Here is a 144,179-nt window from a genome sequence, read left to right as displayed (position 1 = left end):
GCGGTCTCTTGCCGTCTCTCATCTCTGCTGTATTCCATGTAAGATTTCACTTATGCATTACAAACAATCCTTTCTTGCAGACAAGGTTTGTAAAAACTATTAGAAATGTTGTTTTTGAACATCATATATAAGACAGTAACACTACCTCAAGAAGTGGTGTTCCCAGCAACCTCAGAGCAACCTGATAGCAACCTTGTCACCGCCAGTACAGTAAGATTGGTCATCTCACGGTAAATTGGTACTGGACTATCGGCCGCGAGATGAAAAATTGCGAGATGAGCGATATTGAAATACATGTAAATAGCATAATTGGTTCTTAGGTATGGTACATGATCATCCTATAACTTGAAATAACCGTCCAAAAACACAAAATATTTTGCTGAAAATTGTTCACATAAATGAGGTTATGTATAATCTGTATGTTAATAAACAATATTAAACACTTTTCAACATAATAATAAAGGTTAGAATATTTTTCTACTTACGTTACGAGAGTCTGTGACTGGCTTGAGTGGCCTGGCGTGGTAGTGGTGGGGAGCCGTGACTACTGGCTACTTGCTCCCTCCTCCACTGTTTGTGCATCACCCCCAGCACTGAGTGCAACCTCAGCTTCAAAGCCATCAAAATCCAGAGCGATGTCATCTTCCTGTAAAAGGCCCAGCAGGTCGTCGACATCCTCTTCATTTTCACCTGGTTCAGCTGTTACGTTAGCCAGAGCATTGGCAGCCTGTGATTGACGGAAGTATCCTGTGATCAGTGACTGGTGGCGAGTATTAACACGAGACATGTAGAGGTCTTTATAAATGTTCATCACTTGATCAAGAGATGGCTGTAATATGCTGCGTGGATATGGGCGCCTGTCATATTCTTCCAGTTGTTCAGTCAGCCGTGAGAAGGTGGTGAGAATCTCCGTCAGTTGCCCAGTTGTCGGTTTGCCTGGCTGAACATTTTGCTCCTGCTGTCCATCCTCTTCAGGATCATCTTGAGCTTCATCTTCCTCAAGCATCTCCTCAATAGTAGCCTCCTCTTGATGGATACCAATAATTTCTTGCAAGTCACTGGCCTCCACAGCCGAAAAGCCAGGTGCAGGGATCAGACGTGCAGCTTCTACAGTCTGCGAGAGTGTGGTGGCTTCCTGCTGGCGCTCACGCACAGCAGTTCTGACCTCACCTAACAAAAACTTCCAAGCGTGTAACACTGTAGCTTTGTTTATTTTCTGCCAGGCCTTCACAATGCGGTCAACAGCATCCTTAATGTTGTAGTTTTTCAAAAACTGGTTCACAGTTAACACTTCTTGGGTCTGAGATGGTGGTAGGTCTAAACTGGTGCTGGCGATCGGTTCATCGGGCTCATCCTGGTCACGTACACTTAGCTCAGCCTCAATCCTCTCTAGTTCTTGCAGCGAGTCAGTCTTGACATGCATGTCATCATAGAGAGACTGATAATAAAAGAGCTTGACGTTGCAGATGAACTCTTTATCAAGAGGCTATAGAAGTGATGTTGTATTAGGCGGGAGGAAGATAACTTCTACATTAGGATGACGCCCTATTAGGAATTTACCATGCCCCGGAGCATTATCCATACAAAGCAGCACCTTGAAATCTAAATTCTTCCTCTTGCAATAACTCTGGGCATCAGGGACAAAATGATTGTCGAACCAGTCAGTGCACAGTGCCGAAGTGACCCAAGCCTTCTTATTACTGGCCCAATAAATATTAGGCTGGTTCATATTGCAATTCCTGTATGCTCTAGGCTTAGCAGAGTGATAGATGACTTGGGGCTTCATCAAACAGTCGCCACTTGCATTAGCTGTGAATAAAACAGTAATGCGGTCCTTGGAAGGCTTCACACCCCTAGCTTGTCTTTCATTCTTGGCGATGAGGGTTGATTTTGGTGCCCACTTCCAGTAAATCCCAGTTTCATCACAGTTAAAAATCTGGTCACGGCTGTAACCGCCTTCAGTCACAAGACGTTGAAAAATCTCTGGGTAAGTTCTGGCTGCTTCCTCATCTGCTGATCTGCTTTCACCATGCTTCAGGGCATACTTAACTTCATATCTTTTTCTTAAATGCTGCTAGCCAGCCTACAGAAGCCGCAAAATGGGGTGGAGGGTTAACATTTTTCTTCCGGCACACTGAATCAAAGTACAGCCGTGCTTGTGATCTTATTGCAGGGCCAGAAAGATCACCCTTCTCTCGATCCCTTCTGATTACCCATTCATTTAGGTAATGTTACATGATTGCAAGCAATCTGTTGCGCTGTGAAGTATCAGCCAGTGTGCGTGCTGAGGGAAACCGAGAAAACACCTTCACGGAAGCAGCCAAGTTTTCTTTATTTTTGCGCACTGATCGTACTGTTGATTCAGGAGTTAAACTTACGCATTATGTCACATGTTCTTGCACCATTGTTCATCATCTGAACCATTTCTTTCTTTTCCTGGAGAGTATATTTTCTGAGCTTCACTCCCTTTTGATATTCACACTTCTCACGTCCACCACGTTTTTCACCAGAGTTTCCACCACGATTTCCGCCACTACCACTCACAGAACTCATGTTCCTTGTTATTTCAAGTTATTGTACTGCCACTAGAATGTTTTCACTTTAACAACAAAAGTAAATATGCACCACAACACAACAAAATCGCAAAATTGTTGTTGACCCAGCTTCTGCCCTGATGTGACCGACCTAAGCCAACCATTAAACTGGCGCGCCAGCCTATGCACATGCGCGAGATGTTCATTTACCACCGCTAGATGGCAGAAGGTGGGAAATTTGAAATAGGCACGAGATGCTAAATTCGCGAGACTATATTACGCGAGATGACCGTTCATACTGTATTGCCTCGGCACCTCCTGTTACTTCTATTCTTCCTGATCCTGCCTTTCTTTTATTTTTCTTTCTCTTGTCTTCCACATCTGGTGCAAAGTCTCTTTCTTCTCCCTCAGTTTTGTTTTCTGAACAAAAACGTCTGATTTATTTTCCAACTTCCTGGTACAGCTGGTGCAGGTGCCGAAATGCCGTTAAAGACAACACTATGTTCCCACGGAAATTTTGCCGTTAAACACGGGATTCCGGTAAATCGCGTGCCGTTAAAGCGGGGTTCAACCTGTATAGGGTAAAGTCCGGCAAGGGGGTAGACCCCCGGACATTTTCCATTGCCGGACATTTGCCATTCCCGGACAAGCCTTCCCCCCTTTTAGTCCGGCAAATCGAGGGTTGAGTGTATATATATATATATATATATATATATATATATATATATATATATATATATATATATATATATATATGCAGTGGAGACTCAATACTTGAACTTAATTAATTCCAAATGGCTGTTTGAGTATTAAGAAGTTTGACTATTGATACCTATAAATCAGGTAATTCATTCAAGCCATTGCCAAACCCAAGTTTAGAAAAAAGCAGCGGTTTAATTTTGCAGTTGCCGCTAGCACTGGCACACAGAACCAGGGTTAGCTTGTCTTTTCAGGGGCTTGTGTCCTGGCTTTATTATATAAATCAAGTTGGGTATTATTTTATTTTTTTTTCAAAACAGGCCAGTTTCATCATAATTAATCCCTAAAACTCGGGATGATGAGATTTTTAGCTCGTACTAACTCGGGAAGTTTGGCGAGAAACACACAAAATAGCTTGTATTCACATACTAATTACACTTGGAAATTCAATAAACGAGTGAGAACAAATGGTGTTCTGCCCACAAGCAACTCTTCTTCTTTGCAATGCAAAAAAAAAAACCAGAAGTCTCTAGATGCTATGGTTACCAAAATATCACAGGTTGAATGAGGTGGTATCATCGATGTAAGTGACCTTGCGTCCGATCAGATCCAGTGGCCTTGGCTAGAGCAATAGAAAACGGGCCCCTTATATCCCCCTCCCTCTCTCTCTCTCAATCAAAATATTTGCAAAGTGATCTAATTTGCATATTTTTTTGCAAAAACATATAAAATACACACAATAGAAGTTGCTGGTGGTGGTGGTAGAATGTCCTCCCTCTTGGTGGTTGAACCTCCTATATCCGTATCAGAGCCCAGAACATCACTATCTTTGCTCTCTATTACTGTAGAAACTGTTAATTCCAAAGCCCTTCTGATACCATTCTCATTCAAAAGTTGTCTCCCCACATGGCGAGAGACCCGAGGTGTACAAGTAAGGTGCACCTATCTCAATGCCAATGGGCATTGAGATAGGTGTGACGCCATATGACACGTCATCGCTCATTAGCCACTCATTATGTCCTGCTAAGTATTCAGTATTGTTTTTGCCTTAGTGAGCACGCGTACGGAGGATTTGACTGCCATAGTGTTTTTTGCCCTACTAACTTGCCATGTCTGACCTGGAATATGTGCCAGGGGATAGTGAGGATAGTGATGATAGTTGTGAGAGTGACTGTGATTATGACACAGATGATGACATAGGAAATGATGTAGAGCCTGTGGTTGACCAGGGGTGGGCCCAAGCCCAAGCCATGGGAGCCACAGCCGGGTCCCAGTGGCACTGGCACCCACTATTCCTCCCCCCATCCCCTCCCCACCAAGCCACTCAAGCCTATCATCGCCCATGTGAATGTGAGTACAATAATAATAATAATAATACAATTACGCATTATAATATATATTATTATTTTGTAAATTAGTACACAGCCTATTGGTAATACAATACGGTATTATTACATTATTATTGTTATTATTATTATTGTTGAGCAAATAACATAATCTAATTACGTAATTGGGGTAAAGGTGTGAGGCGACACTGGTGGTGTACTTGGTGGTGTAATGGGAGATGCGGGTGGTGTGCAGGACGGGCGAGCAGCAACCCACGCTTCCACCCATTCAAGTGGGTTTGCACCTTGTATATATATATATATATATATATATATATATATATATATATATATATATATATATATATATATATATATATATATATATATTGACCTTTTTTGGCTCAACATATAGTAGAGACATCAATGAAGCATATATCAGAAATATTCAGGCCATAAAATATTTTTTTACATACGTAAACGTAACCTAAATTTACGCTATCGATGTGAGGCAACCGAACCTAACACAAACAAACGAAGCCTACCATAACCTTCAATGAGGTGTCTACTATCTGTTGAACATAAAAATAAAGACATATGACCATAAAAAATGAGTGAAAACATGAGTTAATTGAGTGCGTAGTGGCAGCGCGCAACAGGTTTCAGCTTGTACACTGGGTGGGGCGTGGCGGGGGGGCGCCCTTGTGGCGAAGGGGTTAATGAGAGCACTGGTGACTAAATCCCTGCCAGATCTAAGGATTAGTGGTAAAGACAGGTCATGTCCTGATAGGGTTTGAGTAGGGTGGAGCTCACAGTTGGGGTTGGCCAATCACATTGTGACACATTACTCTCATCCTCTGTCCCTCCCCCTTTTCTTGGTTCAGTTCGCTTGTATTTTTTATTATGTTTTGTACTGCTGAAGATGAAGGCAGTGGGCCTTTGAAACGTCCACATTAAATACTTCAAGTCTATAACTGTGGGTTTACTGACACCTTTTTCATTGTACAAATCAATAGATTTTAAACTTATAATATGCTGTATTTAAGATATTGATAGTACAGTGGAGGAAAAAAAGGCTGGCCGGGTGGGAGGCCGGCCAGCATCTATATCCATGTTTGATACCATCCATATTTCTCTGAAGAAAAAATGCCCCGCGAGTAATTGACTACATAGTAACCTTACCCCATCACTCACACATCAGTTGCAATAAATATTGTCTCAGTATCAATCAAGACAGTAGTGGGGATACATTTTTTTCGTCATGACCGTTCTCCCGCGCGCCTTGAAAACTGCTGTGTCTGCCGTGCATAATCGTGTGTGACATCCATACCTCATGAGTGGGAAGCCCCTTGACCGTGATACAAGGGTCAGTGTGATTCAGTGTCACAAACTGGGCCTTCAAACGAAGGATATTGTCAAGGAAACGGGTGTGAGTGAGTGAAGTGTTCGCTGCTTGGTTGCTCGGTTCCAAGCGTCCCCCAGTGCTTGTGTACCGACTCCTGCTAACTAAGAGTACTGGGAGACCAACGAAAATCAGTAGAACTTCGCTCAGAGTTCTGAAGCGGTGCGTGGACGTCACTCCCACCCTTACGGCAAGGAAACTTAAGGAGGAGAACCCCCAGCTACTTGGCAACGTGACCGTTAGGACTGTGTCTGGCACGCTCCACAGACGACTCGGTTATAGGAAAGTGGCGGCACGTCGAAAACCCGCTTTAAATGTACACCAGAGGAAAACTCGTCAGGTATTTGCAAAGAAATATTTGGAATGGCCATCAGAAAAGTGGCATAGTGTTCTTTGGAGTGACAAGTCATTATTCGTTGTGAGTGACACAAAGGGAAAGAGGGTGTGGGTGAGGAAGGGTGTCAACAGAGATGACCCCAAGTATTGTGCCCTTACAGTAAAACACCCTCCATTCCTTATGGTATGGGGTGCTTTTGGGTATGGTGGTAAGGGGCCATTAGTGGTGCTTCAGAAAAATGTCATGGTAAACCAACAAGTTTACCTGAACATTCTGAAAGAAAATCTGGGGGAGTGTTTTGCCAACAGTGGTGCCGAGATTCTCCAGCACGACAAGGGCCCTGCACACAGGGCACACTCCATCTAAACCTGGCTTCAGCATAATGAGGTCGAGTATATTCCCGACTGGTCAAGCAACAGTCATGACCTCAACCCTATAGAGAACTTGTGGGGCATTTTAGAAAGGGAACTGAGGGAAAGAGACACCTCTACAGTGGAAAAATTAGAGGCTGAGTTGCGTGCTGCCTGGGAAAGGATTACCGCCTCTACACTCCAACATCTGGCTGACTCAGTTCCAACACGCCTTAGCAAGATCAGGAAGACTGGTCTTTCATCAAATAAGTAGCCATATGTTTGTAAGTATTACACGAATTTACTCTTATGTTGTTCTTAACTTTGCAAACCATCTGGGGGTTGGGGAGGCAGCAAAAGTTAGCGCGGTTATTTTGAAGGTAGGGATCGGCGACCCGGCCAGCCTTTTTTTCCTCCACTGTATTACTAGATAATCACAAAAAAATTGTTTTGACCAACTTCTCCCAAAGCTATCCATACAGGACATCTAATGTCAATACAGAATACCAAAAGTATGAGCAACATCCGGTGGGTTAGTTCTGAAAACTCTCCATTTATAACACATGCAAATCAAACATAAAAAAAAAAAAAAACAAATAGTTTGGCAATAAAATACAATAAAACTAGCTAATGCTTAACTAGCCTACTGCTTGTTTGGGACTCAAAACAACTGTTGTCCGTGTGATACGAAGAAATGCCTTATCACTTAACTTCACTTAACTTTAATTTCCTCATTGCTTTTTTTCATACATTCCTCTTTTATTATCTGCATGGCATTTAACAAAATCACTGTCCAAGATTTGTTTTATCTTTCTTTTCAAAATGTTTTGGAAGTGAATTAGGCATGAGTCATTACATGGTGTCACTTGCTTAGGACCCCATAGCCAGAAAAAAAAATTTAGCCAAATTTACATACAAAATGCACCAAACACTAGCACATGAGAAATGCTTAAAAAAAAAAAAAAAAAAAAAAAACTCATGTGAACTGAAAGCAGCAGCGTACCTTGAGCTAGTCCATAACTCAAATTTTGGCTCACAAGTCAAAGCAAAATATCAACTGAGTAATGGCTCGTATCATGGATTACTTGTAAGTCAGGACACTCATAACTCAAAGTATGTACTGCATTTGACAGCATATAAGACACACCTTCTTCCAAATATTTTAGCTAAAAAATATTAATACATCACTGGGTCATGGAAACAATAAAAACACACATTCTCATTTCATTAGTTCTACTGGTACCCAACATTCTCTCTCTCATTCCTATCACATGGACAATCACCGAGGTCTTATCCCTTAATATAGCGATGTAAAACTTCCAACTTCTTTTCAATGGTTAAGTCTTCTTTGATTTCTTGGAATCACTTTCCTGTGAGAGATGCTTGTATGCCATAGTATAGGACACAAGGTGAAAATGCAGAAAAAATATCCACTCACAGTGGAGGTTAATTCCAGACTGAAGAGTAAGGATTAAGAAGGAACTGCTGAGAGTCTCTGAACTATCACTCTGTGCCACATACGGAGTCAAGGGATCCTCACGGCATGATCATATATGAATACAAAGATATGATATCCATTACAGCAAACAATAGAAGGGCAGAAACATACTGAGGTGATAGCAACAGACAAACTAAAGGGGGTGACAAGAAGAAGAAGAAGAAGAAGAAGAAGAAGAAGAAGAAGAAGAAGAAGAAGAAGAAGAAGAAGAAGAAGAAGAAGAAGAAGAAGAAGAAGAAGAAGAAGAAGAAGAAGAAGAAGAAGAAGAAGAAGAAGAAGAAGAAGAAGAAGAAGAAGAAGAAGAAGAAGAAGAAGAAGAAGAAGAAGAAGAAGAAGAAGAAGAAGAAGAAGAAGAAGAAGAAGAAGAAGAAGAAGAAGAAGAAGCTGCCAATTGGCAGTCACTTCTTCTTCTTGTGACCATATCTTTGTATTCATATATGACCACTCCATGGCATTGAGTGATAGTTCAGAGACCCAAAGCATTGCGGGTGCGAGTGATGTCATCGAGTCAAGTTAACCTGCATTAAATTGAATAAATCACTTTATTTCTTTAACCTCTTCACTAAAGGCAACAGAAAATGGCTTCTGGCACCATATCTGGGCTGGGTGGGAATAGAAAGATACCTGACTCAGAAGAAGGCCTCTCTCTCTCTCTCTCTCTCTCTCTCTCTCTCTTTCTCTCTCCACTACAGAAATAATGATGATGGCAAGTCATTTTTCATAATAGGTACATACAGTAGGAAATAAAGTCACATAACTTTTAGGGAAAAAATAATCATAGTCTGCCTTCTCAAAGCTATTTTCTGAAGATAACAAACAAGAGAAAATGTTAATTTTTATGGTAAACTAATTTATTGGTAGCATAAAAAAGATCAAATAATTATTTACAGCATGGCACATCAGTACTTATTCTGATATAAGAGAATCATACACTTTTCTAATAATGATGAAAGTCAAGCCTGCCATCGCATCATATATGACCTACATTCTGAAAGATCTCATACAGTATCCAGGAAAGTAAACACACTATCTTACCAGGAAGCAGCCATGGTGCAATATGCAAGTCAACGGATGCATCACAAACGTCCCGGTGATGCAAAATAAGTGTTATCACGTTGAAGAGGTTAAATATCATCATGTTAAATTGAAATCATGTTATTCAAACTTGCGTTAATCAAGTGAAAAATTTTGTGGAGAAATAGAAATGTCAAAATTCTTATTGAAATCACTAATAATATACAAACATAAAGAATATAAAGGTGACTGTGTGTTATGTTACGGCCCGCCCATAACATACTCCACTACCATCACCTCCTCCGCTTGTTACCTCGTTCGCCACCTCTCCGCCTCCCCTTCCACGTCACCGTCTCGTGAACCCTCCACGTCACCGTTTCATGAAGCCCCGCTACTGTCCCGAAGTTGGATTCACGCGGCACCATTTGACTCAACCGGAAGTGTTAAGCCAGCTCTTGGCTTTCTGGAAGTCAGTTGAGGTCCAGGCCTCAACCAGTGAACACAACACCTCTTGGGTCTACCGTGGGATCAACCATCACCCAGCACTTCACCACTGCGACACCGCATAAGTATTACTTCCCCTCGTCCCGTGTTTTCCACATTGCCTCCATATAGGATTAGGATTATTGTTAGGTATTAAGTTGGGTTCTTTATTGTTGTATTTATTTCTGTGTTATATGTATATATGTATGTCATTTTCCTGTGTTTCATGTTTCATTTTATATCTGTGTGTCAATTTCATTATGGGTTATTAAAATAGCTTTTTAAAGTGCCCCCTTTGCATTTCCTCACCAGTTGAACCTGCAGTGTTTTTTTTTATTGTTATTGTTCACCGGCTCCCTGATGCCAATCTTACCTGTTTAACCGGTGAACGTAACAGTTATCATATAATCAAGTTTTACATGAATCCAAAGCAAAATATTTTCTTCTGTGCAAAGCAGGCTACATATAATACATATTCCACATGAAAGACTACATAGATAATCATATGAAAGTACTTACCATGCATGAACAGGTAGTTTTATTGGGTAAGCTGTGGTACTCTGCAAGATCAACAGGTGTAGTGTGTAGTGTGAGATCAGTCAAGTTGGGAGTTGCCACCAAAAGTGCTGCCAAGTGTAAAGGTTTCATGCTTTTTGTGTCCAGTTCCAGCTTCCTCAGTGGCACAGTTTGGAAGAGCTAATGGTTTAAGATAGAAAAAAATGTGAATTAGAATTATACTTAAACACATAAAAAAATGACAACAATAATCATATTGAGAAATAAAATACCTTAATAAAAATTTGAAAAACAGTAATGATCAACATTTATACAAAATGCTTGAAAAAAATATTTAAATCAAGAAAAAAGACAATAATCATTAGATTTATAAATAAAATATTTGAAAAAAAAATAATGATCATATTAAGAATCTTCAGAAAACTAATCCTAACCAAAGATGCACTGACACAAACCAGGAAAAGTAGTTCAGAAAATGAAATATTAATTAGAATTGTACATAATGAAGTAATTTGAAAGTTTGAAACAAACATCTTGAAAAGTAAAATTCTCAACAGCTATATGACCCAATTAAAATATTTCAGTATGGAATAGAAAAGTATGCTGGGAATTCACTGTCTTCTCATTCAGCAACTGTCAAACAACTTCAATAATAATGAATAACAATGCCTGAAAAGTGTCAAAACTAATCTCATAAATCTAACTATTTATTTAGTTGATAGTAAGAAAAAAATTTGATTATGAAGTAAAAATCTCTCAAGCTGGAAAAAACACGCAACTGAACCTCGATGTAACAGATATATATATATATATATATATATATATATATATATATATATATATATATATATATATATATATATATATATATATATATATATATATATATATATATATATATATATATATATATATATATATATATATATATATATATATATATATATATATACATATATATATATATATATATATATATATATATATATATATATATATATATATGCATGTATATAATATATATATACATATTATATATCAAAAGCTTTTGATAGAGTCTGGCATAAAGCTTTGATTTCAAAACTGCCCTCTTACGGCTTCTATCCTTCTCTCTGCAACTTTATCTCATGTTTCCTTTCCGACCGCTCTATTGCTGCTGTGGTAGACGGCTACTGTTCTTCTCCTAAACCTATTAATAGTGGTGTTCCTCAGGGTTCCGTCCTGTCACCCACTCTCTTTCTATTATTCATTAATGACCTTCTTAACCAAACTTCTTGCCCTATCCACTCCTACGCTGATGATACCACCCTACATCTTTCCACGTTCTTTCAGAGACGTCCAACCCTTCAGGAAATTAACAGATCACACGGGGACGCCACGGAACGCCTGACTTCCGATCTTTCTAAAATTTCCGATTGGGGCAGAGAAAATCTAGTAGTTTTCAATGCCTCATAAAACTCAATTCCTCCATCTATCAACTCGACACAACCTTCCAGACAACTATCCCCTCTTCTTCAATGACACTCAACTGTCTCCCTCTTCCACAATGAATATCCTCGGTCTGTCCTTTGCTCATAATCTTAACTGGAAACTTCACATCTCATCTCTTGCTAAAACAGCTTCTATGAAGTTAGGTGTTCTGAGGCGTCTCCGCCAGTTTTTCTCGCCCCTCCAACTGCTTACTCTGTATAAGGGCCTTATCCGTCCCTGTATGGAGTACTCTTCGCATGTTTGGGGGTTCCAGTCACACAGCTTTGCTTGATAGGGTGGAATCGAAAGCTCTTCGTCTCATCAACTCCCCTCCTCTGACTAACTGTCTTCAGTCTCTTTCTCACCGCCGAAATGTTGCATCCCTTTCTATATTTTATCGCTATTTTCATGGTAACTGTTCTACTGATCTTGCTAACTGCATGCCTCCCTCCTCCTGCGGCCACGCTGCACAAGGCTTTCTTCTTCCTCTCATCCCTATTCTGTCCAACTCTCTAATGCAAGAGTTAACCAGTACGCTCAATCATTCATCCCTTTCACTGGTAAACTCTGGAACTCCCTCCCTGCATCTGTATTTCCAAATTCCTACAACTTGTCTTCTTTTAAGAGGGAGGTATCGAGGCATTTGCTCCCCTAATTCTGGCTGACGGTTTTGGCACTTTTTGTACTCTTTGGAGAGCCAGCTCAAGTGGGCTTTTTCTAACTTTCTTTTTTTGCCCTTGGCTGGCTCTCTTCCCTATGTAAAGAAAAAATATATATATATATATATATATATATATATATATATATATATATATATATATATATATATATATATATATATATATATATATATATATATATATATATATATATATATATATATATATATATATATATATATATATATATATATATATATATATATATATATATATATATATATATATATATATATATATATATATATATATATATATATATATATATATATATATATATATATATATATATATATATATATATATATATATATATATATATATATATATATATATATATATATATATATATATATATATATATATATATATATATATATATATATATATATATATATATATATATATATATATATATATATATGCATGTACTATTGAAGTCAACAGCGAGGTCTGCATTATTCTTTTTGTACAGCGTATTTTGTGTTTTTCGCACAAGGGTGCGTTCGTCCGGTTTTAGTTGGTAGAGTAGTGTCCCAAAGTCCATTTTCTCTAGACGTCTTTCGGTCTTGATCAGACCATCTTCAGGAGAGAAGTGAGTGCAACTAGTGAGGATGCGGGCTTATATGGGCGGCGGAAGCAGGTAGTCGCGTCAAGTAGCCAGTCAGAGCGCGGATCGAGTTTCGTCTGAAGCGGCCAATGAGCAGCCGGCTACAGCTCCGTGTGGCTGTCGCTGGGATGGTAACGATGATTCTGGCTGCTGTTGTATGTTGATGGTAGGTTTTCTGAGTAGATATGTACTGCTTCCGTCATCTTGAGTCTTCTTATGTCGTTTTCTTTAACTAGGATGGTGGTGTTGCTTTCCATGTGATGTCGCTTCAGGATGATGCCGTGTTCATTCATGTAGTGTCGTCTTATAGCGCCGTCTTGTAGGTGTGCTGTAATTCTCTTTGATAGGGTTGTAGATGTGAAGCCAATGTACCTCGAGTTTAGGTGACTGCAGTCACCAACAGTGCATGTGTGTTGGTACACGACGTTCACTTCTTGCAGGGAGTTTGTCGGAGGAAGACAGCTATTCTTCATGATGAGGCTTGCGGTTTTTCTGGTCTTGTAGTAAATGATGACTTGGAGTTTAGTGTCTGTGTTGATGGGCGAGACGTTGTTGTGGATGATCTTCTTTACGGCTTTCTCATCTTCTTTGTACACTCAACCCTCGATTTGCCGGACCTCCATTTGCCGGATTTCGGATTTGCCGGACAAGAGTCTGTGGGAAAAAAAAAAAAAAAAAAAAAAAAAAAAAAAGTCCGGGACAAGTCGATTTCAAACTACCGCGCCAGACAAAGTTCGCAAATCGGGCACTATAGATGGCAGCGCGGGCGGACATACACGTCTAGTACTGGACTGTAAACAAGTCTGCCGCGTCACACGAGTGTTGTGCTTACGTGCTTGTCGTGGATACACCTCTTCTTCACAACGATGCCACCCAAAAACCCACCAAAGAAAGTAACCAAGCGTACAGCTAAACCTGTGCACCTTTCTGTGTCGCAAAAAAAAATATATATCTACAGTAAGGTAAATGCTAATAAAAAAAACAGTACAGATGTGTGTCGGCGGCATTGGCATGTGTTACGCCCCACGTGGTGAGATGATGATGATGATGATGGTCGTCGGAGGTTTTGCCTTTGCCTCGGCACCTCCTGTTACTTCTATTCTTCCTGATCCTGCCTTTCTTTTATTTTTCTTTCTCTTGTCTTCCACATCTGGTGCAAAGTCTCTTTCTTCTCCTCAGTTTTGTTTTTCTGAACAAAAACGTCTGATTTATTTTCCAACTTCCTGGTACAGCTGGTGCAGGTGCCGAAATGCCGTTAAAGACAACACTATGTTCCCACCGGAAATTTTTGCCGTTAAACACGGGATTCCGGTAAATCGCGTGCCGTTAAAGCGGGGTTCAACCTGTATAGGGTAAAGTCCGGCAAGGGGGTAGACCCCCGGACATTTTCCATTGCCGGACATTTGCCATTCCCGGACAAGCCTTCCCCCCTTTTAGTCCGGCAAATCGAGGGTTGAGTGTATGCTGAAGACATCGTGTTCTTGTAGTAGAGAGTGATGCACGATGTTTGTTGCTCGGGCCGATTCTCGCGGATGTAGTTGTCCATGCGGCGACGTATGACTTCGTCTATTTCTTTTTGCGGATAGCCGTTGTTGCAGAGAAGCTGGGAGATTCTTTTTAATTCAGCGTGGACTGCATTCCATGAGGATGAGTGCGTGAGAGCCCTCCTGACAAAGGCATTGATGACGCTGTGTCTATATTTTTCTGGGCAGTCACTTTTTCCGTTTAGGCAGAAGCCGAGATTCGTAGATTTAACGTAGACTGACGTGGAGAAGCAGGAGCTTGAACGGTGCACCATGACGTCGAGGAAGGGGAGCTTGTTTTCTTCTTCTAATTCGTGTGTGTAGTTGAGGCAGGAGTGTTTCTTGAAATTCTCGATCAGGTGCAGTACTTCCTCTTCAGTGTTGGCGTTGATGAAGATGTCATCGATGTATCTTGCGTAGACTGTTGGTTTTATGTCCGGGTTTTCCGCGAAAACCTTTTCCTCGACGGCCCCCATGTAAAAATTGGCAAAGAGGACACCGAGAGGAGACCCCATGGCGACGCCGTCGCATTGTACATACATCTTGCCATCTGGTCCGTAAAAGGCAGCTTCCTTGGTGCAGGTGCGTAGCAATGTCCGTAGAGTTTCTTCAGGGATGGTGAGTTTCTTGCCGTCTGTGTGGTAAACTTCCTTGCAGATGATTTCTATGGTATCGTCTATTGGGACGTTGGTAAAAAGTGATTCAACATCCATCGATGCCATGATGCTGGAGGGCGCGCCGTTTTAAGATGTCGAGAAACTCAACAGTTGATTTGAGGCTGAATGAAGCTGGTACGAAGGGTGTGAGGAGTTCATTAAGCCTTTTGGCTAGTTTGTACGTGACGGCTGGCGTTTGGCTGATGATTGGTCGTAGTGGGTTGCTGCGTTTGTGGATCTTGACGTTGCCATATGCGTAACCGAGCTTGTGGTCACCTTCGATAAGGGGGAGTTTCGTGTCGCAGGTGCTGTTGTTGTGCCGTATTAAACGATTGAGCTTGGTTTTATGGCTTGAGTTGGGTTTCTTGTTATGTTCTTGAATTTTGCAGGATCAGCCAGGATGGAAGACATCTTGTTCATATATTCCTCTCTATCGAGTATTACGAAAATTGAGGACTTGTCTGCTCTTCGTATGGTGATTTGATCGTTATTCTTGAGTTCCTGGGCGGCACTTTTTAATTCTGGAGTCAGCAGGTGGCTTCGTGTGTGTCCTCTTGTAACTTTCGCCTCACGGGTGATCTCAGCTTGCAGGTCGGGAGATGTCTTGATTTTCTTCTCCTTTTCTAATCGTTGGATATCATCCAGTAGTATTTCGAGTTCGATACGCTTCGTGAGAGTTTTGCGTTGCCCCATGACGTGGCAGTTTAGACCGAGGTTCAGGAACTCTTGTTGTTTTTCTGTAAGCGCTGCTTTACTGAGGTTGATGAACTGAGGGATTTTCTTTGGAATGTCGATTGGTCCGCCGTACAGGGATGCGATTTTACGTCCTTTTCTGAGCTTGCCTTCCGCGAGATGGTGCTCTGCAAGCCTCTCAAGAGCAGTGTTGATGGTAGAGCGTAAATTGTCCGGTACGCTTGCTTCAAGCCATTGGCTGCGTAGCTGTGCCAGCGAGTGAGTGAGTGACTTCTGAAGATTTCGTTTCTTCTCTAGTTCTTCTTTGAGGAATTGTAACCTCTCCGCCGGGGTAACTCGCTTGCTGTTGGTCTTGTGACAAAGAGTATATTTCGGGAGTAGACCATTTTGAATGCATGTACTATTGAAGTCAACAGCGAGGTCTGCATTATTCTTTTTGTACAGCGTATTTTGTGTTTTTCGCACAAGGGTGCGTTCGTCTGGTTTTAGTTGGTAGAGTAGTGTGCCAAAGTCCATTTTCTCTAGACGTCTTTCGGTCTTGATCAGACCATCTTCAGGAGAGAAGTGCCCCATGACGTGGCAGTTTAGACCGAGGTTCAGGAACACTTGTTTGGATTTTCTTTGGAATGTCGATTGGTCCGCCGTACAGGGATGCGATTTTACGTCCTTTTCTGAGCTTGCCTTCCGCGAGATGGTGCTCTGCAAGCCTCTCAAGAGCAGTGTTGATGGTAGAGCGTAAATTGTCCGGAAGCAGTACATATCTACTCAGAAAAACCTACCATCAACATACAACAGCAGCCAGAATCATCGTTACCATCCCAGCGACAGCCACACGGAGCTGTAGCCGGCTGCTCATTGGCCGCTTCAGACGAAACTCGATCCGCGCTCTGACTGGCTACTTGACGCGACTACCTGCTTCCGCCGCCCATATAAGCCCGCATCCTCACTAGTTGCACTCACTTCTCTCCTGAAGATGGTCTGATCAAGACCGAAAGACGTCTAGAGAAAATGGACTTTGGCACACTACTCTACCAACTAAAACCGGACGAACGCACCCTTGTGCGAAAAACACAAAATACGCTGTACAAAAGAATAATGCAGACCTCGCTGTTGACTTCAATAGTACATGCATTCAAAATGGTCTACTCGAAATATATATATATATATATATATATATATATATATATATATATATATATATATATATATATATATATATATATATATATATATATATATATATATATATATATATATATATATATATATATATATATATATATATATATATATATATATATATATATATATATATATATATATATATATATATATATATATATATATATATATATATATATATATATATATATATATATATATATATATATATATATATATATATATATATATACAGTAATACTCTGCTTAACGAACAGGATAAGGAGTGTCAAAGCTGTTTGTAGAGCGAAAATTCGTTAACCGGACGTAATTTTTCCATAGGAAATAATGGAAATAGGGGAATGCGTTCTAGGCTGGTCCCCAACATACCACATGGGTTAAAAAAAAAAAAAATTACATATATGTTTGGCAGCATATTGGGCCACCGGTTTACCACTACTTTTATGATGTCATAGGAGTCAATGGAAGTTAGATGAGCTACGTACAAATTCTCTCACATTCTCACATTAATGTTCACAAAACAACATTTCTGTTAGCTTTTTTACAAACCTTGCCCCCAAGAAAGGATTGTTTTGTAATGCATAAAGTGAAATCTTACATGGAATACCAAAAAATAAAGCAGAGATGAGATGAGCCACAGACGAAGCGGGAGACTCGTGGCGACTCGGCAGCTTCTTCTTCTTGTGACCCTTTTAGCCTGCGTGTTGTCTTTCCCCATGATATTTGTTTCCACTCCTCTATTGCCTGCTATAATGGATATCATATCTTAGTATTCATATACGCTCATACCATGAGGATAACCTCTACTCTGTGGCAATGAGTGACAGTGAATTATTAATGAAATACCGCGGTATTTCATTAGTAATTCACTATCACTCAGTGCCACGGAGTCAAGGTTATCCTCGTGGCATGAGCGTATATGAATACTATGATATGATATCCATTATAGCAGGCAAGAGAGGAGTGAAAACATAAACATCATGATGAAAGTAACACACAAGCAAAAGGGTCACAAGAAGAAGAAGAAGCGGCCGAGTGGCCGCGAGTCTCTTGCTTCGTCTGTGGCTCATCTCATCTCTGCTTTATTTTTTGGTATTCCATGTAAGATTTCACTTTATGCATTACAAAACAATCCTTTCTTGGGGCAAGGTTTGTAAAAAGCTAATAGAAATGTTGTTTTGTGAACATAAATGCATATATAAGACAGTTACACCACCTCCAGAGGTGGTGTTCCCAGCAACCTCAGAGCAACCTGAAAGCAACCTTGTCACTGTCCTTCCAAGCATTCTTGGATGCCATTTCACAGCAAGAGGTTGCTCTGACGTTGTTAAAGAATCTTGGATCCAGCCCCAGGAGCGCTAGAGACAGAGGCGGGGAGCCAGCCAGCGAAACTACCGCGTTCGGTCCCTCACCCGGCAAATTCAAACCCAGAAAATTAGGTAAAACGGATGTGGTTGTACGTTATGCGGATTTTTGGTCTAACTTTATATAGTACGTTAAACCAGGAAATTCGTTAAACGAATGCTCGTTAAGCGGAGTATTACTGTGTGTGTGTGTGTGTGTATATATATATATATATATATATATATATATATATATATATATATATATATATATATATATATATATATACACACAAGCACAACACAATTGTCAGAAAAATATCTCTTCAGTACCGCTAGTAATTAACCTTTCCTACAGTAGCATCACCTAAGATTGATTTCAGCACTTCTGGGGGTTAAGAAACACTAGGTTAAGGGGGGAGAGAGAGAGAGAGAGAGAGAGAGAGAGAGAGAGAGAGAGAGAGAGAGAGAGAGAGAGAGAGAGAGAGAGAGAGAGAGAGAGAGAGAGAGCACCAAAAACAATCCAAAGAGGAATACTGGGTGGAAAGACATACCTCAATGAACACATCTAAGTGGCACAGAAATTTTTCACTCTCCAGGAGGCAAAGGGTATTTAGGCAAGGGCATGCCCTAAATAGTCGCCAGAGCCAATCCTTATCAACATCCTCAATGAAGAATATCATCAGTCGTTTTAGCTGAAATTTACGATCACTTGTGGAGCCATTCTGCAAAATAAATATTTTCTTTACAATTGTTTTAACTTAAACTTTTGACAAAAGAACTACTTATAATATAATTTCGATAAATATATGTAATATATATATACAGTAATACCTCGGGATACAAACGCCATAATGTACAATTTTTTTTATATACGACAAAAAATTTAATACACTTATGCCTCGAAATACGAAGATATTTCCAAGATACGAATAGCAATCGGTAGGTGGCACTGTGATCACTCAACTACCCGCATCCACCCGAACATTTAATTTGCGTTGTGTATCGTTGTTCATCCTTTATGCATGTATGTGTCTGTGCTCCTCAGCAGTATGCATTTTTTCTTAAGTTTTGTGAACTCAAGACCTCATGATCATGGGTCCCAAAAGTAAAAATAAGGAGGTTGAAAAGAAGAAACTTAAGAAGAGTCTCATAATGGATATGAAACACAAGATGATTGCAAAATATGAACATGGTGTGTGTATCTGTGACTTGGCCCTGTGCACTAACACCAGTAGTAACTGTAAAGTCAAACCATTGTTGGTGTATCATTCTGAGAACCCCAGGGCCTTTCAAGCACATAAAGTGTTAAAAGAGAAACTCCAGTTCATGTGGCATGCCAATAGTAAGGCATGGATAACTCTTGCCAATTCCTCCTCCCTACTCCATATACAAAATTCTGTCATAGCGTCAGTAAGTACAAATGTATGTTTAACGTGCATTTCGCTTGCGCTAACTCGGCAGGTTTGGATAGAAACACACAAAATAGCCTGCATTCACATATTGATTACACTTGGAAATTCAATAAACGAGTGAGTGCAAATGGTGTTCTGCCCAAAAACAACTCTTCCTCTTTGCAAAGCAAAAAAATAGAAGTCTCTAGATGCTATGGTTACCAAAATATCACAGGTTGAATGAGGTGGTATCATCAGTTTACGTTGCCATGCGTCTGATCGGGTTCAGCAGCCTTGGCTAGAGCGATAGAAAACGGGGCCCCTTGTATCCCCCCTCTCTCTCTCTCTCCTGTCACCTGTTCTGATACCACTCTCATTCAAAAGTTGTCTCCCCACAACATGGCGAGAGGGCAGAGGTGTAGAAGTAAGGCGCGCAGGAGAGGTGGCGGAATCGGACAGTGTGAAATCACTGTCGCTCCCACCATCCACCATGGGAGTTGGTGACACAGTGATGTATAGCATGTGTTAACTCCTGATGAATGTTGCTAGCTCACAAGCAAATTAAACGGGTAGAAAATAGCCAAAATATAGCCCAAAAACGCCTAAATGTCTATCGACATGCTCCGAGTCTTGCATGATAAATGTTTATTGACGTGTCCCAAGTTTTCCAGGTTAAGTTGTTATTTTGGGCAATATAGTACATTTATATCATGCATACAATAAACATTGTATTTTATCTTGTATCAAATCTATATTTACTTGGTATTTAAAACATGTTAATTTTATTTTGGGGGGTGGGGTAAATTCGTATCACTAGAACAAATTAATTCCATTTCCATTAATTTCTATGGCAAAAATTGATTTGATATATGATTTTTTTTATATACAACGATCGTCACAGAACGAATTAAATTTGTATGTCGAAGTACCACTGTGTATATATATATATATATATATATATATATATATATATATATATATATATATATATATATATATATATATGCAATCTTAAATAATCAAAAGTATCAAAGAAAAACAATTCTAGTATTTGTTGAATTTTGCAACTATTTATAATATTATGTAAATAAACACATAATACAGTAAGTCCTTGTTATACGGTACATATGCATTACTGAAAACCTTACCGCAAATCGAAATTACCATATACCGAACCCATTATAACATGTAATAATAGGGGATGTGTTCCAGCACGTCGAAAGTCACCGCTACAGACATGAAATTACATGAAAATAGTCATATGAAAAAATGTAAAGTACTGCGCAAAAGAAATAAAAAGTTTTTTTATTTACCTTTCACTCGCCACGTATTCTATCAAATGATGTCTCTCCCGATGCCAAGGGACAGTAGGGATTTCAGCCCTTACTCGTAATATCCACAAAAAAACATGCCGTAAGGACTTCACTTGTGTTCAGCGAAAAATGCGAGAAGAGACTGATAGTTGTGGTGGCAGCGCCGCGTGGTGGCGCTACGGTACGGTGTAAACAAAACACGAGTAGATACCGTATCTGTGAATTTTTCTTACTGTAAATAGAATTGAGGGTAGAAATTATCAAACACCGTAACTGTGAATTTACCAGATAACGAATTACCGTATAAAGAGGACTTATTGTATATATATATATATATATATATATATATATATATATATATATATATATATATATATATATGTAATCATAAATAATCAAAAGTATCAGAACAGCAACTGTAGTATTGGCTGAATTTTGTAACTATTGTCATACTTTTTTTTATTCATTAAGTTCATTGTTACACCAGAAAAATCATATTTAATAAAAAAAAAAAAAAAAAAAAAACAATCTTCTATAATACATATCTAGAAGATAAATGCACAGCTTCCCTAACATAAATGATAACTCAATCTAATGTTGAACAACAACCTTCATCTTTGCTTCAGCATCTAAGAGATACATGATGGCTGCAGTGGTGTCCCAGGATGTCACCACCTCCACAGCCTCCATCTTGGGCTGGATGAGCATTGCTGCTGCTCCAAAAGACACACGCATGGACTTTGAGTGTTGGTCAATGAAATTATTGCGCAGCACCTCCAGGTGAGGGAGAGATAGCAGCCAGCTGTCAAGTCCCTGCAACACATGAGAGTAAAGCACACATGGAAGGCACAAGCTCAGATGGGTACTATCTCAATATAATGTCTATGCCTTTAAGACTGTGCTGCTCTACAGAATTGCTGCCTGTGGTCTCACTGTTAGTAATGATACTTAATCAATTAACCAGGGAGTTTTGTATGATGACAGATTCCTGATAGACAAAATAAAGTGAGGTGCAAATATCTGCAAATCAGGATGACTGAAAACAAAATGTTGCTTTTGCCATAACTTCTTCAGCTGAGTTTACCATACACTTGAGTTTTTGGTGACATGCAACTCTACAAAGTATTAGGAACTCTGTTGCAGCAGCCTAGTCATGCATGCCAAAGGTTTCAAATTGGAAGTTATCCTGGCTCTTTCTATTTTCTCATGCACAGTTTTTAATGTTTCAATATGCCTTACATCCACACTATAAGATGCAAGGTAATTTTTCCAGCCATCTCTATGAAAAAAGGTGTCTTACATGCCATCAAACACAATATCTATCCATATAATTCAAATATTACTGAAGAATGGCCTTAGACTCCCAGTACATTATGCAGCACAAAAACCAAAGTTGAAATTACCATTTGCTAGTAAATATAAAGACTAGACTACAAGGGATTGGGAACATGTAGTATTTTCAAACAAAAGCTGTTTTGATCTCCTCACGTCAGGTGAACACATTAAAATATCTACAGCATGGTATCTGGGTGTTTAAATGGTTACAGTAGTCAGTGAGGACTATATTTTCTCCCTAAAAGTACAATTATTAAGAGTGATGACTACATTGAAGTATTAAAGGTATACATGGAGAGGTATCTGGAGACCATCAGTACACTCTTTCATAGAAACAAACTTGATAAGGAGTATTCTCGGTGTCTTGTTAAATTCATGCCACAAAAACCTGATTTTATACTGACAAAAAAAAAAAAAAAAAAAAAACTACATGTAATATGTTTAAACACTCAATAAAAGAGATGATATACACAAAACATTTTTTTATGCAAGATGGGCAACTGGCCAAGGGCAACAAGAGATGGAAAAAGAAGGTCCACTGGGTTGCCAGTTCCCTTAAAGGTCATGTGAGTTATCCAAAATTCAGGGACAAATGTCTTGAAACCTCCGTCTTAAAAGAGGTCAAGTCGTAGGAAGATGGAAATACAGAAGAAGATATGGAGTTCCAGAGTTTACCAGAAAAAGGTATAAATGATTGGGAGTACTAGTTAACACATGTATTAGAGAGCTGGACAGAATAGGAGTGAGAGGAAGAAGAAAGCCTGCAAGGCTGCAGGAGGAGGGGAGGCATGCAGTTAGCAAGATCAGTAGAGCAGTTAGCATGAAAATAGAAATAAAAGATAGAAAGAGATGCAACACTCCAGCAGTGAGAAAGATGCTAAAGACAGTCAGTCAGAGGAGAGGAATTGATGAGATGAAAAGCTTTTGATTCCACCCTATCTAACAAAATTGTGAGTAGAACCTCCCAAACATCTGAAAAGTACTCTATACAAGGACAGATAAGGCCCTTGTATATAGTTGACAGTTGGAGGGACAAGAAAAACTGGCGGAGATGCCTCAGAACGCCTAACTTCATAGAAGCTGTTTTAACAAGAGATGAGATGTGAAGCTTCCGGTTTAGATTATGAGTAAAGGACAGACCAAGGATGTTCAATATAGAAGATAGGGACAGCTGAGTGTCAATGAAGAAGAGGAGATAGTTGTCTGGAAGGTTGAGTCGAGTTGATAGATAGAGGAATTGAGTTTTTGAGACAGTGAACACTACTAAGTTTTCTCTGCCCTAGTCAGACTGTCCTACTTTCATTTACAGGCACTATATATTCACAAAAAATGTTCATGTCAGATGTGTACTGGTTAGTGTTTCTACTCTCAAATAACTGGCACTCATCTTCCTCTTTTACTTTCCAAACTTTCCTGGTATTCCAACACTTTCCATCTTTCATCTAACTCATGTCAAAGCAAGTGTATCATATCCAACTTGTCTCTCTCCATATTCCTCAAAATTGCTGCCAACTCTCCCCAGCCACATAATCACCAGAGATACCTCCACCTTTTCCAGTCCAGACACACCTCCACCTTTCTTTCTTAAACCACATCCAACATGCTTCCTATTACATATCTGTAAGACAACAAAACAAATCAAAATTCCTCTACTCAAGGTATTTTCAGTAACTCTTGTTTAACCCCTTCCCGGGTGAGGAACTATTGATAGATGTTTCAAAATTGGGACTTTTGTCAGATCATCTATATAAAGACATATATTCTGATCTTACTGCACTAAGTTGTAGCATGATCTATATATAGACAATTCTGTACAAGTAACAATATTCACAATATAAATTATTATTTGGCATCTAAAATACCCAAACACTGGCCAACATTGCATCTCAAGGCCAGTCACCATTAGTGTTTTGTCGGTGGTGGATATGCTAAACACATAAGCCAATATTGGAAATATTTGTATTCTTTTACTTTCTTTTATTATGAGTTTATCATGTCAAGGAGAAAGAATTGTACCACACGCCAGCAGCTTTGTCTAAAAATGAATAGGTATAAAACAAGTATTTGAAAAATATGAAGAAAAGTGAAAGTAAATTACAGCCTGGTCACAACTCCTGATTGTGAATAACTCCAAATATTCATTACCATTAATCAAACACAAATAATACCTATATATAGATTTAATTGTTTGTTTAGTTTTGCAGCAGATTTTATATATATGAATGTCACTTATTCACTTTTGTGACACAGTCAATATATATATATATATATATATATATATATATATATATATATATATATATATATATATATATATATATATATATTGGAGTAGGCAGTAGTCACCTGCCGCCCAGTGGAATACTCCAGGAGAGGTACTTACGGGGATGTAGGCAGTGCTGCAGACTGAGTGATTCCCGTGTCCTCTCTTCCCGGTTCCCTTTGTGGTCTCATTTATACAATTGAGCAGCTGCAGCCTGCCCTCTAAAGACAACTTCTACTACTTCCTACACTACACTACAACACCTTACACTTTTACACTCTCTTCAAATCAAAATTTAATAATGGCTTCACCACGCCCTGCCTCGGAGTCCCCTCTGGGAGGGGACCATAAATGTCCCCAGGTCGGACTGCCCTCTGCTGTCGACCTTGGGTGTCTTGACACTTCATCTAATACTTTCACTATCAATTTCTGCAACATTCGTGGCCTTCGTTCTAATTTTCAATCTGTGGAACACCACCTCTCCTCTACTAAACCTCATCTTCTCTTCCTAACTGAAACACAGTTGTCTGTGACTACTGACAGCAGCCCTTTTCTGTTCCCTCCTACTTGCTCTATCCTCATTTTCAATCCAAAGCTGGATGTTGCGCATACGTGCGTAACGACACCACTTGCTCTCGTGCCCACAATCTTGAATCTTCAGAATTTTCTACCATCTGGCTAAGACTTCAATGTCACTCTCTAACTAAATTCATCTGTGCTGTATACCTCTCACCTAATTCCTCTGACTATGTAAAATTCTTTGACTATTTGACTTCCAAGGTGGAGCACATCTTATCTCACTTTCCTTTTGCTGAGATCTCCATTTTAGGGATTTCAATGTTCACCACCAGCTTTGGCTTTCATCTTCTTTCACTGACCAACCTGGTGAACAAACCTTCAACTTTGCTATCCTTCATGACCTAGAGCAGCTAGTGCAGTTCCCTACCCGTATTCCTGACCGCCTTGGAGACACGCCCAACATTCTTGATCTTTTCCTAACCTCCAACCCTTCTGCTTACTCTGTTAAACTTTCCTCTCCGTTGGGCTCCTCCGACCACAATCTAATTTCCGTTACCTGTTCTATCACTCCAGTGCAGCCTCAGGACCCGCCTAAGCGGAGGTGCTTCTGGCATTTTAACTCTGCTAAGTGGGAGGAACTAAGGCAGTACTATTCTGATTTCCTTGGGATGATTATTGTTTTCATGTCAGAGATCCTTCTCTTTGTGCCGAGCGCATAACAGAGGTGATTATCTCTGGCATGGAGCTATACATTCCTCATACTTTCTCTAACCCTAAAGCTAAAAAGCCTTGGTTTAACTCTGCTTGTTCTCGTGCTGTCAATGATAGAGAGGCGGCTCACAAACGGTTCCGTAGCCATCCAACTGCTGAAACTCATGCCCTATATATTTCTGCCCGTAATCATGCCAAATCTATTCTCCAACTTACTAAAACTCTTTCATCAATAGAAAATGTCAAAGTCTTTCCAATTCTAACTCCTCTCGAGATTTCTGGCATCTAGCCAATAATATCTCTAACAACTTTACTTCTTCGTCTTTCCCTCCTTTACTTCATCCAGATGGCTCTACAGCTGTCTCTTCTTTTCTAAAGCTGAACTCTTCGCTCAAACCTTTGCTACCAACTCAACTTTGGATGATTCTGGGCATATTCCTCCTACTCCTCCACCCTCTGACTACTTCATCCCTAAAATTAAAATTCTTTATAAAGACGTTTTCCTGGCCCTCTCTGGCCTTGATTCTCGGAAGGCTTACGGTCCGGATGGAGTCCCTCCTGTTGTTCTCAAAAACTGTGCTTCCGAACTCGCTCACTGCCTGGTCAAACTCTTTCATCTGTGTCTCTCTACTTCTATTTATCCTTCTTGCTGGAAGTTTGCTCACATTCAACCTGTCCCTAAAAAGGTGACCACTCCAATCCTTCTAACTACCGCCCTATAGCTTTGATTTCCTGCCTTTCTAAAGCCTTTGAGTCTATCCTTAATAGGAAGATAATGAGGCATCTATCAGCTCACAACCTTCTCTCTGATTGCCAGTATGGTTTCCGTAAAGGCAGATCTACTGGTGATCTTCTTACTTTCCTAACTGAATCTTGGTCATCCTCTTTTAGGGACTTCGGTGAAACCTTTGCTGTCGGCCTTGACATATCGAAAGCCTTCGATAGAGTCTGGCACAAATCTTTAATTTCTAAACTACCCTCCTACGGATTCTATCCTTCTCTCTGTACCTTCATCTCCAGTTTCCTTTCCGATCGTTCTATTGCTGCTGTAGTAGACGGTCACTGTTCTTCCCTAAAACTATCAACAGTGGTGTTCCACAGGGTTCTGTCCTATCACCCACTCTCTTTCTATTATTCATCAATGATCTCCTAAATCTGACTCAATGCCCTATCCATATATATATATATATATATATATATATATATATATATATATATATATATATATATCTGTCTTCTACCGCTGTTTTCATGCTGTCTGCTCTTCTATATATATATATATATATATACACTGGTAAACTCTGGAACTCTCTACCTGTGTCTGTATTTCCACCTGCCTATGACTTAAACTCTTTTTATTTAGTAGTACAATCATCTCCCCTGCTACCAGGAAGAGGTAAAAAAAAAAAAAAAAAAAAAAAAAATATATATATATATATATATATATATATATATATATATATATATATATATATATATATATATATATATATATATATATATATATACAATTTTTATTTAGTTAATACACAATAAATCTTTCTTTTCACATTTTCCCTTCTTTGAGACACACAGTTACATATCTTCATTATCAGATGATGCAGGATACTGAAAGCCTGTTTATGGGTTCATAATATGTCTATTGTGAGAACAAGATATAAATGCAAGATGATATCACATTGACAAGTCTCACCTTAGTCTCTTTTAGGGCCATTTCCAGTACCTTGTCACTCTTTTTATGGATGTTCCAGAGGCCACCACACAACACCTTGTCTGAGATGCGACCATCCAGCTCTAGCACACGCAGGTTCCTGACAATCATAATTAGCAATCAGATTAGCAAATCAGTTTCCTTTGGAATTAAGTTCTGTGTGAGGAAATTTGAGATTGCAGTACTGCAGAAGTCTGCATCTGCTGGAATATACACCATGAATACAACCACTAAACATGAGATATCCCAGAAATGATTGGGTCAAAACTCAGGAAGAAGCACATGATGTTCCTATCAAATTGTATTGCTTGCATGACTGATTCAAGATTGTAATGTTTCATCTTTCAAAGCTACTTTGTGATAATTGTCTTTAAAATACAAATCCATCTTGCACATCTAACTTCATCAGTCAATACAATGCACTGCTGTGAGGAATCAATTATTACTACAAATAATATTTCAGAAGACTAGATGGAGAAAATTATCCAATCTTTGGGCAAGAGAGAGAGAGAGAGAGAGAGAGAGAGAGAGAGAGAGAGAGAGAGAGAGAGAGAGAGAGAGAGAGAGAGAGAGAGAGAGAGAAATGCTTACAAAGAATATGTAGAGCAATAAAACTGCAGGAGGCTTTACACAAATATAAAATCACAAAGACGTACTTAAATTTCATGCAGTTTTGAAAGGCTGTCACATCACTGCGTGGGATGTACACCTCCTCCAAGTCAGGTGAATGGCTAGATAGATAGTCAAAGAGTCCATGGCACTGATTCAGATGTTTTAGAGCAAATGTGGGTCTCTTAGGGTAGTAAAGGAAGGCCAACTCCTCCATCACTATGCTATTGTGGACGGAGGCTTTTCTAGTCATCCAGAGCTTATCCACCCCTAGTTTGAGGAATATCACCAGGAGAAGTGTGTCATACGCTATGATTCCTTTATCTGGGCCATCCATGTTATTCAGTCTCCACTGGAAAAAATAAAAGGAATTAATAAATAACAGTACATACACTGCATAAAACACATCCCTATTTTACAATATATATATATATATATATATATATATATATATATATATATATATATATATATATATATATATATATATATATATATATATATATATATATATATATAGAGAGAGAGAGAGAGAGAGAGAGAGAGAGAGAGAGAGAGAGAGAGAGAGAGAGAGAGAGAGAGAGAGAGAGAGAGAGAGAGAGAGAGAGAGAGAGAGAAATACCTTTACATCTACTTATGAAGATGATATTAAGTTGAAATTATAGCATCATTCCAATTAGCCAGAAAATTAATTTTATTATAAAAGTTTTGGTTAGAAACCATAAATCTTAATTTGATTAGAAATTGACTCTAGAAGAAAACGGTGCATTCCGTCTGGCTCAAGATGATGGAAAGAATTGACGGAACAGTAAAAAACCAAAGGAAATCGTTGAAGACGACGGAAAAAGTGCTAGTGTGACGCGCCTTAACCCCTTCAATACGGTGACGCCTATGTAGGCGTCATGAAGCCCCAGTAGCATATACGGTGACGCCTACGTAGGCGTCATATTTCTTTTCTGAGCTTTCTTCAGTTCAGTTGTCCCGTATAGTGTGTTGGATACCAACTATACATGCCGTATGCTTTCCTTGAAATCCTAGTGCTCCTCCCACCATCCTAGTCTCCACCAATCACTAAAGATAAGCTACATGCATCCCGCCTTGTGTCTAAAATTACCCAATGGCATAGACTGTTCCCATCTCTCTCTCTCTCTCTCTCTCTCTCTCCATCTCCTTTCCTCCTCCCATCTCCTTCCCTCCCTCCCCCTCTCCCTTCCCTCCCTCCCCCTCTCCCTCTCAAAAGATAAGTTACATGCGTCCCGCCTTGTAACATTCGTGAACACACACACACACACACACACACACACACACAAACACACACAAAAACAACAAATTTTCTAATCTCTCTCTCTCTCTCTCTCTCCTCGTTTTCCTCTCCTTCCTCCTCCCCTCTTCCTCTCAAAAGATAAGCTACATGCATCCCGCTTGTGTCTAAAATATTAGCAAATGTCTCTCTCTCTCTCTCTTTCTCCGAGAGAAGCGTCCACTTTCCTCTTCGAAGGCGATATAGTAACTAAAAAATAGCAGCATAATACATAAAGACGACAAGTATGACAAGCTTGCACAAGTTTCCCACGCTCGGGCGCGCGGCACTACCACCCGCATATCATACAGGCGGGCTTTTTTAACATCCGGCGCGAAGGGGTTCAGTGCTGCTGCCTAGCGGGATCAAGGGATCGCTCACGCGGTAGGTTTGAATATGCTTGGGGGCAGCTCCGGATAGTAGCGAATTCTGGATAGTGGCGATCCAAATACGCGGGCAATTACTGTATTGTAGATTTCTATAATAATTGGAATCTGGCATCTCTTATTAGCAATGGGATTCACATGACTTGGGGTGGAATTCATGAAGCTTTAACAACAGGCTTTTTTTTTTTTTTTTTTTTTTTTTACGTAGGGAAGAGGGCCAGCCAAGGGCAAAAAAAAGAAAGTTAGAAAAAAGCCCACTTGAGCACTGGCTCTCCAAAGAGTAGAAAAAGTGCCAAAACCGTCAGCCAGAATTAGGGGAGCAAATGCCTCGATACCTCCCTCTTAAAAGGAAGACAAGTTGTAGGAATTTGGAAATACAGATGCAGGGAGGGAGTTCCAGAGTTTACCAGTGAAAGGGATGAATGATTGAGCGTACTGGTTAACTCTTGCATTAGAGAGTTGGACAGAATAGGGATGAGAGGAAGAAGAAAGCCTTGTGCAGTGTGGCCGCAGGAGGAGGAGAGGCATGCAGTTAGCAAGATCAGTAGAACAGTTACCATGAAAATAGCGATAAAATATAGAAAGGGATGCAACATTTCGGCAGTGAGAAAGAGACTGAAGACAGTTAGTCAGAGGAGGGAGTTGATGAGACGAAGAGCTTTCGATTCCACCCTATCAAGCAAAGCTGTGTGACTGGAACCCCCAAACATGCGAAGAGTACTCCATACAGGGACGGATAAGGCCCTTATACAGAGTAAGCAGTTGGAGGGCGAGAAAACTGGCGGAGACGCCTCAGAACACCTAACTTTATAGAAGCTGTTTTAGCAAGAGATGAGATGTGAAGTTTCCAGTTAAGATTATGAGCAAAGGACAGACCGAGGATATTCATTGTGGAAGAGGAAGACAGTTGAGTGTCATTGAAGAAGAGGGGATAGTTGTCTGGAAGGTTGTGTCGAGTTGATAGATGGAGGAATTGAGTTTTTGAGGCATTGAAAACTACTAGATTTTCTCTGCCCCAATCGGAAATTTTAGAAAGATCGGAAGTCAGGCGTTCTGTGGTGTCCCCTCGTGATCTGTTGATTTCCTGAAGGGTTGGACGTCTCTGAAAGAACGTGGAAAGATGTAGGGTGGTATCATCAGCGTAGGAGTGGATAGGACAAGAAGTTTGGTTAAAAAGGTCATTAATGAATAATAGAAAGGGAGTGGGTGACAGGACAGAACCTTGAGGAACACCACTATTAATAGGTTTAGGAGAAGAACAGTAGCCATCTACCACAGCAGCAATAGAGCGGTCGGAAAGGAAACTTGAGATAAAGTTGCAGAGAGAAGGATAGAAGCCGTAGGAGGGCAGTTTTGAAATCAAAGCTTTATGCCAGACTCTATCAAAAGCTTTTGATATGTCTAACGCAACAGCAAAAGTTTCACCGAAATCTCTAAAAGAGGATGACCAAGACTCAGTAAGGAAAGCCAGAAGATCACCAGTAGAGCGACCTTGACGGAAGCCATACTGGCGATCAGACAGAAGATTGTGAAGTGACAGATGTTTGAGAATCTTCCTATTCAGGATAGATTCAAAAACTTTAGACAAGCAAGAGATTAAAGCTATAGGACGGTAGTTTGAGGGGTTAGAACGGTCACCCTTTTAGGAACAGGCTGAATGTAGGCGAACTTCCAGCAGGAAGGAAAGGTAGAAGTCGATAGACAAAGTTGGAAGAGTTTGGCCAGGCAAGGTGCAAGCACAGAAGCACAGTTTTTGAGAACAATAGGAGGGACCCCATCAGGTCCATAAGCCTTCCGAGGGTTTAGGCCAGCAAGGGCATGGAAAACATCATTACGAAGAATTTTGATTGTAGACATGAAATAGTCAGAGGGAGGAGGAGAGGGAGGACAAGCCCAGAATCGTCCAAGGTGGAGTTGTGAGCAAAGGTTTGAGAAAAGAGTTCAGCTTTAGAGACAGAAGAGATGGCAGTGGTGCCATCAGGATGAAATAAAGGAGGAAAGATGAAGAAGTGAAGTTATTTGAGATGTTTTTGGCTAGATGCCAGAAGTCACGAGGAGAGTTTGAGTTTGAAAGATTTTGACATTTCCTATTTATGAAAGAGTGTTTGGCAAGTTGAAGAACAGACTTGGCATGATTCCGGGCAGAGATATAAAGTGCATGAGATTCAGGAGATGGAAGGCTCAAGTACCTTTTGTGGGCAACCTCTATCATGTATAGCACGAGAACAGGCTGAGTTAAACCAAGGTTTAGAAGGTTTAGGTTGAGAAAAGAATGAGGAATGTACGCCCATGCCAGATACTAACACCTCTGTTATGCGTTCAGCACAAAGAGATGGGTCTCTGACACGGAAGCAATAATCATTCCAGGAAAATCAGCATAATACCTCCTCAGGTCCCCCAACTGGCAGAGGCAAACGCCAGAGGCACCTTCGCTTTGGGGATCCTGCGGAGGATTGGAAAAATAGGACAAGATACAGAAATGAGATTGTGATCGGAGGAGCCCAACGGAGATGAAAGGGTGACAGCATAAGCAGAAGGGTTAGAGGTGAGGAAGAGATCAAGAATGTTGGGCGTGTCTCCAAGACGGTCAGGAATACGAGTAGGGTGTTGCACCAGTTGCTCTAGGTCATGGAGGATAGCAAAGTTGAAGGCTAGTTCACCAGGGTGGTCAGTGAAGGGAGAGGAAAGCCAAAGCTGGTGGTGAACATTGAAATCTCCAAGAATGGAAATCTCAGCGAAAGGGTAGAGGGACAGAATGTGCTCCACTTTAGAAGTTAAGTAGTCGAAGAAATTACTATAGTCAGAAGAGTTAGGGAGAGATAAACAGCACAGATGAATTTAGTTTGAGAGTGACTGTTAAGTCGTAGCCAGATGGTGGAAAATTCGGAAGACTCAAGAGCGTGGGCACGAGAGCAAGTTAAGTCGTTGCGTACATAGACGCAACATCCAGCTTTGGAATGAAAATGAGAATAGAGAAAGTAGGAGGAACAGAGAAGGGCTACTGTCAGTTGCCTCAGACAGCTGTGTTTCGGTGAGGAAAAGAAGATGAGGTTTAGTAGAGGAGAGGTGGTGTTCCACAGATTGAAAATTAGATCTAAGACCGCGAATGTTGCAGAAGTTAATGTAGAAAAAGTTGAGGGAGGTGTCAAGGCATTTGTGGTCTTCAACAGGAGAGGTGTCCGACCTGGGGACATTTTTGGTCCCCTTCCCAGAGGGGGACTCCGAGGCATTGTTTATTTTGGGTCCCATTTTTCTTTTAAATTTTGATTTGGAGTGAAGGGTGTATGTGTGGTAAGTGCATGTAGTTTTGTGTGAAGAAGGAGAGCTGTCTTTAGAGGGTAGGCTGTGACTACCCCCTTGAGTTGTGAGACACAAAGGGAAACATTCAACAAGATCACAACTAGCTTTAATGGAAGGTTCACAGCACCTCCTAAACTAGTGCTATTAGATTTCACTGGGAGTAAGTTATTGTTTCGGTAGGTGTCTACTACCTCCTCCTTGGGAAGGCTGGCGACGCACATTGTTTGTAAACAACAACGTCGTACCAAAACGGTATACTTGAACGCCTAAAATGTTGTTAGGCTGTTGCTGTTAACAATCAACGCGCGTTGGTAATAACAAAACCTCCTGAGGTGTTGTAAAGGCATTGCTATCTCTTATATAAATATTCATGTGCACAAAATAGGCTCTTTTTTAGCCTCATGAAAGCTTTACCATCCAAGATATATGACTTTGTGATGCACAAAATGAAATCTTGCATAAAAAAAAAAAAAAAAAAAAAAGTACATATCAGGATGAGAGAGCAAATTTGCCGCCTGACAGACGCGCGCCACCACCATAAATTTCCTTTGCTTTGCCACGGAAGTCATCGCTGCCCATTTCTACTGTCGTGCCTCAAGGAAGGAAAGGAGATTCCGTGATCGCCTGGACCCCTTGGCCCAGAGCGATGGTGAGCTGCTGCCCAAGTATTGCTTTCCTTGGCAGGAGCTTATCCTCCTGTTCGAGGAAATAGAGCCTCTGTACTTAGAACCAGAACAAGGCGAAGCCATGCATTGCCTGTGCACATACAGGTACTGCTGGCCCTGTAGCAGTTTGCAAGTGCATAGAGATGTACCGATGCATCGGAATCGGCGGTATCGGCCCATTTTTTGGGTACCGGTATCAGTATCGGCTTATTTTATGCCGATACTTCCGATACCTAAAAGGAATTTACTACTTAGTGATATATTCGATATAAGATATTGATGATACCAAATTAATATAATGCGGCGTATTAAGTTTCCGTGGTGATTATCCTGTCATAGAATACTGTTTTCTGTGGTAATAAGCCACAACCTCTAAATTGGACGTGTATGAAATGCATATAGGCTGAACTCTGACATCCTGTCACACGGTCGGTCATGAGTCACCATGCATTTTCACTGTCTCTCAGTCAGACGTTGCTCCTCCACCCACACAAAGTTCACACAGGTGAAAAGCTTATGTTTTTGAACTATAATCTAAGAATGTCAAACTTCAGATATTGAGAATCAAACAACATATATATATATATATATATATATATATATATATATATATATATATATATATATATATATATATATATATATATATATATATATATATATATATATATATATATATATATAAGGTCTCGGTTTACGTCAGAGTTATGTTCCTGAAACATGACGTAAGTCGATTTTGTACGTAACTCGAGTTTCCGTACATTTCAAAGCATATTATCGAGTTTTCAACCAATCATTGTTTATGGTCATTCAGGTAAGTTAAAGGTTATATTGTTATATTATTTACAACTATGTAGGAATATGAAACACAAGCTTGTTTTTGTTGTTGATTAGGGCCACGAACGCAAGGACTGCAGGTTGCCGAGAGGGTGGACGCCTGAGGCTGCCAGGAGGGTGGGCAGGTCAATGTTGTGACGCCCAGGGCGGACAGCTGGGAGCGAGTGCAGTGCGGTGGGAGTAGAAGCGTGGGCAGCGGGCAGGAAATGCAATAGGAAAGGGCAATAGGGATCAGCAGACAGGCGCAGACGGTGCAAGTCAGCTGCAGTGTCGTGGCCCAGGCGAAGGCTCGGAGTTGTTATTGTTGTGATGGGTGTGCGAGCCCTCAAGGTCGTCAACCTCCCGTTGTCATGGTAATGGGCTTCCCATTTTCTTCTTCCTCCCTCACACAGCTGCTGCCTCCCTTCTCATGTCTTTTAATTATGTCCTCTTTTTCTTGTAGCATAATGGTTTTCCTTTTCTTAGCATCACTGCTGTCACTAAGAAGTTTTCTCTTTGGTGCCATTGAGCAAGATACTAAGAACTTGAGTCAGTAAACGCAGAAGTAGGATAACACTCTTGCCAGGGGCGATGGTGTGGTGGAACTGAGGCAGGGTGTTATTGTATTCAAGCGTGAGGCGGGCGGTGTGGCGGGCAACCACCAACAATAACAATAAATCCCGCACTTTACGATTTATAAATTTTCAATTTTTTTAATCTTAAATTGCCTTATAGTGGACTGACGTAACTACGAGTTTGACGTAACTCGAGACCGACATAACCGGGACTTTACTATATATATATATATATATATATATATATATATATATATATATATATATATATATATATATATATATATATATATATATATATATATATATATATATATATATATATATATATATAGTTAGGCATTTTGCATTATTGTAAATAACAGCATATTCTTATTTGATTTATAATTAACAGTGCTAGTGCTAGCCTTTTCCAAGATATCATACTGGAATAGGTGGAAGCTCGAATTATATATGTATATTAATTTTAATGCAAGTTTAATTTTTGAGTTACTTGTGTTAACCTAAGGATGTAAAAATTCCATAACTAAGAAAGTAACGATTCTGTTTTGTAATCATGTGCATTGTGTATAATTTGTTGCATATTAATTATTTAAGATCATAGCAATACACTAGAAATTTAGAATAAACTAAACTTTTTCTATTTAATTGAAAAGATTAGGTGAAAGCTCATTTTTCTGAATTGGTCTACTAATGTCTAATGAATTAATATCAAAGGATGTCAGATTTAATTAAAGAGAAACATACACAACAAAATGAGTTTCTTTTGCTAATATTTTGTGTCTGTTTTACAATTTTAATAATTTTAAAAATATTTTTGATCGCCAAAATATCATCAATAAAATTAATAATGAAAATGCACAAGACCAAATGGTCGCTAAAGGAGTAAGAAGTAAGAATTTAAAATAACTGACAAGAATCAGAAGACTGAGAAGATATTCATTCCAATTACTGAGTAATTTACCTTTGCAAATGGCTTCAAAAAGCTTCTAGAATTGCTCCTATTTCACAAACGTTCTCAGAAGGACTTACAGCATCCCCCAAAACAAAGCCTCCCATCTGATAACGCTCGCCGTCCACCAACTCATCCTGGTGTCCAGTGCAGTAATCACTATAAGTAGTAGTATCGGTATCGGTAGTAGTATCGGTATCAGCCCAATTAGGTGGTATCGGTATCGGTATCAGAATCGGCCAAAATTTTGGTATCGGTACATGAACCTAGAGGAGAGGGAAAAGGAAAAAGTGCCAAGAAGTAAAAATAAGGAAAAAACGAGAAAAAGACAGAGATAGAGAAGAAGAATTTTTACTGGAGGGTTCTGGATATGAAACTAAAGAAGTGATACCTATGGAAGAAAGAGGAGGTCATGGAGGAAGCAAGAAATTAAGAGTGACTATATTAATATATATGGGTTGTTATCAAGCATGTTGGAGGTTAGGGATTATTTGAAAGAGAAAAAGCCGGATGTAATGTGCATCATTGAAACAAAACTAAGATAGCAGATCCATGTTAACTTTAACTCTCTATCTCTCTCTCTTATTTCTTCCAAGAAATATTTGTCCATTTTGCAGATTAGTGCCTTAGATTGGCTGTGAAGGTGGCCATACAGCAAGCTTCCAGCAGAACAATAGTATAAAGTAGCAGACAGTAAACACAAAACCATTATATAGCCTTTCTTCAACATACATGCCCCATCGCCCTCTCTCTCTCAAGTACTTCCTCCTTCCTAGAAGTACTTGTTCACATTGCACATTACTATTAGCTGTGAAGGTGGCCATGTGGCAAGCTTGGGGCAAGGCAATAGTCCATAGTGAGACTGCATATGTAAGGTGCATGTAGAAGTATCGGCAGTCTGCACTCGGTCACGCTTCCTTGCGCAAATGCCACATGTATGATGGGAGTAGACTTTTTATAGAGAACATGCCTTGATTTCCTCAACAGTGATGTCAAATAAAAGTTAAAAGATTTTGGAAATAACTTAAAAAACCCACCAATTTACATTGAAACAGGGAGAGAAAGAAAAACAGAGACAGAGGGTAAGAAGATGAGAGAGGTTAGGAGGGGAAGCTACATTTTGAATTCATTTATTCTTAGTAAGACAAATTTTTATAACTGTATACTTCTTACTTAATAATTAACTCTCACATTTCAGCATTGAGCATTGAATAAGGTGGTTTAAATATTCAAAATATTTATTTTCATTACAAGAGAATAAATTATTGAAAAGGAGAAAAATGAGGGTGGGAGGGGGGGTATTTAGGGTATCACAGACAAACTGCTCTCAGTAGCTGACAATTTGCAGTAACAGACACCCCGTCACCCCCGAAGTGTCTTTTATCGCAAGGCACCACTGTAAATTTTTTTCTTCAATGCTAGGCGGTAGACTACAAGAAACCATAAATATATGAAGACCCCATAAATGAGTTTACTTTCATAGATTAAAAATCAAAGTCTGATAGTGAGATTGTCTATTGGCAACCAAACCGTTATTCTGCATAGACATTTTCACATTTTCTGCATCCCAGAGACCTAATAATGTTAGGCAATGAACAGTGGCCATCCTTACAAGGATTTTGTAGTCTAAAGGCATACTAAATTCAATCTATGACGTCATGACTTCATGACATCATGCACAGAGTTGCATTCAAATGTTGTACAGGCCTTTTATAATAATTTCTTTAAATGATTTAACATGGACATACTTGAAAGATGCCTAGAGAAACGTAGAGAAAGCTTTTTTTTCAATTTCTTCATACGTTATGAGATATGATTTTTAAAGTTTTTGCATTCATGATGTCATCAAAGCAGCATGAAAAGCTGTTATTTTTGCTTCATTTAAAAACTTTCTAATCACTTTAGGGAAAAACTGGTTTCAAAAAATGTTACCCCAATCCCAGTCAATAAGTACACCAAGTTTCAAGGGAGGATGTATAATGGTTGATTTTATACAGTTTTTTTTATATCTAGAAAAATCATGTTTTAAAATAAGGCTCTTTAAAATTTTAAAAGTTTACAACCCAAGCTATGTGTTTATCAAAATTAGTAGATTAATTATATATTGTGTGTTGATCTATTGAGAAACTGCACACAAAGAATTATTTAATCATTTCCATATTTAGCACTTCATTTCAGGAGCTATTTACCTTGTGGTGACACTGTCAAAATTCCTGACTCTGATTCTTTGTGCTGTTGCCGGTAGAATTAGCTCACTGATGGGTATCCTAAGAATATTATTTAATAAAATTATGATAAATTTTAACCATCAGGAGGCACTTTCCTTATTCTCTATGAAACAATTTTTTTTTATCCTCATCAAGATCAGTGCCTCCAAGTATGTACATTTCTCCCTCTGCTTTTCTGTTCTCCTCCTCATGTATTTTTCAAATTTTTCTTTTCCTTGATTTCATCTTCTCAGCTTCTGCTATGAAAAGTGAGATCCTCTTCCTGTCCCTTCCCTCCAAAATCTCCTTCCCTACTATGCCAAATGCCTCAGCTTCTTGTAATAATTAAATAAAGATGTAAGAATGCATATAAGCTACCGCTATGAAATTAGAAGTACAAAAAAAAAAAAAAAAAAAAAAAAAATCCAGTAAGGAAAAAAGGGATTGGTATCCACACTGATCATGGAAGGGATAAGACAGTGTTGATCATCTTTCACAACAAAGCTTTATCTTTTCTTTCACCTTTGTTATTCACTTACCTAATGTGAAAGTTTTCGACCATTTTACGGGCAAACTCTGAAACTCCCTATTTATTAATATATTTCCTCCTACCTACTATCACTTACATTCTTTCTAGAGAGATTTTGAGACACCTCCGCATGTAATATTGGATGTTTTACACAGTGGCGTAATGGATAAGGTGGTGAGCGTGGGATTGGGAAGACGTCCACGCGTAGGTTCGAATCCCACCACATACTGCTTTGAAGCTATGCCATTTGTCGAGTGCTTTAAAGTTACCTACATGTCACCATGATACCCAGGTCCTAGGTGGTTACATAAAAAATGCACTTGGGTGGTGATATGAGCCCTAATATGGGTACCACTATAAATAAAATTGCCTGCGCCACTAATGGGCAGAAGCTGAATAATGCTTCCCACATATACTCTTCAAGTATGCCTACAGGCACTATAGGCCATAACATTATAAAAAAAAAAAATCTTTGCTTTAATGACTGGCAGTGGATAATTTTTTGTATTGATTTTTATTGCCATTAACCAATGCTTCCACCCATCCCCCTTCATAAAAAAAAGACAATGCTGTGGTTAATTCATGGTTAGAAAATAATGTTTTCCCTATTCATTGAACCATGGTGGGTGATTTCATAGCTAAAAAGAAAATAAATATCATATATCTCTTCTTTGAACCATGGTAGGTAAATTCCTGGTTACAAAGGGAATACAGCATTACCTTGCCCTTTGAACAATGACTGGTGAATTTGTGGTTATAGTGAGAAAAGTGTGTTTTACTATTCACTGAATATATGCCAGCATTTATCTTTACTACCATAGAAGGAAGAAGAATTACTATGAACTGACCTCATGGTTGAACAGCCGTGCATGGTCCTTGAGCGTGCCAAAGAACCACTTTCTGTCAACCCCCATGTTGTTCAGGTTATACTCCAACACACAGATTAGATGTGACAGATGGTCCTGCAAAAATGTACAACAAAATAAATAAATAAATGACTGGGTCTAGGGTATGGAAGGACATAGTCTTCCTCCCTTATGTTTAAAGCAATGCTCAGGGCTATGATATGCCACTAGAAACAGCTCCCATGTGAGACTTTAAGATTGTCGCAGTTACTTTCAAATACCCACAGAAATCAGGATGGAAGGTCATTGCTATAATAATCTCTTGGTTCCCTGAGCCATAGTCACTACAATAGTAGCCAGCACCACCCATTAATAGCTTGCTGCAGTGTATCTAAGAATGGCTCATTTTTGAGTAAAATAGGATTTTTTTATGTAAAATCCATTTTTATCTACATACTTACCCATAATTATTAACTACTGCTTAAACCCCCATTTTCACAGCAAACTTACACCATATCTAACAGCTCAAGTTAAAGAAACAAAAGAAATACTTGAGTGCTCTTTCTCGTTTTCTTTGAGAAGACACCCAGCCCATTTTCTACTCCCAGGTACCACCCATCACGCCAATTCCCTCATTAGCCTCTAGCCTAAAAGGTCATAAAGGGGAGGGAGGAAGGGAAACTCAATTATAATTAATAATTATAGGCAAGGATGTAGATAAAAATGAGTTTTACATAAAAAAAAATCCTATTTGTTTTTACACATACTACTACCCATAATTATTAATTATTGTTTAAGTACTGAATCCCAAGTATAGGAGGGAGGATGACCTCACTCCTAAACACAACTTTCACTACTCAAGACACACACCCTTACAAACCTAAAACTTACAAGGCAGAGGTTATATCCTGAGGGGGGTGCAGCACTTGTATCCCATGAGAGAGGGACAAAACCACAGAATGAGAGGAGCATCACAAATCTTCCCACGAAAAAGGTCCAATGACTCAGAACTCCACTGAGGACAATACATAGAACTGTATGTATAAGGAACCCAAAAGAAAAATGATTGAATTACCCTGAGAGCTGACACAACAGGGACCACAGAAAAGGTATCCAAATACCGATGAGTAATATCCCTAAGATAAAAAGAAGTAAAAGTGGACATAGTCTTCCAGGTTCCTGCCCAAAGAATGGCAGGAATACTCCGAATCTTCTTGAACAAGGCACTTGTCGCCATTGCTCTAACTTCATGTGCCTTCACCCGAACCAAGCGCATGTCCTCCTCAGAAACATGGTGTGCGCGCTGGATAACCTGACATATCCAGTGAAAAATAGTATGAGGGTGCACTACACACCAAGGCTCAGTAACAGTCACAAGAAGGTGGGAGCATCTAGGATGGCAATCCCTGGTCCTACAAAAGTACTCCCTGACGGTTCTGACTGGGCATAAAAGCCTGTCCCCTTTGGAGTCACCAACATACCCCATAAGAGTAGGAATGGTGAAGTTGGACTGAGATTCATCACCTGGAAGTTGAGTCTTTGTTAGAAAATCAGGGCTAAAGAAAAAATCATAGAAGACCAAACCTTAGAGTGATGAACTTCCACTGAAAGCCCATGCAGTTCGTTAATTTCATGAGCAGACGCTAAAGCCAAAAGAAAAGATTTAAGTGCAACGTCCCTCAAGGAAGTTAAACAAAGAGGCTCATAAGGGGACTTCATTAATGAACGTAAAACTAAGGACAAATCCCACACAGGAAAGCGTGGTGAACAGGGAGGAACTGACATGGCAAATACCAAAGACAGAACTGACAGATCCAAATCTTGTGAGATATCCAACCCAGCCTGCCAGAAAACAGGGGCCAAAGCTGAACGAAACCCCCTAATGGATGGCAAGGACAAGTGCTTTGTGTCTTCTAAAATAAAAATAAAGTCCACTAAGTCCATCACAGAGGCTGAGAGAGGATGACAACCCCTCGCCTCACACCAGCCACATAAGACAGACCACTTTGCCTGATAAACTCTGGCAGAGGACTGTCTGACCAGACGGGCCATATATCTAGCAGCCTTCTACATAAAGCCTCTCTTTCGGAAGAGATGCTGGAAAGTCTTCACAGGAGAAGATGAAGTGCCCCTGGAGATTAGTGAAAGGTGGCGATAAGGCTGGTAGAGCAGAAAGGCCCATGAAGGCAACACTCAAGGATAGTCCACAAGCAGACTCAGAAACAGAGGAAACAAGTCTGCCTGATGCTACCGCGGGGAAATCAGAGTCACATGAACACAAGTGCACCCTCTGATCCAAACCAGCACCTGATGAATCAGAGAGAAGGGAGGAAAGGTACACAGATTATAGAGAGGTAAACACATCCTCTTTCCAAGCTCCTGGGTCTGGCAGGGGAGATACATACAAAGGAAACTGGTGATTTAAGGCAGTGGCAAACAGATCCACCTGTGGCGCACCCCAAACCTGGAAGATCTGCCGGCACACTACTGGGTGTAGGGTCCACTCCAAGGATTCTAGGGAGGATATACAAGTTCAGTGGGAGGGCTGGAGAAATTTATTAGGGAGTGCAGCCCGCAACAGATGGCGGGCAGAACACAGGTAGTGAAGGGGATAGGGATGGGGTGGTCCATCTGCAGGAGAGGACGAGTGCTGTTACAAGATTCAAACAGTCAGTCAGTCACGGGAAGGAACGCAAGCCACAGCAGCCATTACCCGCCTCCGCCTGGGCCACACCAAGCTCAGTGCTCACTTGCACCACCTACGACTGTCTCATGACCACTTCTGTCCTTGGTGTAGGACTACCTCTGAGACCATCAAACATTTTCTGCTTCACTGCCCACGCTTCCACACCCACCACACTACACCACACTCATGGCTCTCTGCCCTGGCTATCACATCATTCGACCTACCCACCCTCCTGGCAGTCTCAGGTGTCCATGTCCATCCCTCATGGCAACCTGCTGTCCTTCGCCTTACCTATACCTTCTTGAGGAAGACCAGCCAGCTACCACGCCTGTGATACCCACACAGGAGTACCCCAGGGCTCATAAGGCTCCACAGATATTCGCGGCCTTAACACCAACAACAAAAAAGCAAGCCATAGCAGTTGTTGCCTTTGTGGCAAAAGCAAGAAAATGCATATATATACAGGCAACCCCCGCTTAACGAAGGTTCACACAACGAAATTTTGCTACAACGAAGATTTCATTTTACTACCATCTGCTTGTTTAATGAACACCAAACTCGCTTTAACGAAGTTTTATCCAGGTAATTTTTTTCAAGTTTGAAAGCACCGCCGTATCACGCAAGCCGACAGGCTTTTTGAATACACCAGCACCTCTCGTGGATAACACTTGCACCACTCACTCCCCTTGTTCAAAACAATAACAGCGTCACCAGCAGCTCATCTTCCCTCGCTCAACTTGCCACCAAAATGCCTTGCAATGTCGCCTAGTGTTGCTAAGAAGACCAGGAAATCTCTTACTTTGAAGTGAAGCTGGATATTATTCACAGACACGAGAGGTGAGAAAACTAATAGCATTGCTCGCTACCATCTTGACTCCATCTACTGTCTCTACTATTTTCAAGTCAGCAGACTCTATTAAGAAGGCTGGTGAGACCATATCTTCCTTGCAAGCTAAAAGAACCACCTGAACTCGTGACTCTACAATGGATAAAATGGAAAGCCTTGTGGAAATGTGGTACATAAGTTTTGTATGTGATACAATAATGTGCCCTTTGTTTACATTCCACAGATTGCCGGTTAGTGTCTTTCCCACTCCACTCTCCCTCCCTTCATAAATTTAAGATCATCAACATTATAAAGTTACGTACATACATACATTAGTGTACATCATAATGACTTGAATGTTTCATTTCATAATTTTTACTTTCATTAAACCTTTCACTGTACTATGAAGCATTCTCGCTTCGTTTACTCTCAATGGAAGTTCAAGTCTGGGGTTAAACTTGTTACAATTGGTTCGCTTAATAAAGATTCGCTTAACGAAGGTTTTTTTTTAGGAACGTAACCCCTTCGTTAAGCAGAGGTTGCCTGTATATATATATATACACTCAACCCTCGATTTGCCGGACCTCCATTTGCCGGATTTCGGATTTGCTGGACAAGAGTCTGTGGGAAAAAAAAAAAAAAAAAAAAAAAGTCCGGGACAAGTCGATTTCAAACTACCGCGCCAGACAAAGTTCGCAAATCGGGCACTATAGAAAACAAGTCTGCCGCGTCACACGAGTGTTGTGCTTACGTGCTTGTCGTGGATACACCTCTTCTTCACAACGATGCCACCCAAAAACCCACCAAAGAAAGTAACCAAGCGTACAGCTAAACCTGTGCACCTTTCTGTGTCGCAAAAACTGGAACTTTTACGTAAAATAGATGGAGGAATGAGTGTTGCCCAAGTCTGCAAGCTGTATGATGATGATGATGATGATGATGGTCGTCGGAGGTTTTGCCTTTGCCTCGGCACCTCCTGTTACTTCTATTCTTCCTGATCCTGCCTTTCTTTTATTTTTCTTTCTCTTGTCTTCCACATCTGGTGCAAAGTCTCTTTCTTCTCCCTCAGTTTTGTTTTTCTGAACAAAAAACGTCTGATTTATTTTCCAACTTCCTGGTACAGCTGGTGCAGGTGCCAAAATGCCGTTAAAGACAACACTATGTTCCCACCGGAAATTTTTGCCGTTAAACACGGGATTCCGGTAAATCGCGTGCCGTTAAAGCGGGGTTCGACCTGTATAGGGTAAAGTCCGGCAAGGGGGTAGACCCCCGGACATTTTCCATTGCCGGACATTTGCCATTCCCGGACAAGCCTTCCCCTTTTAGTCCGGCAAATATATATATATATATATATATATATATATATATATATATATATATATATATATGGGCTTTTATGCCCATCTCTTCCTTGTATCCAAAGTAACAGGGGGTTGGAGACCTGTGTTCAACCTCTTGGCTTTGAACAAGTTTTTAGTGGTCAGCCCCTTCCAGATGGAGATGGTGGCATCAGTTTTGGAGTCCATGAACATGGGGGATTGGATGTGTCTCCGCCTCGTCTGTGGCTGATATCGTCTCTGCTTTATTTTTTGGTATTCCATGTAAGATTTCACTTTATGCATTACAAAACAATGACATTTTGCGGCAGAAGTTTGCTCTGACGTTAAAGTTTCTTGGATCCAGATCCTGCTCTTCTCGTGCCTCATTTGCAGTCTGCCAGCACTGAGTACAGATGGAATCTCTTCAATCTGCCTATAATTCACCAAGATGGCCCCAAAACGTCCTTCATTTTCTTCTGCATGTAGGGTTATTTTTGATAAAAGGATTTTTGGTAAAGTGGTAATGCTCAGAGGAGGATGGTGACTGACTGGTGTGAGTGGTGAAGGCACTGACGCAGTGAGTGTTGTGTTTACGTATTGTTTTGTTGTTTTCTCTTAGAAATTTTTGCTTTCTCTTATTATTTCTTGCTTTTCCCTTTTACTTTAAATGCAGTTCTAGTATATAGAATGCTAAATAATAAAAACATGTTAATTTAGCCAAATAAATAGATTATTTTGTACGAATTTTTGGGGACCACATCCCGCATCCCCCTATTATCTATTGTTTCTTATGAAAATTAAAAGTTTGTTTTACGCAACTTTTAATATACACGATGCCTCTTGGAACGCATCTATCGCGTAAATCAAGTTACCTATATTTATATATATATATATATATATATATATATATATATATATATATATATATATATATATATATATATATCATAAATATATATATATATATATATATATATATATATATATATATATATATATATATATATATATATATATATATATATATATATATATAAATATATATATATATATATATATATATATATATATATATATATATATATATATATATATATATATATATACATATAAGGTCCCGAGTTACGCCAGAGTTACGTTCCTGAAACATGATGTAAGTCGATTTTGTACGTAACTCGAGTTTTTGTACTTTCAAAGCATATTATCGAGTTTTCAACCAATAATTTTTTATGGTTATTCAGGTAAGTAAAGGTTATATTGTTATATTGGTATATTATTTACAACTATGTAGGAATATATTGATTAGGGCCGCGAACACGAAGGACTGCAGGTTGCCGAGAGGGCGGCCTGAGGCCGCCAGGAGGGTGGGCAGGTCGAATGTTGTGACGCCCAGGGCGGACAGCTGGGAGCTTTGTGGAGTGCGGTAGGAGTAGAAGCGTTATATAAGTAAAAGGTTATATTGTTATATTATTTACAAGTATGTAGGAATATGAAACACAAGCTTGTTTTTGTTGTTGATTAGGGCCGCGAACGCGAAGGACTGCATGTTGCCAGAGGGGTGGACGCCTGAGGCCGCCAGGAGGGTGGGCAGGTCGAATGTTGTGACGCCCAGGGCGGACAGCTGGGAGCGAGTGCAGTGCGGTGGGAGTAGAAGCGTGGGCAGCGGGGCAGGAAATGCAATAGGAAAGGGCAATAGGGATCAGCAGACAAGCGCAGACGGTGCAAGTGAGCTGCAGTGTCGTGTGGCCCAGGCGAAGGCTCCGGAGTTGTTATTGTTGTGATAGGTGCGTGAGCCCTCAAGGTCGTCAACCTCCCCATTGTCATGGTAACGGGCTTCCCATTTTCTTCTTCACTCCCTTACACACAGCTGCTGCCTCCTTCTCATGTCTTTTAATTATGTCCACTTTTTCTTGTAGCGTAATGGTTTTCCTTTTCTTAGCATCACTGCTATCACTCAGGAGTTTTCTTTTGGTGCCATTGAGCAAGATACTAAGATAGTCAGCAAACGCAGATGTAGGAACACTCTTGCCAGGGGCGACGGTGTGGTGGAACTGAGGCACGTGAGTGTTATTGTATTCAAGCATGAGGTGGGTGGTGTGGTGGATAACCACTAGTGACGCCTGGGCCAACAATAACAATAAACCCCGCTTTACGATTTATAAATTTTCAATTTTTAAATCTTAAATTGCCTTATAGTGGACTGACGTAAGTGCGAGTTTGACGTAACTCGAGACCGACGTAACCCGGGACCTTACTGTATATATATATATATATATATATATATATATATATATATATATATATATATATATATATATATATATATATAAATATAGGTAACTCGATTTACGAGTATTTTGTACGAATTTTTGTTGACCACATCCCGCATCCCCCTATTATCTATTGTTTCTTATGAAAATTAAGTTTGTTTTACACAAATTTTAATATACACGATGCCTCTTGGAACGCATCTATCACGTAAATCGAGTTACCTATATTTATATATACAGTAAGGTCTCAGTTTACGTCAGAGTTACGTTCCTGAAACATGACGTAAGTCGATTTTGTACGTAACGCGAGTTTCCGTACATTTCAAAGCATATTACCGGAGAAACACATTAACAAGATATTTGGAAAACATACAACATGCTTCAAAATATTGGCCTTGCATTCCACTACCTAGATGAAGGAATGATGAAGATATTATGTACCTTAATAAGACCCCAGCTAGAATATGCAGCATGCGTCTGGTCACCGCATATGAAGAAAAATGTGAAAAAGGTAGAAAGAGTACAAAGGCTGGCAACAAGGATGGTACCAGGACTCAGGGAGTTAGACTATGAGGAAAGACTGAGGAAACTGGGGCTGACCACATTAGAAGAGAGAAGAACAAGAGGAGACATGATAACTATGTATAAATTGGTGAACAAGATTGACATACTGGATAGAGAGTTGATAAAGGTGACCACAAGTAATCATCTCCGAGGACATGGAAAAAAGCTAATAAAAGACATCTGTCTAAATGACGTGAGAAAATACAGTTTCCCGCATCATAGCATTGATAAGTGGAACAAACTGAGCAGCCATGTCGTTGATGCGGTGTGTGTCAATCAGATGAAAGAGAGATATGACAGGAATGGACAAGGAGACAGGACACAGAGAGCTTAGCTCGGGCCCTGTAATACACAAATAGGTAAATACAAATAGGTAAATACACACACACACACAAACACGTGTTAGAGCACTGGCTTCACAAGCCAGAGGACCGGGGTTCGATTCCCCAGCCGGGTGGAGATATTTGGGTGTGTCTCCTTTCACGTGTGTAGCCCCTGTTCACCTAGCAGTGAGTAGGTACGGGACGTAAATCGAGGAGTTGTGACCTTGTTGTCCCGGTGTGTGGTGTGTGCCTGGTCTGAGGCCTATCCGAAGATCGGAAATAATGAGCTCTGAGCTCGTTCCGTAGGGTAACGTCTGGCTGTCTCGTCAGAGACTGCAGCAGATCAAACAGTGAATTACAAATACAAAAACAACAAATTTTCTAATCTCTCCTCTCTTCGTTTCCCTCTCCCTTCCCTCCCTCCCCCTCTTCCTCTCGAAAGATAAGCTACATGCGTCCCGCTTGTGTCTAAAATATTAACAAATGTCTCTCTCTCTCTCTTTCTCTCCAAAGAGAGAAGCGTCCACTTTCCTCTTCGAAGGCGATATAGTGACTAAAAAATAGCAGCATAATACACAAAGACGACAAGTATGACAAGCTTGCACGAGTTTCCGCCGGGCGCGGCACTACCACCCGTATATCATACAGGCGGGCTTTTTTAACATCCGGCGCGAAGGGGATAACCAGAGGAGGAGCCAGTGAGATCCCCTCAGGCAGGTAAAAAAAACCTGGCCCAGCTATACCTGTTCCTAGACAACTGAAAAATTGGCTAAGCAAGGCTTAGGCTCCTTCAGGGACCTGAATTAGGCTTCCTCACGGACAGCTTCAGCCATAAGCAACTGTGGGAGAATAAGTGAGGGCTGGTGGGGCAACACCGAGCCCTGTGCCCTTTCTACACCCATAAGCTGGGATGAGGCAGGAGCCTCAGGAGAAGACATCTGAAGACAGGCCCTCACTTGGCATATGAAGTGCAAAAAAAGGGGAAACACCTTCTTGATTGGAAGGCACGTCCTCCTCATCCTCACAGGTCCTAGCCCACTCCACTGCCACCAGGCACAGAAGCTGGTTGGCTAACCTCAACAGAAGCCTCCTGAATAAGTGGAAGGCTGTCTGGCATAGACACACCAGGGTCCACATGGCTCAAACCACTTGGAAGAAGAGGATGGCCACCAGGCATGGGAGCCAAGGGGCACACACCAACCCCTACACAAGGGATATGAGTCTGGTCGCCCAGCATGGGAGCCTTGTGGCTGACACTAACACTCATATTCTGGGCAGGGAGAAGGCCACCAGACATTTTAGCAGTATGGCTGTGGTCAAACTCCACCACTGAAGAAAGTGGAATAGTCTCACCTAGACCTTATCTACATGAGGGGATGATAGCTGGCCACCAGGCATGGGAGCCGTATGGCACACCAGTCTCGACATCCTGGAAAGGAGGAGACTGGCACCCAGCAGGCATGGCAGCTGTATAGCAGACACCGACCTCCATATCCTGAGTAGTTGGCTGTCGCCAACCCCACCACCGTAAACACTGCCAAAGGTATCAGGAGCACCAGGCATTTCCTTATCTGTACTGCGAATAAAACCATGGGAGGGGATAAGAGGCTGCCCGCCAAGCATGGGAGCCGTACGACAGATGCCACCATCAATATCCTGGCTGCCAGGGAAGGGAGCTGTATGACAGAGCCAGATGGCTATCGTCAACCTACCCCCTTGAATAGTGTGAAAAGTACCAAGGGCACTGTGCACTGCCTTACCTGTCCCAAGAACTGAGCCATGGAAGCCACCTGTTGTGGTTGGGTCAACAGCAGACGCCGGTACCAGCTCAACCTTGGGGTCGGCAGCACCAGCTGATCCAGGTTTCCCTTACCTCTGCAAAGCACCACTCGTTCCTGACTGGGAATCGTCTACCTGTGAAGCTGGAGTCTGGAAACCAGAGAAAGAAGAACCCTGGGAAGAGGAGAGAAAGAGGGAAAGTTGGCCCAACATCTCCTCCATCCTACACATGCGATTTTGCAGCTGCTATGACACGGGAAGACTTACGCTTACCGGAAGAAGAAGCCTTCCTGCTCTCAGTACAGTCTTTATTATTCTCCAAAAGACATAGAAACTGGTCATGGGGACAAGGCCTTACAGCAATCACAATGAGAAGCAAGACTACAAAACACTACCCTACATGACAAGCACTCATCATGAGGGTCCTCTGTAAGTGACGGGAGTGAGAACATTTCACACAACTTAAGTAGCATAATAACATACTTACAATCTCCCTGTAGAAGACAAACAAACCAAGGAGTGACAAAAGGCAAACCCAACCGCTGCTAAAAATAAAAAATAAAAAACTAGCCAATGCAAGGGCTGAGCCGAAGACAACACGAAAGACCTGTGACAGCAAAGAGGCAAATGAGGGAATTGGCCTGATGGGTAGTACCTGGGAGCAGAAAACAGGCTGGGTGTCTTCTCAAAGAAAACAAGAAAGGGCACTCAAGTATTTCTTTCGTTTCTTTTTCTTGAGCTGTTAGACATGGTGTAAGTTTGTTGTGAGAATGGGGGTTTAAGCAATAATTAGTAATTATGGATAGTAGTATGTGTAATAACAAAAAACTTTTACATCTCAAGTCATCATGTAGCAGCTACCACACATGTGAGCCATACTGCCCAATAAATTATGGTGAGTTTTCTCTTACATCTCATACATTTTAGGCCCTTGCTAAGCAGCCCAGAAATCAGTGCACAGCTCCTCATAGCAATCTCACGAGGTCCACTACTCTTAGGAAGTAGTTCATGGTCTCTCTTTCATATTAATTGTTGCACTGTATTGAGTCTTACTTACATCTGTTTCACTAATAACAAATGCCTGTGTGTGACCAACTCTTGCATGAAGCTATCAATTCCTTGTGTTTATCATTGTTTGTGTTCAACTTAGGCATAATGAGAGAGTAGGAAATTGTCCAATAACAGCATGATTAGCATTAAAGTATATTAATGTCACCACACACAGACAGTAAGCTACCTATCACTGCCTGACAACATTAAGCTAGCTCCAGAGCTGCTTACCACAGCTAACTGTTCCCTGGCAATCTTCAAAGGCATCTGTTAACAACCTAAAGAAGAAACTTTTGAGCCTTCTTGACTTATTCACAGTACATAAAAAAAGCAACAACACTTCACAAGCCTACTGCATATCATAAACTACATATGACAATAAAAGAACAAAGTAACTTTTTTTGGTTTCTCTTCTGTGTGTTTGCCCATATTCATTAACACAATGGAATAGAAAGACTGAAAACAGCACAAGCTTCACTAACCTCCACAGGCTGGACAGCTGTGACGAGACGCTTGAGGACCATGGTGGTGTACAGGGACAGCACCTCCACTGACCTGAACCTCACCATCTCACTGTCACTGTTGCTGTCAGAGAAATAAACACCAAGAAGAACTATATCATGCTGTGTCTTAAAACATGCAAGTAACTATTAATAACCAAGTGAATTACAAGTTACCAAATATAATACTGTACTGTCCATCTTCTGGTGTTCTTTACTGAGTCTTGGTCATCTTCTTTTAGAGATTTCAGTGAAACTTTTGTTGTCGCGTTAGACATATCTAAAAGGGAGGAGGTGGCATAGTGGCTAAGGTGGTAGGAATATTATCAGGCATACGTCCACCATATACCACTTTGAAGCTATGCTCTTTGTCAAGAGGGTTAAAAGTTAACTAAATGTCACCATGGTACCCAGATTCTAGGTGGTTACACCAAAGATGCACTTTTTTTTTTATATCATGTGGGCTTTTCACAGGAATTTCTGGGCTAAAGGGGATACTTTTTGTGGTACCTCCTATCTCAAAGCCCACCTGCTAGGAAACCATTGTCCCAAGTGAGGAAGCCCAACCTACACTCGGATTGTGGACAGGATTCGAACCTGTGTGCTTGGAGACTCCTAGGACCCCAAAGCACACATGGTTCCACTGTACCACGGCAGTGATACGGTGGTGATACGGGCCTTAATATGGGTACCATTATAAGTAAAATTGCCTGTGCAACTAATGAACAGAAGCTTAACAGCGCTTCTCACATACACTCTTCAAGTATGCCTACAGGCACTAGGTATAGGCCAAAAAAAAAAAAAAAAAAAAAAAAAAAAAAAAAAAAAAAAAAAAAAAAAAAAAGGTTTTGATGGAGTCTGGCACAAAGCTTTGGTTTCAAAACTGCCATCCCACAGTATCCATCCTTCTCTCTGCAACCTTATCTCAAGTTTCCTTTTGACTGTTCTATTGCACCTCTGGTAGACGGCCACCCTTCTTTTACTAAATCTATTAACAGTGGTGTTCCTCAGGGTTCTGTCCAGTCACCCACTCTCTTTCTCTTATTCATTAATGATCTTTTTATCCAAACTTCTGGCCCTATCCACTCCTACGCTAATTATACCATCCTTCATCTTTCCATGTCCTTTCAGAGACAACCAACCCTTCAGAAAGTCATGCAGGGATGCCACAGAATGCCTGACATCTGATCTTTCTAAGATTTCTGATAGGGAAAGAGAAAACTTAGTAGTTTTCAACGCCTCAAAAACTCAATTTCTCCATCTATTAACTCGACACCACCTTCCAGACAACTATCCTCTCTTCTTCAATGACACCCAACTGTCTCCCTCTTCTACAGTGAATATCATCAGTCTATCCTTTACTCATAATCTTAACTGGAAGCTTCACCTCTCATCTTTTGCTAAAACAGCTTCTATGAAGTAAGGCATTCTGAGGCGTCTCTGCCAGTTTTTCTTGCCCCTCCAACTGCTAGCTCAGTACAAGGGCCTTATCCATCCTTGTATGGAGTACTCTTCGCATGTTTTGTTAGATAGGGTGGAATAAAAAGCTTTTCATCTCATCCACTCCCCTCCTCTGACTGACTGTCTTCAGCCTCTTTCTCACCGCCGAAATGTTACATCTCTTTCTATCTTTTATCCATATTTTCATGCTAACTGCTCTATTGAACTTGGTAACTGCATGCCTTCCATCCTCCTACATCCTCGCTGCACAAAGTTTTCTTCTTCCTCTCATCCTTATTCTGTCCAACTCTCTCATACAAGAGTCAACCAGTATTCTCAATCATTTATACCTTTCCCTGTTAAACTCTGGAACTCCATGCCTGTTTCTGTATTCCCATCTTCCTACGACTTGACTTCTTTTAAGAGGGAGGTTTCGTGACATTTGTCTCTGAATTTTGGATGACTCACACTTGACCTTTAAGGTAACTGGCAACCCTGTGGGCTATTTATTTTTCATTTTTTGTTGTCCTTAGCCAGTTGCCCCTCCTGCAAAATACTTTGTAACAAATACAGGTGGTGATTTTATTTTGTCCCAAAAAGAATGAAATTGTGTTCTCATAACAGTTCTCAACTTCCTTTAATGCACATGTGGACAGACAACAACAAGCATACCCCAAACACTTGGCTACTTCTTTTCTTTTATTTATTCATTTTTATTCATTTATTTATTTATTTTATTTTTTTTGGGGGATATGCTAAATCATCATAGTTACTAACAATAATTGCCCCATCCACCCCACCCTCCCAAAAACAACCACTGCTGATTTTATTGTATAGAAATTATCTATCTATCTGGTCAATAAACACAAGAGTTAAGTGTATCTTCATAGAGATTATGCAAAGGTGTTTAGGAGGATTGGTAATAACAAGGACTGCATGGGTCTTCAAAGAGATTTAGACAAGTTGAAGACCTGGTCAGAGAAATGGATGCTGGACTTTCATTCAGACATGAGTAAGTTTATGAGAGTGGATAGTTCCAACACAGAGGTACTAGAATAAAAGATGTTCAACAACATTGTAGAAAAGGATATGATGTTGTGATAGACAAAAAGCTATCATTCTTAGACCATCTTGCTGAAAAGATTAAACACTAATAAACTTGTCAAGCTTATAAGGAGGGCATTTTTCACATCTCAATCCAGGAATCTTCATACTGGTGTGGTGTATACTGAAACTATTAGGTGTTACATCTAATATGCAAATCAAACTTGGTGTCCTTACTTAGTTAAGGATGTGGAAGCTTTGGAAAACATCCACTGGCCAGCTACCAAACTAATACCACAGCTGAAAGTCCTGTCATACAAGTAGCAGCTCAGGAAGCTAGATTTATCAACTCTGGCAAACAGGAGGTTGAAAGAAAAACAGATCAAGACCATCAAAATATTAAACTGAATGATTACTGCACTGAAGGAATATTTCAGCTGAGGGAGGATGGCTGCACCTAGGGAAACTCTAAGATCTTCAACTGAGGGAGGATGGCTGCACTTCAAACTAAAGCCTCAACTAGATGCTATAAGATATTGATTCTCTCACAGGATTGTGGATATATGGATTGATCTTCCATAATGGGATGGTAAATTCCAATAGGTACTGTGAGGGAATTTCAAAGTCTAGATAAATTATGGAAAGGTCAGAATAAAATATTCAATCAAACAGAGCCCATAAAATTCCACCACATGCAGTCAGGGATGATGAACTGAAGCCACAGGCCTAGTGCCTCTTCCACAAGGTCAACTGTGAATAGCTGTGTGTGAGTATAACATGCAAATTCATAACAGAGAGAGAGAGAGAGAGAGAGAGAGAGAGAGAGAGAGAGAGAGAGAGAGAGAGAGAGAGAGAGAGAGAGAGAGAGAGAGAGAGAGAGAGAGAGAGAGCTTGGGTTGGTGAAAGTGCAGACAACAAACAAAAACTCCCCAATCACTTGATTTTTTTTCATTTACCTAACCTTTAGAGGTGTACAATTTCATTTCTTGCTTCCTTTAACTGAGAATGATTCAGTGTAAAGTGGACTAGGTTTTCTTCTTCTAGATGGCATAATGAGCAAATTGCATTCTTAGCATAGTGGCAGAAAGTAAGCAACATCAACAACACAGCCACTTCTTCAAACCTCCCTCCCTGCTCTATCTCTCTCTCTCTCTCTCTCAAGTACTTCTTGCAAGAAGTACTTGTTCACATTACAGATTACTGCTTTAGAGTGGCTATGAGAGTGGCCATATGGCATGCCTGCAGCAGGACAGTAGTTTATTGCAAGACTGCATATATAAGGTGCGTTAGGTCAGATAAACTGGTAGAGCTATCAATGGGAACACTTCCTTGCTCAGATACTACGTCTAGGATGGGGGAATACTCTTCTATAGAGAACTCCCCTTAATCTTTACCTCAACAGTGAAGTGGAAAGAAATTTATGAATGGTTTCTGAAATAATTTCAGAAACACCAATTCATATAAAAACAGAGGGAGAGAAAGTTAAGACAGAGACAAAAAGGTAAGGAAATGGGACAGGGTTAAAGAAAAGACAAATCCTTGATCTCTGGAGAGGTAGCAATAGTGTGGAGGTAGTCTACTCAGACCCTGACAATCCCTTGTGTTCCTCCCCTCCTTTGTCATTCCAGTAACATCCTTCAGGCAGTCACTAATTAAATGTTTGTTAAAGATACCACTGGACCACATGGAAATCCAGGCAGACATCTTACACAGACTGATTCAATAATTTCAAATAGTCGCTTCTCTCCACAAACCACTCTTGATTGGCTAGACTATTATGTATCATTTATATTGGTCAGTCGCAGCTTGCTCAAACAAAAGAATCTATCATCATCATTCATTTCATGCGTGTGCAAATAATGTGACAATACACACACACGGACAAACACACATAATGGCGTTCCACAGTGTTTGGCAGTCCATCACACATGCTGATGTCGTTTGCTCTCCCCAAGTGGTAATCTAAACAAAATTCTTATCAATGTTATAAACAATTTGTGACGGGTATGAATGAATAAAAAGCTCTATAAGATGAGAAGGGTAACAAAAGCCATGTAGGTTAGGTTAGTAATCAGAGGGTTTTGTAGCCCCACCAGGCGAGGTTAAAATGTTAGGTTTAGTGCTTCTTTGGTTTTCACTAAAAGTAGTGTTACAGCCACAAATGTAGTGAATAGTTGGTAAATAGTTAGTAAAACAGATTTTTTTTTTCTTTTTGCTAAAAACTTACATTTTCTCCTTAGATTTTTAAACTGCAAAAAATGGTCTATTTTAGCTTTACTCACAAGAAAACCCAGTTTTTCAAGATCCCCCCCAAGCTTACTGTTCTTGAGAAGGGTATTGATGATAGGGAGGAAGGACTTGTAGATATTTACCCCGACCTATTTTGCAAGGCACATTACTCGATTTAATGCGCCCCCATCCAAAAATTCCGATTTCTTACAGGTCACCCAAGATCGTTGGGAATGAGGGGTAGACATAGGTTGGAGTTGGAAAAAAAAAAAAAAAAGTCAGCACTACCAAAGAGAACGGATCCCGCCACCGGGCCGTCAGTCACATTACAGGTTCCATCGTTGGGTGAAACTGAAAATTGACCATAAACGTATATGCGGTGGTTATGTCTTCACACATTTAACCTGAACACATAACCACCGCATACTGCACCTTTAGGCCACTAGAGGCTGTGACGCACAGCCTGCACGACCTCAACAAATTACCAAGAAGACTGTAAACATTAATTAACCTAAAGGTAAATTTTATTTACCTCATAGTCGTGGTGATGGGTTGTCAGTCCTCCAGTAGCGACTTAGTGATTGCTCACGGTTCGGAAATTGTTGGTCAGTGGCTTTTAGTGATACTTTGGCAATGGTTTGTTGACTGTATGGTGATGCGTAAGTGATCGTTTGTCAGTGGTTTGGTGACTGTTTGTCAATGGCTTGATAATGGTTTGATAGTGGCTTGATATTAGCTTGGGGCTTTGCTGCACTTCCGTAATGTAGAGGTTTATGGAAGAGTCGGGTGTAAACCAATTCGAGCAGAACATGCCAACTTTCCTTGATTTTGATCTTGATGCTACAGGTCTTGATCTTGATCTTCATGTTACAGGTGATGCAAGAATTTCTGCGTCAGGCCTTTAACATAACATATAACATAACATAAATAATAGGATAACAAAGGGCCACCAGGGCCCATCTAGGTTATCCTGTATCCGTCGCACAGCGACCTCGTCATCAGTACCTTTGTATCGGCAGCGCCTGTAAGGAAAATACGAAAACACAAACAACAAAGAGGACAATCATCATCTTTCACACCACTAGTTGCTGCATCTAGCACGCCACATTCTCTCCAGGAACTCTTTTACAGCCTCAATCATCCTTCCATTCGTCTCCCCACAGAGTCCCAGCAGCACCACCATCCATTCCCTTCCTGTCATCTCCACTCTGTCATGCCCCAGCTAACTCAGCACCACTTGCATCATCTCATACCTGTCTCTGGCATACTTCACACACTCCAGCACCACATGCTCCACCGTCTCATCCTCTCCCATTACTCTGTCTATCTCACTCCTCCACTTCCTTACACCCCATTCTCTACCATCTCCATTTCTAACTATCATACTCCAGTCCTTCTCTAAGTGCCTTCCTTCTACCTGCTGAAAAGCCCAACTAGCTATTAGACCACTCTTCACCACCATCCTGACACACTTTTTCCCCCACTTGCTACTCCTGACATTCCACAGAAACACTTTTCTCACTATTCTAGCATCATTCATTCGCTCTAACCTAGCCTTATACCGTAGGGTCGCTTTTACATACCTTTCTCTAAAAGTGCTCCAACCCATGTCTCCCCTAAGGGCCTCTACTGCTGCATATCTAGGTGCATTAAGTGCCATTCTTGCAACTCTATTCTGCCCTATTTCTAACTTTTCTAGTTCACTTTCATTCCATGCAATCACATCCATACCATACATGATGCTCGGAACAGCCACGCTCTTCCAAACTTCTCGCAGCACGTCATATTTACTCGCTCTCATCCTTGCTGCACTTCCTAGCCGACCTACCCACTGACTCACCATGCTTATCTTCTCATTCTTTGTCTTCACGCAGCCAACCGGACTCATCCACATCCCCAGGTACTTGTATTCATCTGTCTGTTGCATCTCGTTCTCACCTAGTCTCCACACTGAGTTCCTCTCATCCTCTGACCCATTCACAACCATTACCTTGCTCTTTTCACTGCTAAACCTCACTCCAAAGTCTCTTCCATACCCATCTACAACATCAAGCAAACTCTGAAGCTCTTCTGCCGACTCACTCATAACAACATCATCATCTGCATACAAGAGCACACATATCTTATCATTCCCCACATTTACACCTGCATTCATTCTCCTCAATCTAGCAGCCAGTTCCTCTGTATATAAGCTAAAGAGGGTTGGTGATAATATGCAACCCTGCCTAACTCCTCTTTCACTCTTCACCCAGTCTGTCTCTACATTTCCTAGTTTATACTTAGCTCTTGTATCCACATACATACTTTTTGCACTAGCGTTTCTCTGTTAACTATCTTTGCACTTAACCCAATCTTTTCTAGCACTCTACCTAGCAGCTCTCCTTCCACACAGAACCCATTCTGTTCACCCTATCATATGCTTTCTCTATGTCTAGAAAACCTAAATATAACTTGCTACCATCTTTCTTCTTTCTTTCAATCAATTCAATCACCTCCCACACCTGGTTAAACAACTCAGTCATCCTATCAATCACAACCTCTCCTCTATTTTTGTACAATTCATAAGGTATCTCATCTGGCCCTGCTGCCTTCCCATTCTTCTGCTTCTTCACACATTTCTCCACTTCCTCCCTGCTGATCCTTTTATTCAACTCATCTGCATCCTTTCTCTCCAGTGTCACACACCCTTCACCCACATCAAAGACCTCACCTACACCTCCAATCTCTTCCCAAAACTCTTTTATTGCCCTTCTCATTTCTTCCTTATCAGTCACCACTGCCCCATTCACCTTCAGGCTCTCCACATTCTCACTGTCAGGCATTCTCTCACCCTCAGGAATCTGTACCATTCACGACCACCTTCCACACCTTTCTCTCTAAGGGACTGAATCACACTTTTCTCACATTTAACTTTAGCATTCATTATCTTTCGCTTCGTCACTCGCTGCTGACTCACATACGCTGTCCATGCATTCAGGTACTCACTCTCATGTCTCCTTTCTTAACTGTCTGCACACCCTATTCAGTCTCTTCCTTTCCTTCCTAGCATCTCTAATCTCATCATTCCACCATGGCCTACTTTTATGCTTTCTAGCACTTGTTCTTACATACCCTATCTGACTGGCTGCTGTGTTCTTCACATTCTTTACAAACCTGTCATTCAGTTCATCCACACCATTCAGGCTCTCATCCTCCCATCTTCTCTCGCTCAAGTCCACCTGGAAATTTTCCCATCCTGCATCTCTCAACCTCCACTTTTTCCTCTTGACCTTGGCATTTGTTCCGTCTCTTCCATTCAACTTACATTCTAGCACCAGCATGTTATGGTCTGAGACTATGTCAATCATCCCATCTTCATCTATCCACATACGGTCAACAATTTCACGCATTCTCCCATTCACTAGCATGTAGTCAATTGCAGACTCCTGGTTTCTCACACACCAAGTCACTCGTCCTTCAGCCAGGGTCTCATTCAGATTCTTCAAGTTCATCTCATTCACAAACTCATCCAGCATGTCACCATTCCTATTAATTTGTTCACCTAACATACCTACGTGAGCATTCATGTCTCCCATAACAATCACGCAGAATTTCTTCTGAGTCAGGCCTTTGTATCGGCAGCGCCTGTAAGGAAAATACGAAAAAACACAAACAACAAAGAGGACAATCATCTTTCACACCACTAGTTGCTGCATCTAGCACGCCACATTCTCTCCAGGAACTCTTTCACAGCCTCAATCATCCTTTCATTCATATCCCCACAGAGTCCCAGCAGCACCACCATCCATTCCCTTCCTGTCATCTCCACTCTGTCATACCCCAGCACCACTTGCATCACATCTCATACCTGTCTCTGACATACTTCACACACTCCAGCACCACATGCTCCACCGTCTCATCCTCTCCCATGTGACACATCTGGCACACTTTGCTGCGGGACTCAGATCATTTATAATTCCTTGCATTCACATCCATGCACTGTGCCCTAGCTCGGCTTCCATCATACCACTTTTCATACATTGGGACCTCTTTCTCTCTATACCATTCCAAGGTACTCTTTTGCTCAATCCAGTTGCCAGATGTACGTATACGTATGTAGATACGGAGCTATTGCCTTTGCAACGGCAGCTCCTGACCTCTTGTTATTTTTGTTTGTATGTTATTGTTGTGGCTGCATTTTCTTGTTATATCTTATTTTCCACATTTTATGTAATATTTATTTATTTTCTTGTAATTTGGCAATGTTTTCTACAAATAAGAATTTTCTGATGTTAATGTTGTTGTCTTGTTGGTAAGGTTGCTGTAGCACTGTGAATGTTTGACGCACACTGATATACCGGACCATGGTCCAGATATACATATGTATATCTGGACTGTGTCCCGGACAGTATAAAATAAAATGTTCCGTGTTTTCTACTTCTTTTTCACACATTATACATTTTGAATTTCCATTAGTGAATCTTTCTCTGTCATTCAACTCTAACTTGTTAGTCCTTCCTCAATATAGTGTTATGGAAGATGTGTTATCATATATTCGTTCTTCACAGTTGATATTTTTCTTGATTTCTGATATTTCTTTTAAAATCTTTTCTAGTCATTGTTTTCAGGTCTGTTATAATATTTCTAATCTTTAAATTTCTTTCTAGGTATTTATTTAAACTCTTTGTCATTTTACTTTAGTTTGGTGGTCCGCAGGTACGGAGGAGCGGATTCTTACCTAGATGGGGCTTAAGCCCATCTAGAAAAAAGCGATGCCTCCAACCATAAATGCAAAAAGATGTTCTTGAATTAAAGTTTGAGGTTGGCTAATGTTGGCATCACCAAAATGGCTTGGGTAATGAGCTGGTAACTCATAATGTACTTTATGGAAAATTGATTCAATAAGGCAGTTGGCAGAGTACCGAGAACACAGATGAAGAGACTACAAAACTAATCAAGATCATACAGCCTTGGACCAAGAGCAGGGTGAAGAAGATGTTTGAAGGACTCTACTGAACGAGCTGAGACAACATTTTCAGGTAGAGAATTCCAGATGTCAATGACTCTAACTGAAAAGAAACGAGCCCTAATGTCAGTGTTACACCGTGGAATAAACAACTTAAGAGAATGACCTCTTATACCCCTATTAAAATTTCTTACAAACAAATGACTGAGATGAGGGCAGTAACCATTCAGAATCTTAAACACCAGAATAAGGTCAGCCCTAATCAACCTGCCCTTAATGAAATACAAATTTAGCCGAGCAAGACGTTCACTATAAGACAAATCTTGGTATCCCTCAATTTTCTTGGTCCACCGTCTCTGGACAACTTCCAGCAATTTGAGATCTCCAGAGTAACCAGTGAACCAAGCCACAGAAGCGAAATCGATGACGGGGCGAATGTGAGAAATAAAGACTGTTTTCATAAAATCAGGAGATCTACAGACTGTTCCCTTCAAGATAGAGAACCCAACGCCGCTAGCCTTCCTAGCAATTTCTCTAACATGGAGGTGGAACTTAAGTGAGGCATCCACACGAACTCCAAGGTCCTTGTGATTTTCAACATCCTTAATTGGTTGATCATTAATAAAGTACGGTAGAAGAACAGGTGCATCTCTGAAATTCCTACAAAAATCAATTCGAACACATTTATGAAAAGAGAATGCAAGACCCCAGGAGCTACTTGTTTAATGGAGTAGGTTGATATCACTTTGCAGACTGATGTGAGAATGAAGGTGGTCCGACAACGAGAGGGAAGATGCTAAATAAAGTTTTAGATCATCAGCAAACAGACAGAATTTGCAACTTAGTTGAGAGACATGATCAATATAAACCAGGAACAGTAAAGGTCCAAGCACAGACCCCTGGGGAACGCCACTAGTGACATTCAATTGGCGACTCGAACTGCCATGTACAACTACATTCAGTTTCCTATCCAACAAGTAGTCCCTCAACCTTCCTAAAAGGCAACCTTCAACACCAATACTAGCCAACATTTTAAGTAATAGTGCATGATTCACTTCATCAAAAGCCTTGCAAAAATGAAAAAATATTACATCTACTGACAAACCACTATCATAGTGCTGGGTAACATAATCATAGGTGTATAGCAGTTGGTCGGAAACTGAGTGGGCAGAACGGAAACCATATTGGTGAGGGGAAAGCAGATGACTGTTTTCTAGATATGCTGAGAGTTGAGAAGCAACAATTCTTTTGAAGGTTTTGCAACAAACAGAAGTCAAACTTATAGGTCTATAGTTCAGGGGATCAGAATGAACACCACCTTTAAATAATGGCATAACATTTGCACTTTTCCACTGTGAAGGAACACTCATAGTTAAGAGGGATTTGCGATAAAGCAGCAGCAGAGGATAGCTTATGGAAGGTGCACATCTCTTAAGAAAGAGGGCTGAAGTGAAGAAAGAAAATCCTGAATGGTGAAGAGGTCAAAGCTGTCAACATTAAATTTACTGTCACATTCATGCCAGGGAAAAGGACTACGAGTAAAAACAGACGAAAATGCAGTTGCAAAATAATTTGCCATATCCACTGGTTCATCAACCCAACCATCATCATTCTGCAGCGGACCGATAGTCGGTCTCTGAACTTTTACTACGGAGATAGGAGTGAAAACGTTTATTATTTGAACTATTGGAGACCAGAGTTTTTTCGTAGTTGGATACACACTGCTGAACAGTAATGCCGAATTCTAATGATAGATTTCTAAAATTATACCAAAACCTCAATGTAAGCGGCGACAATCTATCAAACTTTTTACAAGCATCCTTATATTTCAACCAAGCCAATCTTTTATTATTCTTAATGGAATTAGGGATAGATCTAGCCCAAGGAGGTTTCTTGGGATTGAATGGCTGCTTCAATGGGATAAACTTCAGAAATGTCTCTTGAAGTAAAGATAAAAAGCAAGAATATGCTTCCTCAGTGCAAAGACCAGAAAACTTGAAGTCCCAATCAATATCCAAAAGATGAAGATTAATTTGATTATAGTTGCCCTTATAAAAACTGAAATTAAAATCACCAGAACCACTAATAAAAGGATAATCAGTAGAACAGAACAAGTAATAAAAAATAATAGGAAAGTGGTCGCAACCAGGAAAGGGATCAAGAAGCATTAGATAGGAAATTCTGTCATCTTCAGTAGTAAGAATTAAGTCAAGAATATTGTCCGAACGGAGGAAAGTAGGCTGTTTCACCCATTGGATGAGACCTAAAACGGTAAAAAGTTCAAGAAATTCACCTTCAACAGTAGAAGCAGCACAGGGAACTTAATAAGACCAGTTAATAGACGGCAAGTTAAAGTCACCAACAAGAACAATTTCTTTATCCGGAGGTACTAAGTGTCCAGCTCTGTGAACGACACACGCACACGACAGGTACTCATTCACACAAGGACTTACACACACACACACACACGGTTCAAGAGAAATATAACTTATTTTCGGAAATATACAAAACAGGAATCAGGGAATATGTCCCGAAATATAGATCTAAAGAAGAAGGAAAGAAAGATTGGTTTAATGCAAGGTGTGCTACGGCAAAGGAGAAACGAGATGGAGCATGGAAAAGGTGAAGATACAGAAATCCAGAAAATAAGGAAAACTTCAAAAGAGCAAGAAATGAATATGCTAAGGTGAGAAAGGAAGAAGAAAGGAACTATGAAAAGGACTTTGTCGAAAAATGTAAGGAGCAACCAAAATCGTTCTAGATTCATAAATGGAAAAATAGGACAAAAAGAAACAATAGAAAGGTTAAAAGGAAAGAACGGAATGATAGAAGACCCAAAAAGTATGGCAGAACTGTTAAATAGTAAATTTATGGAGGTCTTTACTAAGGAATCCAAATTTGAAAGACCACAGGATAATGGAGAGACTGTCCATATGAAAGAGATTAAAGTAACCAAGCTTGAAATAAAAAAGTTGATGACGGAACTAGATGAGGAAAAGGCAATGGGACTGGATGAAGTCTCAGGCAGAATATTGAAAGAATGTAGGGAAGAACTAGCAAGTCCTATATACATCATAAAATGCTCAATAGAAAAAGGAACAGTACCAGTGGAGTGGAAAAAAGCTGAGGTGGTTCCCATATATAAGAGCGGAAGGAAGGAAGAACCTTTAAATTACAGAGCGGTACCACTAACTAGTGTAATATGCAAGATGTGTCAAAGAGTAATAAAGAAGCAATGGATTGAGTTTCTTGAAGACAACAAATAATTATCAAATTGGTTTTAGAAAAGGTCAGTCTGTGTAACAAATTTATTGAGTTTCTACTCTAGAATAGTTGTAAAAGTACAAGAAAGAGAGGGATGGATTGACTGTATTTAATTAGATTTAAAAAAGGCATTTGATAAAGTGCCACATGAAAGATTACTATAGAAGTTAGAGGAAAAGGGTGGCTTAAAAGGAAGCATATTGAGATGGATGAAAAATTACTTGAGGGGGAGAGAAATAAAGACGATAGTTAAAGATATGAAGTCCAAATGGAGAACAGTAGACAGTGGAGTGCCACAGGGATCAGTATTGGCGCCAATACTTTTTCTCATATATATAAACGACATTCCAGAGGGAGTGAACAGCTATATAAATCTGTTTGCGGACGATGCGAAACTGTGCAGAATCATTAAACAAAAAGAGGATCGTGAAATACTACAGGAAGACTAAAACAAGATTTGGAAATGGAGTAAAAAATGGGAGATGGAATTCAATGTGGACAAAAGCCATGTCATGGAAATGGGAAAAAGTGAAAGACGACCAGTGGGAATCTATAAGATGGGAGATGGAGAACTAGAAAAAGTAAAAAAAAGAAAAGGACTTGGGAGTGACAATGGAAGAAAACAATCAACCAGTAAGCCATATTGATAGAATTTTCAGAGAGACGTAGAATTTGCTAAGGAATATTGTAGTAGCATTTCACTATATGGACAAAGAAATTGATAAGTACAGGCAACCCCCGCTTAACGAAGGGATTACGTTTCTAAAAAACCCTTCGTTAAGTGAACCCATTATAACAAGTTTAACCCCTGACGAACTTCCATTGAGAGTAAACAAAGTGAGAGTGCATCATAGTATAGTGAAAGGTTTAATGAAAGTAAAAATTATGAAGTTAAACATTTAGGCAGTTTAATTTAAGTCATTATAATATACACTAATGTATGTATGTATGGACATAACTTTATAATGTTAATGATCTTAAATTTATGAAGGGAGGGAGTGAAACGGGAAAGACACTAACTGGCAACCTGTGGAATGTAAACAAAGGGCGCATCATTGTATCACATACAAAACTTATGCATCACATTTCCACAAGGCTTTCCATTTTATCCACTGTAGTCACGAGTTCAGGTGGTTCTTTTACCTTGCAAGAAAGATACGGACTCACCAGCCTTCTTAATAAAGTCTGCTGACTTGAAAATAGAAGACAGTAGATGCATTCAAGATGGTGGCAAGCAATGCTATTAGTTTTCTGGCCTCTCTCGTGTCTGTGAATAATATCCAGCTTCACTTCGAGAGTAAGAGACTTCCTGATCTTCTTAGCAATGCTAGATGACATTCCAGGGCGTTTTGGAGGTAAGTTGAGCAAGGGAAGACGAGCTGGTGCTGACGCTGTTATTGTTTTGAACAAGGGCAATGAGTGGTGCGGGTTTTGTCCACGAGAAGCACTGGTGTATTCAAAAGCCTGTCGGCTTGCGTGATACGACGGGGCTTTCAAACTTGGAAAAAATTACCAGGATAAAATTTCGTTAAAGCGAGTTTGGTGTTCGTTAAACGAGCAGATGGTAGTAAAATGAAACCTTCATTGTAGCGATTTTTCGTTGTGTGAACCTTCGTTAAGCAGGGGTTGCCTGTACTAAAATAAGACCTAGATTGGAATATGCAGGAGTTGTGTGGACCACCCATAAAAAGAAACACATAAGGAATTGAAGAGACTACAAAAAATGGCTACAACAATGGTTCCAGAATTTAAAGGGATGACATATGAGGAGAGACTAAAAGCTATGGATCTACCAACCCTGGAATACAGAAGGGAGAGAGGGCATCTGATACAAGTTTATAAATTGATTAATGGAATGGATCAAGCGGATAATGAAAAACTAATCCTGAGAGAAGAATATGACATTAGAAACACAAGATCGCATAGTAAGAAACTGAGGAAGGGCAGATGTCTGACAGATGTTAAAAAATTTAGTTTCCTGCAAAGATGTGTTGAAACTTGGAACAGTTTGAGTGAGGAAATGGTGTCAGCAAAGAGTGTACATAGTTTTAAAGAAAAATTGGATAAGTGTAGATATGGAGACGGAGCCACACGAGCATAAAGCCCAGGCCCTGTAAAACTACAACTAGGTAAATACACGCACTATGTATAAATTGGTGAACAAGATTGACATATTGGACAGAGAATTGATAAAGGTGACCACAAGTAATCATCTCCGAGGACATGGAAGAAAACTAATAAAAGACATCTGTCTAAATGACGCGAGAAAGTACAGTTTTCCGCATCGTAGTATTGATAAGTGGAATAAACTGAGCAGTGATGTCGTTGATGCAGTGTGTGTCAATCAGATGAAAGAGAAATATGACGGGAGTAGACAAGGAGACAGGACACAGAGAGCTTAGCTCGGGCCCTGTAATACACAAATAGGTAAACGCACACATTTACCTAGTTGTAGTTTTACAGGGTGATTTACGCTCGTGTAGCCCTGTTTCCATATCTACACTTGTCCATTTTTTTTTTTTTTTTAGCTATGCACACACTTTGCTGACACGACTTCCTCAAAATGTTCCAAGTCTCAACACATCTTTGCTGGAAATATAGTTTCCCGCAAAGATGTGTTGAGACTTGGAACAGTTTGAGTGAGGAAGTGGTGTCAGCAAAGTGTGTGCATAGCTTTAAAGAAAAATAGGATAAGTGTACATATGGAGACGGGGCCACACGAGCGTAAAGCCCAGCAGGCCCTGTAAAACTATGATTAGGTAAATACACACACACACATACAGGCAATGAAAAACACACACATGGAAGTAAATATTCACTCCTACGACCGCAGGAGGTCATGGGCACCTCTCGATCATGTGGATGCAACTTTCAGTGAATATGAAACGAGAATATTATTCTTCCATAAATTTCAGGAATGGGAATAGAACGATCTATCTAAAAAACAGTAATCTATTTGAAGAGATATATATATATATATATATATATATATATATATATATATATATATATATATATATATATATATATATATATATATATATATATATATATATATATATATATATATATATATATATATATATATATATATATATATATATATATATATCTATCTATATCTATCTATCTATCTATCTATCTATCTATATATATATATATATATATATATATATATATATATATATATATATATATATATATATATATATATATATATATATATATATATATATATATATATATATATATATATATATATATATATATATATATATATATATACATGGTGATAAAAGAAAAGAAAAAAATAGCTGAAATAAAAAATAAATAAAATAAAAAGCTGAAAACAATCCTAAAACTGTTGAATTGTAAAAAAAAAAAAAAAAAAAAAAGGAAGTCTCCACAGACAAAGCAGATGTGCAATGAAGCTTAATGAAGTGAAAATCACCTTTTACTTAATTTAATCAGTCTCCCTATACTTTTTTTTAAACACAATTTTCATTACATTGCCTATGGTAAATCTAAGAAAATTATTAACTCAGTACAATTTTGTTTTAATTCAAAGCATTTTTGAGAACAATTTTCAACCTATTAATACAATTTCTTAAGCACTGGAACTTAGGGAGGATTTTCAATTTTCTGTAATTTTCAGTAACATTTCACATAGGTACACATTGAGAGCAAACAGCAAAGTGTTCCTGTAACACTAAGGTCATCATACATATAAAATACCTTTAAAAGAATTCTGGAATGTAATACAAAAGACAGTAACTGCAATTAGTTCTAATATTCAAAATTATTCTCACTAAATGTCTCAAAAATGAATACAAAACCAATTATGCACCTTTCTCCCATAAATGAATAATTACCACATCTGGCTACAATGCAGACACCATCCAGTTATATCAGACAGACACCATACAAGCTTTCTTGTAAAAGTTATAAAAGTTACATTCAGCCATTACTAATGGAAAGACTATTCCTAGTCACCATCCCACAATATTCTGCTTCCTAAGGCACTGATTACATTTGACAAGATACAAACAGCAGACATATGCTATTATGTAAATATATATGTATATATATGTACAGTAACTATAAAAACTTAATAGGGCATTGGCACACAAGTATGCCAATTTCTTCCTCCATTTCATGAAGTAGAAAGTACAATGACTGTCTCTGCTTACAAACTCAAATTAATGACATACTTTCCAATGCAGAGGCAAGCCAGTTTCCTTTCAAACTACTAAATATCTAAAGTATGAATTAATACAGTTAACTGACACCAGATGCTAGGTAGGGAAATACTGAGCTAAAGAAAAGACAATAAAATACGACAGTAGTACAAGACAATAGAGTCATCATGTTTGAGTGTATATTTCTGGTCAGGAAATCCTAAAATTGTTACATAAGCAGTAAAGTTGAATGAGGAATAAAATTCTAGTAATACATCTATACAAGCCATTCCTGTAAATTATATAAAGTAACATGTGGGATAAAAACTTCACCACAATCCTACACAGAAAAGGATTACAACACAAACATAAAAACTCCTTAACATCTAAAATAAAAGGAAACTGATTTCAGACATGCTATGTATATATATATATATATATATATATATATATATATATATATATATATATATATATATATATATATATATATATATATATACACACACACACACACACACACACACACACACACACATATATATATATATATATATATATATATATATATATATATATATATATATATATATATATATATATATATATATATAATCCTTGCATGAGTCTGACTAATTGGGGAAAAGACAAATCTGAGTTATTTGAGAGATTCCTTTCTTTTCCACATTTTGCATGCCTGTTACTAGTAGCAGTTCATATGGTCTGTGCTATGTAGTATGTAAATGGGTAATACATACATGGCGTACACACACACACGTACTTCTTATGCAAGAGAATGCTGAGGTAGACACTGCCTCACTGTTGCTAAGATAGCTATGTAAACACTGACTTCTTATCTCTAAAAGCTCAGATAACTCCTCAAATGACATGAACGAAGTAAAACCTGTGACAGGTATTTTAAGAAGTATATAAGCCTAGTGGCTTGAAATTATTCAATGAAAGGGCAAGGAAATGCCTACCGATGCATTCTGAATAGAGCATAAACAGGAAAGCATCCAACTTATTCAATATCTGGCTCATTTCAGTGTGACTTGGCAGAGTTTACCGTGTGTGTGTGTGTATTTACCTATTTGTGTATTACAGGGCCCGAGCTAAGCTCTCTGTGTCCTGCCTCCTTGGCCACTCCTGTCATATCTCTCTTTCATCTGATTGACACACACTGCGTCAACGACATCACTGCTCAGTTCATTCCACTTATCAATACTACGATGTGGGAAACTGTACTTTCTCACGTCATTTAGACAGATGTCTTTTATTAGTTTTTTCCCATGTCCTCGGAGATGATTACTTGTGGTCCCCTTTATCAACTCTCTGTCCAATATGTCAATCTTGTTCACCAATTTATGTGTGTGTGTGTGTGTGTATATATATATATATATATATATATATATATATATATATATATATATATATATATATATATATATATATATATATATATATATATATACACACACACACACACACACAGTGCTGGGTCCCATCATGTTTTTGATTTATGTTAATGATATGCCAGTAGGAATTGACAGTTACATGAACATGTTTGCAGACGATACTAAAATTATGAGGAGAGTAAAGAATGTGGAAGATTGTAACAAGTTACAGGAAGATCTTGATAAAATATATGAGTGGAGTAAGGAGTGGCAGATGGAATTTAATATAGACAAGACCCATGTTATGAAAATGGGAAGAAGTAGACACAGACCAAACAGGGATTACAGGCTGGGTGATGAGAAAATTAAAGAGACCAATGAGGAGAAAGACTTAGGAGTAACCGTGCAAAACACCTTGTCACCGGAGAAACACATTAACAAGATTTTTTGGAAAACATACATGCTTCAAAATATTGGCCTTGCATTCCACTACCTAGATGAAGGAATGATGAAGAAGATATTATGTACCTTAATAAGACACCAGTTAGAATATGCAGCATGTGTCTGGTCACTGCATATGAAGAAAAATGTGAAGAAGGTGGAAAGGGTACAGAGGCTGGCAACAAGGATGGTACCAGGACTCAGGGAGTTAGACTGAGGAAAGACTGAGGAAGCTGGGGCTGACCACATTAGAAGAGAGAAGAACAAGAGGAGACATGATAACTATGTATAAATTGATGAACAAGATTGACATACTGGACAGAGAGTTGATAAAGGTGACCACAAGTAATCATCTCTGAGGACATGGAAAAAAGCTAATAAAGGACATCTGTCTAAATGACGTGAGAAAATACAGTTTCCCGCATCGTAGTATTGATAAGTGGAATAAACTGAGCAGTGATGTTGTTGATGCGGTGTGTGTCAATCAGATGAAAGAGAGATATGACAGGAATGGACAAGGAGACAGGTCACAGAGAGCTTAGCTCGGGCCCTGTAATACACAAATAGGTAAATACACACACACAAACATCCTATAAGGCATTTATTACCATAGACAAATTAAAAAGCCATATTGTTTCTTCCTACCACCATTACCTATCATGCCATTCTCTCTAATCCAAGAAAGACTGAACTACTTGGAGCTATGAAACACATGCATGTGAAATGCATATTTGTCTTATTGATAAAAAAAAAAAAAAATTGCCTTGCATATATTGATTGCTAACAGGATAAACCTTTACATTTCTCCACAAAAGAAAGAAAAAATGTAATGTAATACATCATCAAATAAATAAAGGAGGTCCAGTAGCAACAGATCTCTGTTTTCAAAATCTGTTTGACTGAAAAATACTTTATATTATGAAGGATATTAACAGATTGATAAGGACATACTGTGACATCAACACTTTTGTCTTTCTCATAATCCTTAGGCTTTTTTATTTCCATCCTAATGCCCAGTCATGATAAAAGTAAAAGTAAATGTAATTTGTGAATGAGTTTATGTATCTTCTCAAAGTATTCAACATTTTTTCTGTTTTCTAATTATATAATGTATCTCTTGTTCATTTTTTAATTCTGTCAATAATCAATATGTATATTTCTCAGAGTTTTGTTCATAATCAAGTTTACTTCACAGTGTGTTTCCACATACATGTGTTTACCGACACAGATAGGCATTTACTCAGCAGTATATGTGGCAGAGGATATATCAAAGGTGGAATTCACACGTGATCTTGAGCGAAGACGGGACTCTGTGGCAAATCTTGGAGACTTTGGGATGGTGGGAGGATGCAGAGGAAGCTGTAGAATTACTGGCTTGAACTTTGGTACAGGATTAGCCTTATGCACTGATTCCTTTCGTAGCTTGGCTATTTCTGCTGCTTCCTCTGCTGCTTGCCTCTCTTCCTCCTGAAATAATTAACATAGTGTAACTTTCCCATTTATTCACAAATAAATACATAAAATTTTAATTCATGAATAAAAACTTTTTTTTTTTCCCCCTGCAAAAGGGAAAACTCAAGAGCAACAAAATAATAGGGTAAAAAAAGGCACACTGGAACTGCAGGTTCCCTAAGAGATTTGAAAGAGTTACCTAAAAGCAAGGGACAAATGTCTTGAAACCTTCCTCTTAAAAAAAGTGAAGTGATAGGAAGATAGAAATATAGAAGCAGGTAGGGAGTTCCAGAGCTTCCCAGTGAAAGGTATGAATGATTGAGAATACTGGTTAACTCTTGTATTAGAGGGTTGGAACAGAATCAGGATGAGAGGAAGAAGAAAGCCTTGTGCAGTGAGGCTGCAGGAGGAGGGGAGGCATGCAATTAGTAAGATCAATAGAGCAGTTAGCACGAAAATAGCGATAAAAGATAGAAAGGAATGCAACACTTCAGTGGTGAGAAAGAGGCTGAAGACAGTCAGTCAGAGGAGGGGAGCTGATGAGACAAAAAGCTTTTGATTTTACCCTGTCTAATAACGTGCAAAGAGTACTCCATACAAGGATGGATAAGGCTCTTGTACAGAGTTAGCAGTTGGAGGGTTGAGAAAACTTCATTCCCAATCCTTCCACTGCAAAGACAACTACTAGCTACTGAAGAAGGTTCATGGGAACTGAAATCCGGATATAGCATCAATGGTTAGCTACAGTGAAACCATCAATACTCTTGGAAGAGAATTGAAGACAATCCTAAGGTATAAAGAAAACACTTTGAAGAAAATAATAAATGCAGAACTTGCCATCACTTTAAATAGAATATATATATATATATATATATATATATATATATATATATATATATATATATATATATATATATATATATATATATATATATATATATATATATATATATATGCTTACAAGACGCACTTTTTTTCCTAAAAAAATACCCTGAAAAATACTAGTGCGTCTTCCAAGACGAATGTTGTATTGTACAGCAACATCCAACCTCAAGTGAGCTTGGACACTTGACCGATAGCGACCTAGATTTGTATGTTGAGTCATTACATTATGATGTTAGCTTAAGTACTATTTAATTCAGCCTTTTATATGTAAACTCAGTACGTAGGTGTTACAAGTATTTCCAATACCATAATCCTTCCTGCAACCTACTCAGCGTGTGGAGAAAACGGGCCGCTCCCTGGTCTCATTGCAACACACACATACATGCACACGAACGCACACACATCATGCCAGGTGCCTTTATACCTTTATTAATGGAACATCCAAATGGCTTACTCGTTCAAGCAAGAGTCAAAACTCCACTTGTAAATTGCATTCACATTGATAAAGCCTGTGAAGCATGACTGCAAAATAAAATAAATACAAACTGCAGCACTGACGTGTTCAGTTTGGGTGATCAGACAAGTGATTCCATAATGTAAACAATACGTCCAATACATGCTGTCGCCCGCCACTAAAACAAGAAGAGATGGACTGTTTCACTGTGTATATGTATTTACCTATGATGTTTTTATTTACATAGTTTTAAATTTGTGGTGAGTGGTCCAGCAAATTTGTAATGAGTTGTGAAACAATAGTGTCTTGCAGACTCCTTGCTTCTGATGTTTTTGTGTTCAGTGGTCGGGTATATGGTGAATGTGTTCTTGTATGAGAATGACTTTTTTTTCTTAGAAATTTCTTTCAAATATTAGGGTGCGTCTTCCAAGATGCAGCATTTTGCAAGCCGCAAAATACAGTATATATAAAGAAAATAGATGAAATTTCAAAACTAACTGAACAAAAAGAACCACCAAGATGATAGTTCCCAAACAGTCAAGTAAGCCAAAGAATGGAATAAATGTCTAGAAACCTCCCTCCTGAATGAGTTTAGGTCATAAGTAGATGCTGCTCCCTGCCTGCTACTACAGTAGCAGGCAGGGAGTTCCAGAGTTTACCAGAGAAAGGTAGGAATGATTGAGAGTACTGGTTAACTTACATTAGAGAAGAGGAGAGAATAGCGACAAGAGAAAGAAGAAAGCCTTGTGTACCAAGGCCACAGGAGGAAAGAAGGCATGCAGGTAGCAAGATCAGAAGAGCAGTTGGTATGAAAATAGCAGAAGATAGCAAGAGATGCAACATTCTGGCAGTGAGAAAGAGGCTGAAGAGGCAGTCAGAGGAGAAGAAATGATGGCATAAACCTTTAGATTCCACCCTATTAAGGAGAGCAGTATGAGTGGAAAGGTACCCCATACATGCAAAGAGTGCTTCATACATGAGTGGATAAGGCCCCTGTACAGATTTAACACTTAGGAGATGAGAAACAGGTGGAGATGACTTTGAATGCCTAACAACAGAGGATTTAACAGTTAGGGGTGAGAAACAGGTGGAGATGACTCAGAGTGCCTAACTACATAGAAGCTATTTTAGCTCAAGAAGAGATGTCAAGTTTCCAGTTTAGATTATAAGTAAAGGACAGACCAGAGATATTCAATGAAAAAGATGGAGACAGTTGGGTGCCATTGAAGAAGAGGAGGCAGTTGTCTGGATGGTTGTGTCGAGATTTCGTTTCAAATCTTTATTTTTCTTTACAAGGTTTGGCAGTTTTATGTGTTTGCAGTCTCTGGGTATTTTGTGCAGTATTGTTGCATAGGGGTAACTAGTATTGAAAAATACTGGTTATAAATACAAGAGCATTCTTTACATCACATCATACCACTCCTGAGTCTTGTTCAATGTCCTCACATAGAATGCAAGTACTTGACTTGTTTGATAGGTTTCAATACACTTGCCTCTTTGCCATACCAATGTAGGCTATCACTTACCAGTTTCTTTGCCATCAAAATCTCTTCTTCGTGAACCTTGCATTGGAGGTCATATTCACTCCGCTTGCCTGCCCGCACCTCTGTGTTGAGGGCAAAGCTAGAGATCTCTGTCAAAGGACGTTGGGACTTTTCTGGAACAAATGGAGCTTTATGCACCACATCACCCAACCGAGCGTGGAACTTGCGCTTCTCAGCCTCTAGCTGGCTTTCATTCTTCAGCTGCCGAAAAACAATGATAAGATTTAAGGAAGAGAGGTTGTGCAAGTTAAGCATTTCATAGGATCACTTGCAAGTCATGAAAGACAGAAATGTGACCATAGATGCAACTGTCCAGATCTCCACAGCACAAGAAACAAAGATACCCAACTCACCTGTGCCTTAAACTTTTCCTGCTTCACCATGCCACGCTGGTCTGCCTGTAGGTTGAAGGGCTGGGGCCGTGTGGGAGTTGGAGGCCTCTTGGCTGGTACTCCCAATACTCCACTCTCAAAAACTGGCATTGGCTGAGCATGGAACTCTGCAAGACTTTTCTCCTCCTCTATGAACTGAAAATATTTAAGATAATCACTGCTTGGAAGAAAAATGAGTGACTGCAAATATATGTACAGTGGTACACCAAAGTCCACCCTTAATTGGAAAAACAAAGAATGGAAAAGATTCATATAATATAATATAATATAATATAACACACACACACACACACACGCCACCGCCAAGAGAGGAGATCTGAAGACGGCTCGTCTCCGGCTGGGGACGGGGAAGAGGAGAAACTACCTATGGTGTTTACAAGGCCCGGGTATCTGTGTTAACCGCTTCAATACAGTGACGCCTATGTGGGCGTCATGAAGCCCCAGTAGCATATACGGTGATGCCTACGTAGACGTCATGTTTCTTTTCTGAGCTTTCTTCAGTTCAGTTGTCCCGTATAGTGTGTTGGATACCAACTACACACGCCGTATGCTGTCCTTGAAATCCTAGTGCTCCTCCCACCATCCTTGTCTCCACCAATCACTAAAGATAAGCTACATGCGTCCCGCCTTGTGTCTAAAATTACCCAATAGCATAGACTGTTCCCATCTCTCTCTCTCTCCATTCCTCCTCCCTATCTCCTTTCCTCCCTCCTCTCCTCTCGAAGATAAGTTACATGCGTCCCGCCTTGTAACATTCGTGGAAAACACACACACACACACACACACACACACACACACACACACACACACACACACACACACAAATACAAAACAACAAATTTTCTAATCTCTCTCTCTCTCTCCTCCTCCTCCCCTCTTCCTCTCGAAGATAAGCTACATGCGTCCGCTTGTGTCTAAAATATTAGCAAATGTGTTAATGTCCTATTAATGTCCTACTGTCGCAAAGTGCAAAAAGTGGACCATTTTCAAGCGGGATATGGAGAGTGGTCCCTGAGCGGAGATTGTCGGCGGTGTTTGTTTTGGCCAAGAACAGCTGGCGATAACTACCATGGCGTCCACTCCAGCCTGGGACTTTGAAGGGTTTGTGACCACTCCAAGAGGGCTTGAAAAATTCGACATGGATGCAAGAATTCAGGCATTAGAAAGTAAGTTTCTAAACATTAGTTCCATAGAAAAAAAACTGGATAGAGTCATAGTGGAGAATGATACCTTAAAAAAAGAAATCTATTTGTTAACGAGAGAGAACAAAGAGCTATTGAGGGAAAAAGTGGAAATGGAGAAAGAAAACCAACAACTAAGGAAACAGTGTGACGAGATGAAGGCTAAACTCCTCGAAATGGAGAAGAAAATATCTGAAGGGGACCTGGGGAAGGAGGAATGCCTTAACCTAATTGATGCCAGGATGAAAGAAGTGAAACAAGAACACCAGGAAGTACAAAAGTCCTTTAGGGAGATAGTGAAAAAGCAGGAAGAAGAAAATAAAGTGATTACACAGAGTGAAATGGTAAAGGCATTAAAGGAAAATGAGTATGTGGTGAGAGATATTGCTGAAAAGAAAAAATGTGTGATCATAACAGGATTGAGGGAGGAAACTAACAGGAACTGGCAAGATAGGAGAGATAAGGAAAATGACAGGATTAAGTCTTTACTGAATAAGATCTCAGAAGAGGAAGAGTGCCTATATGCTGAGGTAGAAGAAAGTGTTAGACTAGGAGCTTTTGAGGAAGGCAAAAGTAGACCATTGAAATTGAAATTAAAGTCTCAGGTGGCAGCTGAGGACTTGCTGAGGAGGGCTTGGAAACTTAAGGACTCTGAGGAAACCAAAACAATTTACATAAGAAGAAATATGTCACAGGATGAACGGATGAAAATGAAAGAGCTTGTAACTGAAGTGAGAGAGGAATGAAGAAAGAACCGAGGAGGAAAAGACCAAGTTTTTTTGGAGGATGAGAAATGGGAGGCTGAAGAAGTGGTGGATAAAACAGACGGAATAGACATTACACTGACAGAAACATGGAAGAAAGAGACTAGGAATGGAATTCAAGTGACTTACACGAATATAGATGGATTTCTGTCTAAGAGGCTAGAATGTATGGATTACCTAAGAAACAATGAACCGGACATAATGTGTGTGGTGGAAACAAAGTTAAGGCCGAAATAAAGCTAGATTGGTTTGATGTAAAACACTACAAAGTATGGAGAAATGATAGAAAAAATAAAGGAGGTGGTGGTATAATGGTTCTTACTAAGGAAGATCTGATAGTGAAGGAGGTGAACTATAGTAAGAGAAATGAGGAAGTGATAAGTATGCTTATAACAGATGGTAAGAGGGACATTAATATTATAACAGTATACATACCACCCAGAACCAGTGCTTGGGAATATGAACAGTATCAAATGGTGATGAGAAATACTCTAGACAGAATGAAGCAAGAACTCATCAGAAAGGATAGAGTGATGATAGTCGGGGACTTTAATTGTAAAGAAATAGTGTGGGAGGACTACGAAGTGGTGAACGGTGGTGAGTGGGCAGAGAATTGTTAAATGTAGCAACAAATAACTTGATGACACAGTGGGTGAGATCACCAACAAGGTGCAGGGGACAAGATGTTGCAGCAAGGTTGGATTTGGTATTTACCAGGGCATCTCCTTGATAGAAGAAATTGAGCATGAATGTCCCTTGGGGAAAAGCGACCATGATGTCCTAAGCTTTGAGCTGGATATGGAATTAAGCACGGATAAGATTGTGGAACACAGGGAGGAAAAATTAAATTATATTAGGGCAAATTATAACCATATGAGGGAGTTCTTTAATGAAATTGACTGGTCCGTGGTATACCAGGAAGGGGATATGCAATTGAAATACGATAAATTTATGGATTTATATAATTCTGCTGTGAAGAAGTTTGTGCCATATCACAGAAAGAGGACTTTAAATAATAAACAGTGGTTTAATAGAAATTGTGAAGAAGCAAAAAAGAACAAAGAAAAGGCATGGAAGAAACTTAAGAAAAACAGTGATGTATTATCAAGAGAAGTTTACAAAACAGCAAGGAATAGATATGTTGAAGTAAGGAGAACAGCACAAAAGGAATATGAACAGAGAGTGGTGGAAAACTGTGATAGTGACCCTAAAATGTTTTACAAATTCATAAATGGAAAACTAAATAAAAGGGAGGCAATAGAAAAGGTAAAAAATGGGGAAGAAGTATATGAGGATGCTAGAGATATAGCTGAAATTTTGAACGACAACTTTTGCAAAGTGTTTACAAAGGAGGAGCATTTTATAGAAGGGCCTACGGAAATAAAGCAAATGCAGGACATCATGGTTACTAAAGAAGATGTAAGGAAAATTATAAGCAATTTGGATATTAATAAATCAATGGGGCCTGATGGCATATCTGGGAGGTTGCTAAAAGAATGTAAGGATCAATTGTTGAACCCCGTATTTGATATTGTGGAAACCTCCATACGAACAGGAATAGTCCCAAAAGAGTGGAAAAGAGCTGACATTGTGCCTATATATAAGAATGGTAGTAGAATGGAACCGTTAAATTACAGACCAGTATCGTTGACTAGTATATTGTGCAAGGTATGTGAAGAAGTAATTAAAGCTAAGTGGAGTGAGTATCTAGAAAGTGAAAACATTCTGAGTGAAAGGCAGTTTGGTTTCAGAAAAGGAAGATCGTGTATCCAATTTATTATGTTTTTATTCAAGAGTGACTGACATACTACAACATAGAGAGGGATGGGTGGATGCTATTTACCTGGACTTGAGAAAGGCCTTTGATAAAGTGCCACACAATAGACTGATGTGGAAACTAAAGAAAATTGGAGGAGTAAATGATAAACTAGCAAAATGGATGGAAAATTACTTAGTGGGAAGAGAAATGAGAACAGTGGTGAAGGAAGGAAGTCCGAGTGGAAGAAGGTAACCAGTGGAGTTCCACAAGGGTCAGTGCTTGGTCCCATCATGTTTTTGATTTATGTTAATGATATGCCAGTAGGAATTGACAGTTACATGAATATGTTCACGGATGATACTAAAATTATGAGGAGAGTAAAGAATGTGGAAGATTGTAACAAGTTACAGGAAGATCTTGATAAAATATATGAGTGGAGTAAAGAGTGGCAGATGGAATTTAATATAAACAAGAGCCATGTTATGAAAATGGGAAGAAGTAGATACAGACCAAACAGGGATTACAGGCTGGGTGATGAGAAAATTGAAGAGACCAATGAGGAGAAAGACTTAGGAGTAACGTGCAAAACACCTTGTCACCGGAGAAACACATTAACAAGATATTTTGGAAAACATATAACATGCTTCAAAATATTGGCCTTGCATTCCAATACCTAGATGAAGGAATGATGAAGAAGACATTATGCACCTTAATAAGACCCCAGTTAGAATATGCAGCTTACGTCTGGTCACCGCATATAAAGAAAAATGAGAAGAAGGTGGAGAGGGTACAGAGTCTGGCAACAAGGATGGTACCAGGACTCAGGAGTTAGACTATGAGGAAAGACTGAGGAAACTGGGACTGACCACATTAGAAGAGAGAAGAACAAGAGGAGACATGATAACTATGTATAAATTGGTGAACAAGATTGACATATTGGACAGAGAATTGATAAAGGTGACCACAAGTAATTATCTCCGAGGACATGGAAAAAAACTAATAAAGACATCTGTCTAAATGACGTGAGAAAGTACAGTTTCCACGCATCATAGTATTGATAAGTAGAATAAACTGAGCAGTGATGTTGATGCAGTGTGTGTCAATCAGATGAAAGAGAGATATGATAGGAGTGGACAAGGAGACAGGACACAGAGAGCTTAGCTCGGGCCCTGTAATACACAAATAGGTAAATACACACACACACACAAAACACACACACACACACACACACACACACACACACACAATGATGCATGCAAGTATGCTTACACACAAGCAAGCAAGCATGCAGGCACGTAAACACACACACTCACCCAGGCCCTGTAAAACTACAACTAGGTAAATACGCACCTGGTGGTGCAAAGTTAGCAAGCCCAATTCACCATCAGGGAAGCCTGGGTTCGATCCCTAGGTCAGGTCATTAAGTCATTTGGGCAAGGCCTCTGTTCACCTAATAGTGATTATGTACCTGGTGTAGGCCTGAAATTGTGACCCACTGCTGAGTAGGAGAAACAAACTCCAAAAACAAAAAATATGCATGGGGTGGCCTGACCATCCTGAGCCTGAGTCACTAGGTGCTATCTAGCAGCCGTGTATCAGGATGTCAGTTGCCACCATAAGGTTGTGTAGACTTAAGATTATGAACATTTATAAAAGAATATGTATAAACATAAAATTTTTGCCTGACTGTAAGCTGCCTTTCTAAATAAACCAAAATGTTATTATATTACTATTACACACACACACACATGTGTAAGCACACACATGCACATGTAAAGAAAGACTGTGCCGATATGAAGAAGGAAAATGCAGCATTGAAAAAGGAAGTTAAGCTAATTAAAGTGAATTGCGAAAAATGTGGAGAATCTCTAGGAAAAGTGATGGAGAAGCAGGCTGAATGGAAAAAAAGTCAGGAAGTGGAAAGAAAGGAGGTAAATTACAAAGTTGCAAGTCTGGAAAAGGAAATCAAAGAGTCAGGGGAGAAAACTTTGGGCCTTGCTGAAATTATAGATCAACAGATCATAGAAGAGAAGATAGCTGAGAAAGTGGTGAAGGTTATTAAGTCAAATGAGACATTGGTGAGGGAAACTGTAGACAAAAGAGATGTGTGGTGATATTTGGTGTGGAGGAGGATAAGACACCGAGTAAAATGGAGAGAGAGAAAAACATAAAAAAGGTGATAAATAATATCATTAATGTGGTGCAGGAGGAGGGAAAAGACCTAGTACAAGAAATAGAGGACTTCCATAGAATTGGAAAGTTCACAAGAGAAGGTATGAGGCCAATAAGAATCAAACTTAAGTCACAAAAGGATGTAGATGAATTGGTGGAGAAGTCATGGAGGCTAGCCCAGCAGGAAACAACAAGGAAGATTTGGTTGAGAAGAGATCTCGGTGAAAAGGAAAGAGAAATGTTAAATGAGTTGAGAAAGGAGGCTTTGAAAAAAAATGAAGAGAGGACAGAAGAGGAGAAGAAAGAGTTTTTCTGGAGAATCTTGGATATGAGACTGAGGAAGTGGTTCATAACCCAGAAAAGTACAGCAAGAAAGGACTAAAGAAACTTACATATGAGCGAAATGTAATGTATTCCAACATAAATGGAGTGATATCGGGATTTTAGAACTCAACGATTACTTGAGGGACAAGAACCCAGATATTGTGGGTCTTACTGAAACAAAACTGAGAGAGGGAGAAGACCTGATGAAGGTTGGAGAAGGGAAATATAACGTTTGGAAAAGAAATAGAGTAGGTAAGATGGGAGGAGGAGTGATGTTGCTGGTTAAAAAGATATAAAGGTGGATCAAGTGAAAAAGGTATGGGAAAGGCAGAAGTGCTAAAGATCAGAGCAGAAACTAATGAAGGAAAAAGAGGCACTACATAGTGGTGTACGTACCACCTAAGACAAATGCATGGTCAGTACAGGAATATGAAGAAATGATAAGTGATACAGGAACATGTCTGGAAGAAATGTTGGGTGGCTGTGAACGAACTATAATGATGGGAGATTTTAATTGTAAAGAGGTGTGTTGGGAGGACTGGTCAATGGAAGGATCAGAGACAACATGGGGAAATACACTATTGACACTGGCAATGGAAAATGTGTTAACTCAGTGGGTCAAAGAAGATACTAGGTTTGGAGGAGAGGGAGCATCGTCAAGACTGGACTTGGTCTTTAGTACAGAGCCAATGGTCATTGAGGAGATGAGGGTGGAGTGCCCTTTAGCAAAGAGTGATCATGCAGTTTTGGAGTTCAAGGTGATAGACGAAGAGAAATCTAGAAGAAATGAAGAATATAAAGTGGGAAGATGGAATTATGCCAAGACAGATTTTGGAAACCTAAAGAAATTCTTTCAAGAGACAAATTGGATGAAATTCAAGAGTGCTAAGGAGCAAATGAAAAGTGGAAGGAATTTATAAAATATACAAAGAAGGTGAGAAAAATTTGTACCAATAAGACAACATAGAGAAGTTGGAAAGCAGGACTGGTTTAACGATAGATGTGAAAAGGCTAGAACAAGAAAAGAGGATGCATGGAAGAGGTGGAGAAGGAAAAGACGGATTAAGCAGTGGAAAGTTACAAAAGAGCAAGAAATGAATATGTGTTGATTAGAAGAGAAGAAAGAAAGAAACAAGAAAAGGATATAATTGATAAATGTAAAGACCAACCAAGGCTTTTTACAGACATGTGAACAACAACATCAAAAATAGAGAAAGTATTGAAAGTTTAGAAGTAAATGGAGTATGCAGTGAAGATCCCAGGAAATGGCAGAGGCTATGAATGGATGCTTTCGGAAGGTATTCACAAAGGAGACTGCTTTTGACAAACCACTGGTAATGGAACAGAAAGGGATTATGAAGGAGTTTCAAGTAACTGTGGAGGAGATCAAGAACATGATGGGGAGTTTAGAAGTGAGAAAAGCTGTGGGACCTGATGGGGTATCAGGATGGATTTTAAGAGAATGCAGGAGCAATTGGCAGAAAAAGTTTGTGAAGTAATTGATGCCTCATTAAGGGAAGGTGTAGTGCCCCAAGACTGGAAAAGAGCTAACATTGTCCCAATCTATAAATCAGGTAACAAGAGAGACCCATTGAACTATAGACCAGTGTCACTTACAAGTGTGGTAGCTAAGATGTGTGAGAGGGTGGTGAAGACTAGATGGACAGACTTCTTGGAGAAAAATGACATACTTTGTGAGTGTCAATTTGGTTTTAGAAAGGGCGTTCATGCACGACAAACCTGATATGTTACTATTCGAGGGTGATAGATGTAATACAGGAAAGAGATGGTTGGGTTGATGGAATATATCTGGATTTAAAAAAGGCCTTTGATAAGGTACCACACCAGAGACTGATCTGGAAACTTGAAATGGTAGGAGGAGTGCATGGCAGTTTACTAAAATGGATGGAAGACTTTTGGTAGGAAGAGAAATGAGAACAATAATTAAGGACAGACCATCAGAATGGGGCTTGGTGGAGAGTGGAGTTCCACAGGGATCAGTGTTGGCACCAGTAATGTTCAGTCTACATAAATGACATGGTGGATGGGGTGTCCAGTTATGTGAGCCTATTTGCAGACGATGCAAAATTGTTAGAAAAGTGAGATGTGACAAAGATTGCGAACTACTCCAGGAAGACTTGGACAGAATATGGAAATGGAGCTGTACATGGCAAATGGAGTTCAACACGACAAAATGCAAGAAAATAGAGTTTGGCAAGAGTGAAAGAAGAATCAGGAGTATGTACAAGATAGGAAATGAAGACATAAAACCAGTCATGAAGAAAAAGACCTTGGGGTGACAATTACCAATGACCTATCGCCAGAGAGACATATAAACAAAATAATTGGAGAAGTATTGAACTTATTGAGGAACATAAGAGTGGCGTTCAGATATCTAGATGAAGAAATGATGAAGAAAATAATTACTGCAATGATAAGACCGAGGCTTGAATATGCAACAATACAGTGGGCTCGAACTTAAAGAAACACATAAGGAAACTAGAGAAAGTACAGAGGGCTGCAACAAAAATGGTGCCTGACTTAAGAGATTTGACTTATGAAGACAGACTGAAAAGAATGCAACTTCCAACCCTGGAAAACAGAAGAGAAAGGGGAGACCTGATAGCAATATACAGAGTGATGATTGGCATGGAAAAATGGATAGGGAAGATCTGTGTATGTGGAATGGAAGAATGTCGAGAGGGCATGGGAAAAACTAAAATGGCCACTTATAGGAGAGATGTGAAAAATATAGCTTCCCTCATAGAAGGGTGGAAGCATGGAATAGTTTAGACGTGGAAGTGGTCAACGCAAGGAATATTCATGATTTTAAGAAAAAGCTGGACATTAATAGATATGGAGACGGGACAACACGAGCATAGCTCTTTTCCGTATGTTACAATTAGGTAAATACAATTAGGTAAATACACACACACACACGCACACACATGAAGAAATTGATAAGTACTAAAATAAGACCTAGATTGGAATATGCAGGAGTTGTGTGGACTCATAAAAGAAACACATAAGAAAATTAGAGACTACAAAAATGGCTACAAGAATGGTTCCAGAATTTAAAGGGATGGCATATGAGGAGAGACTAAAGGCAATGGATCTACCAACCTTGGAGCAGAGAAGAGAGAGAGGGGATCTGATACAAGTTTATAAATTGATTAACGGAATGGATGAAGTGGATAATGAGAAACTGATCCTGAGAGAAGAATATGACTTTAGAAGCACAAGATCGCATAGTAAGAAACTAAGGAAGGACGATGTCTGAGAGATGTTAAAAATTTAGTTTCCCGCAAAGATGTGTTGAGACTTGGAACAGTTTGAGTGAGGAAGTGGTATCAGCAAAGAGTGTACATAGTTTTAAAGAAAAATTGGATAAGTGTAGATATGGAGACGGGACCACACGAGCATAAAGCCCAGGCCCTGTAAAACTACAACTAGGTAAATACAACTAGGTAAATACACACACACACACACACACACACACACACACACACACACACACACACACACGAGCATAGCTCTTTTCCCGTATGTTACAATTAGGTAAATACAATTAGGTAAATACACACACACACACACACACACACACACACACACACACACACAAAAGTCAGGAAGTGGAAAGAAAGGAGGTAAATTACAAAGTTGCAAGTCTGGAAAAGGAAATCAAAGAGTCTGGGGAGAAAACTTTGGGCCTTGCTGAAATTATAGATCAACAGATCATAGAAGAGAAGATTGCTGAGAAAGTGGTAAAGGTTATTAAGTCAAATGAGACATTGGTGAGGGAAACTGTAGACAAAAAGAGATGTGTGGTGATATTTGGTGTGGAGGAGGATAAGACACCGAGTAAAATGGAGAGAGAGAAAAACATAAAAAAGGTAATAAATAATATCATTAATGTGGTGCAGGAGGAGGGAAAAGACCTAGTACAAGAAATAGAGGACTTCCATAGAATTGGAAAGTTCACAAGAGAAGGTATGAGGCCAATAAGAATCAAACTTAAGTCACAAAAGGATGTAGATGAATTGGTGGAGAAGTCATGGAGGCTAGCCCAGCAGGAAACAACAAGGAAGATTTGGTTGAGAAGAGATCTCGGTGAAAAGGAAAGAGAAATGTTAAATGAGTTGAGAAAGGAGGCTTTGAAAAAAATGAAGAGAGGACAGAAGAGGAGAAGAAAGAGTTTTTCTGGAGAATCTTGGATATGAGACTGAGGAAGTGGTTCATAACCCAGAAAAGTACAGCAAGAAAGGACTAAAGAAACTTACGTATGAGCGGAATGTAATGTATTCCAACATAAATGGAGTGATATCGGGATTTTAGAACTCAACGATTACTTGAGGACAAGAACCCAGATATTGTGGGTCTTACTGAAACAAAACTGAGAGAGGAGAAGACCTGATGATGGTTGGAGAAGGAAATATAATGTTTGGAAAAGAAATAGAGTAGGTAAGATGGGAGGAGGAGTGATGTTGCTGGTTAAAAAGATATAAAGGTGGATCAAGTGAAAGAAGGTATGGGAAAGGCAGAAGTGCTAAAGATCAGAGCAGAAACTAATGAAGGAAAAAGAGGCACTACATAGTGGTGTACGTACCACCTAAGACAAATGCATGGTCAGTACAGGAATATGAAGAAATGATAAGTGATACAGGAACATGTCTGGAAGAAATGTTGGGTGGCTGTGAACGAACTATAATGATGGGAGATTTTAATTGTAAAGAGGTGTGTTGGGAGGACTGGTCAATGGAAGGATCAGAGACAACATGGGGAAATACACTATTGACACTGGCAATGGAAAATGTGTTAACTCAGTGGGTCAAAGAAGATACTAGGTTTGGAGGAGAGGAGCATCGTCAAGACTGGACTTGGTCTTTAGTACAGAGCCAATGGTCATTGAGGAGATGAGGGTGGAGTGCCCTTTAGCAAAGAGTGATCATGCAGTTTTGGAGTTCAAGGTGATAGATGAAGAGAAATCTAGAAGAAATGAAGAATATAAAGTGGGAAGATGGAATTATGCCAAGACAGATTTTGGAAACCTAAAGAAATTCTTTCAAGAGACAAATTGGATGAAATTCAAGAGTGCTAAGGAGCAAATGAAAAGTGGAAGGAATTTATAAAAATATACAAAGAAGGTGAGAAAAATTTGTACCAATAAGACAACATAGAGAAGTTGGAAAGCAGGACTGGTTTAACGATAGATGTGAAAAGGCTAGAACAAGAAAAGAGGATGCATGGAAGAGGTGGAGAAGGAAAAGACGGATTAAGCAGTGGGAAAGTTACAAAAGAGCAAGAAATGAATATGTGTTGATTAGAAGAGAAGAAAGAAAGAAACAAGAAAAGGATATAATTGATAAATGTAAAGACCAACCAAGGCTTTTTACAGACATGTGAACAACAACATCAAAAATAGAGAAAGTATTGAAAGTTTAGAAGTAAATGGAGTATGCAGTGAAGATCCCAGGAAATGGCAGAGGCTATGAATGGATGCTTTGGAAGGTATTCACAAAGGAGACTGCTTTTGACAAACCACTGGTAATGGAACAGAAAGGGATTATGAAGGAGTTTCAAGTAACTGTGGAGGAGATCAAGAATATGATGGGGAGTTTAGAAGTGAGAAAAGCTGTGGGACCTGATGGGGTATCAGGATGGATTTTAAGAGAATGCAGGGAGCAACTGGCAGAAAAAGTTTGTGAAGTAATTGATGCCTCATTAAGGGAAGGTGTAGTGCCCCAAGACTGGAAAAGAGCTAACATTGTCCCAATCTATAAATCAGGTAACAAGAGAGACCCATTGAACTATAGACCAGTGTCACTTACAAGTGTGGTAGCTAAGATGTGTGAGAGGGTGGTGAAGAATAGATGGACAGACTTCTTGGAGAAAATGACATACTTTGTGAGTGTCAATTTGGTTTTAGAAAAGGGCGTTCATGCACGACAAACCTGATATGTTACTATTCGAGTGATAGATGTAATACAGGAAAGAGATGGTTGGGCTGATGGAATATATCTGGATTTAAAAAAGGCCTTTGATAAGGTACCACACCGGAGACTGATCTGGAAACTTGAAATGGTAGGAGGAGTGCATGGCAGTTTACTAAAATGGATGGAAGACTTTTGGTAGGAAGAGAAATGAGAACAATAATTAAGGACAGACCATCAGAATGGGGCTTGGTGGAGAGTGGAGTTCCACAGGGATCAGTGTTGGCACCAGTAATGTTCGCGGTCTACATAAATGACATGGTGGATGGGGTGTCCAGTTATGTGAGCCTATTTGCAGACGATGCAAAATTGTTAAGAAAAGTGAGATGTGACAAAGATTGCGAACTACTCCAGGAAGACTTGGACAGAATATGGAAATGGAGCTGTACATGGCAAATGGAGTTCAACACGACAAAATGCAAGAAAATAGAGTTTGGCAAGAGTGAAAGAAGAATCAGGAGTATGTACAAGATAGGAAATGAAGACATAAAACCAGTCATGAAGAAAAAGACCTTGGGGTGACAATTACCAATGACCTATCGCCAGAGAGACATATAAACAAAATAATTGGAGAAGTATTGAACTTATTGAGGAACATAAGAGTGGCGTTCAGATATTTAGATGAAGAAATGATGAAGAAAATAATTACTGCAATGATAAGACCGAGGCTTGAATATGCAACAATACAGTGGGCTCCGAACTTAAAGAAACACATAAGGAAACTAGAGAAAGTACAGAGGGCTGCAACAAAAATGGTGCCTGACTTAAGAGATTTGACTTATGAAGACAGACTGAAAAGAATGCAACTTCCGACCCTGGAAAACAGAAGAGAAAGGGGAGACCTGATAGCAATATACAGAGTGATGATTGGCATGGAAAAATGGATAGGGAAGATCTGTGTATGTGGAATGAAAGAATGTCGAGAGGGCATGGGAAAAACTAAAATGGCCACTTATAGGAGAGATGTGAAAAATATAGCTTCCCTCATAGAAGGGTGGAAGCATGGAATAGTTTAGACGTGGAAGTGGTCAACGCAAGGAATATTCATGATTTTAAGAAAAAGCTGGACATTAATAGATATGGAGACGGGACAACACGAGCATAGCTCTTTTCCCGTATGTTACAATTAGGTAAATACACACACACACACACACACACACACACACACACACACACACACACACACACACACACACACACACACACACACACACACACACACACACACACACACACACACACACACACACACAAACTGTGCAGAGTTATAAAGCAAAAGGAGGATTGTGAAATACTGCAAGAAGACCTAAATAAGATCTGGGAATGGAGTAAGAAGTGGGAAATGGAATTCAATGTGAACAAAAGCCATGTCATGGAAATGGGAAAGAGTGAAAGACGACCTGTGGGAATCTATAAGATGGGAGATGGTGTAGAACTGGAGAAAGTAAAAAAGGAAAAGGACTTAGGAGTGACGATGGAAGAAAACAATCAACCAGTAAGCCATATTGATAGAATTTTTAGAGAAACATATAATTTGCTGAGGAATATTGGAGTAGCATTTCACTACATGGACAAAGAAATGATGAAGAAATTGATAAATACTATAATAAGACCTAGATTGGAATATGCAGGAGTAGTGTGGACCCCTCATAAAAAGAAACACATAAGAAAATTGGAGAGGCTACAAAAAATGGCTACAAAAATGGTCCCAGAACTTGAAGGGATGACATATGAGGAGACTAAAGGCTATGGATCTACCCACCTTGGAACAAAGAAGGGAGAGAGGAGACCTGATACAAGTCTATAAATTGATCAATGGAATGGACCAAGTGGATAATGAGAAACTGATCTTGAGAGAAGAATATGACACCCGAAGTACAAGATCGCATACTAAAAAGCTGAGAAAGGGAAGATGTCTGAGAGATATTAAAAATATAGTTTCCAGAGATGTATTGAGACGTGGAACAGTTTAGATGAAGAAGTAGTGTCTGCAAAGAGTATGCACACTTTTAAAGTAAGATTGGATAAGTGTAGATATGGAGACGGGGCCACACGAGCATAAAGCCCAGACCCTGTAAAACTACAACTAGGTAAATACACACACACACACACACACACACACACACACACACACACACACACACACACACACACACACACACAGATGATACGAAACTGTGCAGAGTTATAAAGCAAAAAGAGGATTGTGAAATACTGCAAGAAGACCTAAATAAAATCTGGGAATGGAGTAAAAAGTGGGAAATGGAATTCAATGTGAACAAAAGCCATGTCATGGAAATGGGAAAGAGTGAAAGACGACCCGTGGGAATCTCATAAGATGGGAGATGGAATAAAACTGGAGAAAGTAAAAAAGGAAAAGGACTTAGGAGTGACGATGGAAGAAAACAATCAACCGGTAAGCCATATTGATAGAATTTTTAGAGAAACATAATTTGCTAAGGAATATTGGAGTAGCATTTCACTACATGGACAAAGAAATGATGAAGAAATTGATAAGTACTATAATAAGACCCAGATTGGAATATGCAGGAGTAGTGTGGACCCCTCATAAAAAGAAACACATAAGGAAGTTGGAGACACTACAAAAAATGGTTACAAGAATGGTTCCAGAATTTGAAGGGATGACATATGAGGAGAGACTAAAGGCTATGGATCTACCAACCCTGGAACAAAGAAGGGAGAGAGGAGATCTGATACAAGTTTATAAATTGATCAACAGAATGAACCAAGTGGATAATGAGAAACTGATCGTGAGAGAAGAATATGACATCTGAAGCACAAGATCACATAGTAAAAGGCTGAGAAAAGGAAGATGTCTGAGAGATGTTAAAAAATATAGTTTCCCGCAAAGATGTATTGAGACGTGGAACAGTTTAAATGAAGAAGTAGTGTCTGCAACGAGTGTGCATACTTTTAAAGTAAAATTGGATAAGTGTAGATATGGAGACGGGGCCACACAAGCATAAAGCCCAGGCCCTGTAAAACCACAACTAGGTAAATACACACACACACACCACCATCTGGCTATGACTTAAGTCACTCTCAAACTAAATTAATCTGTGCTGTTTATCTCTCCCCTAACTCTTCTGACTATAGTAAATTCTTCGACTACTTAACTTCTAAAGTGAAGCACATTCTGTCCCTCTATCCTTTCGCTGAGATTTCCATTCTTGGAGATTTCAATGTTCACCACCAGCTTTGGCTTTTCTCTCCCTTCACTGACCACCCTGGTGAACTAGCCTTTAACTTTGCTATCCTCCATGACCTAAAGCAACTGGTGCAACACCCTACTCGTATTCCTGACCGTCTTTACTTTAACTATGAGATGGAGGGATGTTGGCTAGAGGCAGTAGAGGAAGGAAAGGATTTAGGAGTAGTGATAGACAGGACTATGAAATTTTCAAAGCAATGTTTAGAAGCAAGAAATAGGGCAAATAGGATCCTGGGTTTTATAAATAGAAATGTTAGTTATAAAAGTAAGGAAGTGGTGAGCTTATATAATTCTATGTTAGGATTTAGAGTATTGCATACAGGCCTGGTCACCCCACTATAGGCAGGATATCAACATGTTAGAAGCAGTTCAGAGAAGAGCAACTAGGATGATACCAGCATTAAAGCGCCTGGAGTATAGAGATAGATTAAAGGAATTAAACATGTTTTCATTTGAGAGGAGATGTATAAGAGGGATATGATAGAGTTATTTAAAATGTTTTCAGATACGAACTACATAGATGTGAGATCTTTCTTTACCTTAGAGGAGGGAAATAGGACTAGAAATCATGGCAGGAAGATTAGAAAGCAAGGCTGCAGGTTAGATATAAGAAAATATTTCTTTAGTCATAGAGTGGTAGACTTCTGGAATGCATTGCCAGAGACGGTTGTAAATAGCACTAGTTTGACAATGTTTAAAACAGATTAGATAAGCACTTAAATTTATTAGATTTATAATTATGTATAGCACTGCATGATAGTTTTATAAGAAATTTACTATAGTTAAATAAGACATGATCCCCATGTATGGGGACCACAAATTGTAGAGGATTTCGCTGCATGACTTAGCCCTGTTAATGGGCCAAATATTTAGAATTAGTATATAATGTATTGTGTACTTGTAAGTGTATCTTTAAGTACTGATGACGAGGTCGCTGTGCGACAGATACAGGATAACCTAGATGGGCCCTGGTGGCCCTTTGTTATCCTATTATTTATGTTATGTTATGTTATGTCTTGGAGACCCGCCCAACATTCTTGATCTCTTCCTCACCTCTAACCCTTCTGCTTATGCTGTCACCCTTTCATCTCCGTTGGGCTCCTCCGATCACAATCTCGTTTCTGTATCTTGTCCTATTTCTCCAATCCCTCCACAGGATCCCCCAAAGTGAAGGTGCCTCTGGCATTTTGCCTCTCCCAGTTTGGGGGGGACCTGAGGAGGCATTATGCTGATTTTCCCTGGAATGATTATTGCTTCTGTGTCAGACCCATCTCTTCGTGCTGAACGCATAACAGAGGTGTTAGTGTCTGGTATGGAGGCGTACATTCCTCATTCTTTTTCTCAACCTAAACCTTCTAAACCTTGGTTTAACTCAGCCTGTTCTCGTGCTATACATGATAGAGAGGTTGCCCACAAAAAGTACTTGAGCCTTCCATCTCCAGAATCTCATGCACTTTATACTTCTGCCCGGAATCATGCCAAGTCTGTTCTTCAACTTGCCAAACACTTTCATAAATGAGGCGCCCCAAGCCTATTTGTCGTAACCCCGTCAACCCTACTTTCGAGTAAAACGCACTCAAAGTTAAACACTGAAAACGTGCATGAAATCGGTCAGAATATATAAATATTATACATCAAATGAAAGATCTCGGGTAGTTCTGTTTAGTTATGGTGGTTTTCAATAGTAAATTCCGAAAATTTCGGGTTCATGACCGTAGATTTTTTTAGCCTATTTCCGTAGCAGTAATTTTTTTTTTACGTGAAATGGTTTCTAAGGAGCTAGTTTAAGAATACATGTTAAAATTAAGAGTGTGTGAAGATTTCATGATGATGGCTGCAAAACTCGATTTTATATGATTTTTTTTCGTGCGAAAAATAAATAATTTATTATTAGCGCAACTTTCATTATCCTTCCAAGTATGTTTCATTTTCTATTATTGTTTGAAAGGGTTGACTAAAGGTAAAAGTATGTATTTATGCATTGTCTTTACCTAAGGCTGGGGAAGTTGAAGGGGTGCTGGTAGAAGCCATAACTTCAGGAAAAGTAGCATAGGTCTTGCCATGGTGAGTTAAAGAGAGAGAGAGAGAGAGAGAGAGAGAGAGAGAGAGAGAGAGAGAGAGAGAGAGAGAGAGAGAAGGAAAACATGCCTCATTGGCTGAGGTGCAGCATGGGTGTGACGTCACGCACTTACGCGCTGCTGATTGGCTGGCTGCCAGCAGCTGTGAATGTGGAGATACGACAACACCCCTTGGGATGCAACATGTTAGTCTCGACTTTCCCTGTCATGTTTTTGCGCGACTTTGCACCTTGTTTTAGGTGCCCAAATGGTCGAGTTTGGCTTGGCCAGCCTTAGCATATGACTTTTACACCCTTCCCCTACACCAAGCAACCGTTAACACAGAATCTCAATTTTCGGGGTTACGACAATATGGCACGGGGCGCCTCAAATAGAAAATGTCAAAATCTTTCAAACTCAAACTCTCCTCGTGACTTCTGGCATCTGGCCAAAAACATCTCAAATAACTTCACTTCTTCATCTTTCCCTCCTTTATTTCATCCTGATGGCACCACTGCCATCTCTTCTGTCTCTAAAGCTGAACTCTTTTCTCATACCTTTGCTCACAACTCCACCTTGGACGATTCTGGGCTTGTCCCTCCCTCTCCTCCTCCCTCTGACTATTTCATGTCTACAATCAAAATTCTTCGTAATGATGTTTTCCATGCCCTTGCTGGCCTAAACCCTCGGAAGGCTTATGGACCTGATGGGGTCCCTCCTATTGTTCTCAAAAACTGTGCTTCCGTGCTTGCATCTTGCCTAGCCAAACTCTTCTAACTTTGTCTATTGACTTCTACCTTTCCTTCTTGCTGGAAGTTCGCCTACATTCAGCCTGTTCCTAAAAAAAGTGACCGTTCTAACCCCTCAAACTACCGTCCTATAGCTTTAATCTCTTGCTTGTCTAAAGTTTTTGAATCTATCCTGAATAGGAAGATTCTCAAACATCTGTCACTTCACAATCTTCGGTCTGATCGCCAGTATGGCTTCTGTCATGGTCGCTCTACTGGTGATCTTCTGGCTTTCCTTACTGAGTCTTGGTCATCCTCTTTTAGAGATTTTGATGAAACTTTTGCTGTAGTGTTAGACATATCAAAAGCTTTTGATAGAGTCTGGCATAAAGCTTTGATTTCAAAACTGCCCTCCTACGGCTTCTATCCTTCTCTCTGCAACTTTATCTCAAGTTTCCTTTCTGACCACTCTATTGCTGCTGTGGTAGACAGCTACTGTTCTTCTCCTAAACCTATTAATAGTGGTGTTCCTCAGGGTTCTGTCCTGTCATCCACTCTCTTTCTATTATTCATTAATGACCTTCTTAACCAAACTTCTTGCCCTATCCACTCCTACGCTGATGATACCACCCTACATCTTTCCACGTTCTTTCAGAGGCGTCCAACCCTTCAGGAAGTCAACAGATCACGCAGGGACGCCACGGAACGCCTGACTTCCGATCTTTCTAAGATTTCCGATTGGGGCAGAGAAAATCTAGTAGTTTTCAATGCCTCAAAAACTCAATTCCTCCATCTATCAACTCGACACAACCTTCCAGACAACTATCCCCTCTTCTTCAATGACACTCAGCTGTCTCCCTCTTCCACAATGAATATCCTTGGTCTGTCCTTTGCTTATAATCTTAACTGGAAACTTCACATCTCATCTCTTGCTAAAACAGCTTCTATGAAGATAGGTGTTCTGAGGTGTCTCCGACAGTTTTTCTCGCCCCTCCAACTGCTTACTCTGTATAAGGGCCTTATCCATCCCTGTATGGAGTACTCTTCGCATGTTTGGGGGGGTTCCAGTCACAAAGCTTTGCTTGATAGGGTGGAATCGAAAGCTCTTCGTCTCATCAACTCCCCTCCTCTCACTAACTGTCTTCAGTCTCTTTCTCACCGCCAAAATGTTGCATCCTTTTCTATCTTTTATCGCTATTTTCATGGTAACTGTTCTACTCATCTTGCTAACTGCATGCCTCCCCTTCTCCTGTGGCCTCGTTGCACAAGGCTTTCTTTTTCCTCTCACCTCTATTCTGTCCAACTCTCTAATGCAAGAGTTAACCAGTACTCTCAATCATTCACCCCTTTCACTGGTAAACTCTGGAACTCCCTCCCTGCATCTGTATTTCCGAATTCCTACAACTTGTCTTCTTTTAAGAGGGAGGTATCGAGGCATTTGCTCCCCTAATTCTGGCTGACGGTTTTTGCACTTTTTAGAAAGCCAGCACTCAAGTGGGCATTTTTTAACTTTCTTTTTTTTGCCTTTGGCTGGCCCTCTTCCCTACGTAAAAACACACACACACACACACACACACACACAAGACAAAAGAAAATGTAGTTAGAGAAATTGCAGAAAAAAAGAAGAGTGTAGTCGTATTTGGAATAAAAGAAAAAAATATAAAATATAGACCAAAAAGAAAGAAGAAATGAAATCAGTCAAAGACCTACTGAAGAATCTAACGGACAAAAATAGGCAGAACTTGGAAGAGGAAGTAGAAGAAATAAACAGAATAGGACCATATCAAAAAGGAAAAACGAGACCAATTAAAATATTACTAAAATCACAAGCAGCATCAGAAGAAATATTATATAGAACAACAAAACTTAGAGAAACAGAAGGCTGCAAGGATATCTATATAAAGAAAAATAGAAATGAGGAGGAAAGAAGAGATACAATGAACTGGCAGCAGCAGTAAGGGAAAAAAATAATGAAAGGCCAGAAGAGGAAAAAAAGGCATTTTTTTGGAGAATTCTAGGAGACAGGATAAGGAAATGGTATATAAACGAGAAGGAAGAGAAAAAAGTGGAACAAGTTTAACTAAAAATGATAAAGGCAAGAGACTAAAATTGATGTACACGAACATAGACGGGGTTTTATCAAGTAAATTAGAATTAAGAGATTACATAAAGAAAGAAAATCCAGATATTGTATGCCTGGCTGAAACAAAACTAAATGAGGAAATCAAAATAGTCTTGGATAATAGGTATAATGTATGGAGAAGAGACAGAGTGGGTAAAGGAGGAGGAGGAGTCATGATAATGTTAAGGAAGGAGATAGTGATAAACCAAGTGGAATGTGGGGAAGGAAAAGGAGAAGTACACTTCCTGTGTAGCTGCGGTGGCGAGTGAACGTGTTGTGTGTGCACTCCGTTTTTGGCTGTGGTTTTTATAGTTAGCGAGTGGTGTTTGTGCTTGGTGTCTGTGTGTGGTGCTTTTGAGTGTTAGTGAAGTGAAAGTGTGTACTGCAAGTGTTAGATTAGAGTGAAATAGTGGTTAGAATCAGTGTTTGTGAGTTAAAAGTATTTTGGTAGAGCGAGGAGACTAGGCTTGTAACTGTCAAGTTGACCTTGAAAGAGGATTAGTTGACCTCACTTAGGCCCCCCCACCACCGCGGTTCCCCCACCCCGCCGTCACCAAGTATTTTTATTTGTTTGTGAGTTAACAGATTGTAAGTTAGTATGGCAGTAGCTACTGAGGTATATCAGAGTGTGATTGAGTGCATGAAAGAGAGTGTTGAGATGGGATTGGGAGTTTGTTGTGTGTGAGATGTGTGGGCATGACAGGAAGGTCGTTGACTTTTCTGAGTGTATGGTGTGTAGGCTCAAGAGCGAGAATTCAGTTCTTTCTCTTGAGCACCGAGAATTGCGAGAGGAAATGAGAAAGCTAAGTGAGGGGAAAAGTGCGAACGAAGTTCTCATCTTTGAGTTGAAGGAGGAGGTTAAGAGGCTTGGGGAGGCAGTGGAAAAATTAGGCAGGAGATCAGTGTTAGGCCGAAGGTTGGACCTTCTGAGGGCGACAGGGTGGCTTGGCCCTCTGTCGGGAAGAGCAGAGTGGGGAAGAGGGAGCAGGTGAGCCAGACGGGGAAAGATAGTAGTCAGGATGGGCAGAGATGGCAGGTTGCGAGGGAAGGAAAGCGGAGGCAGTTAGGGAGGATAGGACTAAACCTGTTGAGTGTGAAAATAGGTTCGGTTTGTTGGAGGGGAGGGAGAGTGAAAGTGAGAGGAGTGAATGAAGTGGTTGTGGTGAGTGAAAGGAGAAAGAAGGGGGTAGAGGAGAGGAGGAGGATGGTTGTGCCTAGCACACCTCAGGTGTGTGTGGTGGGTGACTCTCAGGTTAGGTATTTAGATAGCACTTTCTGTGGGAAAGACAGGGATAGGAGGACGAACGTGTGTATGCCTGGTGCAGGTGTGAAGGCAGTGAGTGAGGAGGTGCAGAAGAGGGTTGGGGGATGGAGAGGAGGGTGTAGTAGTTTTGCACGTAGGTGGGAACGATGTCAGAGCAGGTGGGTCGGAGGAGTTAGTGGCAAGATTTCGGGAAATGTTAGGCAAGATAAGGGAGAGTGGTAGGAGGTGTGTAGTGTCAGGAATCTTGCCTTGTGTGTATGTTAGCAGGGAATGGTGTCTAGAGCCATTGGTGTGAATGATCGGGTAAAAGGGATGTGTAAGGATGTGGGTGTCAGCTTTGTGGATGTATGGGATAGGTTCTATGGGCGAAGGGATTTGTATGCTAGGGATGGTGTGCATCTGAGTAGGAAGGGTGTGGATGTGCTGAGTGGATGTCTGGAGGGGAGTTGGGATGGAGTGTAGGGGGTGAGGTAGCAAATGCATTCCAGAAGAAAGATGCTAGACATAAATTAGATAGGATAAACAGAGATAGTGAAAAGATTAGGAAAGATTTCCAGGTGCAAATAGGAGAAAATAAGATTAGGATTCCAAATAAGGAGACAGCATCTAGGAAGGTAGCTGGACTTAAATGTTTTATGTAAATGCCAGGAGTCTTAGGAACAAGAAGGACGAGTTATCTAGTTATATAGTTGAGGAGGACTTAGATGTTGTATGTGTCACAGAGGCATGGGTAAATGAGGAAAAGTTTAAGGAAAATAGGAAAGAATATGAAGTAGATGGATACATTATGTATTTACACCAGAGAATTGGTAGGATAGGTGGAGTAGTAGTTATTTATGTAAAAAAATCCTTCATTTCCAGTCAGGTTAATGGTATTAAGATAGATAACAGAGTAGAGTCCTTATGGCTGGATGTTAGAGTAAACAAAAGTAAGGTTATTAGAGTAGGAGCTTTTTATAGACCACCTAACCAGTCAGCAGAGGTAGACAACCTTATGGTAGATGAGATAAATAGGGGGTGTACTAGTCAGACAATTATCTTAGGGGATTTTAATCTTAAGTCAGTAAACTGGGAGAGGATGGTAGGAGATGCTAGTGAAAATAAGTTTATGGAAAGTTTTCAGGATAACTATTTAGTGCAGATGGTAGATAAACCTACTAGGGGGAGGAAGGTTTTAGACATAGTACTAACAAATATTGAGCATTGTTTAAAGGAAGTTGAGGTAGGAGAGACTTTAGCAAACAGTGACCATCATATAATTAGATTTATCATTAATTCCAGTAGGGATAATATAGTGAATAAGACTAGAGTCCCAAACTATCAGAAAGGCAATTATGGTAGGTTACGTCAGTTATTAGGAGAGGTAAATTGGGAAGATAGTTTTGGAAATAAAACAGAAACAGGAAGCCATTATGGTGGACTCATGAGATAGGTAGCCAGAGTACTTAGGAGGGTGTAGACAGTATTTCTGAAGCACTTAAGTTAATCTTTGAAAGATCACTTAGGTTTGCTGAGATACCACAGGACTGGAAGTTAGCTAATGTTACTCCAATATTTAAAAAAGGTAGGAAAGATGATGTGAATATTTATAGACCGATCAGTTTAACTAGTATAGTATGTAAGATACTAGAGAAAATCATTAAGGGTAGTATTTGGGAGCATTTAAATGAGAATAGATTAATTAGAGATACCCAACATGGCTTTAGATCAGGGAGGTCCTGTCTTACAAATTTGCTCGATATCTTAGAATATATTACCAAGGAGTTAGATGATGGAAATAGCATAGATGTTATATATCTAGATTTTAGCAAGGCGTTTGATAAGGTACCGCATAGGAGGCTAGTGTACAAATTGAGACTACATGGGATAGGGGGTAGGTTAGTTGATTGGATTAGTGAATGGCTTTCTGATAGGAAACAGAGAGTAGTATTAAATGGGGCAATGTCTGAGTGGAAGGAAGTGGTTAGTGGGTACCCCAAGGATCAGTGCTAGGACCTCTTCTTTTCTTGGTGTACATTAACGATTTAGATATAGGAATTAGTAGCAAAGTATCAAAGTTTGCAGATGATACTAAGATAGCATGTGCAGTACAGGGTGAAAAGGACAATTACAGAATACAACGAGACCTGGACTGATAGCATGGGCAGACAGGTGGCAGATGGAGTTTAATTCTAAAAGTGTCAGGTTATGCATTTAGGTAAAGACAACACAAACTTTAACTATGAGATGGAGGGATGTTGGCTAGAGGCAGTAGAGGAAGGAAAGGATTTAGGAGTAGTGATAGACAGGACTATGAAATTTTCAAAGCAATGTTTAGAAGCAAGAAATAGGGCAAATAGGATCCTGGGTTTTATAAATAGAAATGTTAGTTATAAAAGTAAGGAAGTGGTGCGTAGCTTATATAATTCCTATGTTAGGCCCCATTTAGAGTATTGCATACAGGCCTGGTCACCCCACTATAGGCAGGATATCAACATGTTAGAAGCAGTTCAGAGAAGAGCAACTAGGATGATACCAGCTTTAAAGCGCCTGGAGTATAGAGATAGATTAAAGGCATTAAACATGTTTTCATTTGAGAGGAGATGTATAAGAGGATATGATAGAGTTATTTAAAATGTTCTCAGATACAAACTACATAGATGTGAGATCTTTCTTTACCTTAGAGGAGGAAGTAGGACTAGAAATCATGGCAGGAAGATTAGAAAGCAAGGCTGCAGGTTAGATATAAGAAAATATTTCTTTAGTCATAGGGTGGTAGACTTCTGGAATGCATTGCCAGAGACGGTTGTAAATAGCACTAGTTTGACAATGTTTAAAAACAGATTAGATAAGCACTTAAATTTATTAGATTTATAATTATGTATAGCGCTGCATGATAGTTTTTATAAGAAATTTACTATAGTTAAACGAGACATGATCCCCATGTATGGGGACCACAGATTGTAGAGGATTTCGCTGTAGGACTTAGCCCTGTTAATGGGCCAAATATTTAGAATTAGTATATAATGTATTGTGTACTTGTAAGTGTATCTTTAAGTACTGATGACGAGGTCGCTGTGCGACTGATACAGGATAACCTAGATGGGCCCTGGTGGCCCTTTGTTATCCTATTATTTATGTTATGTTATGTTAAGATGCATATTAATAAAAAAGAGTTAACAATCATTGTAATATATGTGCCACCAAAAACAAATTCATGGACCAATCAAGAATATAGACATGATAGATGACACAATAAGGAGTCTAATAGTAGAGATTTCAACTGTAAAGAAGTGGACTGGGAAAATTATGAAAGTGGTATATTAGTAGGAGACCTAATGATAGACAATATGATAGAAGTAAGTGGACTGGGAAAATTAGATTGGACCTAATTTTTACAAGGGCTATACAAATGAATGATGATATAAGACGTAAGTGCCCATTGGGAAAGAGTGACCATGTAATATTAGAAATAGATATAGAAGAAGGAAAGGAAGATAGAGACGATTCATACAAAGGAGACCGATTAAACTACAGAAAGGCTGATATTGAGAATCTCAGGAACTATTTTAAAAATGTAAACTGGGAGGAGATGGAAAACTCAGAGACGATGCAAGAGAAGTATAACTTATTTTTGGAAATATATAAAACAGGAGTCAGGGAATATGTCCCAAAATATAAACCTAAAGAAGAAGGAAAGAAAGATTGGTTTAATGCAAGGTGTGCTAGGGCAAAGGAGAAAAGAGATGGAGCATGGAAAAGATGGAGGAGAAATAGAAATCCAACAAATAATGAAAACTTCAAGGCAGCGAGAGATGAATATGTTAAGGTAAGGAAGAAAGAAGAAAAGAACTTTGAAAAGGACATTGTCGAAAAATGTAAGGAGCAACCAAAATTATTCTATAGATTCATAAATGGAAAAATTAGACAAAGAGAAACAATAGAAAGGTTAAAAGGAGAGAACGGGATGGTGGAAGACCCAAAAACTATGGCAGAACTATTAAATAATAAATTCCAGGAGGTCTTTACTAAGGAATCTAAATTTGAAAGGCCACAGGGTAATAGAGAGACAGTCTATATGAAAGAGATTAAAGTAACCAAGCTTGAAATAAAAGAATTAATGAAGGAACTGGATGAAGACGAGGCAATGGGACCAGATGAAGTCTCAGGCAGAATACTGAAAGAATGTAGGGAAGAACTAGCAAGTCCTATATACAACATCATGAAATGCTCAATAGAAAATGGAACAGTACCAGTAGAATGGAAAAGAGCTGAGGTGGTTCCCATATATAAGAGTGGAAGGAAGGAAGAACCTTTAAATTACAGACCGGTATCACTAACTAGTGTAATATGCAAAATGTGTGAAAGAATAATAAAGAAACAATGGATCAAGTTCCATGAAGACAACAAATTAATATCAAATAGCCAATTTGGTTTTAGGAAAAGACGGTCTTGTGTAACTAATTTACTGAGTTTCTATTCTAGAATAGTTGATAAGAGTACAAGAGAGAGAGTGATGGGTTGACTGTATTTATTTGGATTTAAAAAAGGCGTTTGACAAAGTGCCACATGCAAGATTACTATGGAAGTTAGAGGAAAAGGGTGGCTTAAAAGGAAGCACATTGAGATGGATAGAAAATTATTTGAGGGGGAGAGAAATAAGGACGGTAGTTAAAGATATGAAGTCCAAGTGGAGAGCAGTAGAAAGCGGAGTGCCACAAGGGTCAGTATTGGCACCAATACTTTTCCTCATTTATATTAACGACATGCCAGAAGGAGTGAACAGCTACGTAAATCTGTTTGCAGATGATACGAAACTGTGAAGAGTTATAAAGCAAAAAGAGATTGTGAAATACTGCAAGAAGACCTAAATAAGATATGGGAATGGAGCAAAAAGTGGGAAATGGAATTCAATGTGAACAAAAGCCATGTCATGGAAATGGGAGAGTGAAAGATGACCCATGGGAATCTATAAGATGGGAGATGGAGTAGAACTGGAGAAAGTTATAAAGGAAAAGGACTTAGGAGTGACGATGGAAGAAAACAATCAACCAGTAAGCCATATTGATAGAATTTTTAGAGAAACATATAATTTGCTAAGGAATATTGGAGTAGCATTTCACCACATGGACAAAGAAATGATGAAGAAATTGATAAGTACTTTAATAAGACCCAGATTGGAATATGCAGGAGTAGTGTGGATCCTTTATAAAAAGAAACACATAAGGAAATTGGAGAGACTACAAAAAATGGCTACAAGAATGGTTCCAGAATTTGAAGGGATGACATATGAGGAGAGACTAAAGGCTATGGATCTACCAACCCTGGAACAAAGAAGGAAGAGAGGAGACCTGATACAAGTTTTTAAATTGATCAACGGAATGGACCAAGTGGATAATGAGAAACTGATCCTGAGAGAAGAATATGACATTGAAAGCACAAGATCGCATAGTAAAAAGCTGAGAAAAGGAAGATGTCTGAGAGATGTTAAAAAATATAGTTTCCATAAAGATGTATTGAGACGTGGAACAGTTTAAATGAAGAAGTAGTGTCTGCAACGAGTGTGCATACTTTTAAAGTAAGATTGGATAAGTGTAGATATGGAGACGGGGCCACATGAGCATAAAGCCCAGGCCCTGTAAAACTACAACTAGGTAAATACAACTAGACAAACACACACACACACACACACACACACCAGTAAGCCATATTGATAGAATTTTTAGAGAAACATATAATTTGCTAAGGAATATTGGAGTAGCATTTCACTACATGGACAAAGAAATGATGAAGAAATTGATAAGTACTATAATAAGACCCAGATTGGAATATGCAGGAGTAGTGTGGACCCCTCATAAAAAGAAACACATAAGGAAATTGGAGAGGCTGCAAAAAATAGCTACAAGAATGGTTCCAGAATTTGAAGGGATGACATATGAGGAGAGACTAAAGGCTATGGATCTACCAACCCTGGAACAAAGAAGGGAGAGAGGAGACCTGATAGAAGTTTATAAATTGATCATTGGAATGGACAAAGTGGATAATGAGAAACTGATCGTGAGAGAAGAATATGACATCCGAAGCACAAGATCGCATAGTAAAAAGCTGAGAAAAGGAAGATGTCTGAGAGATATTAAAAAATATAGTTTCCCGCAGAGATGAATTGAGACGTGGAACAGTTTAAATGAAGAAGTAGTGTCTGCAAAGAGTGTGCATACTTTTAAAGTAAGATTGGATAAGTGTAGATATGGAGACGGGGCCACACGAGCATAAAGCCCAGGCCCTGTAAAACTACAAGTACAACTAGGTAAATACACACACTGTGCAGAGTTATAAAGCAAAAAGAGGATTGTGAAATACTGCAGGAAGACTTAAACAAGATCTGGAAATGGAGTAAAAAATGGGAGATGTAATTCAATGTGGACAAAAGCCATGTCATGGAAATAGGAAAGAGTGAAAGACGACCAGTGGGAATCTATAAGATGGGAGATGGAGTAGAACTAGAAAAAGGAAAAAAGGAAAAGGACTTAGGAGTGATGATGGAAGAAAACAATCAACTGGTAAGCCATATTGATAGAATTTTCAGAGACATAATTTGCTAAGGAATATTGGATTAGCAATTCACTATATGGACAAAGAAATGATGAAGAAATTGATAAATACTATAATAAGACCCTGATTGGAATAGGCAGGAGTTGTGTGGAAATAAGGAAGTTGGAGAGACTACAAAAATGGCTACAAGAATGGTTCCAGAATTTGAAGGGATGACATATGAGGAGAGACTAAAGGCTATGGATCTACCAACCCTGTAACAGAGAAGGGAGAGAGGGGATCTGATACAAGTTTATAAATTGATCAACGGAATGGACCAAGTGGATAATGAGAAACTGATCCTGAGAGAAAAATATGATATTCCAAGCACAAGATTGCATAGTAAAAAGCTGAGAAAGGGAAGATGTCTGAGAGGTGTTAAAAAATATAGTTTCCACAAAGATGTGTTGAGACTTGGACCAGTTTGAGTGAAGAAGTGGTGTCAGCAACGAATGTGCATAGTTTTAAAGAAAAAATTGGGTAAGTGTAGATATGGAGACAGGCCCACACGAGCATAAAGCCCACGCCCTGTAAAACTACAACTACAACACACACTCACACATCCCTATAACCCTAGTTATAGAGAGGTTGAAGAGATTAGGCATGATTACACTAGAAAAAGGAGAGAAAGAGGTAATTTCATAGCACTTTATACGATATAGGAAGAGACGGAGAAGTTGGTCAAGGCTGATTTTGATACTAGAAACAAATGAACTGGAACACATGGAAGGGAATTGAAAAGGAGTGTTTGCAGATGAGATATCAAGAAACATAGCTTTTCCTACAGAAGCATAAGTGTGAAATGAACTTAATGATGAAATACTTAATTCTTTACTTCCAAATTCAGAAGAATTTGCACTGGAATTGAGCAATTCTTCTCCCAAAACAGGCACACTGTCCTTGTGTCTGGCTCACCTGCCCCCTATGAGTGGAGCACATAGAAGATATATATCCCTTGCATTCACTTACATGTGAATGGTAAAAATTAAAAATAAACACTTAAAGTAACAAAAAGAATTCTTACCTTCTTTATCTTTTCCTCTTTCTGTTGCTGCTTTGCTTTGTCCCGCAAATCAAAACTGAAAGGCATTATTTTGGTGGCAGACTTCTTCCTCTGACCTACAGATGTCACTGACAGCATAGATTCGTCTGCTTGCTCATGCTCTTCCCTCTTAAGGGCTGAAGCTACCTCAGCCTGCAACAATTGAACAATATGTCACTAATTGATACATCAGGACACAACCATCTAATCAATGCCATTATCCTGCCATGTGCCAAGTCAGCTTACACATTAACAAGCTCATGTTCTAAAGAAAGGTGCTCTGCCCATGTAGTTCATTGCCACAGAGGGATATCTTATTCACAAAATTACTTATGAATGTGTACACTTTGTCTTTTGTTCTAACTGAAAACAGCACAATTTATGAACTTGAATTGGGTTTTTGAGACATTGAACAAAAAGATTTGGAAAGTGCAGGGTGGTATCTTCAGAGTAGGAAAGGAGTTTGGTTTCGAAAATTCATTAATGAATAGAGTGGCTGACATAAAAAAAGAACTCTGAGGAACATCAATATCAATATATTTAGAACAGTGACTCTCTACCACAGCAGCAATAGAAAGATCAGAAAAGAAACTTGAGATGAAGTTACAGAGAGCAAGATGGAAGCCAGAGAATGGCAGTTTGGAATAAAAGCTCTGTGTGAGACTATCAAAAGCTTTCAATGGCTAAGGCAAGTTTCAAGAAAGCTCACATAAAGTGATATTCAGATTTAGATTGAAAATTAGGATTAAGGAAATACACAATAACAGAGGAGCTACTGTCAAATGCCTTAAGACCTGTCTACACTAGGAGACATTGTTTGGAAACAATGTTTCCCAACTGTTTCCAAAGAGTTTCTAAACTGTTTACACACAGTTTGGAAACAAAGTTTGCAAACTGATTCCAAACTGTTTGGAAACTGTTTCCAAACAATATTTCAGGTGTATTTGTTTCCCATCCAAAATGAGAAACACTGTGTGTGTGTGTATGACGGAATTGATGAATCAGTACCCGCACAAGGCTTGCAGTGACAACACCATGTGGTCAGCAGAGATAACTCTAGAACTTATTAAATTCCTCTATTTATCCTCAGCATTGTGGGATGTGACATGTGGAGATTATAAGAATAAGATGAAGAAGATGGATACCGTGACGGATATTGCTGATAAACTTTCCGCAGGCGTAATGTAAAATACAGAGGCTGCTGCAGCAATTTCTACACACCCAGACATTCTGACTACAACTGAGGTCTGGTGTGTGTATTTACCTAGTTGTAGTTTTACAGGGCCTGGGCTTTATGCTCGTGTGGCCCCGTCTCCATATCTACACTTATCCAATCATGTGGCCCCGTCTCCATATCTACACTTATCCAATCTTACTTTAAAAGTATGCACACTCGTTGCAGACACTACTTCATTTAAACTGTTCCACACCTCAATACATCTTTGCGGGAAACTATATTTTCTAACATCTCTCAGACATCTTCCTTTTCTCAGCTTTTTACTATGTGATCTTGTGCTTCAAATGTCATACTCTTCTCTCAGGATGTTTCTCATTATCCACTTGGTCCATTCTGTTGATCAATTTATAAACTTGTATCAAATCTCCTCTCTCCCTTCTTTGTTCCATGGTTGGTAGATCCATAGCCTTTAGTCTCTCCTCATATGTCATCCCTTCAAATTCTGGAACCATTCTTGTAGCCATTTTTTGTAGTCTCTCCAACTTCCTTATGTGCTTCTTTTTATGAGGGGTCCACACTACTGCATATTCCAATCTGGGTCTTATTATAGTACTTATCAATTTCGTCATCATTTCTTTGTCCATGTAGTGAAATGCTACTCCAATATTCCTTAGTACATTATATGTCTCTGAAAATTCTATCAATATGGCTTACTGGTTGATTGTTTTCTTCCATCGTCACTCCTAAGTCCTTTTCCTTTTTTACTTTCTCCAGTTCTACTCCATCTCCCATCTTATAGATTCCCATGGGTCGTCTTTCACTCCTTCCCATTTCCATGACATGGCTTTTGTTCACATTGAATTCCATTTCCCACTTTTTACTCCATTCCCAGATCTTATTTAGGTCTTCTTGTAGTATTTCACAATCCTCCTTTTGCTTTATAACTCTGCACAGTTTCGTATAATCTGCAAACAGATTTATGTAGCTGTTCACTCCTTCTGGCATGTCGTTAATATAAATGAGGAAAAGTATTGGTGACAATACTGACCCCTGTGGCACTCCGCTTTCTACTGCTCTCCACTTGGACTTCATATCTTTAACTACCGTCCTTATTTCTCTCCTCCTCAAATAATTTTCTATCCATCTCAATGTGCTTCCTTTTAAGCCACCCTTCTCCTCTAACTTCTATAATAATCTTGCATGTGGCACTTTGTCAAACGCCTTTTTAAATCCAAATAAATACAGTCAATCCATCCCTCTCTCTCTTGTACTCTATCAACTATTCTACAATAGAAACTCAATAAATTAGTTACACACGACTGTCTTTTTCTAAAACCAAATTGGCTATTTGATATTAATTTGTTGTCTTCAAGGAACTCGATCCATTGTTTCTTTATTATTCTTTCACACATCTTGCATATTACACTAGTTAGTGATACCGGTCTGTAATTTAAAGGTTCTTCCTTCCTTCCACTCTTATATATGGGAACCACCTCAGCTCTTTTCCATTCTACTGGTACTGTTCCATTTTCTATTGAGCATTTCATGATGTTGTATATAGGACTTGCTAGTTCTTCCCTACATTCTTTCAGTATTCTGCCTGAGACTTCATCTGGTCCCATTGCCTTCTCTTCATCCAGTCCCTTCATTAACTCTTTTATTTCAAGTTTGGTTACTTTAATTTCTTTCATATAGACTCTCTCTCTATTACCCTGTGGCCTTTCAAATTTGGATTCCTTAGTAAAGACCTCCTGGAATTTATTATTTAATAGTTCAGCCATACTTTTCGGGTCTTCCACCATCCCGTTCTCTCCTTTTAACCTTTCTATTGTTTCTTTTTGCCTAATTTTTCCATTTATGAATCTGTAGAACAATTTCGGTTGCTCCTTACATTTTTCGACAATGTCCTTTTCAAAGTTCTTTTCCTCTTCCTTCCTTACCTTAACATATTCATTTCTCGCTGCCTTGAAGTTTTCCCTATTTACTGGATTTCTATTTCTCCACCTTTTCCATGCTCCATCTCTTTTCTCCTTTGCCCTAGCACACCTTGCATTGAACCAATCTTTCTTTCCTTCTTCTTTAGGTCTATATTTCGTGACATATTCCCTGACTCCTGTTTTGTATATTTCCAAAAATAAGTTATACTTCTCTTGCATCATCTCTGAGTTTTCCATCTCCTCCCAGTTTATGTTTTTAAAATAGTTCTTGAGATTTTCAATATCAGCCTTTCTGTAATTTAATCGGTCTCCTTTGTATGAATCGTCTCTATCTTCCTTTCCCTCTTCTATATCCATTTCTAATATTACATGGTCATTCTTTCCCAATGGGCACTTATATCTTATATCATCATTCATTTGTATATCTCTTGTAAAAACTAGGTCCAATCTCCCCAGCTCGTCGTTTCCTCCGAATCTTGTGTATTCCTTTACTCTCTGGTCTATCATATTGTCTATTATTAGGTTCAGGAATCTTTCTCCCCAGGCTTCTTCCCCCATACCACATTCATAATTTTCCCAGTCCACTTCTTTACTATTGAAATCTCCTACTAATATCACTTTTCTCCTTTCTTTAACAATTCTCGTTAGACTCCTTATTGTGTCATCTATCATGTCTTTATATTTTCTTGATTGGTCCATGAATTTGTTTTTGGTGGCACATGTTACAATGATTGTTAACTCTTTTTATTAATATGCATCTTAACATACAATATTTTTGCTTTTCCTTCCCCACATTCCACTTGGTTTGTCACTATCTCCTTCCTTAACATTATCATGACTCCTCCTCCTCCTTTACCCCTCTGTCTCTCCTCCATACATTATACCTATTATCCAAGTCTATTCTGATTGCCTCATTTAGTTTTTTCAGCCAGGCATAAAATATCAGGATTTTCTTTCTTTATGTAATCTCTTAATTCTAATTTACTTGATAAAACCCTGTCTATGTTCGTGTACATCATTTTTAGTCTCTTGCCTTTATTATTTTTAGTTAAACTTGTTCTACTTTTTTCTCTTCCTTCTCATTTATATACCATTTCCTTATCCTGTCTCCTAAAATTCTCCAAAAAAATGCCTTTTTTTCTTCTTCTGAGCTTTCATCATTTTTTCCCCTTACTGCTGCTGCCAGTTCATTGTATCTCTTCCTTTCTTCCTCATTTCTATTTTTCTTTATATAGATATCCTTGCAGCCTTCCGTTTCTCTAAGTTTTGTTGTTCTATATAATATTTCTTCTGTTGCTGCTTGTGATTTTAGTAGTATATATTTTAATTGGTCTCGTTTTTCCTTCTTGATATGGTCCCATTCTGTTTATTTCTTCTACTTCCTCTTCTAAGTTCTGCCTATCTTCGTCATTTAGATTTTTTAGTAGGTCTTTGACTGATTTAATTTCTTCTTTTACTCTTCTTGGTCTATATTTTATATTTTTTTCTTTTATTCCAACTACGATTACACTCTTCTTTTTTTCTGCAATTTCTCTAACTAGATTTTCTTTTGTCTTGAGGACTCCTATCATTTTGTTTGTCATATTTTCTTCTTTTTCTTTTAGTTGCTCTTGAATCACCTCCTGAAAATCAGCCTTATCTTTCTTATCTTGGACTCTCCATGCTTGTACTTCTTTTTTAATCACGTTCTGTACTCTTTCCTCTTCCTTGTTTACTAGATCTTTCAGCTTCTCTTTTTCTTTCTCGGCTTTACCGAGTCCTTCTTCCATCTGCTTCTTGTAGTTAGCTACTTCCTTTTTCAGTTCTTCGTTTTCCGCTCTTAGCCTAGCTTCGTTTTCTTCCACTTTTTTTTATTCTTTCTCTTTTATAAACTCTTTTTTCTGTTCTTCATTCTCTTTCATTTCCATACTCTCCTTTATCAATTTATCTAGTTTACGTTCAATAGGCAACACTCTCTTAAGTAGTGAAGTATTCAACGTATCGAAACCTTCGAATGCGCTCTCTCCCTCACCAACATAGTCATCATCAGCTTTCATTCTTTCCTAGTCTCATATCTACATTTTGATGGAATCTCTTTTTAACTCATGATTCTTTAACAGTTGATTTCATGTGGCACTCTGCTTTCTACTGCTCTCCACTTGGACTTTTTATCTTTAACTACCGTCCTTATTTCTCTCCCTCTCAAATAATTTTCTATCCATCTCAATGTGTTTCCTTTTAAGCCACCCTTCTCTAACTTCTATAGTGTGTGTGTGTGTGTAATTCACTGTTTGATCTGCTGCAGTCTCTGACGAGACAGCCAGACGTTACCCTTCGGAACGAGCTCAGAGCTCATTATTTCCGATCTTCGGATAGGTCTGAGACCAGGCACACACCACACACCGGGACAACAAGGTCACAACTCCTCGATTTACATCCCGTACCTACTCACTGCTAGGTGAACAGGGACTACACGTGAAAGGAGACACACCCAAATATCTCCCCGGCCAGAATCAAACCCCGGTCATCTGGCTTGTGAAGCCAGCGCTCTAACCACTGAGCTACCGGGCCGTGTGTGTGTGTGTGTGTGTGCGTGCATGCATGTTATTCCCCACGGTCATCTGCTAGTCACCCAGCCAGTCTTTCCCCTACGGAAAGAGCTGAGCTCGTAGTGACCGATCATCGGGTAGGACTGAGACCACAACGCACTCCACACACCAGGAAAGCAAGGCCACAACCCCTCGAGTTACATCCCGTACCTATTTACTGCTAGGTGAACAGGGGCTGTGCATTAAGAGCTTGCCCATTTGAGGCGTCTCGTGCTGAAGGAGCGTAACTGCCACTAACATAGTTTTGAGAAAAACACCCGTAAAGTTAGACAATGATAACGCGGTCGAAAATGGATGAAAACGTAATGTATTATACACCAATGGAAAGCTTTTAAAACCAGCTTTCACATGAAATGGGTATTGGGATGAAAAAATGCCATTTTCACAATAAAAAAATCCCTCGAAACATCAACCATCAATAGAAATGGTGACAAACCAGGGAGAAACTGTTAGAAACTTCTATTATGTACTTTTCAATGAAAAAATGGTGGATAATGCTAGAAATTACATGTTAGGGTGTGAAAAATGACCAAATCTTGAAAAATCTAATTATTAATAATCATGACTGTCCATGGCCCAAAAGGCATCAAATATCACTTTAATATTATCAGCACCAACCTTGGCAAAACACTTATTTTTGCACTTACAATCTGGGCCAACCTTTCGTGCCGCCACAACCTTCCCTCCCTGACTCACATACTCCTCACCTCGGTATCTCTTTGCCTTCCTCACGGTTTTTTTCCTCGTCTCTGGCCGTCTGCTTACTCACCTTAAGCACTGACACCTCCCCTCCATTCTGGTCACTCATTTTGGCAGGTAAATCCACAAGAAAAATGGCTGAAAACAGGGAGAGTTCCCAGGGAGATGCAACATGTGTTGTAAGAATGGCGCCACCTGACTGAAGAAGCGGGATGGTAACGTGGCTATGATTGGCTGAGTGGTGGCTTTCCCGCAACCCACGCTCCCATTCGCTAGCTCGCGGTGGCTCATAAGCTACTTCAACTCTGAAATTTCAGACCTCCTCCACACATTTATTGTGTGTTGGTACCTGACTCTAAACCCTCTGCCTTGGGGTCATTAAGGTGGCTATCGGGTGTTTCTTTGTTGTCACGTGGCGTACGGGACTAACATCTACCGGGAACCGGTAATAACTCAAGAATGGTCAGGGTGGCGGTTACACTACTTCAGCACGACTCTTCATTTGCCTCGCTGTTTTCCGGGACTCGAACCCGGACCCTCTCCATTGTGAGTCAAGTGTGCTAACCACTACACTACGAGGTGTGTGCGTGTGTAAGGGGGGGTGATGTATGAAAACTTGGGAAACGCAGGAGTACTTTACTTCTCCAACATTTCGCCTACAAGGCTTCTTCAGAGAGAATTCTCTGAAGAAGCCTTGTAGATGAAACGTTGAAGGAATAAAGTACTACTACAACTCCCGAGTTTCCTTACACCACCAACCCACCAATCTGTTCCACTTCATTGCAATATATATATATATATATATATATATATATATATATATATATATATATATATATATATATATATATATATATATATATATATATATATATATATATATATATATATATATATATATATATATATATATATATATATATATATATATATATATATATATACATACAGGCAACCCCCGCTTAACAAAGGTTCACACAACAAAATTTCGCTACAATGAAGGTTTCATTTTACTACCATCTGCTCGTTTAACGAACACCAAACTCGCTTTAACGAAGTTTTATCCAGGTAATTTTTTCCAAGTTTGAAAGCCCCACCGTATCACACAAGCCGACAGGCTTTTGAATACACCAGTGCCTCTCATGGACAACATGCGCACCACTCATTGCCCCTGTTCACAACAACAATAGCGTCAGCACCAGCTCGTCTTCCCTTGCTCAACTTGCCACCAAAACGCCCTGCAATGTCATCTATCGTTGCTAAGAAGACCAGGAAATCTCTTACTCTCGAAGTGAAGCTGGATATTATTCACAGACACAAGAGGCGAGAAAACTAATAGCATTGCTCGCCACCATCTTGACTGCATCTACTGTCTCTACTATTTTCAAGTCAGCAGACTCTATTAAGAAGGCTGGTGAGACCATATCTTTCTTGCAAGCTAAAAGAACCACCTGAACTCGTGACTACAATGGATAAGATGGAAAGCCTTGTGGAAATGTGATACATAAGTTTTGTATGTGATACAATGATATGCCCTTTGTTTACATTCCACAGGTTGCCGGTTAGTGTCTTTCCCGTTTCACTCTCCCTCCCTTCATAAATTTAAGATCATTAACATTATAAAGTTACGTACATACATACATTAGCGTACATTATAATGACTTAACCCTTATACCCCGCCATAAAATGAGTGGGCGATTTAAAAATACGTAGATAAAAACGAGTTGCAAATTTCAAAAAGATTTTCCTTGATTCCTTTAGTGTTCAGTCTAATTATTTTAACAAACATTGCCACAATTATATATCATTAGAAAGCTTAGAAGTTGCTCTTTCTTGTGGTATAAAAATTAGTGACCAAATTTAACTTATACATGTATGAAAAAATCAAACAAAAGTGAAAAAATTGAGAGCAAGATAAACTTATAAAGGTATTCTTTTATTTTTTTCATTTTTGCCAAGAAAAAAATCAGCAAAGCTCATGATTTCTGTATAATTTTGAAAGATAATGAGTTTCCTTTGATATAATGTATTCATTATGAAAAATAAAGCAAGCAGATATGCATAATGTAGTATAATAAAAATGAAAACTTGGAGGAGAGAATGAACAAAGAATGCAGAGGTTTTTCTCTCTCTTACCAATTGGATTCACTAATTTTTCAAAAATTTAGAAGGTATAAAATACTTCTTGACATGACTTATTCATAAATACAGAAAAAAAAAAAAGAACAGGAACTATCCAAAAAATTAGCATTTGAGAATGGTAAACCAATTGGAAAAAAATGTATTCAAAACTTCCCCACAAAAATACTAATGGTAACATTTCAAGCTAATCATGAATGGTGTAAGAATGTGGAAAAAAAGGTCAAGTGAAGTGTGCAGCCTACCTATTCCTGTAGCTTCTTTTAGTAGGATGGAAAGCATTCTGGGCAAAATCTCTTGTTACACTTGGGGCACATGTAATAAGTTCTGACACGTTTTGGATGAGGAGCAGCACAGTCTCTCTTCTTGCCTACAGGTAACCTTTTCATATCATGATCAATATCTGGTGGTGATATTGCATGACTAGGACCTGCTGCTGGCTTGGATTTGCACCTGAGTGCGGCAAACCTTGATAGGCTTTGGTGTAGAGTATTTGTCAGCAATTGATTCAATAATGTTGACCATGAACTGGTATCTTGAAAGAATGGGTTTATGAGATGTGTTTTTTTTATATCATATGTAACTGTTGAGACAAGCTGTACCAAACAAGGAAAAAGCACTCTTTGTTGTCCATTTCAGTGTTTCTCTTTCACCAAGGTATGCATACAGCTTTGTGTCTTTCAGGTAGACACCTCCCATTACCTTGTTATAGTCTGCAACAATGCAAGGTAATTCCTTGTTTCCTTTCCGTGGCCTTTCCACAGTAGTGAACCCTGCTTTGGCCATTGTAGAGAGAAGCACGGGGTCTTTTTGCCATCCCTGTATGCTACACAGAGTAAGGGTCCTTTCTTCTCTCTGAAACCTGATGTTGCCCTAACTTTGCACGTACATCATCAGGCAGACCTTTCCTGTTTACCCTAACTGTGCCTGTCGCTGTAGTATGTTTCTGCCACAAGTCCTCAAACAATTTAGGTGAAGAAAAGTAATTGTCTAACCCAAGATGGTAACCACAATAAAAGACATCTGCCTTACCTAAAAGCCTCATCACAAGATCATACATGACACCCTCTTCACTGACTGGTAAATGTTTTTTTCCTTTGTACACCTCAAAGGTTACAGTGTATCCTGAATCAGCTTCACACAAACACCACACCTTCAACCCAAAGCGTGCGTGATGCTTATTAGGCATATACTGCCTCAAATTAGGGGTTTTACCCCGGACCCCAATGATGTTTTCATCAATAGAAATTTTGCATCCTGGGATAAAATTATCCTTGAACACTTTCTGAAAATGATCTATAAGGGGTTGGATTTTGTATAACTGATAAGCAGGGTCTTCTTTTGGAGGCATTTTTCTGTTGTCATTGAAATGAATAAACTTTAGCAGCAGCTCAAACCTTTCCCTGCTGAGGTGAGCACTGAACCAGGGAGTTGACTGACTAGTGTTAGAACAGTCCCAGTATGATCTGAGAGTTGGTTTCCTAATTAGTCCTATATTCATTATGACTGCTAAAAGTCATAAACTCTCCTGGCTCTCTTACCTTGTTTGATCCATAAATGGACCAAAGACCTCGGCTTTTCACGTAGGTACGTGGCATTTTCATGAATCCACTGTTCTGCATATCTGTTCGTTTCCATGACCATCTTGTCTATTATATCACTAGTAAAATACATTCTGAAATACTCAGTAGGCATGGCATCACTCTTGGGTGGATGTTTGAGTCCACTGGCTCCTGTAAAAGGAACAGGAGGAGGCCCAACATCACCTTGCACTGACGCCCACCCTTCTGTCTGCACAGTCTGTGCAGACGACGCATCAGCTGACTGGCTTGCCTCACCATCACTACTATCACTGCCACTGCTTGCTGTGACAGTAGCAGAATCATCGTCACTTTCTACTTCCCTGACAGCTAAGTCGTCTAGATCTATTTCTTCCTCACTGGTGTCGGCATAGTCATCAAATTCAACTTCTAGGTCAGAAACACAGTGTCACCACTCCCTCCTCATCCACCTCCATCATGCCAGCTGAACCTTGCCCTCTTATCTAAGCCAAGAAAAATACAAAAATAACAAATCTCAGTATTGTCATGCATTGTAAAATGTTACTACAGTACTTATCTACCAATGGAAATGCATGTCTATCCTCTGTCTCGCCTACAAATTGGTAAAAATTTATATAACACAGCAAACTTGTGATGGCGTACTTGCCTGAATCACGCCTATATATATATATATATATATATATATATATATATATATATATATATATATATATATATATATATATATATATATATATATATATATATATATATATATATATATATATATATATATATATATATATATATATATATATATATATATATATATATATATATATATATATATATATATATATATATATATATATATATATATATATATATATATATATATATATATATATATATATATATATATATATATATATATATATATATATATATATATATATATATATATATATATATATATATATATATATATATATATATATATATATATATATATATATATATATATATATATATATATATATATATATATATATATATATATATATATATATATATATATATATATATATATATAAATAAATAAATAAATAAATAAATAAATAAATATATATATATATATATATATATATATATATATATATATATATATATATATATATATACACAGTCAGCGCCGAAAGTGATGGCGCAGCATGTTTTTTCGCTTCGCAACAAAAGAAAAATAGAAAGTAAGTTATTTTCATGGTATTTATCTTTCCTCTAGTACTTGGTTGGGTTACCATGCCTCTTCAGGCAACTCTGTAAACGTTTTGGAACAGATAAAGCCAGGTTTTGTAGGAATGAAGGCTCCAGGTTTTCCCAAATCTCCTGGATGTGGTTGACAAGTTTTTCCACTGTGGAGGTGTCACGGCCACGTAAGCGGCGCTTTATCAAACTCCAGATGTTCTCTATCGGGTTTTAATCAGGGCTATTACCTGGCCAATCTTTGATGTATTCAATGTTGACCCAGTCAAACCAATTTTTGATCAATTTGGCGGTGTGAGCTGGTGCACCGTCTTGCATAAATATTTCACTGTTGCATTTAGTGAAACAGTCCTCAAGGTGTTCAGCAAGAAGCTCAAGATAGCGATCTTTGTTAATAGTGACATTTTTTGGCAACACTACCAATGTCCCAGTGCCATGATACCCAAATGCTCCCCATACCATAACATTTCCTGGGTGTTTTACAGTTCCCTCAGTGTACTTAGGGAGGTAAGGATCTGAGCCAGGACATAGCCTAACTTTCCCTCCTCGGTTGCCAGTCACTGTAAAAGTTGCCTCATCAGACCAGAGAACTGTTTTCCACTTCTCTGGATCCCATGCTAAATGTTTACGGCAAAACAACTGCCTTTTCTTCTTTTGTACCGCTGTTAAAATGGGTTTATTTCGTGGTGCACGATACCGGAATTTTAGGTCGTCACGAAGGCGTTTCTGAATTGTTCGCACTGAGACTTCCTGAAGGAGCCTAGGGTTCTTTTCCTTGAGTTCTTTGGCACTGATGCGTGGTTCATTGTCCACTTGACGCTTCAGTATCTTCAGGGTCCTCGTAGATGTGACACGAGGCCTCCCAGTCCTCTTCTTCTCAGAAGGCGGCGGGACACTCCCTCCTGCGTCCCTGCATTTTTAGTCAACGCTGCACACTACGGAGTGTAACACCCGTGATAGCAGCAATTTCTTTATTTCCTTTTCCTACTTGGCTCAGGGTACTTATAGCTGCAATTTGATCTTTTGTCAGCTCCTTCCTTGGCCCCATTGCTACGCACAAGATAGGTTAGCAATGCAAACTTTGTAAGAAAACACATGGTGCAACATAGACACTCAGACATACCCAGCCTGTATAAAGTAATGCCTCACACTGAGACAGTTACACTTCATCAGCTGCTCAAGGTCACGTGTATGAACCCACTATTTACGCGCCAACAAAATTGGCGGATTTGATCCTTGTTGCTAGGGGGTGGTTTGATTCCCGCCGAAAATTATGGCGCAGGATGTTTCGCGCCATCACTTTGGGCGCTGACTGTATATATATATATATATATATATATATATATATATATATATATATATATATATATATATATATATATATATATATATATATATATATATACAGTAAGGTCCCGGGTTACATCGGTCTCGAGTTACGTCAAACTCGCACTTACGTCAGTCCACTATAAGGCAATTTAAGATTTTAAAAATTGAAAATTTATAAATCGTAAAGCGCGGGGTTTCTTGTTATTGTTGGCCGCCAGGCGTCACTAGTGGTTATCCACCACACTGCCCACCTCATGCTTGAATACAATAACACTCTACGTACCTCAGTTCCACCACACCGTCGCCCCTGGCAAGAGTGTTCCTACATCTGCGTTTGCTGACTATCTTAGTATCTTGCTCAATGGCACCAAAAAAAAATAAATAAATAAATAAAAACTCCTGAGTGATAGCAGTGATGCTAAGAAAAAGGAAAAACCATTACGGTACAAGAAAAAGTGGACATAATTAAAAGACATGAGAAGGGAGGCAGCAGCTGTGTGTAAGGGAGTGAAGAAGAAAATGGGAAGCCCGTTACCATGACAACGGGGAGATTGACGACCTTGAGGGCTCACGCACCTATCACAACAATAACAACTCCGGAGCCTTCGCCTGGGCCACACGACACTCGCAGCTCACTTGCACCATCTGCGCTTGTCTGCTGATCCCTATTGCCCTTTCCTATTGCATTTCCTGCCCCGCTGCCCACGCTTCTACTCCCACCGCACTGCACTATGCTCCCAGCTGTCCACCCTGGGCGTCACAACATTCGACCTGCCCACCCTCCTGGCGGCCTCAAGCGTCCACCCCTCTGGCAACATGCAGTCCTTCGCGTTCACGGCCCTAATCAACAACAAAAACAAGCTTGTGTTTCATATTCCTACATACTTGTAAATAATATAACAACATAACCTTTTACTTATATAACGCTTCTACTCCTACCGCACTCCACAAAGCTCCCAGCTGTCTGCCCTGGGCGTCACAACATTCGACCTGCCCACCCTCCTGGCGGCCTCAGGCCGCCCCTCTCGGCAACCTGCAGTCCTTCGTGTTCGTGGCCCTAATCAATATATTCCTACATAGTTGTAAATAATATACCAATATAACAATATAACCTTTTACTTACCTGAATAACCATAAAAATTATTGGTTGAAAATTTGATAATATGCTTTGAAAGTACAAAAACTCGAGTTGTGTACAAAATCGACTTACGTCATGTTTCAGGAACGTAACTCTGACGTAACTCGGGACCTTACTGTATATATATATATATATATATATATATATATATATATATATATATATATATATATATATATATATATATATATATGCAACCTTCAGTCCTTGTAATTGTAACTAAAGATTAAGCAACATACTTTCTTTGTGTCTGTGATGTTGAATGGCTCTGGCACAGTTGGAAGCCTCTTGCTCACACTCATACCAAGGGAGGGTGCTTCTAAGACTTTCTTGTTCACCGGCCTGGCCTTGAAGGTATGTCTGCAAAATAATTTAACATATAGTAACTTATAGTCATAGTTAATAAATGGGAATAACTAGTATAACTCAGGAAGATCCAAACAAGCAACTAAATCCTGACACCTAGGAAATGCAGTGTAATTCACCACAGTCACCCAATAGTCACGCAGCCACCCTTCTCCATTAAGGAGTGAGCTCAGAGCTCAACTTCAACTTAAAATATGTCCTTGTATTCCTCCTATGTTTTCTATTCTCCATAAGTCTTTTATGTGGTACTTTGTCAAAAGCCTTTCTGATATCAAAATACAGTGTTGACCCATTCATCTCATCCTTGTACCTCATCTTATATAGAAACTTAGTAATTTTGTTATAGACAATCTTCTTTTTCTAAAAACCAAACTGGGAGTTATCTATAATTTCATTTTCCTCCAGATATTCCACCCATTTCACTGGCACTGGTCTATAATTAAGGGGCTTGGTCTTTTTCCTCCTTTGTATATAAGCACTATATTTGCTCTTTTCCACTGCCTTGGTATATACTATTCCCATCAAAGAGCTGCTGATTACATCCTAATTTGGTTCCACAAGCTGTTCTCTAAATTCTTTCAGCGTCCATCCAAACACTCTCAAGCCCCATTGCTTTTCTAACATCCACGTTTTCTAATAATTTGCTCATTTTCTGTTTATGCACCATAACATTCCTTAACACTTTCTGTGTCACTTCATTCTTTGGTTCTATGAAATCTCTTTCTAAATTAAATACAGATCTAAAGCTCTCATTCATAAGTTCACTCACTTCTTCCGTTTTTTCATATATCCTAGTTTCCCTTAATTAACTCATCGATGGTCTCTCTGTTCGTCATCTTTCCATTTATATACTTGTAAAATTCCACTTCACATCTCTTTACTACATCCCTTTCAGACTTTCTCTTTTCCTCCCTTCTTACTCTAACATATTCATTTTGTGCCTCTTTATATTGCTTCCTATTGTTCTCATTTTGTTGCTTCTTTAATCCCTTCCCAGTGGAGGATCTATATATATACGTTTTGAAAAAGGGACTTTTTGTCTGATCATCTATAAATATAGATGCATGGTCTATACATAGATGATTTCTTACAAGTAACAAAACTCATAAAATCAATAATTATTTGGCATCTCAAATACCCAAACACCAGTCAACATGGCCTCTTAAGGCTGGTCACCGCTTTTGCTTGTTAATGGTGGATGTGCTAAGCACATAAGCTAATACTGAAAAATTTTGCATTTTTTATACTTATTTTTATTATTAGCCTATCATGTCTGAGAAAGAACTGTATCAAACCCCAACAATGTTGCCTAAAAATGAAAAGGTACAAAACAAGTACGTATGTGAAAAATATAAAGAAAATTGGAAGTAAATTACATCCAGGTCACACATCCTGGATGTGAGTCTAAAACATTTTTACAAACATAGTGACATACATTATCACCAATCAAACACAAACAACACTTACATAAAGATTCAATTGTTTGTTCAGTGTTGTGGCAGAGTCTATATATAGATGTCACTTGCTCAGTTTTGTGGCAGAGTCTATATATAGATTCAATTGTTTGTTCAGTTTTGTGGCAGCCTATATATAGATCTCAATCTGGAGTAACCAATTGATGGGAATCTATATTCAGACGTATGGATAAAAATCGGTAGAGTCTACATATAGACAATTTTTTATTTGGTAGTTCACTCATCTGCCCTGCCACTAGGAAGGGGTTAATTTCTTTCAAGCTACATCCTTACTCTTCTTAGTTCTTACACATGTAGCATTACAACATATGTGTTTGCTCTCCTTTACTCTGTGTACAGGAACATACCTCTTCACAACCTCATTGTATTTTTCTAGAAATATTTGATATTTCTCCTGCACTGTTTTGCCCTGTATGATTTCCTTCCAATTACTATTACCAAAGTATTTACTTGATCCTTCAAATTTTTTTGGTGTGATTCTATTTTCCTTGTTTGTAACCTTCTTTGCATTTCAATATTTCCCAATCTTCCAATCCAACTTCAAAATCACAACATCACTTTTCCCCATCAGGCTATGATATCTAATGGTTGGACAAAACTCTTTTTTTATTCATTAACAGCAGGTCAAACACAGATTGTTCTTCTCCTCTGTACCTTGCATAGTCCTTCACCCATTGGTCATTCACCCTTGCCAGTTGTAGCACTTCTTCCCCCCATCGTCCAACATAACCATTCACTTAATAAAAAATATATAATAATTATTATTATTTTTTTATTTATACCATGTGGGCTTTTCACAGGAATTTATGGGCTATAGGGGGTACTTTTTTGGGGTATCTCCTATCTCAAAGCCCACCTGCTAGGAAGCCCAACCTACACTCGGACCGTGGACAGGATTCGAACCCGTGCGCTTGGACCCCAAAGCATGCATGGCTCCACTGTACCACGGCAGCACATAAATCTGAGACACATATCTCTCTCCAAGAGGCAAGAGTTGCCACACTTACTTCTGAGCATCATCAAATGCTTTCATCTCCATCTGCTCCTGTGAGAGATAGTTCACTACCCGAGTGCGGCTTTTGGTGGTGAGCTGTGGTGTGTGGGGCACGGTGACCCCCAAAGTATTACACTTGACTCTCTTAATGTCATCATGTTGTACTTCACCTGCAACAATAACAAAAACAATGATGACATTTAGCCCATCACTACGACTTTAGTTCAATGCAAGCATGATGTCTTTCTATCTCACACAATGCTAATGCAAATTTTTTCCCACACTACAGCCATCAAAAGGAAATGGAAAGAACACTGTACCAAAATACACAATATATTTACAACTCATTTCCTACTTAATCAAAACAGTATCCAAAAAACAAGAGAAACAAAGGCATGCAAGTGAACGAGAAATGCAATAATGCAATATAACAAGTGCTAGTGGCTGGTCTCTTTAAGAAATGAGGATTTATTTCCTCTCACACCACATGCTATCTTTAGTATTAGTACAGGCAACCCCCGCTTAACGAAGGTTTACATAACAAAATTTCGCTACAACGAAGGTTTTATTTAGCACCATCTGCTCGTTTAACGAACACTAAACTCGCTTTAACAATCTTTTATCCAGGTAATTTTTTCCAAGTTTGAAAGCCCCACCATATCACGCAAGCTGACAGGCTTTTGAATACACCAGCACCTCTCGTGGACAAAACACACACCACTCACTCCCCCTGTTCAAAACAATAACAGTGCCAGCAGCAGCTCATCTTCCCTTGCTCAACTTACCACCAAAACGCCCTGCAATGTAGCCTAGCGTTGCTAAGAAGACCAGGAAGTCTCTTACTCTCGAAGTGAAGCTGGATATTATTCACAGACATGAGGCGAGAAAACTAATAGCATTGCTCGCCACCATCTTGACTTCATCTGTCTCTACTATTTTCAAGTCAGCAGACTCTATCAAGAAGGCTGGTAAGACCTTTCTTCCTTGTAAGCTAAAAGAACCACCTGAACTCGTGACTCTACAATGGATAAAATGGAAAGCCTTGTGGAAATGTGGTATATACGTTTTGTATGTGATACAATGATGCGCCCTTTGTTTACATTCCACAGGTTGCCAGTTAGTGTCTTTCCCATTTCACTCTCTCTACCTTCATAAATTTAAGATCATCATTATAAAGTTACGTACATACATACATTAGTGTACATTATAATGACATATTAAATTGTCTAAATGTTTAACTTCATAATTTTTACTTTCATTAAACCTTTCCCTGTACTATGATACATTCTTGCTTTGTTTACTCTCAATGGAAGTTCAAGTCAGGGATTAAACTTGTTATAATCGGTTCGCTTAACGAAGGGTTTTTAGGAACGTAACTCCTTCGTTAAGCAGGGGTTGCCTGTATTCTCCATCTTATGTAAAGGGGGTGCTGGGTTGAAAAGTTGCTCACCCTTGTTGAAGTCAAAATATAATTTTCTTTTTAAATATCACAGGTTATATATGTATGTTACCTTTCAAGGTACATAATACATTTTCTATTGCATTCTTTGTATCCAATTTATTAATCTTACTAACACTTTCTTTCAACAAGACAATTTCACTTACTTCCAGCTCTCTTGGTCCTAAACCTCTGAGGTGTCTTGGTGTGAAACTTGAGATTCAGCTCAGCAACAGAAACAAACTTGCTTGGCTCCTCTGCATTCCTCCTCCTGGACTCGGTAAGGTTGAACGGTTGAGGAACTGTTCGGCTCACCCCTGCATCCTTATTCTGGAAGGGACAGGAGGCTATGACAACAAAGTTGATAGTCTCTAAGTGTCATGAAAACTAATGGATCTGAATGAACAACTCTGTATGAACCCTAACTTATGCCAAACTTATAATTACTCCTATGTGTACTGGATTCTGTGAACTTATTATTAAAGCCAGTGTGACCTCACATAATGTTTCTCTTTGTTTCATAACACAAGGGGGCAGGTTAAAGATAACTCTTGTCCTTCACACAAAACTATATGCACCAAGTTACACACACACACACACACACACACACACACGGCCCGGTAGCTCAGTGGTTAGAGCGCTGGCTTCACAAGCCAGAGGATCGGGGTTCGATTCCCCGACTGGGTGGAGATATTTGGGTGTGTCTCCTTTGACGTGTAGCCCCTGTTCACCTAGCAGTGAGTAGGTACGGGATGTAAATCGAGGAGTTGTGACCTTGTTGTCCTGGTGTGTGGTGTGTGCCTGGTCTCAGGCCTATCTGAAGATCGGAAATAATGAGCTCTGAGTTCGTTCTGTAGGGTAACGTCTGGCTGTCTCGTCAGAGACTGCAGCAGATCAAACAGTGAATTACACACACACACACAGTGTGTTTAATAGAAATTGTGAAGAAGCAAAAAAGAACAAAGAAAAGGCATGGAAGAAACTTAAGAAAAACAGTGAAGTATTATCAAGAGAAATCTACAAAACAGCAAGGAATAGATATGTTGAAGTAAGGAGAACAGCACAAAAGGAATATGAACAGAGAGTGGTGGAAAACTGTGATAGTGACCCTAAAATGTTTTACAAATTCATAAATGGAAAACTAAATAAAAGGGAGACAATAGAAAAAGTAAAAGATGGGGAAAAAGTATATGAGGATGCTAGAGATATAGCTGAAATATTGAACGACAACTTTTGCAAAGTGTTTACAAAGGAGGAGCATTTTACTGAAGGAAGGCCTATGGAAATAAAGCAAATGCAGGACATCATGGTTACTAAAGAAGATATAAGGAAAATTATAAGTAACTTGGATATTAATAAATCAATGGGGCCTGATGGCGTATCTGGGAGGTTCCTGAAAGAATGTTGAACCCCATATTTGATATTGTGGAAACCTCCATACGAACAGGAATAGTCCCGAAAGAGTGGGAAAGAGCTGACGTTGTGCCTACATATAAGAATGGAAGTAGAATGGAACCGTTAAATTACAGACCAGTATTGTTGACTAGTATATTGTGCAAGGTATGTGAAGAAGTAATTAAAGCAAAGTGGAGTGAGTATCTAGAAAGTGAAAACATTCTGAGTGAAAGGCAGTTTGGTTTTAGAAAAGGAAGATCGTGCGTATCCAATTTATTATGTTTTTATTCAAGAGTGACTGACATATTACAACATAGAGAGGGATGGGTGGATGCTATTTACCTGGACTTGAGAAAGGCCTTTGATAAAGTGCCACACAATAGACTGATGTGGAAACTAAAGAAGATTGGAGGAGTAAGTGATAAACTAGCAAAATGGATGGAAAATTACTTAGTGGGAAGAGAAATGAGAACAGTGGTGAAAGGAAAGAAGTCCGAGTGGAAAAAGGTAACCAGTGGAGTTCCACAAGGGTCAGTGCTTGGTCCCATCATGTTTTTGATTTATGTTAATGATATGCCAGTAGGAATTGACAGTTACATGAATATGTTCATGGACGATACTAAAATTATGAGGAGAGTAAAGAATGTGGAAGATTGTAACAAGTTACAGGAAGATCTTGATAAAATATATGAGTGGAGTAAAGAGTGGCAGATGGAATTTAATATAAACAAGAGCCATGTTATGAAAATGGGAAGAAGTAGATACAGACCAAACAGAGATTACAGGCTGGGTGATGAGAAAATTGAAGAGACCAATGAGGAGAAAGACTTAGGAGTAACCGTGCAAAACACCTTGTCACCGGAGAAACACATTAACAAGATATTTTGGAAAACATATAACATGCTTCAAAATATTGGTCTTGCATTCCACTACCTAGATGAAGGAATGATGAAGATGATACTATGCACTTTAATAAGACCCCAGTTAGAATATGCAGCTTGTGTCTGGTCACCGTATATGAAGAAAAATGTGAAGAAGGTGGAAAGGGTACAGAGGCTGGCAAAAAGGATGGTACCAGGACTCAGGGGGTTAGACTATGAGGAAAGGCTGAGGGAACTGGGGCTGACCACATTAGAAGAGAGAAGAACAAGGGGAGACATGATAACTATGTATAAATTGGTGAACAAGATTGACATATTGGAGAAAGAGTTGATAAAGGTGACCACAAGAAATCATCTCCGAGGACATGGGAAAAAACTAATAAAAGACATCTGTCTAAATGACGTGAGAAAGTACAGTTTCCCGCATCGTAGTATTGATAAGTGGAATAAACTGAGCAGTGATGTCGTTGACGCAGTGTGTGTCAATCAGATGAAAGAGAGATATGACAGGAGTGGCCAAAGAGGCAGGACACAGAGAGCTTAGCTTGGGCCCTGTAATACACACACACACACACATTGTATTGGATAAGGAAATTGTCGCAGTACATAGTGTGCATAACTTTAAAGAAAAACTAGATTAATGGAGATATGGAGACAAGACACTATGAGCCCCGCTCGAACACTGTACAATTCAACTAAGCAAATACAACTAGGTAAATACACACACAAATGGAACAGTACCAGTAGAATGGAAAAGAGCTGAGGTGGTTCCCATATATAAGAGTGGAAGGAAGGAAGAACCTTTAAATTACAGACCGGTATCACTAACTAGTGTAATATGCAAGATGTGTGAAAGAGTAATAAAGAAACAATGGATTGAGTTTCTTGAAGACAACAAATTATTATCAAATAGATGATTTGGTTTTAGAAAAGGTCGGTCGTGTGTAACAAATTTATTGAGTTTCTACTCTAGAATAGTTGATAAAGTACAAGAGAGAGAGGGATGGACTGACTGCATTTATTTAGATTTAAAAAAGGCGTTTGATAAAGTGCCACATGAAAGATTACTATGGAAGTTAGAGGAGAAGGGTGGCTTAAAAGGAAGCACATTGAGATGGACGGAAAATTACTTGAGGGGGAGAGAAATAAGGACGGTAGTTAAAGATATGAAGTCCAAGTAGAGAGCACTAGACAGCGGAGTGCCACAGGGGTCAGTATTGGCACCAATATTTTTTCTCATATATATAAACGACATGCCAGAGGGAGTGAACAGCTACATAAATCTGTTTGCAGACGATGCGAAACTGTGCAGAGTCATAAAACGAAAAGAGGATTGTGAAATACTGCAGAAAGATTTAAACAAGATCTGGAAATGGAGTATAAAATGGGAGATGGAATTCAATGTGGACAAAAGCCATGTCATAGAAATGGAAAAAAGTGAAAGACGACCAGTGGGAATCTATAAGATGGGAGATGGAGTAGAACTAGAAAAAGTAAAGAAGGAAAAGGACTTGGGAGTGACGATGGAAGAAAACAATCAACCGGTAAGCCATATTGATAGAATTTTCAGAGACATAATTTGCTAAGGAATATTTTATTAGCATTTCACTATATGGACAAAGAAATGATGAAGAAATTGATAAGTACTATAATAAGATCTAAATTGGAATATGCAGTTGTGTGGATCCCCCATAAAAAGAAACACATAAGGAAATTGGAGACTACAAAAAATGGCTACAAGAATGGTTCCAGAATTTAAAGGGATGACATATGAGGAGAGACTAAAGGCTATGGATCTACCAACCCTGGAACAAAGAAGGAAGAGAGGGGATCTGATACAAGTTTATAAATTGATTAACAGAATGGATCAAGTGGATAATGAGAAACTGATCCTGAGAGAAGAATATGGCATTCGAAGCACAAGATCGCATAGTAAAAAGCTGAGAAAAGGAAGATGTCTGAGAGATGTTAAAAAATATAGTTTCCCACAAAGATGTATTGAGATGTGGAACAGTTTAAATGAAGAAGTAGTGTCTACAACAAGTGTGCATACTTTTAAAGTAAGATTGGATAAGTGTAGATATGGAGACGGGGCCACACGAGCATAAAACTACAACTAAGTAAATACACACACACACACACCCCTTTTTATAGAGTTAAGAAAAAATACATGCTTGGTACAATACTAGAAGCATAGAAGCTAAAAAGATAAAAGGTAAAGCTTGGAAGAAACTCATAAAACAGAGTAATGACAAAAATCGACGGCAATATAGGGATGTGAGAAATGAATATATTAGAGTAAGGAGAGAGGAAGAAAGAAACTTTGAGAAAGATATGGTAAATAAAAGCAAAGACGAGCCCAAACTTTTCTACAAATTCATAAATGACAAAATGAAGAATAACGAAAAAATAGATAAAATAATTAAAGGAGGGAAGACATACCAAACAGAGGGAAATGTGTGAAATAATGAATGAGAGCTTCAAAACAATGTTCACTGCAGAAGATTTCATATAACTTAATAAGACATTGCATAGCCAAGGATTACAGGAGATCATAGTGCACAAGGAGAACATAGGAAGATTATTGGATAAGTTGGATGTCAGAGAAGCAATGGGGCCAGATGGTGTATCAGGCTGGGTGTTAAAAGAATGTAAAGAGCAACTACTGGATCCAATTTGGGAAATAATTAAAAGTTCAATAAATGCAGGGAAAGTTCCATTAGAATGGAAGAGAGCCAATGTAATATTCAAAGGTACAAAGGCAACTGAACCACTAAACTGCAGACCAGTCACTTACAAGTGTTTTGGGGAAATTGTGTGAAATAATTATCAAAGAAAAATGGTTTGAATATATAAAAGAGGAACAAGTCATATCGAACAGACAATTTGGGTTCAGGACAGGGAGATCATGTGTATCAAACTTATTAAGCTTATACTTGAGTTATTGCAAGACAGGAAAACAGAGATGGATGGGTGGACACAATATAACTGGATATATAAAAAAAAAAAGGCTTTTGATAAAGTCCCTCATGGAAGAATATTTTGGAAACTAGAGAACATAGGAGGATTGCGAGGAACTTTGCTACAATGTACAAAAGACTATTTGAAGAAGAGGGAGATAAGAACTGTGATCAGAGATACATACTCATCTTGGATTAAAGTAACAAGCAGAGTGCAACAAGGGTCAGTGTCAGTGTGCTGGTGACAGAAGATGGAAGGGCAAGAGGACATGTAAAGAAGATCAGGATGAGACAGTGTGTGAAGGATATTGGAAAATACAGTTTTCCACACAGAACGATGGAGAAGTGGAATGCATTGAATAATGAAGATGCTACAGCACATAATGTGCATAACTTTAAGAAAAAAAATAGATAAATGGGGACATGGAAACATGAGCCCCACTTGAACCCTGTACAATACAACTAGATAAATACACACACACACACACACACACACACACACACACACACAGGTCAACGCAAGGAATATTCATGATTTTAAGAAAAAACTGGACATTAGTAGATATGGAGACGGGACAGTACGAGCATAGCTCTTTTCCCGTATGTTACAATTAGGTAAATTAGGTAAATACACACACACACACACACACACACACACACACACACTAACAGCAGCAGTAAGGGAAAAGAATAATGAAAGGTCAGAAGAGGAAAAAAAGGCATTTTTTTTTGGAGAATTCTAGGAGACAGGATAAGGAAATGGTATATAAACGAGAAGGAAGAGAAAAAAGTGGAACAAGTTTAACTAAAAATGATAAAGGCAAAAGACTAAAAATGATGTATACGAACATAGACGGGGTTTTATCAAGTAAACTAGAATTAAGAGATTACATAAATAAAGAAAATCCAGATATTGTATGCCTGGCTGAAACAAAACTAAATAAGGCAATCAAAATAGACTTGGATAATCGGTATAATGTATGGAGAAGAGACAGAGTGGGTAAAGGAGGAGGAGGAGTCATGATTATGTTAAGGAAGTAGATAGTGACAAACCAAGTGGAATGTGGGGAAGGAAAAGCAAAAATATTGTATGTTAAGATGCATATTAATAAAAAAGAGTTAACAATCATTGTAACATATGTGCCACCAAAAACAAATTCATGGACCAATCAAGAATATAAAGACATGATAGATGACACAATAAGGAGTCTAACGAGAATTGTAAAAGAAAGGAAAAAAGTTATATTAGTAGGAGATTTCAACTGTAAAGAAGTGGACTGGGAAAATTATGAATGTGGTATGGGGGAAGAAGCCTGGGGAGAAAGATTCTTGAACCTAATGATACACAATATGATGGACCAGAGAGTAAAGGAATGCACAAGATTCAGAGGAAACGACGACCCGGCGAGATTGGACCTAGTTTTTACAAGGGTATACAAATGAATGATGATATAAGATATAAGTGCCCATTGGGAAAGAGTGACCATGTAATATTAGAAATAGATATAGAAGAGGGAAAGGAAGATAGAGACGATTCATACAAAGGAGACCGATTAAATTACAGAAAGGCTGATATTGAGAATCTCAAGAACTATTTTAAAACGTAAACTGGGAGGAGATGGAAAACTCAGAGATGATGCAAGAGAAATATAACTTATTTTTGGAAATATACAAAACAGGAGTCAGGAATATGTCCCAAATATAGACCTAAAGAAGAAGGAAAGAAAGATTGGTTTAATGCAAGATGTGCTAGGGCAAAGGAGAAAAGAGATGGAGCATGGAAAAGGTGGAGGAGAAATAGAAATCCAGCAAATAAGGAAAACTTCAAGGCAGCGAGAAATGAATATGTTAAGGTGAGGAAGGAAGAGGAAAAGAACTTCGAAAGGACATTGTCAAAAAATGTAAGGAGCAACCCAAATTGTTCTATAGATTCATAAATGGAAAAATTGGGCAAAGAGAAACAATAGAAAGGTTAAAAGGAGAGAACGGGATGGTGGAAAACCCAAAAACTATGGCAGAACTATTAAATAATAAATTCCAGGAGGTCTTTACTAAGGAATCCAAATTTGAAAGGCCACAGGGTAATAGAGAGACAATCTATATGAAAGAGATCAAAGTAACCAAGCTTGAAATAAAAGAGTTAATTAAGGAACTGGATGAAGAGAAGGCAATGGGACCAGATGAAGTCTCAGGCAGAATACTGAAAGAATGTAGGGAAGAACTAGCAAGTCCTATATACATCATAAAATGCTCAATAGAAAATGGAACATTACCAGTAGAATGGAAAAGAGCTGAGGTGGTTCCCATATATAAGAGCGGAAGGAAGGAAGAACCTTTAAATTACAGAACGGTATCACTAACCTTTCTATTGTTTCTCTTTGCCTAATTTTTCCATTTATGAATCTGTAGAACATTTTTGGTTGCTCCTTACATTTTTCGACAATGTCCTTTTCATAGTTCTTTTCCTCTTCCTTCCTCACCTTAGCATATTCATTTTTCTCTTTTTCTCTGCCTTGAAGTTTTCCTTATTTACTGGATTTCTATTTCTCCACCTTTTCCATGCTCCATCACTTTTCTCCTTTGCCCTAGCACACCTTGCATTAAACCAATCTTTCTTTCCTTCTTCTTTAGGTGTATTTCGGGACATATTCCCTGACTCCTGTTTTGTATATGTATTTCCAAAAATAAGTTATATTTCTCTTGCACCCTCTCTGAGTTTTCCATCTCCTCCCAGTTAACATTTTTGAAATAATTCTTGAGGTTCTCAATATCAGCCTTTCTGTAGTTTAATTTGGTCTCCTTTGTATGATTCGTCTCTATCTTCCTTTCCCTCTTCTATATCCATTTATAATATTACATGGTCACTCTTTCCCAATGGGCACTTATATCTTATATCATCGTTCATTTGTATACCCCTTGTAAAAACCAGGTCCAATCTTGCTGGCTCGTCGTTTCCTCTGAATCTTGTGTTTTCCTTTACTCTTTCGTCCATCATATTATCTATCATTAGATTCAAGAATCTTTCTCCCCAGGCTTATTCCCCCATACCACTTTCATAATTTTCCCAGTCTACCTCCTTACAGTTGAAATATCCTACTAATATCATCTTTCTCCTTTCTTTAATGACTCTTGTTACTCCTTATTGTGTCATCTATCATGTCTTTATATTCTTGATTGGTCCATGAATTTGTTTTTGGTGGCACATATGTTACAATGATTGTTAACTCTTTTTTTTAATATGCATCTTAATATACAGTGCTTCTGCTTTTCCTTCCCCACACTCCACTTGGTTTACCACCATCTCTTTCCTTAACATCATCATGACTCCTCCTCCTTTACCCACTCTGTCTCTCCTCCATATATTATATCTATTATCAATGTCTATTTTTATTGCCTCATTTAATTTTGTTTCAGCCAGGCATACAATATAGCCAGTTCTTCTTTCTTTATGTAATCTCTTTAATTTTAATTTACATGATGAAACCCCATCTATGTTTGTATACATAACTTTTAATCTCTTGCTCTTATCACCTTTAGTTAAACTTGCTCCAATTTTTCCTCTTCCTTCTCTTTTATATACCATTTCCTTATCCTGTCTTCTAGAATTCTCCACAAAAATTCCTTCTTCTCCTCCTCTGACCTTTCATTATTTTTTTCCCTTGCTTCTGCCACCAGTTCGTTGTGTCTCTTCCTTTCTTCCTCATTTCTATTTTTCTTTTATATATATATATATATATATATATATATATATATATATATATATATCCTTGCAATCTTCTGTTTCTCTGAGTTTTGTTGTTCTATATAGTATTTCTCCTGTTGCTGCTCGTGATTTTAGTATCTTAATTGGTCTCACTGTTCCTTCTTGATATGGTCCCATTCTGTGGATTTCTTCTACCTCTTTCTCTAAGTTCTGTCTATCCTCATCATTTAGATTCTTTAGGTCTTTGACTCATTTCATTTCCTCTTTTTTCTTTCTTTTACATTTTTTTTTCTTTCAGTCTAAATATGATTACACTTTTTTTTCTGCAATTTCCCTTACTAGATTTTCTTTTTCCTTAAGGATTCCTATCATTTTGTTTGCCATATTCTCATCTCTTTCTTTTAGCTTTTCCTGAATCACCTCCTGAAAATTATCATTGTCTTTCTTATTTTGGACTCTTTATGCCTGTACTTCTTTCTTAATCGCATCCTGTGTGTGTGTAATTCACCTCGGTGGCCTGCTGGTCACCCAGCCAGTCTTCCCCATTACGGAGCGAGCTCAGAGCTCATAGACCGATCTTCGGGTAGGACTGAGACCACAACACACTCCACACACCGGGAAAGCGAGGCCACAACCCCTCGAGTTACATCCTGTACCTATTTACTGCTAGGTGAACAGGGGCCACATATTAAGAGGCTTGCCCATTTGCCTCGCCGCGCCGGGACTCAAACCCGGGCCTCTCGATTGTGAGTCGAGCATGCTAACCACTACACTACGCGGTGTGTGTAATCTGTGTGTGTGTGTGTGTGTGTGTAATTCACCTCGGTCGTCTGCTGGTCACCCAGCCAGTCTTCCCCATTACGGAACGAGCTCAGAGCTCATAGACCGATTTTCAGCTAGAGACCACATCAACACACAACACACACCGGGAAAGCGAGGCCACAACCCCTCGAGTTACTTCCCGTACCTATTTACTGCTAGGTGAACAGGGGCCACACATTAAAAGGCTTGCCCATTTGCCTCGCCGCTTACCGGGACTCGAACCCGGCCCTCTCGATTGTGAGTCGAGTGTGCTAAACACTACACTACACGGTGTGTGTGTGTGTGTGTGTGTACCTCTCAACTAACTCCTTTGACCATCTGACCATATGAAATTCTCTGACTACCCAACTCCCTCCATGACTTAAAGCAACTAGTGTAACACCTTACTCATATTCTGACCATATTGTAGATATGCCTACCATTCTTGACCTTTTCCTATCCTCTAATATTGCTTATGCTCAAAAACTCAATTCTTTCATCTATCAACTCAACAAAATTTTCTATAGACATATCTATCCTCTTCTTCAATGACACTCAACTGTCTCCCCACTTCTACACTGAACATTCTCAATTTGTTCTTTACTCATAATCTAAACTGCAAACTTCACATCTTGTCTTCAGTTAAAACAGCTTCTATAAAGTTAAGCATTCTGAGTTGTCTATGCCAATTTTTCTCAACCCCCACAGCTACTAACTCTGTTTAGGGACCTATTTGTCCATGCACACATCATTCACACTCTCAGCCCTGTTGGTCCCTGGTCTCACAGACAACCCACTACACTGTACACTACATACCAAGGAGGTTGTACTGGATCGAAGTGACCTTGTGAAGTCCACATACTCCTGTTCCTCCCCTTGGGATGGGTCTTTGCTCTTGAGACGGGCATCTGTGGCAAAGTGGAATTCCTGAGGCTTGGTGGTTCCTACATGAGGTTTGGTTGGGGCAGGGGCAGGAGCCTGGTTTGCAGCAGCTGCACTGGGACCTCGCAGCCTACCGTCAGTGGCAAAATGGAATTCTTCAGGTTTAGTGAGCTTCAATGGCTTGTTGGAGGGTGCAGTTCTACCAGCCTTGTGATTAAAGGTTGCAATGGCCTGCAGATCAGCTTCATCCTGCTCGCTGAGTCCCACTACTCCCAACACCCGCGGCACACCTCTGGTAAAGAACATTTCATGGTACTCAACCATTAACCATTCATTACAGGATCTCATCCACTTTTATAAACAAAGAGAATAAAATTCCAAACTCAAATAGAACCATTAAAATGCAGCCAATTGCACAGAAATAACTCAGTGTTAATCAATGCCTCAAAATTCAATTCCTACATCATTCAAATAAACAAAATTTTCTGAATATCTATTCCCTTTTCAATAACTCTCAACTGTCTCTCTTCTACACTGAACATCCTCATTCTCTCCTTTACAAAAAAAAAAAAAAAAAAAAATCTGTTCACCTAAGTCTGAGCCGTGAAGCCGAGCCTCATTTGAAAGGAGGCCGCTGATTGGCTGGCCCCCTCTCTCACTCACCTTGTATTGAAAGGCTGCGTCATGAATGCTTTGTGGTACATGCTTTTGTTTTATGCGTTATATCTCATCTTATACACATAACAGACAGTTTCTGTATTATTTATGGGAAAGTATGACTCGCGAGGAAGGGCACGGAGGAGTGGTCGCGGTGGGAGCGTAATCCAGTTATAACTGGATCAAGGTGAACCAGCAGGTGTGTCTTCACTGGTGGCACTCCGCCGAGCCCTTCCTCGTGAGTCATACTTTCCCATAAATAATTCTCTATTTCGCTTACATTATCTTTTAACTATAATTTGGAAGTTGCATACCTTTCAGGAGACATTCTTTTATGAAATGCAATCATTTATAACAGCATTCCTTTAAATATATCCAAAGGATATGATGATAAGTAAACCGTGTTATAAAGATGTTGCAAAAAGTTTTCCACTTCAACTCGCTAAAACTTCTTTATAGTTGCTTATTAATTGTTTTTCCCTGAGTATCAAAGCTTCCGCATTTACTGTTAAGTGTAACGGTACCAACAGAAACTGTCTGTTATGTGTATAAGATGAGATATAACGCATAAAACAAAAGCATGTACCACAAAGCATTCGTGACGCAGCCTTTCAACACAAGGTGAGTGAGAGAGGGGGACAGCCAATCTGCGGCCTCCTTTCAAATGAGGCTCGGCTTCATGGCTCAGACTAAAGTGAACAGACTATAACAATCTAAACTGGCTCTTGAATATTCTGCGTTTTCCACAATCTGGCATCAACTTCAGTCACTCTCAAATTAAATCTATCCATGCTGTCTACCTCTCTTAATTCCTCTAACTATAAGAAATTCCTTTACTATTTAACTTCCAAAGTGGAGCATATCTTGTCTCTCTTTCCTTTTGCGGAGAAATCCATCCTTGGAGACTTCAGTGCTCATCAGCAGTTTTAGCTTTCCTCTTCCTTCACTGACCATCCTAATAAACTAGCCTTCAGCTTTGCTATCCTCCATGACCTAGAGTAAATGGTGCAACACACTACTTGCATTCCTGATCATCTTGGAGGCACATCCAACATCCTTCACCCTTTTCCTAATGTCCAATCCTTCTGCTGTTACCCTATCTTCTCCATTGGCATTATGGTCCTCTGATCACACTGTAATATCTGTTGTATCTTATTCTGTTTCTCCCATCCCTTCTCAGGATCCCCCAAAGCAGACATGCCTCTAGTGTTTTGCCTCAGCGTGTTAGGGGAATCTAAGGAGGTGCTATGCTGATTTTCCCTGGAATGGCTACGGTTTCCACGTCAGATACTTAGCATCCTTCAATGTCTCAAAAACTCAATTCCTCCATTTATTAGCTCAATACAATCTTCCAGACAACTATCTTCTCTTCTTCAATGACACTAAACTGTTCCCCCCCCTTCAACACCAAGTATCTTTGGTCTGTCCTTTACTTATAATCTAAATTGAAAACTTACTTCACATCTCATCATTCCTTTCTCTGTTAAACTCTGGCACTCTCTACCTGCTTCTACATATCCATCTACCTATGACCCAAATTAATTTAAGACAGAGGTTTCAAGACATTTATCCCATTCTCTTGGCTAATTTTTTTGTCTCTATTTAGGCACCAGCAACTCAGTGGGCCTTTTCAGTTGTTTTTGTTGCCCTTAGCAGCTTTCCTTTTTGATTTAAAAAAAAAAAAAAAAAAAAAAAAAAAAGTACGTTTTCAGCCTCATAAGTGCTCTGTAGAGACATCCAAGAATGAGACACTCACCGTTTCCTTGCACCTTTCTTAGGGTTCTGCTGTTGTCCAGTGCCAGTCTTCCCAAAAGACCTTCTTGTTCCATTTCGCCGAAGTGCCTGCAAAAGCCATTAATATTATTAAATTCATGAGTAAATACAGAACAGAAAAAAATATTAAAGTTCTTCTCTAGCTTGTCTGTTTTCAGAATACGGTAGTAATATTCACTATTTCAAGCTCGCTGTTGCAAGCACATAAATGAAAACACTACTTCCACTATGGGGATGGAATATCACACTATAGTGAATATAAACTTGTCAGTAAACCCACAATTATAAACTTGAAGTATTTAATGTGGACATTTCGAAGGCCACTGCCTTCATCTTCAGCAGTACAAAGCAGAATGAAAAATACAAGCGAACTGAACCACGAGAAGGGGGAGGGACAGAGGATGAGAGTAACGTGGCATAATGTGAATGGCCAACCCAACCTGTGAGCTCCACCCTACTCAAACCCTATCAGGACATGACCTGTCTTTACCACAGTGCCTAGATCTGGTAGGGATTTAGTCACCAGTGCTCTCATTAATGGATCTAGCTTAAACATACCTACATTTAGATTATAGTTCTGTACACAAACTGATTCTAAAATCTTACGTTTTTAAAATTGTTACATTTGAATAACATTTGACTGGAATCCCAATCAATTGAGTTGTCATTATCAAAAGCATGGATAAACTTAGCATTATAAGTGTGACAATTCCTTACACTTCTCTTGTGTTCTTTTAACCTCACATCCAAGGATCTGTATTTTTCATTCTACTTTGTACTGCTGAGGATGAAGGCAGTGGCCTTCAAAACATCCAGAATAAATACTTCAAGTCTATAACTGTGGGTTTGCTGACAACTACTTCCATCCCTAGCCTAGGCTGGTGAAGCCATGGCTGACAAAGTTAATATCACATGGAGAAATTAAGGTAAGGGAAACCCTGGTGGGATGTATAAAAGATAGAAAAACAGAATTGTAGTATTTCTATGACCTTATTTGTACAATCATTGTTTTTTCCCTTTTGCCTTATGTAACAAAAGGGCTCCAGCCAAGGGAGAAGTAAATTCCCAATGAGGGTGCCATTTCCTAAATGGAACAGCTTGAAAGCAAATTCCGAATAAATAATGCTTTGAGATCTCTTAACTAAAAACTTAAAGATATAGGCAAGGGGATATGCAGATGCGAGGGATGAAAAATTGAAAAATAGGTTAATTCTTACATAAGGGAATTGAACAGAATAGGACAGCCATATTCTAGGACATAAAGCAATGATAATCATTATTGTACTTTTATCATATCTATGATAGCCACATTACCAAGCTAGCAGCCAGCATATTTAAGTGCAGTGTCACCTCACATCACTGTTGCTCCATATATAATGTAGCAATGTCCTAAATAGAAGATCCTCCACCACAATTTCCGAAAGCTCACTAGACCAGACCTACCTTAGCAATGGCTGCAAGGCGTGGTGACTGCCTCACCCCAACTGTATCCAGACCTGACAAGGCTCTACTCTTTCTCTTTAGCACACTCCTCGGCGCAGGAAGTGACACGGCAAATGGACTGGCTGCCTCTGAGATGGTTGTTTTGGAAGATGACTCAGGAACTGGTGGAATTGTTGTCTCAGGAACAGTTGGTGTCTTTAGAGAAGGATGACTTTCTCTCTCAGAAACAGTTGGTGTTTTAGGAGAAGAATGATCTGCTGATTTATAAACAGGTGGTGTCTTTGGGAGAGGATGACTTGGTAGTCCAGAAACAACTACTGATGTTTTCAGATCAAGGTGACATGCTGCCCTAGAAGCTGTAGGTGTCTTCTGGGGCATCTCTGACACAGTATCTGAAAGAAAGCAACCATGACTGTTTGCACACCTCAGCTGAAGGCAACACATCACATGAAAGCTGTTTTCTCTTTATCGAGAGTTCTGCAATATAAATACATTTGATGTACATTTTAGCTTCAAAAATTTCCTTTGACAAAGGTCACTGAAGCTAACCTATCTTTTGCTATTAGTTACATGTTTCAATATATGAAAATCCACTTGATGAGCAATTCAAATGGATCTTAACTGCTCCAAGAACCAAGACCTCCCTGTACTGACTTTCAGGCAGCCAGACAAACTTCTCATAAACTATATACATAAAATCCAGCTTATAAGACTGAAATCTGGCCAAGTGTGGAAGCACATCTAAAGTAAACTTTACAAACCACGCCACTGCAATAAGACAAGACAAAAATTCTTAAACATAGAAATATAAATGAATGGAATGCCTTGCCAAAACATGTAAGTGCTCCCTCTGTAAACAACTTTAAGACTTGACCAACATATAAACCAGCAAGTGGATATGGAGGCAGGCATTAGGATCATGCTGATCATTAGTGAACCTGTGATATTCATTAGAAAGTCTTGTTGGAGGCAATGCACCAAGACTTAAAAATGACAGAGCAACAAAGTGTCCTGCAACACCAAAGGTAAACCTTTCCAATAAAACCATGGATATTATTGCAGTTTCAACCAATACACCACACATTCTCATGGTTTAGATCACACTTCTTCGAGCATTTCACCCTATCGGAAATGAATAATAAGATCAAGTTTCCAAGGAGGTTCCCAAGCTTGTTAGACATAGGGAAAAAGAAATATAAGAAAGGGTTTAGCTATTGGCTAAACTGCAAATTTACCAAATCATGATGAGAACTCACCAAAATACGACTCGTCCACCTCAATGTCTCCCTTCGAGAAGTCACAGAACTTTGGTGCATTAAATTCATAGTTGTAGGCCATCCTGGAACCTGTGGGAGGTTCAGCACAGTTAGGGCCAACACATCACTGGTGTACATGAAGAAAATAGAAATCTGAAAATATATGATAATGGTAACAGCATAGAGGCCACAGAGAGAGAGAGAGAGAGAGAGAGAGAGAGAGAGAGAGAGAGAGAGAGAGAGAGAGAGAGAGAGAGAGAGAGAGAGAACATGGAACATTTATTATAGCTAATATAAGTTATACAAATGGAGCATTTATACATAAAAATAGTAGTACATTTAGCATTAACTTATTAGCTAACCTATTTATAAGTAAAAGTTTTAAGGCATAGAAAATATTACAGGAATATTGATATGTACAGAATAATATATATGCAAAGATGTTTGGAGAGAGAGAGAGAGAGAGAGAGAGAGAGAGAGAGAGAGAGAGAGAGAGAGAGAGAGAGAGAGAGAGAGAGAGAGAGAGAGAGAGAGAGAGCCTCCAATACATACATTACAGGCCAGTCCGTCAATACATGCGGCCACCTAACGTACCCACACTTAATTACAAGCACATGGGTTAGGTGCATTATTGACTCATAGCACTGTCTACACCTGGACACCTCGCACTGGCTCCCTGTAGGGTGTCAGTGGTGCCGATGAGCCCCGCTACAATCCCAGATTTGAATGGTGAGTGGAGGGCAGGACCAGGGCAACTCACAACACCTGGTTAACACTAGCATATTTCACTCCACTCTGGTGATTTCCGTAAGCTGCATGTATACTATACCTTGCCGAGAGACACGGAGGACTGCTGATCAAAGGAATGAACTCAGGAATCAATGACTAACACCAGGTTCTCGCCAGTCTCCGTCTTGAATTTCCTTCCGTTAACTTTAAGTTTGTCGCTAGCGCTGCTCGGTGCTCACTCAACCAACAGTCATTTGCGCGCCACACTCCACACATTACCTTCTGCCACGGGCTCACATTCCAGTGGTCGTAATGCCCATAATGTTTGATTTATCCATTTATTCTCATTTCATATATTGTAATAAAGAAAGAAAAGAGTGTGAAAGAAATGGACCGTTATAATGTAGATAGGCTCCTCCGATCACAATCTCATACCTGTATATTCTCTTATTTCTCTAATACCTTCTGCTGATTTTCCCTGAAATGACTACTGCTCAGTGTCAGAGACTCATCTGTGTCCTGAATGGAGGTGAGTGTCTGGCATCTCCATTTATTACCATGAACTTAGTTTTGGTCCGGTTTACCTTCACCCTATAAATTTATTTCGAAGTGTTGCTGGAGTATCATTCATAGGGACAAGTATATACAGTTTATGCAGCCACCTCAAAAACATTACATTTACAGCCTCTTTTAATTAACAAGTTTTATAAACTCAACACAAATAATTAATTTACACACACACACACACACACACACACACACACACACACATATGAGGAGAGACTAAAGGCAATGGATCTACCAACCTTGGAGCAGAGAAGAGAGAGAGGGGATCTGATACAAGTTTATAAATTGATTAACGGAATGGATGAAGTGGATGATGAGAAACTGATCCTGAGAGAAGAATATGACTTTAGAAGCACAAGATCGCATAGTAAGAAACTAAGGAAGGGACGATGTCTGAGAGATGTTAAAAAATTTAGTTTCCCGCAAAGATGTGTTGAGACTTGGAACAGTTTGAGTGAGGAAGTGGTATCAGCAAAGAGTGTACATAGTTTTAAAGAAAATTTGGATAAGTGTAGATATGGAGACGGGACCACACGAGCATAAAGTCCAGGCCCTGTAAAACTACAACTAGGTAAATACACACACACACACACACACACACACGGCCCGGTAGCTCTGTGGTTAGAACACTGGCTTCACAAGCCTGAGGACCGGGGTTCGATTCCCCGGCCGGGTGGAGATATTTGGTGTGTCTCCTTTCACGTGTAGCCCCTGTTCACCTAGCAGTGAGTAGGTACGGGATGTAAATCGAGGAGTTGTGATCTTGTTGTCCCGGTGTGTGGTGTGTGCCTGGTCTCAGACCTATCCGAAGATCGGAAATAATGAGCTCTGAGCTCGTTCCGAAGGGTAACGTCTGGCTGTCTCGTCAGAGACTGCAGCAGATCAAACAGTGAATTACACACACACGTAAGTGGGTACGAGGGGTGATCAGAAAGTAATGACAGTCGGACTCGTAGCTGAGAGATGTATATGCTGGGACTGGGAGGGAGGGGAGCAAGGGGCAGCAAGCATTGCCTGTTATGACGTATTTGAGCTTGTTGCTGTTTGTCTGGGTTACATTTTCTCGCTGTGCTGTGCGATTGCGTCATTGTTGGTTTATGCCTCTAACTGGATACATGGATTTTTCGAAAGAAGGTTGCATTTTCACAAAGTGGTAACTCGGGAAAAAAGTAACGAAGATCAGAGAGGAATTATTGGAAGTTTTTCCCGAGTCTACTCATCACTGGAAACTGTTTCCCGGTAGATTCGAGCTTTCATCATTGACGAAGATCCAATTGTTATTCTTCGATTCTTATCCTTGGAGCTTGGTGTCAATTATGGGAGTGCACATGACATCATGTATGAACACTTAGGGCTGAGAAAGAAATGTGTTCGATGGATATCTCATTTGCTTACGGAAAAGCAGAAGAGCGAACGGGTGCGGATTTGTCGTCTATGGCTGGCTGAATTCGAGCCAAATGGTCCGAAATGGTTCACAGATGTTGTCATTGGAGATGAGTGTTGGATTTCCTTCTTCACCACCAGAGGCAAGCAGTCTAACTTGGTGTGGCTGAGTGATGAAGAGCCTCGACCTCAGATTTTGAAGGAAAGATTTCGCAGCAGAAGCGCCTTTTCACCATCTTCTTCAATTCTCAAGGACCAATGTGTGTGGATGTAATGCCTCAACACTCAACTATCACAGCCCAGTACTACACTGACCACGTCCTTCCTCAAGTCCTGGAACATCAGGCCAAGTCTGCACCAACCCGTCGCCGATCGCGCCTTTTGCTGCACCATGACAATGCTGCCCCCCACAAAGCTCGCCTCACTGTGCAGTTCCTGGAGCAGCAGGGGATCACACTTCTTACCCACCCACCCTACTCGCCGGACCTTGCTTCCTGTGATTTTTGGTTGTTTCCAAAAATCAAGGGTGCGATCACAGGGAAGCTGTTTCTTCACATACAAGATCTTGCACGAGCAGTCAATTCAGAGCTACGAGGTGTATCGGCTTCTGAGTACTGTGATTGCTTCATGAAGTGGCGAAGGAGGATGGAACGCTGCATACAGGCAGGAGGGGAGTACTTTGAAGGAATGTAGGCTACTATTTGGATTTACCTCTGTACTGTGAAAATATATGGTCTCACTGTCATTACTTTTTGATCACCCCTCGTAGATGAGCGGGTAGTTAGATACGTGGGTGTATTTACCTAGTTGTATTTACCTAGTTGTAGTTTTACAGGGCCTGGGCTTTATGCTCGTGTGGCCCCGTCTCCATATCTACACTTATCCAATTTTTCTTTAAAAGTATGCACACTCGTTGCTGACACCAGTTCTTCACTCAAACTGTTCCACGTCTCAACACGTCTTTGTGGGAAACTATATTTTTAATATCTCTCAGACATCTTCCCTTTCTCAGCTTTTTACTATGCGACCTTGTGCTTGGAATGTCATATTCTTCTCTCAGTATCAGTTTCTCATTATTCACTTGGTCCATTCCGTTGTTCAATTTATAAACTTGTATCAGATCCCCTCTCTCCCTTCTCTGTTCCAGGGTTGGTATATCCATAGCCTTTAGTCTCTCCTCATATGTCATCCCTTCAAATTCTGGAACCATTCTTGTAGCCATTTTTTGTCTCTCCAACTTCCTTATGTGTTTCTTTTTATGAGGGGTCCACACTACTACTGCATATTCCAATCTGGGTCTTATTATAGTACTTATAAATTTCTTCATCATTTCTTTGTCCATGTAGTGAAATGCTACTCCAATATTCCTTAGCAAATTATATGTCTCTGAAAATTGTATCAATATGGCTTACCGGTTGATTGTTTTCTTCCATCGTCACTCCTAAGTCCTTTTCCTTTTTTACTTTCTCCAGTTCTACTCCATCTCCCATCTTATAGTTTCCCACTGGTAGTCTTTCACTCTTTCCCATTTCCATGACATGGCTTTTGTCCACATTGAATTCTATCTCCCACTTTTTATTCCATTCCCAGATCTTATTTAGGTCTTCCTGCAGTATTTCACAGTCCTCTTTTTGCTTTATAACTCTGTACAGTTTCGTATCATCCGCAAACAGATTTATGTAGCTCTTCACTCCTTCTGGCATGTCGTTTATATATATGAGGAAAAGTATCGGTGCTAATACGGACCCCTGCGGCACTCCGCTTTCTACTGCTCTCCACTTGGACTTATATTTCTCTCTCCCCCTCAAATAATTTTCCATCCATCTCAATGTGGATGGGTGAGTAGAGGGTGTGTGGTCACGATCGCGGTGTGGATGGTGGGAGGGTTTTGTGTTGGTAAGTGGATGGGTGGATGGATGGGGAGTGGTTGGGTGGATAGATGTGACTATAGGTGAGTAGTTAGGGTTGGTGGACAGTGGAAGGATGGGTGACTGTGGTTGTGGAACATCAACAGTAAAGTCATCTTTATCTGATAAAAAATCGCATAATCAGTTATACTTGATAAGGAGACACACCCAAATATCTCCACCCGGCCGGGGTTCGATTCCCCGGCCGGGTGGAGATATTTGGGTGTGTCTCCTTTCACGTGTAGCCCCTGTTCACCTAGCAGTGAGTAGGTACGGGATGTAAATCAAGGAGTTGTGACCTTGTTGTCCCGGTGTGTGGTGTGTGCCTGATCTCAGGCCTATCCGAAGATCGGAAATAATGAGCTTTGAGCTCGTTCCGTAGGGTAACGTCTGGCTGTCTCGTCAGAGACTGCAGCAGATCAAACAGTGAAACACACACCGCGTAGTGTAGTGGTTAGCACGCTCGACTCACACTCAAGAGACCCGGGTTCGAGTCCCAACGCGGCGAGGCAAATGGGCAGTAAATAGGTACGGGATGTAACTCGACAGGTAGTGGCCTCGCTTTCCCGGTGTGTGGAGTGTGTTGTGGTCTCAGTCCTACCCGAAGATCGGTCTATGAGCTCTGAGCTCGCTCCATAATGGGAAGACTGGCTCAAGGGTGACCAGCAGGCAACCGAGGTGAATTACACTAAAAGCTATGGATCTACCAACCCTGGAACAGAGAAGAGAGAGAGGGGATCTGATACAAGTTTAAATTGATTAACGGAATGGATCAAGTGGATAATGAAAAACTAATCCTGATCGAGAGAAGAATATGACATTAGAAGCACAAGATCGCATAGTAAGAAACTGAGGAAGGAAAGATGTCTGAGAGATGTTAAAAAAAACATAGTTTCCCACAAAGATGTGTTGAGACTTGGAACAGTTTGAGTGAAGAAGTGGTGTCAGCAACGAGTGTGCATAGTTTTAAAGAAAAATTGGATAAGTGTAGATATGGAGACGGGGCCACACGAGCATAAAGCCCAGGCCCTGTAAAACTACAACTAGATAAATACAACTAGGTCAATACACACACACACACACACACACACACACACTCCCTAAAATCATGTACGCCGCCCCAGCGTGGTCCTCCTCCCTGAACCTCACACAACGACAACAGCTGGAGAGGGTTCAGAGGAGGGCGTTCAGGGTCATCCTTGGGCCTGCCTACAGGTCCTACGAGGACGCCCTGACCTGCCTGAGTCTGCCGAGGCTGGCCACAAGACACCAGGAAGCCTTGGAAAAATTTGGGGAAGGACTGCTGCGTCATCCACGTCTCCGCCACCTGCTACCCCCCGACGTGCCTCCCCCTGCTCGCGCCACCCGACACCAGAATCGCGTGGCGCCCTTAAGAGCACCGCGCACTGATCGGTATCGACTTAGCGCGGTGCCCACTATTGTGCGAGCCTTAAATAAATAAGTAAATTAACAAGTGAATTCTAGGTTAAGTTATATCCATAGTTAGATTAAGCATTTCAGTTCATTGTTTTAATGTTCCCCCCCCCCTGTACATTTTCAGTGTAATTTTTTACATTGCCAAAGTAATAAACCGTATATTGTTATTATTATTATTATTATTACACACACACACACACACACACACACACACACACACAGAGAGAGAGAGAGAGAGAGAGAGAGAGAGAGAAATATTATGGGGTACACTTGCATAAAATAGATCCATAGATACACACACACACACACACACACACACACACACACACACACACACACACAGTTGGTTTGCC

The 144,179-nt window shown here is 39.4% G+C and overlaps 2 protein-coding genes across 5 annotated transcripts in view; both read right to left on the bottom strand.

Moving 5' to 3' along the window:
• LOC123513603 overlaps positions 1-56,669 on the bottom strand; it is a 75,054-nt gene extending 18,385 nt beyond the window's left edge. The window contains exons 1-8 of one of the 4 annotated variants that reach the window (XM_045270860.1): positions 56,347-56,668; positions 51,084-51,186; positions 39,788-39,901; positions 28,257-28,561; positions 27,583-27,700; positions 21,671-21,874; positions 18,909-19,079; positions 10,162-10,338 (exon numbers count right to left, since the gene is read on the bottom strand). In XM_045270860.1, coding sequence (XP_045126795.1) covers positions 10,162-10,338; positions 18,909-19,079; positions 21,671-21,874; positions 27,583-27,700; positions 28,257-28,561; positions 39,788-39,901; positions 51,084-51,186; positions 56,347-56,351 — 1,197 coding nt within the window. In that variant the 5' untranslated portion in view covers positions 56,352-56,668. Of the gene's footprint in view, positions 1-10,161; positions 10,339-18,908; positions 19,080-21,670; positions 21,875-27,582; positions 27,701-28,256; positions 28,562-39,787; positions 39,902-51,083; positions 51,187-56,346 lie in introns of all 4 variants that reach the window. The other 3 variants (XM_045270863.1, XM_045270861.1, XM_045270862.1) reach the window with 3 other exon arrangements.
• A 13,840-nt stretch (positions 56,670-70,509) lies between these two features.
• Positions 70,510-138,811, bottom strand: LOC123513676 (targeting protein for Xklp2-like). Its single transcript, XM_045271014.1, has 12 exons — positions 138,633-138,811; positions 137,804-137,893; positions 136,548-136,939; positions 135,088-135,173; positions 132,609-132,966; positions 122,220-122,382; positions 120,628-120,784; positions 118,019-118,139; positions 103,951-104,121; positions 74,725-74,898; positions 74,354-74,572; positions 70,510-71,503 (listed from the first exon to the last, which is right to left on the bottom strand). Exons 2-12 carry the CDS (start codon positions 137,883-137,885, stop codon positions 71,273-71,275), a joined length of 2,154 nt encoding a protein of 717 aa, XP_045126949.1. The 5' UTR covers positions 137,886-137,893; positions 138,633-138,811; the 3' UTR covers positions 70,510-71,272.
• Positions 138,812-144,179: the final 5,368 nt, after the last annotated feature.

Source organism: Portunus trituberculatus, chromosome 36 (genome assembly GCF_017591435.1).
Source record: "Portunus trituberculatus isolate SZX2019 chromosome 36, ASM1759143v1, whole genome shotgun sequence".
Taxonomy (NCBI): Eukaryota; Metazoa; Arthropoda; class Malacostraca; order Decapoda; family Portunidae; genus Portunus; species Portunus trituberculatus.
Note: the sequence above shows the minus strand (reverse complement) of the source record. Positions and strands in the feature narration are given on the sequence as shown.

Coding starts and splice junctions, on each gene's coding strand:
- LOC123513676 (XM_045271014.1), bottom strand. CDS start 137,885: ATGGCCTACAACTATGAATTTAATGCACCAAAGTTCTGTGACTTCTCG. Junction 136,940..137,803: donor GGTGGACGAGTCGTATTTTG/GTGAGTTCTCAT, acceptor GCTTTCTTTCAG/ATACTGTGTCAGAGATGCCC. Junction 74,899..103,950: donor AAGAGGAAAAGATAAAGAAG/GTAAGAATTCTT, acceptor AAATATTTTCAG/TTCATAGAGGAGGAGAAAAG.